Below are 144,179 nucleotides of genomic sequence, written 5' to 3' on the forward strand. Positions count from 1 at the left end.
TTAATGATGTTGCCATTGACAGAGATGAGCACCCAGAAGGAAAAAGTTAGGGAAGATGTTCAATAAAGAGTTGGATATGTGAATCTTTTACTATGGAGAATGATTTGGGTAAGTAATTTATAGAAAAAAACAGAAGCAATTAGAACATATGAAAATAATTTAGTAACAATATAGAAAACAAAAAAAGATGGAATTATCATTTAAGGTTGCACTAAATTATAAAAACTGTGAAGGAGATTATGAAGAAATTATTCATTTCTTAATTTGTAAAAAGGATTTGCAGAACTGACACCTTACCTCTCTCTCCTATGTTCAATATGAGATGTAAGTAAAATTTCTGATAAGAGGATTCTTTGAAAAAATTACGATACAAACATAATCATGTTATCTAAGTGACTAATTTAAATACCTACTGCTCTCATCATTCCTTTTTTGTCTCTTCCATATTTTTTTCTTTTTCTGCCAGAAACTTAATCTCAGGTGTATCTCAAGATTCATTCCTGGTTCACTATTCTTTTTTTGTTTGTTTTGTTTTGTTTTTATTGGGGTATAGTTGTTTTACAATGTTCTGTTAGTTTCTACTGTACAGTCTTATGTGCTATACAGCAAGTTCTCATTAATTATCTATCTTATACATATTAGTGTATATATGTCAATCCCAATCTCCCAATTCATCCCTCCACACCTTTTCCCCCCTTGGTGACCATATGTTTGTTCTGTATATCTGTGTTTCTATTTCTGCCTTGCAAACCAGTTCATCAGTACTCTTTTTCTAGATTCCACAGATATGAGTTAATATACGATATTTGTTTTTCTCTTTCTGACTTACTTCACTCTGTATGACAGTCTCTAGGTTCATCCATGTCTCTACAAATGACCTAATTTCGTTCCTTTTGATGGCTGAGTAATATTCATGTACCACATCTTCTTTATTCATTCATCTGTCAATGGGCATTTACGCTGCTTCCATGACCTGACTATTGTAAATAGTGCTGCAATGAACACTGGGGTGCATGTGTCTTTTTGAATTATGGTTTTCTCTGAGTATATGCCCAGTAGTGCGATTGCTGGGTCATATGGTAATTTTATTTTTAGTTTTGGGAGGAACCTCCATACTGTTCTCCATTCCCACCAACAGTGCAGGAGGGTTCCCTTTTCTCCACATCCTCTCAAGCATTTATTGTTTGTAGAATTTTTGATGATGCCCATTCTAAAGGGTGTAAGGTGATACCTCATTGTAGTTTTGATTTGCATTTCTCTAATAATTAGTGATGTTGAGCAGCTTTTCATGTGCCTCTTGCCCATCTGTAGGTCTTCTATGGAGAAATGTCTATTTAGGTCTCCTGCCCATTTTTTTGATTGGATTGTTTGTTTTTTTGATATTGAGCTGCATGAGCTGTTTATATATTTTGGAGATTAGTCCTTTGTCAGTTGATTCATTTGCAAATATTTTCTCCCATTCTGAGGGTCGCCTTTTCATCTTGTTTATGGTTTCCTTTGCTGTGCAAAAGCTTTATGTTTCGTTAGGTCCCATTTGCTTATTTTTGTTTTTATTTCCATTACTTTAGGAGGTGGGTCAAAAAGGATCTTGCTGTGATTTATGTCAAAGAGTGTTCTGCCTATGTTTTCTCCTCAGAGTTTTATAGTGTCTGGCCTTACATTTAGGTCTTTAATCCATTTTGAGTTTATTTTTGTGTATGGTGTTAGGAAGTGTTCTAATTTCATTCTTTTACATGTAGCTGTCCAGTTTTCCCAGCACCACTTATTGAAGAGACTGTCTTTTTTCCATTGTATATCCTTGGCTCCTTTGTCATAGATTAGTTGACCATAGGTGCATGGGTTTATCTCTGGGCTTTCTATCCTGTTCCATTGCTCTATATTTCTGTTTTTGTGCCAGTACCACATTGTCTTGATTACTGTAGCTTTGTAGTATAGTTTGAAGCCAGGGAGCCTGATTCCTCCAGCTCCATTTTTTTCCTCAAGATTGCTTTGGCTATTCAGGGTGTTTTGTGTCTCCATACAAATTTTAAGATTTTTTGTTCTAGTTCTGTGAAAAATGCCATTGGTAGTTTGATAGGGATTGCACTGAATCTTTAGATTGCTTTGGGAAGTATAGTCGTTTTCACATTATTGATTCTTCCAATCCAAGAACATGGTACATCTCTCCATCTGTTTGTGTCATCTTTGATTTCTTTCATCAGTGTCTTACAGTTTTCTGAGTACAGGTCTTTTACCTCCTTAGGTAGGTTTATTCATAGGTATTTTATTCTCATTGTTGCAATGCTGAATGGGATTGTTTCCTTAATTTATCTTTCTGATCTTTCATTGTTAGTGTATAGGAATGTAAGAGATTTTTGTGCATTGATTTTGTATCTTGCAACTTTACCAAATTAATCCATTAGCTCTAGTAGTTTTGTGGTGGAGTCTTTAGGATTTTCCATGCATAGTATCATGTCATCTGCAAACAGTGACAGTTTTACTTCTTTTCCAATTTGTATTCCTTTTATTTCTTTTTCTTCTCAGATTGCCGTGGCTACGACTTTCAAAACTATGTTGAATAATAGTGGCGAGAGTAGACATCCTTGTCTTCTTCCTGATCTTAGAGGAAATGCTTTCAGTTTTTCATCATTGAGAATGATGTTTGCTGTGGGTTTGTGGTATATGGCCTTTATTATATTGAGGTAGGATCCCTCTATGCCCACTTTCTGGAGAGCTTTTATAATAAATGGGTGTTGAATTTTGTCAAAAGCTTTTCCTGCATCTATTGAGATGATCATATGGTTTTTATTCTTCAATTTGTTAATATGGTGTATCACATTGTTTGATTTGCATATATTGAAGAATCCTTGCATCCCTGGGATAAATCCCACTTGATCATGTGGTTCACTATTCTTTTTTCCTCAGTCCCATTTCTTGGTTTATTTCATCTACTCTCAAAAATTTAACTGCCATTTGTACACTTAGAAGTTTGAAATGTTTCCAGCTGTGACATAGTTTCTGAGGCTCAGAGTCACATCTTGAGCTAACTAAAGAATATAGTCAATGGTATGTCCCCCCAAATCCTAATTTAATTTGTCATTTTCCCCCAAACCTTTATTTCTATATTCTCCGTAAAGTTAGGAGCACCATAGTCTATGCAATTATCCAAGCCAGAAACCAGAGAACATATAGACTCCTCCCTTTTCCTCACACTATAGTCAGCCAATCACCAAACTCTTATAGTAATTGTACCTCTTTTTTTTTAATTGATAAACTTTATTTTTAGAGCAGTTTCAGGTTCACAGAAAAATTGAGTGGAAACTACAGAGATTTCCCATTATTTGATTACCCCCAGTCCACGCACACCATCACCCCCATTATTCATATCCTGCACCACAGTAGAACATTTGTTAAAATTCATGAAACTCCCTTGACACATCCTTATAACCCAGTCTATAGTTTACACTAAGGTTCACCTTTGGTGTTGTAAATTCTATGGGTTTTGACAAATAATGTCATATGTCCACCACTGTAGTGTTTTACAGAATAGTTTCACTGCCCTAAAAATCTCCTGAGCTATACCTATTCATCCCTCCCTCCCCAGTAACCTCTGGAAACCACTGATCTTTTTACTCTCTCCATAGTTTTTTCCAGAATGTCATATAATTGGAATCATACAGTATGTAACCAATTCAAATTGGCTTCTTTCACTTAGCAATATAGAGTTAACATTCGTCCATGTCTTTTCACAGCTTGACAGCTCATTTCTTTTTAGAGCTGAATAATATTTCATTGTCTGGATGTACCATAGTTTATTTATCCATTCATCTACTGAAGGACATATTGACTGCTTCCAAGTTTTGGCAATTATGAATAAAGTTGTTATAAAAATCTGTGTGGGAACTCTCCTACACTGTTGGTGGGAAGGTAAATTGGTACAGCCATTATGGAGAACAGTATGGAGATTCCTTAAAAAACTAAAAACAGAACTACCATATAACCCAGCAATCCCACTCCTGGGCATATACCTGGAGAAAACCATAATTCAAAAAGATATATGTGCCCCAATGTTCATTGCAGCACTATTTACAATAGCCAGGACATGGAAGCAATTTAAATGTCCATCAACAGAGGAAAGGATAAAGAAGATGTGGTACATAAATACAGTGGAATATCACTCAGCCTTAAAAAAAGAACAAAATAATGCCATTTGCGCAACATGGATGGACCTAGAGATTGTCATACTGAGTGAAGTAAGTCAGACACAGAAAGACAAATATCATACAATATCACTTATATGTGGAATCTTAAAAAAAAAAAGGGTACAAATGAACTTATTTACAAAGCAGAAGTAGAGTCACGGATACAGAAAACAAACTTATGGTTACCAGGGAACAAGGGAGGGGAGGAGGGATAAATTGGGAGATTGGGACTGACATATACACATTACACTATATGAAATAGATAACTAGTAAGAATCTGCTGTATAGCACAGGGAACTCTACTCAATACTCTGTAATGGCCTATATGGGAAAAGAATCTTTAAAAAAAGTGGATATATGTATATGTATAACTGATTCACTTTGCTGTACACCTGAAACTAACACAACAATGTAAATCAGCTATACTCCAATAAAAATTTTTTAAACATCTGTATGATCTTGTGTGGACATGAGTTCTCATCTCCTTTGGGTAAATACCAGAGAGCACAATTTCTGGATTGTTTGTAAGATTATGTTAGTGTTGTAAGAAACAACCAAACTGTCTTCCAAAGTGTCTGTACCATTTTGTATTCCCACCCGCAGTGAATGAGAGTTCCTATTGCTCCACATCCTTGCCAGCATTTGGTATTGTAAGTGTTCTGGGTTTGGGTCATTATCATAGCTGTGTAGTGGCATTTCATTGTTGTTTTCATTTGCAATTCCCTAATGAAAAATTATGTTAAATATCTTTTCATATGCTTAGTTGTATATCTTCTTTGAAGAGGTGTCTGTTCAGATCTTTGGCTCATTTTTTAACAGTTTATTCATTTCCTTATTCTTGGATTTTAGGTGTCCTTTGTATATTTTGGATAACAGGACTTTATTAGATGTGTGTTTTACAAATATTTTCTTCCAATCTGTGGCTTGTCTTCTCATTCTCTTGACATTGTCTTTCACCGAGCAGAAGTTTTTAATTTTAATGAAGTCCAGCTTATCAATTCTTTCTCTCATGGGTTATGCCTTTGGTGTTGTATCTCAAAAGTTATCACTATACCCAATGTCACCTAGATTTTCTCCTATGTTATCTTCTAGAAGTTTAATAGTTTTCCATTTTACATTTAGGTCTATGATACATTTTGAGTTAATTCTTGTGAAGGGTGTAAGGTCTGTGTCTAGATTCATTTGCATCTTTTCATATCTTATCTAGATTCATTTGTATCTTTTCATATCTTATCACCATCAGTCATCATCCTGATTACTATTTTCTTAGTCATTGCCTTATCAACCTTTTCTTGATTATTGCATGATCCACTTAGTTTTGTCCTCTTTAAACTCATCTTCCACCCTGAAACCAGGGTAATCTATCTAACAAGCAAATCATACCCTTTGACCTCTGGCTCTCATTCCTAAAAGGATTTGCTGGCAAGGATTTTAGAAGGATCTTCAGCAAAGTCTCTTCCTACCTCTCTCATTTCAGCTTTCACAACTCCCTGCCTCTACAGTTTCATTATTAAACAATAACCCTTTGCATGAATTTGTAATTCACATCTCTTTGCATTCATCAATTTTATTCTTTTTGTTTGTGGTCTCTTCAGACTTTTTCTTTGGCTACAATGAGAATCCTTCAAAGCTCAATCCAAGCATCCTTTCCCTAAGAGAGCATTCCCTAGGCTCATAGCTTATTTTATTTTAAATTCTGAACCCATTCGCTTAGCTTCTATAATGCTCTATACAGTCCTGAATATTAACACTTCATAGACTTTATTGCCACATGTATGTTTTTATGTCTGTCTCTCCTGATAAACTGTCAGCTACTCAAAGGTAGGGGCAATGTCTAAATCATGTTTGTAGTTTTCATGCAGTTCCTGGGACAGGATAAATCTTTCAAGCATACATGTTGAACACTTGCTGCACTTACTGTGATCATTTCACAATATATTCAGGTGTCAACTCATTGTTCTACACCCGAAATTAATGTAATGTTGTAAGTAAATTATACTCAATAAAAAATTAAATTAAATTTAAAAAAAAACATACATGTTGAACTGAGTTGAATAAAGTGAATAACACCAACGCAGTACTACTTCTGCCATCCCACCTGCGCCATTACAAACTGTCTCTCGAGCTAACTTTTCACCTTTGGTTCTTGAGAACCAAAGATTCTCAATCTCAAAGATTGAGAACAGGAGGAAAGATTAAAGAAGGGTAAGAATTAAATTTAAATTTAATAATACCTTCTGCTCTGGGCTTTATTTTCCTCTCAAAGTCCATTGTTACAAGCTTGCTTTCTTAAGCAGCAAGATTAACTGAAATTAATGATGCCAGGATGGCTGTTCTCTCAACATCAGAAAGGGACTGAAATGTGGCAGTTGTGCCAAGGACTTGGAGTCAGAAGGCCTGTGTACTACTTCCGGCTTTGACTGAAGGCCTGTGTACTACTTCTGGCTTTGACTGAAGGCCTGTGTACTACTTCTGGCTTTGACTGAAGGCCTGTGTACTACTTCTGGCTTTGACGGCAACTTGCTGAATGTCCTTGAGCAGTTTCCTTAACCTCTCCATTTGCCTGCATTTCCTGTACTATAAAAGGTGCCTATGAGTACTTCACGCAAGACTCATGGGGATCCTCATTTGAAAGGCAGTACAAAAGTGTCCTTATTCACATCTCTTTGAGAGTAAGGGACTTGGATAACAGTGAAAAGTAAGGAACCCTCCCAAGAGATTAAAATCAAGAAGCAGAGAAAACTTGAAATCAAGTTAGTTGATGAATTAAAAAGCCTATTCTGTGTTTTAATACGGCTAATGAGTTTCCTGTCCCAAACCAATGTAGATCAGTTCAAAACAAGAAGCCTTTATTTTCCAGTGATTTAAGGTCGGTCAACCTGTGTGGCCATCCTACAAGCTAACAAAATATGTTTTTGTACAGCGGCATGTATCCTACTTTTATGTTTACACAGTCATGTACAGTAAATTTGCTTAAAAGTGATTTTCCCCCCAAATGAGAAGTTGTTAAAATTTACTCCTCTTTAATTATATACTTTTAACTACACAGACAGTTGAATACATAAAATCTACTTTGACAAGATATAGAGAAAGAGCAAGACCAAAATGATAAGGATTTCAAATATGAAAATTTAGGAAGTTTTCTTAAAAGTTATTTTTATGACATAAGTTGTAAAATCTAGGGAAGTATTCCATATAACTTCTTATATAAATGTTACAAACCACATATTTGTGAGACTTTGAAGGGTTTTTTGTTGTTGTTGCTACCAGAGAAGAAAATAGAGTTCTCAGGACAAGCCATAATTTGTTAGAAAAAATATAAAGGTTGTGACAGAAAGCCTAAATTGTGCATTTTCTATACTCTAATGCAGGTACAAGTTCAGGATACCTTTTAACTTCATAGCAAAGTGATATAAGTATTAAATATTTGCATATTGCTTATAAATATCTTGCCAGATTAAAGGAAGCTAGTCATCTCAGGCAGTCTTTTTTTTTAAATATTGTCACATGAATAAAGCGTGGGTTTTTTTTTTTTTTTAAATTAATTAATTATTTATTTTATTTTTTTTGGCTGTGTTGGGTCTTCGTTTCTGTGCGTGGGCTTTCCCAAGTTGTGGCAAGTGGGGGCCACTCTTCATCGCGGTGCGCTGGCCTCTCACTGTCGCGGCCTCTCCTGTTGAGGAGCACAAGCTCCACACGCGCGGGCTCAGTAGTTGTGGCTCACGGGCCTAGTTGCTCCGTGGCATGTGGGATCTTCCCAGACCAGGGCTCGAACCCGTGTCCCCTGCATTGGCAGGCAGATTCTCAACCACTGCGCCACCAGGGCAGCCCAAAAGCGTGGGTTTTTTAAGACAGAAAACACTGTCTTAACTTGAGTTAGAAATTTGAATCTATCTCCTCTAGTGCACCTGCACATTCAGGCTCTCTCTTTAGCCTTGTGTCTTTCCCTACACCGTTGCCAGAGTTAGCTTTGGAAAATCGTAAATGATAAAATCCACTTGGTGATGAAATAACTTTGATGGTTATTCATGGTTTGAAAAAAAATCCTATACATTTAGTCTAATAACTGAATCTTTTTTAACTTGCTCCTAATCTGACACCCTTGTTTCATCTTTCAAGGAAGTCCCTCTCTCTACCAGTGAACACTTTTACTACTGTGATCTTATTTCAAGATCCAAATCAAAGCCCATATTTCCATCCTCCTCAACCCTTCCTCTCTCCCACAGCATGTTGTTTAATTCCTATTACAGTACTTATCATACCCCATCTTACAAGAAATAATCATAAAGTATTATGAGTTTAATGCTCACAGTACACAATACTCACAATGCATAGAAAGCAATAACTCAATCTACTTGGAGAAGATGATGTCTGAAGAATCCAGTATTTTTAAATTGCTGACATAACCCTTCATGCTGGGGTGTACTACTTGATTCACTCACCCATTCAGTCACTCCTTACTGAGCAATGATTAGATAGTTAAGACTTTTAAAATTACCAGTGGTCAAAACTCATGAGTTAGCTCAGCAAACTTCTTCATAAGATTATATGTTTATCTTATATAATCAAATATAGCTAGAGATAATGAAATTAAATTGTCTAACATTAGCAAAATTTAAAAAAATTCTGATGATAGTGTGGTTAAACAGATATTCTCACGCATTATTTTGAGAGCATAAATTGATATATCAGTAATATCTTTGGAATTATATTTTGTTGCATGTATTACGAGCCTTAAAATATGGATTTATTTTGATTTGATAATTCTACACCAACTAATTTATAGTTAGGTAATCATCTGAAACAGAATTTAAAAGTTTATGTCACAAAATACGCTGATGTACAGACATATACTCTAAAACTTTGGAAATAAATTAAATGCCCCATAATAGGAAAAAAATAATCATGATATGGCCTTAAATTAGAATATATGTAGCAAATTATTTCCTCTTTCATTTTAGCAATGAAGAAACTGAGACTTATTCTACTCAATAAATATTTACTGAGCATTCCTATCTGGCAGAATGTTCATGGTATTCTGTTACAGCATTTAAACAGAAAGATGAAAATCTCTGTCCTCAAGTAAATCACCTTATCATGGGGAAAGGCTGACAGTAAACAAAATAAAATATCTACACTGCACCATGCTTTTTATTAGGCAATTTCATACTCTATTTTACTTACACTCAGAACAACATTGGGAAGTAGAAACTGAGGCTTAGAGAGGATAAGTAATTTGTCCCAAATCCACAGCCAAGAAGTAGCAGGGCTAGCATTCAAACCTCCAGTTTTCTAATTCTAAAGCCAGCAATTTTTTACCAGTCAGATTTGTGAAATTTAGGACATTTTTCAGTTCTTTCCTTTGTAAAACTCACCTTGGGGTATGAATCCAATCCAAAGTTGCTACAGGATTGATTGTCTTAATTAATGATTTTTGGAGAATTGGAGGGGGTTGTTCACTTTATTTTTTAAATTATGTTTATAAAGGTGTAAAATTGACCTTAAGGCCTCAGTCTAGGGATAGATATGCCAACCATTGGAAAGGTTGCTTTGGAATTAAATAAAACAGTTCTCTAATACAGCTGTAGAGCTGCAACTTAATGAGAACATTTATATAAGCTTCTGGAGTGAACTCAGTGCTCACTGAAAATCTACTGTATTCAGTTTTTGCTTTTAATACACACTAATAACTCAGAGTCCCCCTAGGAGAGCTTGAGAATTTGGTGTAAAATAAATAATATGGAATTAGTTTCTCTGGATTCATTCCTGATTGTCACAGCTAACAAACTATTGATCCTAAGAATTATTTATCAAAGGTAAACTTGGCAGAAAAAAGTAAAAATATGCCATCATTCAAAATTTAATGATGTAAACAGCTAGATTTACTCCAGTCTACTAGGCTAACTTGGCAGTCTATTGCCTGCGCCAATCATAATAAGCAAAACTGACCTCATGCCAAGATGTTGGAGTATAAAGCTGAGGCTATTACAAGGTTTCCATTCTATAATTTTGTATTAGGTTGCTCTACTCTTTTCCCTATGTAAACAAATGAATTTTTTCTCATATGAGGTATATTAAATTCAGAGACTGAATTGGATAAGCACTCGGCTTAGATTGTACAACTGTTTATATTCTGAGTATAGACAAGCTAAAGCCTTGAGTGCTCTTTTGAAAGGTTGTGATTAAGTTTTTCATCGAAAAAATGTGTCACTGACAACAATATAGCCTAAGATTTTGGCATTACCTTTTCAAAAGTCCACGAGAAAGGAAACCATAAACAAGACCAAAAGACAACCATCAGAATGGGAGAAAATATTTGCAAATGAAGCAACTGACAAAGGATTAATCTCCAAGATTTACAAGCAGCTCATGCAGCTCAATAACAAAAAAAAAACGAACAACCCAATCCAAAAATGGGCAGAAGACCTAAATAGACATTTCTCCAAAGAAGATATACAGATTGCCAACAGACACATGAAAGAATGCTCAACATCATTAATCATTAGAAAAATGCAAATCAAAACTACAATGAGATACCATCTCACACCAGTCAGAATGGCCATCATCAAAAAATCTAGAAACAATAAATGCTGGAGAGGGTGTGGAGAAAAGGGAACACTCTTGCACTGTTGGTGGGAATGTAAATTGATACAGCCACTATGGAGAACAGTATGGAGGTTCCTTAAAAAACTACAAATAGAACTACCATACGACCCAGCAATCCCACTACTGGGCATATACCCTGAGAAAACCATAGTTCAAAAAGAGTCATGTACCAAAATGTTCATTGCAGCTCTATTTACAATAGCCAGGACATGGAAGCAACCTAAGTGTCCATCATTGGATGAATGGATAAAGAAGATGTGGCACATATATACAATGGAATATTACTCAGCCATAAAAAGAAATGAAATGGAGGTATTTGTAATGAGGTGGATGGAGTTAGAGTCTGTCATACAGAGTGAAGTAAGTCAGAAAGAGAAAAAGAAATACAGTATGCTAACACATATATATGGAATCTAAGGAAAAAAAAAAAAAGGCCATGAAGAACCTAGTGGCAAGACGGGAATAAAGACACAGACCTACTAGAGACTGGACTTGAGGATATGGGGAGGGGGAGGGGTGAGGTGTGACAGGGTGAGAGTGTCATGGACATATATACACTACCAAATGTAAAATAGATAGCTAGTGGGAAGCAGCCGCATAGCACAGGGAGATCAGCTCGGTGCTTTGTGACCACCTAGAGGGGTGGGATGGGGAGGGTGGGAGGGAGGGAGATGCAAGAAGGAAGAGATATGGGAACATACGTATATGTATAACTGATTCACTTTGTTATAAAGCAGAAACTAACACACCATTGTAAAGCAATTATACTTCAATAAAGATGTTAAAAAAAAAAAAAAGTCCACGAGAGAAATCCTCATTCCAAATTCACTAACTTAGTTATAGACACATATAAAGAAAAGAATTCACCCCTCATAACTGGCCTTTATTAACTTTCAAATTTTGATAGAAATCATTCCATAAGAAAAACATTGTAACTCAGAAATATCAAGAGAGGATATTAGCTTCTTCAAATTCTGTTTCTCCTAGTAACTTTGTCTCAGGAGGCTAACTACTGATCTAGGAACTGATCCTCAGCTTTACAGATGTCATCTCTTCTCCCAAATTTTATGTATATATGTATATATATATATAATTTCATACATATATACATATATATACACACACGTCATTTTAACAGTCAACTAATGAAATGACAGAATTTTAATATCCTTAATTATAATGCCATACTAGGGATCAGAATATTTATTTCTATAATGAAATATAGCCCTTCCTGGAATAAATTAAATGCCTAAGAAACAAAATGAGCACACTTAAGGCTGCTTGTCAAATACAGAATTCGAACAAACGAGATTGAAAGCACTTGAGGAGTGTTTTATCCCTTTAGGGTAAAAGCTATAGAATGACATTTGATCCACAGTAGAGTAGTACAACAATTTGATTTTAAGAATTCTTGTGTCTTCCAGGTAGGGCCTCATGTCAACATATTGTGGTGAGTAAATGCTGACAATTTTTAACATGCAGTATTTTAATTATGAATCAATAGTTTTGAAATGGATAAAATACTGCTGTCTCTAATTTTATTTTATCCACATATTTCCTTTCCAAAAACGAGTTGGCAAGGGTTGAAATTTTTTCATCATCTATTCCAGAAAGAAACAGATTATATGTGGTTAGTGACCTCAACTCAAATTTCAAAATTTGGTGCAAAGGCAAATGTTTAATTATTAGTATCGGAATACCTCCTAAACGCAACCAAGAAAAGTTGTATATTTCTTAATTTCACTCATGTGACCAGAAAATATTTACAATTTGATTCATTTCAATTCAGTTCAACAAATATTTATTGAACAACCACTACATGCCAACCATTGTGCTAGGAGTGTGAAAGCACAAAGATGAATCTATTATACCAGCCATTAAAAAATGACTAGCAGTGGGAACAAATTTAAGGTTAAAAACAGCTTAGATTTCTCTATGATGTCTTATTATCATAAGAAAAATAGGTCTCCTAGAATATTTTCTTTGTTTTGAAATGTACGAGAGGAAAAAATTTTTAAATAAATCTTCCAAATGGAATGATTAATCATGCATTTTATAAAATGTTTATTTTGTCCAAATAAACCAAAAGTAGAGAATAAAAATGAAAAACAGAGTGGAAAAAACAGTCATGGTATTAAGTTATTATTGTCACTCAAACTGGAATATAAAGTTTCAAAAACTTATTCTGGGTTAAAAATCACATATAAATATTAAAACAATTATTATGTCTGTAATTTAAATGGCACTTTTTTCTAAATATTCTATAAATAAATCAAATAAGTTCTATACGTTAAAAGCAAATTGAATAGAGATTTGTTTTCAGTGTGAATATTTGAGGGGTTATATGGAGCATTAAAAAACTGGTGAAAAGTTATGGGTCACATATGCATCAAGTTCTACATACCATTTTCCTGGGTCTCCTCCGGTCTTACCATAAACTTCTAAGGATTACAAACCCTGCTTCAGACACTAACTATAACATTCACCTTGCCATTGATTATGATACCTGATACCTTCTGCCACACTTTTTCAATATTCTTATTTCAATATTGATGTTTTTATCTATTTCATTATTGGGACACTCTGCTGTCTCTTAACGGTCCTGCCTAATGTCACTCACTTGCCTTAAGAAAGACTTGTTGTCTCACACGAATCATCTTAGTATCATGTTCTACCTGATGCTTACATCACTCCTCTGCCCCTCACAGTCAGTTTCTAGGACAAGCCAGCTTGATATTTCTCACTGTGGTTAATATTTCCATCCCCATAGCCTTTCAGGACACTGTAATGATCACACATGTGTATCTGATTGATAACATTGGTAACAATGACAAATTGCACGTGGGACAAACTGGAGGCAAGAAGACTATTTAGAACTCTATTTCCATTATCAATTTGAAAGACAGGGCTGGAACTAGGACAATTTTGGACTCAAAGTTGTTGACTCTTCTACCATCATAATCCTGCTGCTCATGAGGCTACATCTGATTTCCATCTGTTTTGCTTATCTTTTGAGGTACCAGATGGTCCTAATATGGCACAATTGCAAAGCCTGAATTCTATCATTTCATTAACACCTTCCATGTCCCTGTAATTTTTGGCTTTACCTTTCTTCTAGTCCAATTTATATTGTCTTGAAAAGTATTGATTGCCGATTGCCTATAATGGCTGGGATGAAATAAACGATAGTAAATTAGCTTATACTGGAGTTTTACATAAAGAGAACTTCTGAACATCCTTCTATTTATTCTAAATAGAAATTCTCCAGTATTAAGAGATAACACATATGTTTTAGACTATGGTAGCTTTTGTTTTATTTACCCAGGATGCTCTATCATTCCTCTACTACTAGAAACAATTACGTCTTTCTTTTGGAGAACTTCTCCTGATCTCCATGAGGTTTAAGCAGAGTTGTCAATCACAGTATCATGCCCTTCATCCCCCAGCAGCTATGACAATGGGCAGGTTACCTAAGGTTAGCCAGTCAGGATATTCCTAATTCAAGAATGGCCACTGAAGCCAAACAGTGTCTATCAAAACAGTGATTCCTCAGAAAATTTCTGTTAGAGATAGCAGGGAAGGCTTTCTTTCTCATGGGGCCAATATGCTGAAAGGAATAAGCCTGGAGATACTTGCTGACATCTCACCCAGCCATAAGATAATAAGAGGGAATTAGGTCAATCTATAAAGAGCTTCAAAACAAGTAAATATGAGACATGGATGAAAAAGTTATTAAAAGTATCTGTGCCTCTAGAATCAGCACTGTTACAATATAAAATGTAGACCAAAATGTCTGGGTTTCAATTTAATTTTAATAGAATTCAACAAATATCTATGTGCCAAGAACTATTACATGTTTGTGTGAAGAAGACTGCAATTAAATTGGTTCCAAGAGCCTGGTGCCTGTATGCTCCCAAAGCAGGCACATTTCCTTTCCAAGCTTCCAGCCAAGCACAAACTTAAGTGGAGGTTCATGAGCCACTCTTTCTGAGAAGGCCACTATAAACTCACACAGACCCTACCTAGGGTACCAACCATTCCTACAATCATCAGTTCCCCAACCAAGGGTCTCAATAGGCTCCTGGATTTGGAGGAAGTTCATATTCTGCAAGTCCATATTTACTTTCCACTGCCCACAATCCACAGACAGATGTCTAAAGAGAGAACACCACCACTGAACAGAAGGGACGTCTTTCCTATCAACAGCACAACACTTTCCCCTTTCTAGCTTTATCTTACTGCCCTTATCTATCAAAAATATCCTTGTTTAATTGCACTTAGCATTTCTACCCCTATGCAATTTCCCCATAAGCCCTAAAATACTGACAGCTAATCAAAACTCAAGTATAATATAGGTTACTCAGAATTATTTTTGTAAAATGGGTAAGGATGGGGGTAAATGCCATTTAATAAGCATACTGACTGGCACGAGGCCCATAGGAAGATATCTAGGTAGAAGGGAGCATCTGACCCTCTTTACATTACATGTATGATCTGACCAGTGAGAAGCAGTAAAACGCCTCCCAAGTCTTTTTCATTGTGATGGAAGTCATTCTCCCATTATTTTCTGACTTCTTCAACTTCCATGCAAGGGAATTCACTAGATATTTCAACACTGCCTTTTACTCTCAGCCCACAGAGACCTTACTCTTTACTTTGAATGCCAGTACCCTTTCCTGGAGGTCAAATTGAGGGAAGCTCTGTAAAACATCGTATGACTCCGTGGCTGAACTACTTCCTATCCCACTGGGAAAGGCCCGGCCCGGAAAAGTAATTGTGGTAACAGGACTCCTATCCTGAGAATGATGCCAAGTGTATTAGAAGCATTCATCAATGTGAAGAAACCTGACTTCACATAATGCATGAAAAATTTCTGTATTGCCAGAGTATTCTTAACACCTTTCTCTCGATTCAGGGACACACCCCAGGCAACCTAAAAACCTGAACCTGAGGCTGTCCACTTGCCTCAGAATTTATCCTTCTGCTTGTCCTGTTTTGAGCTCCAGGGTCATGTACACTCCGCCTTTTCTTATCAAGGATACTTTTCATTTTATCTTTTTGGGTTCTCTTGTGCTCATACCACACAGGTCAATGTCACTCTAGTTCCACACTGGAGGCAAGGAAAGACCACTGGACCACCTATTTGCCCCAGAAAAGAGAAATACATGTTTTTTAAAAATCCCATTTAACATTTTCAAAAATATCTTGAATGTAATTGAACTGAAGGAGGATTTCAAAGAAAGATTTTTCTACCAATGACGTCTTGGAGTCAATGAATATGATTGTGTCCATATCTCTTTGACACAATCAAAATGAAAAATAAGTGCAAAAAAACCCAAACTTCACAGGATTAGATGTGGAATTGGTAAAGCAGGCATGGAAAATGCAAATGCTGCCAGACAGTTTCCAGAGATGGCATATCTCTTTCTATTGCCCATTCCCTTCTTATATCCAAAATCCACAAAAAGTGAGAATTACCTCACACTCACAGAGAAAATATCTGTATTACCCCAACCACATGAGGGGGCTGAGTCAACTGATATAGTTAAATGTAAAAATCTCTCTAATATTCAATATATTAAGAATAAATATTCTGGTCAATCTATGTATGCATATATCTAAAGCCACTCACACCAAATGTAGATAGATAAACATGCACAAAGAGAAAGAATTGTCTCTGGGTGCTCAAAATCAGTATTGTTTTTCTTGCTTCTAAGTCTTGCATGTGAATTAAATCTGAGATCAGTGGTTTTGGAAGCACATATATTACCAGCAACCAATCTGTGAATGTGCGTATGTCACTGGGGGAAGGGAAAAAAAAAATTTAATTAGTTGTTCTAGGCAAATCAAGCCACCCATGAGTGTATTTTCTGGACACGGTGGTATTTTTACTGGCATGGCATTACTACATGATGTTATTTTCCTAATTTAATATATTTTTTGAACAAAAGTTTGACTAAAGCAGTTGGCAAAAGTCAGATTTTGTTTCTTCAGTGGATGGTTCAGAGGAGGCATCACTTCGGAGTTGTCATGTATGAATGGTTGTAGCTTCTTAAATTGGCTAAAAATGGTGCTATAAGAGTAGCATTAAGAATCCTTGAGTGAAAAAAATGAAACCTGGCAAAATCTGAAAAGCTTTCCAGGAAACAGACACTGCTTTGTATGTCATGTCATTACTATTAATGATTAGCTCATTTTCCTAAGAAGAAGAAAAATAAAAATGTTCCAGACAGCCAGTGATGAAAATAATCACCAACATTAACTATATCAGACAGCAAGAGTCAATAAGGTAGTTGGCATTGTGTAGGCACTGTCAATAGTTCAGAAAAATTATTAGACATGATCACTATCAAGACACTTACAATCAAAATAGGAGAGGTAAAAATATGTAGCAAAGAATACCAGCTGGTTAAACTGTACAGAGATTTTCTTTCTCACCATTTTTGCCTGGCTAATTCTTATTCATCTTTCAAGGTTGATTTCACACTCAGGTCCTTTGGGAAGCATGACCCATTCTGCCACACCTTCCTCCACCCAGCCCCACACTCCGCTGGGTGGTATTTCACTGCACTCTATGCTTATCTCTAGTAGGACGGAGGTCACGCTGTATCATCACGGTCTCCCCAACTAGACAGTGAGCTACTGAGAGCCATGCCTTTTTGTCTTTGTTTTCTTAGTACTTGGCACCACTGGCAGTGAGTAGGATTTTAAGAAGTGTTTCGTAGATGAGTGTTGAATGCCATCAGTGGGGATGAAGAATAATGGACACTAAATAAATAAGGAAAAGCTATGTGATGGATGTAGATTCTTACGATACAACAGTAGCAGAGTTACAGTGGGCAATGGTCTCTTTTCTGCCCAGCACCAGAATCCCTCTCTCTAGAACTGCCCTTCCCTCACCCTGTGTGATTCTGGAATGCTTTCCCTTAACTATGGCCACGTGACCCAAGCTGGGTACAGAATCAGTCAAAAAATTGGACATATAATTCAACCACAGCTGACCACAACCTTTTCTTGAAATGTACCACCTAGACATAGGGTGAGAGAGGGTCTTTCTTTTTTTAAAGCTCAAGTTGTAAGCCTATCAGCTACTACCTTATCCCCCATGTGGGGAGAACCTATGTGAAGCAGAGCAACAGCCAAGAAGAGAAGGAAGACACACCAAGAAACAGAGTCAAAGTAAGCTTCAGATCCAGCTGCGCTGCATTTAGATTTGCAGTGCATACTCTGTTTTCTGTTACAATAAAAGATGTTTTGCCACTTGGAACCAAAAGAGTCCCATCTAATGCAATATACCTACATTAAAGTGTGTAATAAAACCAAGTTCTCACATTTGTGATCTCTCTTAAATCCCCAAATTATCTCCTATGATTGGCATTTTTGTTACTCCAATTTTAAAGATGAATAAATTGAGGCTCAAAGCAATAAAATATCTTGTTTAAGATCTCACAGGGAAAATGTGGCCAATTTACCTGAAAATTCTGATTTCAAGTGTGATAACTCTTTTCAGAATACATTGCTGCTTTAGGATGGAGTTAAGACTCTAGCTCAAATTTACAAAAGCACAAAACATGCTATTGTGCCAATGTATAGCAGGGTGACCTAGGCTGAGCCTACCCTGAAAATGAGGCCAGGAGAACAATAACTGTCCTCATTTCTGGGCAGAGTACAGAATGGCTTTTGCTCAGAGAAGCAATGACTTAGAAGCTGTGTAAACTGTGTAATGAACAAGGAAATTTTGTGTATAGAGGCTCATTTGTACCCACAATTTGGTAAAGCTTGAGCAATTCAGTTTAAATTTGTCTTCCTCGAATAATCTGTTTGAGTTTTAGGAACTAAACAAAGATGGAAATATATTTACTCAGAAACGTTCCCATCTACTGTTTCTTTTAATGGATGCTTTTATTTGGAATAGAGAAGAAGATATTAGCTAGGAAGAGCTGTGCATCTAGAAAAATTGAATTTTTATGTTAAAGTGTTGTTTAGAGGTAGGATAACCTGGCTGAACTTCAAAATGCAAGATAAACTGGCTATATGATTTTGATCAGCCTCTTTGAATTTCAGTTTTCTCACTCGTGTAATTACCATACTAATAATTACCCTCAGGGTATTTGCAAAGATTTAACAGGTTAATATGTATAAATGTGCATAATTAATGTTAGGATAGTACAAATATTAGCTATATAATCTTACTTGTGATATCACATTCAACATGATTTTGCTTATAACACTCCTCAGATTGAAAGATTTTTTTTCCAGGTTAAAAAAATAATTTTAGGAACTACTTATAGTTCTTCAAACAGAAAAACTGCCTGGAGAGAAGTTCTCTTTGGTAAGTTTATATTTCAACACATGTATCTATTTTATATACTACAGAGATATACACAACATGAATTGAATAAATGCTCTAAGAAAGATCTGTCATTTCAAATGGTCTTTTATTTACATAAGAATGAAAACTATCTACTTAGTAACTGACTATCATAGTTTTGCATTTAGGAAACAATCCCATCATATTTGTAGGCCTCTACCTTCTCATTTTTTGTCAGAATACAAGAACTGAAGTTCTTCAACTTGCAGGCAAAGCTCTGCTCAGGACATAAACCAAAATAACCCAGCCTGCCTGTACAAAAGGACTTGCATGCTCTCCAACAGGTGAGGTCTGGCACTGAATTCTACCACCTGGCAAAGCCAGTGTGGCTCCCCGACCTGGATTTTCCTTCCAGGGTTGCAGTCTTCCAAATCCTTTTCTATCCCCTTACCTCTCACTGTTTGTCCAAACCTTTGGACAGCTCTGCCTGCTGGGATTAGAGGCCTGCCCTAAAGCCATGGTTTGCACTAATAAAGGGATTGGGTTAAGAAAGAAGAAAGGGGTAGGGAGAGCAGGGCTAATCATGTCCATATTGTCTATCATTTCAGTATTTCACTTTGACTACCCTCTTCCCTTTACTAAGATGTATTCTATCGCCTGTCTCTGGTTTGCGTCCTGTTTTAACCCAGAGAGACTTGCCTGGAGTCAGTAACAGGAGTGTGATTATTAGTGTCATTGCATCTCGTAATTCCTGCTACCCTAAACAAAATTAGGAACCAGTGGCTATCAATCTCAGCCCTGTGCAAACAGGAGTTTGCCACAGTCTTATGCATATTATGATTTGGACTTTTTGCCACTTCTTTGGGAGTCAACCCTACACTATGTCAGTCTCCTCCTGTGCTGGGGAAACACATTACTTCCCCTATTTGTGTTGGCCTCCTGCAAAATCCCTGCAAGACCCAAAGCCAAGAACACACAGATTTTGAAAATACCCACACTAAATAGAATGTCTAAAAATAATGTATTTCTTTCATCAGTAAACAAGCTTTAATGTTCCTGTTAGCTGTTTCTCCCATATTATAGAAAAAAGAAAAATCATTTCAAGGATAATAAGTTTTCAAATCAAAAAGTAATAATGGTTCCGTGATAGAAAATGTAAAAAAAAATACAGAAGAGTCTAAAGAAGAAAAAAGACTCATTACATCCATCAGATACACAAATTATTCATTATATCCATTTCAGAGAACATAACTTTTCATGTAAACACACACAAATATGTACATTACACTGGATACTTAATAAATCACAACGCATCTCCTCATGGATTTGTTTGGTCCTCAAATTGTTGGTTTTCAGTGAATAGCTAAGAAAAGAAAAGGTTGATGGGCCTATCAAGTGTGTTTGGCAAAGAGTTCAGAGCAGGAAGACAGAAAATCTGGGTTTAGTTCCTATTTTGTTGTCCTTAATTACTGTGTGAACTCGGAAAAGTTCTTTGCCCTCTCTGGACTTGACTCACCTGTAATACAGAAGAGCTGAAGTTCATGTTCTTGTGAACATCTAAAGAACTAAGATTCAACAAATTGAAACCACAGTGAGATACCACCTCACAGCCATCAGAACAGCTATCGTCAAAAAGACAACAAATAATCATTGTTGGCCAGGATGCTGAAAAAAGGGAACCCTAGTTCACTATTGGTGTGAATGTCAATTGGTACAGCCACTATGGAAAAACAGAGTGGAAGTTGCTCCAAAAATTAAAAATAGAACTACCATACGATCCAGCAACTCCACTCCTGAGTATATATCTGAAGAAAACGAAAACACTAATTTAAAAAGACATATGCATCTTGATGTTCATAGTACCATTATTTACAATAGCCAAGATATAGACACAACCTAAGAATATTACTCAGTCATAAAAAAGAATGAGCTTTTGTCATTTACAACAACATGGGTGGACCTGTAGGGTATTATGCTTAGTGAGGTAAGTCAGACAGAGAAAGACAAATACTGTACGTTTTCACTTATATGTGGAACCTAAAAAATAAAAAAAATGAATGAATATAACAAAATAGAAACAGACTCACAGATACAGAGAACAAACCAGTGGTTACCAGTGAGGAGAGGGGTAGGGGGAAGGACAAGAGGAGGGAAGAGGATTAAGAGGTACAAACTATTAGGTATGAAATAAATAAGATACAAGGATATAATGTAAAGCACAAGGAATGTAACAAATATTAATCACTGTAAATGGAGTATAATCCATTCAAATATCTAATTACTATGTTGTACATAGTAATTAGTAATATCTAATTACTATGTTGTACACCTGAAACTAATATAACATTGTAAATCAACTGTACTTCAATTAAAAGAACTTTTTTTTAAGTACTAAGACGCTATGGGTCTGAGATTTTCTGAAGTGTTAATGTTAAAATGCTAAATAAAAGTTTTAGCTAAGGCATAACAAAATAGATACCACACGCAAAACTGTATTATGAGGCAGAGCAACTTACTAAAAACAAAGTCTGTAAAGTGAGTAGAATGGTGAGTAGAATTGCCCTTTGTTTTCTTAGCATGCAGGGTAATATTTTTTTTTCCTTTGGAATGGCACTAAGGGCATCAAGAAGAGTAAGAAATAATACAAGACAAATAAATTATGCCATAATATGAAGAAGCTTAATTCCTAGGATGAAAATGTTTTATTCATTTTGCTATACACTATGCAGTCACTGATGTTTTTCGTAAGCATATGGATGTAACTGGAATTGTACTTAAGGAATATAAATCTAAATTTATTTTTTCACCTTTGTTCCTTTTGTAGCAGATGCATATTATTGTTGTTTTTGTTGTTGAGTACGGAGGTATACAGGAATGCTCTCTCCTTGTGGCTTTGTCACTTTATTTTTAAATTTATTTATTTATTTATTTATTTATGGCTGTGTTGGGTCTTCGTTTCTGTGCGAGGGCTTTCTCTAGTTGTGGCAAGCGGGGGCCACTCTTCATCGCGGTGCGCGGGCCTCTCTTGTTGCGGAGCAACAGGCTCCGTAATTGTGGCTCAGGGGCCCAGCTGCTCTGCGGCATGTGGGATCTTCCCAGACCAGGGCTCGAACTCGTGTCCCCTGCATTAGCAGGCAGATTCTCAACCACTGCGCCACCAGGGAAGCCCTTTGTCACTTTTTAAGGAGAGCGTTTGCTTGATACCCTCGCACACGTGCACATGTATCAGGCCCTGTTTGAGAATCTTTATTCCTAAGATTGCCAGAAGAGCCTGGGTCTGTTTTAATGCTTTCACTACACAAATCCAAGATCAGTGTTATAATTAGGGATCCAGTATAATCCCCTCTTACCATTAAAATTTCCTTTGTGGAATTTTCCTTACCTCTCTTATTATTCTCCTTCATACTGTTAGAATTCCAAACAGAATCTAATTCAACTATGTTGGTAGCCATAGGACACTATCTACTTAACCTAAGGTTCCAGGAAATACTTCTTAATTAAAATGTATTTTCTTCAAATTTTATATTGTTTGCCACAGTTATATAAAAGTATAGTTTTTATGCTATTTATGCCAATTTATGAGGTGATTTCCTTTTTTCATTCTTATCTTTAATCCTTATCTAATAATTTTCTCTTTGAATCCTAAACTAGAAGTATATGTATTTCTTTTTAGTTCTTCGCCTTGTTCTATTTCTAATGATTTTTTTTTTTTTTTTTTTTTTTTTTTTGCTAGCTGGTCTTACAACACCCCATCTGAAGTCAGTCATATTACCCAATGTTATATGCTGTTTCAGCATCAAGCATACCCCACCCTTGAGAGGTCATATTTCACATGTGACCAGATTCGTGTGTATAGGCTTGGGGGACGGGGAGGTAAGGAGAAGAAGGAGGGACTGTGTACACATTCGTATAAGGAATTGGGGCTTCCTTTGGGTTGAAACACCATATAAACACATTATTGTTAGTAAAATTGAAGACCTGGTTAAACTGGAAAACCAGAGTTAAGAAAGACTTTTTGTTTTTAAATATGGAAACAGAAGAAGCCATAACTGAAAATAAAGTGGGGTTCCTGGATAGTCAGTCTCCTGTGTTTTTGGCTGGTGAAAGTCAATGGAATCCTTTCATAGCAAGTGAAAGTTGGCTGGCTACAGGGGCAGCTGACATTGGAAACATAGCACAGAGCTCATGTTTTCTGGAGTTTATTGACTGCTTCCCAATCAGAAGAAATAAACAGAAAACTGGGTTTTTAATTTTAGGATCTATTTGCACCCTATTAAATTAGAGAACCCAAATGACGTCTGCCCAGAGGAACACCTGGCTGCATCAGTGCTTTCTTTCCTAGCCTGACAAAAGATGATTCAGGTCTAAGTAGGCACATTATCACTCCCTTGGCCAGAAGTAACCAGTCACTGGGATGAAACACAAAGTATTGCTGTTGCCATTGTGTTTGTGATAATGTCTTAGCTCTGCCAGCTATGTAGTTTCAATTCAGTTTTAAGAAGTTTATGAGAAAAACAAGGTATGTATTGACAATCACTGACCAACAAGTTTGCTAAACTGTGGCTTGAACTGGGGGGCCTCCAGCTTCCCCATCAAAATGAGACCAGTTGAATTTCATTTTGAAATTTATTTTTTAAACTTATTGAACACTTTCCATATAAATTATCTTCTTCCTATCTAATTTAGATATTTTATCAATATATTTATTGTATGTCTTCTATCTTCAGAATGAGAGCTCAAAGAAAGCAAGGAACTTTTCTGTATTTATAGGGACTAGGATGGTGCCTATTATGTAGTAACTACACAATGAACGCTTTCATAAAAGAGAAAAGTCACACACACACACACACACCCCTGAGAAAGCTGGTGTGCTTGACTTTAGAATGATGAATTTTTTGCAACATATCTGCTCTGTGTTCTCTTACGCCTTCCATGAAACGATACAACCTGATATCTGTGAAGCAGCAGGAGGCAATCAAGTGTGGATTTTTTTTTCTTCTCAAAGCAGCTAATTTATACATGATTTCATGAAGTGCTATAAAATTTTTTAAAAAGCTTCTAGATCATTTGAAAGCCGCCTTAAATATCTGGCTTACATAACTAGAAATAAATCTTAATCAGAAGAAAACTAATGATGCCTGGATTTCATAGTTAAATGTTTCTGTTTAATGTAATGTTGAAACAGAATGATGCTGATATTTCACTATCATTTCCTTTTACTTATGTGGCAACATAAAAGTTAAAAAGCAAGTTTTAAGAGACTTTTTTATTGTAATCTCAGAAAGACTACAATTTAGTGAGAAGATGAAATGATTCTTTAAAATAGAGATTCACAAGTCTTCCTTCTCGCCCAAATTGAGATTTGTGAAGAAATTATGCTTTTAGTAATGTTTTCATGTTGTGGGCCCAGCTGTCCGTTTAAATTCAAATAACTTCTTCTAAGACACAATTCATAAATTCACAATGTAGTATACAAAGAATATGCCGTATATACTGTTATTACATATGTATTAAACACATGTATATGTAATATGTGTGCATGTAATATTATATCTTTATCTATATATCACCAGAAGCATGAAAAACAGAAGAAAGAATAGACAAATTGGACTAAATTGAAACTAAAACCTTTTGTGTGTCAAAAGACATTACCAAGAAAGTGAAAAGTCAATCTCCAGAATGGGAGATAGTATTTTCAAATCATATATCTGATAAGAGTCTAGGATCCAGGATATATAAAGAACTCTCACAACTCAACAAGCACAAGTCACACAACACAATCAAAATATGGGCAAAGGACTTGAATAGACATTTTTCCAAAGAAGATGTATAAACTACCAATAAGCACATGAAAAGATGCTCAGCATCATTGGTCACTAGGGAAATGAAATAAAAACCACAATGAGATACCACTTTACACCCACTAGTATGGCTATAATCAGAAAAACAAAAAATAACCAGGACTGGTAAGGAAATGAGAAATTGGAACTATTATACATTGCTGGTGAGAATGTAAAATGGTTCAGCTACTGTGGAAAACACTATGGTAGCTCCTCAAAAAGTCAGACACAGAATTCTCATAACCCATAAATCCCAATCCTCATATGTACCCAAAAGATTTAAAAAGAGGCACTCAAATACATATACACTTATGTTCATAGCAGCACTATCAAAACAGCTGAAAGACAGGAACAGCCCAATTGCCCTTCAATGGCTGAATAGATAAACAAATTGTGGCAAATACACATAATGGAAAATTATTTAGGCATTAAAAAAGAACAAAATGCTGAAACATGCTACAATGTGGATGAACCTTGAAAATATGCTAAGTAAAATAAACCAGACATAAAAGGTCACATATTGTATGATTCCATTTATGTGAACTATCCAGAATAGGTAAATTCATAGATAGAGAAAGAAGATTGGTAGTTGCCAAGAACTGGGGGTAAGGGAGAATGGGGAGAAACAGTTTAATGTGTATGGGGTTTTATTTTGGGATGACAAAAAAGTGTGGAACTAGGTAGAGGTGGTGGCTGCACAACATTATGAATGTATTAAATGTCACTGAATTATTCACTTTCAAATGGTTAATTTTATGTTATATGATTTTTACCTCAATACATTTTTAAAAATTGGTAACCTCAAAAATTCCATTTAAAAATTTTAATTGAAAAGAGCATTACGGCCTTGACGTGTGCTATTATAAAATAGCTCTGTTGATAATTTCCAAATCTACTAGAGCAATTTAGAAGAAAAAACCAGACATTCCAATTTAACAAAAATTGCATCCTTTATTAGTAGGAAAAAATCCTGGACAAAGACATGGATTTAAGTTTGGAGTTCAACTTACTAGTTTAGAAAAACAATATTTTTGTATCTCAGTGTCTTTATCTGCAAAACAGGAATAATAGTAACCTATTATATTTGCCCCACAAAATCCAAGCAAGAATTAAGCAAAACAAATTTACATCAGAGTGCATTTAGAACTCTAAAGTGTTATATAACTAAAAAATAATATTATACAGTAATACAATTAAATACTAAATTCAAGCTTTTGGATAACTTTAAGAAGCAAAAATGTTTTGGAAAAATGCAGCAAATAGCCAAAATTTGATTTAATTAAAATATATATTGACTGTTACTACATATAAGACAATATTCAGGCACTTGAAATATGGGGAACAAAAAGTCAGAGCAGCCTGCCATTGGGGAGCCTTCCATCTTGCTGAGAGATGTGTAAGAGGGTGTATGCTTAGAGAGGGAGGGCATGTGTTTAATGGTGGGTAGAGAGGAGAAAGACAGTTATCTTAAACCTTAAATGTACTGTTTCTCCTCCATGTTTCTATGAAAACTAGCCTAATTCATAGCAAATAAAACATAAGGTCTATACTTCAATATATAGAGATTTGTTGAAGGATGGGAAAAAAATGAGTCTAAACTTCAGAACCTCTAAGTCCATTTGTTTACCTAAATTAACTATGAGAAGCCATTCTGAGTCGAGAACTATGTGGAAATTGCTTTACATTGTAAGGTGAGAGGATATGAGTCTCCTGATAGAGAAGAGGGCCTGGAAATGGGATTAAAAGCAACAGGGCTGGAGGAGGAACCAAGATGGTGGAATAGAAGGATGTGCTCTCACTCCCTCTTGCAAGAACACCAGGATCACAATTAGCTGCTGGACAATCATTGACAGGAAGACACTGGAACTCACCAAAAAAGATAACCCACATCCAAAGACAAAGGAGAAGCCACAATGAGATGGTAGGAGGGACGCAATCACAGTAAAATCAAATCCCATAACTGCTGGGTGGGTGACTCACAGACTGGAGAACACTTATACCACAGAAGTCCACCCACTGGAGTGAAGGTTCTGAGCCCCATGTCAGGCTTCCCAACCTGGGGGTCTGGCAATGGGAGGAGGAATTCCTAGAGAATCACACTTTGAAGCCTAGTGGGAACTGATTGCAGGACTTCGACAGGACTGGGGGAAACAGAGACTCCACTCTTGGAGGGCACACAAAAAGTACTGTGCACATCGGGACCCAGGGGAAGGAGCGGTGACACCAGGGGAGACTGAACCAGACCTACCTGCTAGTGTTGGAGGGTCTCCTGCAGATGTGGCGGGGGGGGGGGGTGCTGTGGCTCACCATGGGGACAAGGACACTGACAGCAGAAGTTCTGGGAAGTACTCCTTGGCGTGAGCCCTCCCAGAGTCTGTCATTAGCCCCACCAAAGAGCCCAGGTAGGCTCCAGTGTTGGGTTGCCTCAGGCCAAACAACATACAGGGAGGGAACCCAGACCCACCCATCAACAGTCAAGTGGATTAAACTTTTACTGAGCTCTGCCCACCAGAGCAACAGTCAGCTCTACCCACCACCAGTCCCTCCCATCAAGCCTCTTAGATAGCCTCATCCACCAGAGGGCAGAGAGCAGAAGCAAGAAGAACTACAATCCTGCAGCCTGTGGGACAAAAACCACATTCACAGAAAGATAGACAAGATGAAAAGGCAGAGGGCTATGTACCAGATGAAGGAACAAGATAAAACCCCAGAAAAACAACTAAATGAACTGGAGATAGGCAACCTTCCAGAAAAAGAATTCAGAATAATGAGAGTGAAGATGATCCAGGACCTCAGAAAAACAATGGAGGCAAAGATCGAGAAGATGCAAGAAATGTTTAACAAAGACCTAGAAGAATTAAAGAACAAACAAACAGAGATGAACAATACAATAACTGAAATGAAAACTACTCTAGAAGGAATCAATAGCAGAATAACTGAGGTAGAAGAACGGATAAGTGACTTGGAAGACAGAATGGTGGAATTCACTGCTGCAGAACAGAATAAAGAAAAAAGAATGAAAAGAAATTAAGATAGCCTAAGAGATCTCTGGGACAACATTAAATGCAACAACATTCACATTATAGAGGTCCCAGAAGGAGAAGAGAGAGAGATAGGACCCGAGAAAATATTTGAAGAGATTATAGTCGAAAACTTCCCTAACATGGGAAAGGAAATAGCCACCCAAGTCCAGGAAGCACAGAGAGCCCCATACAGGATAAACCCAAGGAGAAACACGCCGAGACACACAGTAATCAAATTGGCAAAAATTAAAGACAAAGAAAAATTATTGAAAGCAGCAAGGGAAAAATGAAAAATAACACATAAGGGAACTCCCATAAGGTTAACAGCTGATTTCTCAGTAGAAACTCTACAAGCTAGAGGGAGTGGCATGATATACTTAAAGTGATGAAAGGGAAGAACCTACAACCAAGATTACTCTACCCGGCAAGGATCTCATTCAGATTCAATGGAGAAATTAAAAGCTTTACAGACAAGCAAAAGCTAAGAGAATTCAGCACCACCAAACCAATTCTACAACAAATGCTAAAGGAACTTCTCTAAGTGGGAAACACAAGAGAAGAAAAGGATCTACAAAAACAAACCCAAAACAATTAAGAAAATGGTCATAGGAACATACATATCGATAATTACCTTAAACGTGAATGGATTAAATGCTCCAACCAAAAGAAACAGGCTTGCTGAATAGATACAAAAACAAGACCCATCTATATGCTGTCTACAAGAGACCCACTTCAGACCTAGGGACACATACAGACTGAAAGTGAGGGGATCGAAAAAGATATTCCATGCAAATGGAAATCAAAAGAAAGTTCAAGTACCAATACTCATATCAGATAAAATACACTTTAAAATAAAGACTATTACAAGAGACAAAGAAGGACACTACATAATGATCAAGGGAGCAATCCAAGAAAAAGATATAACAATTATAAATATATATGCACCCAACATAGGAGCACCTGAATACATAAGGCAACTGCTAACAGCTATGAAAGAGGAAATGGACAGTAACACAATAATAGTGGGGGACTTTAACACCTCACTTACACCAATGGACAGATCATCCAAAATGAAAATAAATAAGGAAACAGAAGCTTTAAATGACACAATAGACCAGATAGATTTAATTGATATTTATAGGACATTCCCTCCAAAAACAGCAGATTACACTTTCTTCTCAAGTGTGCATGGAACATTCTCCAGGATAGATCACATCTTGGGTCATAAATCAAGCCTCAGTAAATTTAAGAAAATTGAAATCATATCAAGCATCTTTTCTGACCACAACACTATGGGATTAGAAATCAATTACAGGGAAAAAACCATAAAAAACACAAACACATGGAGGCTAAACAATACATTACTAAATAACCAAGAGATCACTGAAGAAATCAAAGAGGAAATCAAAAAATACCTAGAGACAAACGACAATGAAAACAAGATGATCCAAAACCTATGAGATGCAGCAAAAGCAGTTCTAAGAGGGAAGTTTATAGCTATACAAGCCTACCTAAAGAAACAAGAAAAATCTCAAGTAAACAATCTAACCTTACACCTAAAGGAACTAGAGAAAGAGGAACAAAAAAACCCCAAAGTTAGCAGAAGGAAAGAAATCATAAAGATCAGAGCAGAAATAAATGAAATAGAAACAAAGAAAACAATAGCAACGATCAATAAAACTAAAAGCTGGTTCTTTGAGAAGAAAAACAAAATTGATAAACCATTAGCCAGATTCATCAAGAAAAAGAGGGAGAGGACTCAAATCAATAAAATCAGAAATGAAAAAGGAGAAGTTACAACAGACACCGCAGAAATACAAAGCATCCTAACAGACTACTACAAGCAAGTCTATGCCAATAAAATGGACAACCTGGAAGAAATGGACAAATTCTTAGAAAGGTATAACCTTCCAAGACTGAACCAGGAAGAAACAGAAAATATGAACAGACCAATCACAAGTAATGAAATTGAAACTCTGATTAAAAATCTTCCAATAAACAGAAGTCCAGGACCAGATGGCTTCACAGGTGAATTCTATCAAACATTTAGAGAAGAGCTAACACCCATCCTTCTCAAACTCTTCCAAAAAATTGCAGAGGAAGGAACACTCCCAAACTCATTCTATGAGGCCACCATCACCCTGATACCAAAACCAGACAAAGACACTACAAAAAAAGAAAATTACAGACCAATATCACTGATGAATATAGATGGAAAAATCCTCAACAAAATACTAGCAAACTGAATCCAACAACACATTAAAAGGATCATACACCATGATCAAGTGGGATTTATCCCAGGGATGCAAGGATTCTTCAATATATGCAAATCAATCAATGTGATACACCATATTAACAAACTGAAGAAGAAAAACCATATGATCATCTCAATAGATGCAGAAAAAGCTTTTGACAAAATTCAACACCCATTTATGATAAAAACTCTCCAGAAAGTGGGCATAGAGGGAACCTACCTCAACATAATAAAGGCCATATATGACAAACCCACAGCAAACATCATTCTCAATGGTGAAAAACTGAAAGCATTTCCTCTAAGATCAGGAACAAGACAAGGATGTCCACTCTCACCGCTATTATTCAACATAGTTTTGGAACGCCTAGCCTCGGCAATCAGAGAAGAAAAAGAAATAAAAGGAATACAAATTGGAAAAGAAGAAGTAAAACTGTCAGTGTTTGCAGATGACATGATACTATACATAGAGAATCCTAAAGATGCTACCAAAAAACTACTAGCACTAATCAATGAATTTGGTAAAGTTGCAGGATACAAAATTAATGCACAGAAATCTCTTGCATTCCTATACACTAATGCTGAAAAATCTGAAAGAGAAATTAAGGAAACACTCCCATTTACCATTGCAACAAAAAGAATGAAATACCTAGGAATAAACCTACCTAGGGAGACAAAAGACCTGTATGCAGAAAACTATAAGACATTGATGAAAGAAATTAAAGATGATACCAACAGTTGGAGAGATATACCATGTTCTTGGATTTGAAGAATCAATATTGTGAAAATGACTATACTACCCAAAGCAATCTACAGATTCAATGCAATCCCTATCAAATTACCAATGGCATTTTTTATGGAACTAGAACAAAAAATCTTAAAATTTGTATGGAGACACAAAAGACCCCGAATAGCCAAACCAGTGTTGAGGGGAAAAAACGGAGCTGGAGGAATCAGACTCCCTGACTTCAGACTATACTACAAAGCTACAGTAATCAAGACAATATAGTACTAGCACAAAAACAGAAACATAGATCAATGGAACAAGATAGAAAGCCCAGAGGTAAACCCACGCACCTATGGTCAACTAATCTATGACAAAGGAGGCAAAGATATACAATGGAGGAAAGACAGTCTCTTCAATAAATGGTGCTGGGAAAACTGGACAGCTACATGTAAAAGAATGAAATTAGTACACTCCCTAACACCATACAGAAAAATAAACTCCAGATGGATTAGAGACCTAAATGTAAGACCGGACACTATAAAACTCTTAGAGGAAAACATAGGAAGAACACTCTTTGACATAAATCACAGCAAGATCTTTTTTGATCCACCTCCTAGAGTAATGGAAATAAAAACAAAAATAAACAAATGGGACCTAATGAAACTTCAAAGCTTTTGCACAGCAAAGGAAACCATAAACAAGATGAAAAGACAACCCTCAGAATGGGAGAAAATATTCACAAATGAATCAACGGACAAAGGATTAATCTCCAAAATATATAAACAGCTCATGCAGCTCAATATTAAAGAAACAAACAACCCAATCCAAAAATGGGCAGAAGACATAAATAGACATTTCTCCAAAGAAGACATACAGATGGCCAAGAAGCACATGAAAAGCTGCTCAACATCACTAATTATTAGAGAAATGCAAATCAAAACGACAATGAGGTATCACCTCACACCAGTTAGAATGGGCATCATCAGAAAATCTACAAACAAGAAATGCTGGAGAGGGTGTGGAGAAAAGGGAACCCTCTTGCACTGTTGGTGGGAACGCAAATTGATACAGCCACTATGGAGAACAGTATTGAGGTTCCTTAAAAAACTAAAAATAGAATTACCATGTGATCCAGCAATCCCATTACTGGGCATATACCCTGGGAAAACCATAATTCAAAAAGACACATGCACCCCAATGTTCATTGCAGCACTATTTACAATAGCCAGGTCATGGAAGCAACCTAAATGCCCATCGACAGACGAATGGTTACAGAAGATGTGGTACATATATACAATGGAATACTACTCAGCCATAAAAAGGAACAAAATTGATTCATTTGTTGAGACGTCGATGGATCTAGAGACTATCATGCAGAGTGAAGTAAGTCAGAAAGAGAAAAACAAATATTGTATATTAACGCATGTATGTGGAACCTAGAAAAATGGTACATGAACCAGTTTGCAGGGCAGAAGTTGAGACACAGTTGTAGAGAACAAACATATGGACACCAAGGGGGGAAAACCGCAATGGGGTGGGGATGGTGGTGTGATGAATTGGGAGACTGGGATTGACATGTATACACTGATGTGTATAAAACTGATGACTAATAAGAACCTGCAGTATAAAAAAAACAAACAAAAAAACAACTAAAACTAAACTTTCTTTGGGTTATTTGTATGGAAATATGTTAATATAAATGTTTCAGGCATTACATGAAATTTCTAAAAATCTTAAAAAAAAAACTGAACTGTAGTGATGCTTGCACAACTTTGTAAATTTACTAAAAACCATTGAATTGTATACTTAAACTAGATGAATTTTATGATATGTAAACAATACTTCAATAAAGCTGCTTTTGAAGATGCAAAAAAAAAAAAAAAAAAAAGAGCAACAGGGCTGGTACTGAAGTTCTTAGGGGAAAAGACACCTATTGAGAAGATCAAGTGATATGATGCCTAAAGGATTATTAAATAACAGTAACTTATAATCAATTTTGAATAATTTTTATTGTCTTAATTTAAATATTTTCCATTACCCTAGACTAAGATAAGGTCTGGTATACACACAAATGCTTGTGTTTTAGGAAACTCAAATAAAGTGACTTTTTTTTTCCTACATCTTTACTGGTGTGGAGCAAAGAGAAGACAGTAGTCCCAGGAAGTAAGACATGAGTGAAACTGAGCATTCAATAGAACCAGAAATCGGGATCCAGAGAAACCATTTTAAGAAAAAGGCCCTAGGAATGCACAGCAATCTAAGGAAAACACTAAAATACTGCACCCCTCCCCCACTTTACACATACAGAAACAGAATATAGATATGGGGGCTTGAGCCAAGTTTATTCAAATATCATGTAGATTTAAATGGATGACTTCAATTAATATGGGTTTTTTATTCCAATGGGAAAGACTTCCTAAAGCAATAAGCAGAAGTGCAGAGGTAAAAAGCATGATGCAAATTGTGGAGATCTACAGATACCTTGGTGTAGTTAGACCATAAATGCCAACCCCAGAGTAGTAAATGATGAGGCTAATTGGAGAGGAGAATCCATTTCATGGAAATGGAAAACTTTATATGGATTGAGAAGGAGCATGGATCACCCCATAGCAATAGAGAGCTTTAGAGTTGTAAGCAGGGAAGTGATATATCAGATTTATTATTTAGCAAAACCATTTGGCACTGCGGATAACATTGCTACGAAGGGGACAGGTATATAATATAATTTTAAAAGACCACTCATGAATCAGTTTAGTAACAGGATTAGCAGCCCTCTGGTTATCTAATACCTGAGCAGTTTCATTCAAAATTTTCTTTAGAGGCCTAGCATCCTTGCCAGTGTAAAGTAACAAGGAGCAAGAAACTGCTGCCTGGAAAAATGGAAACCCAGATTCAAGTTAGAAAAGACAGAACTACAGAAGGATGACTTTGGTATTTTCTTTTAACTAATGAAAACATCAGAAATTGCTAATACCCACAGTTTTCCAGGAAGAAAGAACTGGGGCTTTCCTGCCAGTTTTCTTCTCCCTTACTTTTTAAAAGAGAGTCTTTGGGGCACCCTGTATGTTATAAATTCAGTATTTGAATAATTATTTGTTTTAGTTTTATAAATTTTGTACAGAAATTGAATTTTCTTTGTAAAAATAATATTACTGTAAGTTGACAATTGAGAGAGCCAAAAAATTAAGATAAATAAAAAAGTAGTTCAGTGTATTCAAAAGACAGAAAGGAAAAATCGCTCAACTATGATAAACTGGGGGGAAAGTCATAAACACATAAGAATATTGTGAATAAACTTAAACACAGAATCTCCTAAGATTACTTTTTAAAATTCCCTACCCAAAAGAGAGCTTTTACATCATGTTTTAAGAAATAAAGCAAACAAGAAGAGGAAATGTCCAATGGTTGAAAATCAAAAAGAAGGCAGATCTGTTTAAACACTATTTTTTTTCAATTTCTCGATCAGGGTAGCTAGAAAAAATTATTAAGAGGAAACTGCTTATTCTAATCCATGAACACATGCTATCTTTCCATTTATTTGTGTCTTCTTCAATTTCTTTCAACAATGTTTTATAGTTTTCAGTGTACAGATCTTTTACTTCAATGGCTAAATCTACTCCTAAGTATTTTTTTATGCTACTGTAAAGGGGATTGTTTTCTTAATTGCTTTTTCAGATAGTTCATAGGTAGTGTATAGAAACATGAGTAATTTCTGTGTGATCTTGTATCCTGTAACTTCACTGAATTTGCGTATTAGTTCTCACAGTTTTTCAGTGGAGTCTTTAGGGTGCTCTACATATAAGGTTATGTCAACTGTAAATAGAGACGATTTCACTTCTTCCTTTTTGATTTGAATGACTATAATTTTGTTTCTTGCCTGATTGCTCCAGACAGGACTTCTAGTACTATATTGAACAGAAGTGGTGACAGGGGGCATCCTTGTCTTGTTCCTAATCTTAGAGAAAAAGCTTTCAGCTTTTCACCATTGAGTATGATGTTAGCTACAGTTTTGTTATATATGGACTTTATTACATTGAGGTACATTCTTTCTATACCTGATAGTTTTCAATTTGTTGAGTTTTTATCATGAAAGAGTGTTGACAATATTTATCATGAAAGGGTACTGAATTTTGTCAAATACTTCTTCTGTATCTCTTGAGATGATCATATGATTTTTATCCTTTATTATAGCCAAAGCAATCCTGAGCAAAAAGAACAATGCTGGAGTCATTGCACTATCTGATTTCAAAATGCACTACAAAGCTATGGTAATCAACACAGCATGGTACTGGCATAAGAACAGACATATGGATCAATGGAAGTGAATAAAGATCCCAGAAATAAATCCACACATTTACAGTCAATTGATCTTTGACAATGGTGACAAGAACACAATGGGGAAAGGACAGTATCTTCAATAATAAATGGTGATGAGAAAACTGAATATCCATATTCAGAAAAATGAAATTGGATCCGTATCTCACACCATCTACAAAAATCAACTCAAAATGGATTAAAGACTTAAATATAAGACCTAAAACAGTAAAACTACTAGGAAAACAACATAGGAAAAAAGCTTCTTGATACTGGCCTTGGCAATAATTTTTAGATATTACCCCAAAAGCACAGGCAACAAAAGTAAAATTAGACAAATTGTTTACACCAAACTAAAAAGCTCTTGCATATCAAAGGAAATAATCAAGAGAGTAAAGGAACAACCTATGGAATGGGAGAAAATATTTGCAAATCATATATGTAATAAGGGGTCAATATCCAAAATATATAAGGAACTCAACTCAATAGCAAGAATAATAATAACCTGATTTAAAAATGTGCCAAGATTGAATAAGCATTGTTCAAAAGAAGATGCACAAATGGCCAACAGGTGTATCGAAAGATGCTCAATATTAATAATCTTCAGGGAAATGCAAATCAAAACCACAATGAGACATTACCTCACACCAGTGAGAATGTCTATTATCAAAAAGACAAGATATAAGTGTTGGTGAGGATATGGAAAAAAAGGAATCCTTGTGCACTGTTGGTAGGAATGTAAATTCGTTCGGCCATTATGGAAAACAGTATGGAGATTCCTCAACAAACTAAAAATAGAACTACCATATGATCCAGCAATCCCATTTGTCGGTATATGTCCAAAGGAAATGAAATCAGTATCAGGAAGAAATATTTGCACTCCCATGTTCACTGTATCATGATTCACAATAGCCAAGATATGGAAAAAAACCTAAGTGTCCACTGAGGGATGAATGAATAAAGAAAATGTGACTATCTATCTATCTATCTATCTATCATACACACAATATTTTTCGGTCTTAAAAAAGAAGGAAATTCTATATTTGTGACAACATGGATGAACCTGGATGACATAATGCTAAATGAAATAAGCCAGGCACAGAAAGACAAATACTGCATGATCCCACTTGTATGTGGAATCTTAAAAACTTGAACTCAGAGAAACATAGATTAGAATGGTAGTTGTCAAGGACTGGGGGTATGGTGGGGTTTTTGTCCCCATTTAAAATGAGACTTTAATCAAAGGGTACAAAGTTTCAGTAGTACAGGATGAATAATTTCTGGAGATCTAACGTACAGCATATTGACTATAGTTAATAATACTATATAGTATACTTGAAATTTGCTAAGAGCGTAGTTCTTACATGTTCTCACCACACACAAAAAAACTGATAACTGCATGAGGAGCTGATTATGTTAATTAGCTTAATTGTGGTAATCATTTCACAATGTATGTATACTCATATGTATATACATCTATACATACATATATATACATACATATCACATTGTACACTGAAAATATATACAACTTCTATTTGTCAATATCACCTCAATAAAGCCGGGAAAAAAAAGAAAACTGAAGCTCAAGAATAGAAAAAAATATTCTAATAGAGGACCTAATAGTTTTAAATTAGTTCAAGTGGGCCCAGAAAATCTGATTTTAAGGAAATAAAAGAATATTTAGAGGTGATCATGAAACAATCATGAGTAATGTTCATGTAACTGTGCCAGCTGCAAACGTATTTTTTTTTATAATAAGAGAAATTTTATTTCTTTTTAAATTTTATTTATTTATTTTTTTGGCTGCGTTGGGTCTTCGTTACGGCGCGTTGGCTTTCTCTAATTGCAGCGAGCAGGGGCTACTCCCCGTTGTGGTGTGCGGGCTTCTCATTGCAGTGGCTCCTCTTGTTGCAGAGCACGGGCTCTAGGTGCACAGGCTTCAGTAGTTGTGGCACATGGGCTTAGTTGCTCTGCAGCATGTGAGATCTTCCTAGACCAGGGATCGAACCAGTGTCCCCTGCACTGGCAGGCGGATTCTTAACCACTGCACCACCAGGGAAGTCCCTGAAAATAGTTTTGACTGCAAGAAATACAATGCTCAAATAAGGTGATTTATGAAATAAAGATGTTTAACAACTTTGGAGACAGGAAGTTTTAGGCCTGATGTCATAACTCAACAAAATTATTAACGTCCTAGGTTCTCACTGTTTTTCCGTTTTGCCATCCTCAGCATATTAGCTTTTATTAAAATAAATGCTTGTCACTTCTTAGCTACATAATGAAAAGCACAACTCCAAGCTGTCCTATCTCCACAGAACTTTGTTCAAGGTAGGAGTGTGTTTATCTTGCTCTCTTTATATCCATGGAGCAAAATCCTTCCCAGAGCCACCTTGACCCCAAGCAGATGTCTCCTTAAATATCTTCTTCTGTAACTCGATCACCTCATCATCTCTATAAAAATCTGTGACAGAGTAAATGTGGTAACCAAGCTTCATTTAGATATTCATGCTTCATCCCTTGGGGAGTAGGGAAGGATGCACTTTCCTTGGACATTTTAGCTCCTGAGAATATTGGGGTTCTATAAACAAATGAGGAAAGAGTATTAGGTAGGCCCAACAGTATCATTTTCCAGAGTATTCATGAAAGATATATTTGTCAGAACACAAAGGTAAACAGTGTGTGATTTTTTTCCCACAGTCCCAGACTCCACTAACTTTCTTTATTCCATTTTCTCTCTGTTACTTAACTCAGGTAAATCTTATTGAATATGTCCATAAGTTCACTTATTTTATCCTCTGACATCTCCACGCCACTACTGAACCCATCCAGAGAATTATGTATTTAGTTATTGTATTATTCAGTCCAATAATTTCCATTTAGTTCCTTTTTGATATTTTCTTTGCTGAGATTTTCTGTTTTTTTTCATTCATTTCAAGAGAAATTTTAATTGCTTGTTTAAGTGCTTTTATCACAGCTACTTTAAGATCTTTGTCAGGTAATTCCAATGTTTGATTTCTTTTTTGACATCTGTTGACTGTCTTTTCTCATCCATAGTATGATATTCCACTGGTTCTTGATATGGTTTTTATTGCATTCTAGACTTTCAGACATTATGAGACACTGGAATAAATAAATATATGTGTGTGTATTGTACTTATATTTAGAGCAGACCTTTTCCATGTTGAAGCATACACAAGGGCCAAGTAGGCATTTGGGATCAGCTTCTTGCTTGGCCTCACCACCTTACCCCACACAAGTGGGGTGTCTACTAGTGCAGCATTACCATCTCCAAGCAGGGGTACAAACTCAACTCCCCGCTGGGCCCCCTGCCACTAGGGGAAGAGAGAGGGAGAAGCAGAATACAGACTAGCCTTACTTCTTACCACTTCTTTTTGCCTCATTGATCCTGGGTGAAGGTAGATACTCAGCCTCCCCACGGAGACCTACTGATCTGGAGGAGAGGAGTGAGTAGCCGGCTTTGCGCCACCTTGTTCGGTTTCTTTGATGCCAGGTTGCAGTGGAGGCTTACCTCACCCCTGGATCACACTGACACTACCTGACTGCAGTGCTGGAGGGATTGCTGCCTGCTTCTGCTGGCTGTGGAATAGACATCAGTGCTCTGCTCAGCCCCACTGCCATCACCCCAGCGAAGGAATGGAAACACCTCCTGCTTCAGCTGGTTGAGGAGGGAAGGTCAGCTGCCGACTTGATCCTGTCAGCACTCGGGGGGGGCATTCAGAGCATCACTGGATTCTGCGAGGCAGGTGTGGGTTGAAAGATCAACCTCACCTTCCACTTCTCTGGAACCATGGGGGCGGGGTCGGTTGTTCTGTTGATGTTTGAGTAGAGTAGAGGAGATACTGCCAAAAACGTTTTCTTTTTTAGGCTACCCTTTTCTTGGAATTTTTTAAAAAATATCTGTATCCTTAGATGGTTCCAGGTTGGAGGTTTCTGCAACACCCTAACCAGGATGTCAGGATGAAGCAATAAAGAAACCCAGGGAATTCACCCCCAAGGAGTCTCTCAAGTCCTGAGTTTCCTAAGCAACCTGTTTGAATAGAAAATTCTAAGTTCTTTATTTTCAAAACTTAAGAAATATTACCCCTTTGAACTTCTGTACCCAGTGGTGCTATTGAAACGCTTGATGTTCATCTGAAACTTATTCTTTTGTAGGTCTTTTCATTCTCCCTGAAAATAGTTAGAATTTTCCCTTTGACTCTGATATTCTTAAAATTCACTATACTAGGTGTGAATTTTCCTTTCTCCTGTTTTGTACTCTCTGAATACTTGCAATCTCAAGTCTTTCACATGTATTTTTCAATCCTGGGAAATTTTTTGTAAATTGTTTCTTCAAAATTTTTTTTTTACTTTTATTTTTCTCTTTTTCTGAAGCTTCTGTGTGGATTTATGTATTTCTATTTCTGGCCTCACTCTCTCTTAGCAATTGTATGTTTTCTATAACTTTATACGATCTTGCTGCTTTTTAGGAGAGTTTCTTAATTGGATCTCTCAACTCATTCATTCACCAGCTACATCTATCTTACTATTAGTGCTCAGGGATACCTTTATTTTCCAGCTACCCTGATGATCTTTAACCCCCTGATACCTGCTCCATTATTCTCATTTGCTTTCTATGTCTGTCCTGCCTTCAACGTAACTCACCCACATTATGTACATCCTTTTATTTTATGCCTTATTATTCTATTAATCCTAATTTCTTGAAGTAATATTTTGTTGTTTTAATCCTTTACATGACACATCCAGCTCTTCCAAGATATCTAAACCTCTCCTTGAACAATTGATGCTTATGAAAATTTACGTATCTATCTTCTCCTGTCTAGTATCTTTATAGACAAATCTGATGGAAGGGCTGCTATTAGCCAGTTTTTCATACATTTTCCATTCATGGATGTTTAGTCACCTACTGATACTGTAAGACAGTGGTTTGTTGTTCTATCCTCACACAAATTCAATTGCCTGTATACATTTTACTTATGGAAATGGTTTGCTTAAAAATGGCTGTAGAAAAAAAAAATGGCTGCAGGATAGGAAGCATGTGGCATTAAGAGTTCTAAATATTTTAATCTATACTTGTAGTTATTTTCAATAATGCTCTTGAAAACATATTTGTCTTTCAAAGACTTATTTGTTCTTGATCCTCACTGTCATCTTTCCAAAAATGAAACCTTTTAGGTTTTATCTACTTCACTATATAAGGTCTAGAATAAATTATATGCATCTAGAACATAACAGACACTCAATAAATATTATTACAATGTTTATTTTAGTTATGGTTATATTATTTTTAGGAATTCAATTATGCTTTACTTAGGTTATTACCCTACAATTAAATATTCTTAATATTTAAATTATCTAAATAATAATATATATGCTAAATTTTGGCTCATAAATAATTAGAACAAAGACAGTACTTCCTTGTTTATTATGGAGGCATGTTTCCCTCGAAGTAAACCTTCATCTTACTCTCGCTAGAACTGTGTTTCCTCTAAGTGTAAATAACCTGTAAAAAAGTCAATACTGTCGATACTTCTATCTAAAGACTTTTTTCATTGTATTGCTTTGCTTTTAAAATCCATGGAAGCAATCGTTGTGTGGCTATGAATTACATAGGAACATTTCTCGCTTTGATTCATCATTCTAAAATTTTTTGACTTTTTTATTTTTATGGAAAAGAATCCTCAAATCTTTTCCCCTTGTTTTTTCCTGAACTTTTCCATTTCTCCTCTTTCACCCTGCCCAAGTTTTCACATCTATATCTGTTTCTCCTTTCCAGTCAAGTGCTCCAACCAGCGGGCAAGGCTGCCAGTAAGCAAAGATTTACTCAGCGTGTGAGGACGTGGAAGAATATTTGGCTGCTGCATGCCCAGGCTAGCTTTCTCTGGCAGTGCTACACTGAAGGCTACTGTCAAACAGAATGTCATATTAACCAAAAGAGCTGGGTAAGAGCCATTAGAACCAGCAGAAATTATCTGTGGGTTGGTCTAATTTTTTTTTTTCACTGTGGAGGAACATTCCTTCTTTCCTTTCGGAATTGTTATATTTCTTCAATTGCCAAAAGGAAAATGTTTAAATGGTTTAAACAAGATGACTCGTATAAAGCAGAAAAGACAATTTAACACATGCAATAAAGTTTATATTTAGTAATACCTGTTAATAAAGAGCACATGAATGATTTCCTAATTTATATTCTGATTTTCAAATGTTTGCAAAGTTTCACATTTACTGTATTACATGTGAGATGCTATAATTTCAACACTTTGTCATCTGTGGTATTGTAAGGAAATAGTGTGTGCAGATAAAAAGAAAAAATGCATATATAAGAAATAAATTATTGGTCTTGTGATCATACATAAATTGTTCTTAATATGCATATACTACCTGTGTGTATTCTTGTACATAAATCAAAAATGTACAAGTATTTATAAACTCTATCCTATGAATAAAAAAATTAATGATTAAAATATGGCAGTATTCAATGAAATCCTGATTTATAATGTAACAAGTCTCTTAAAGGCAGTAAAATCAATACATCAAAGTAGAACTTACATTGCAATGGACTAATATCCTCTTAAATAATCTTAGTTGGGTCCACACCAGATCACATGCATCGCTACTTCTTTTTTACACAAAGCAGTTAGAAGGTCAAGCATTTTGGTTAATAACACTATTTCAACAAGGAAAGGTATAGCAATAAATTCTCCTAGAGTAATGTACACAAGACACACATGACACACTTATCTTTGTTGTATCTATCCTACCCAAGCCTTCAGGGCAGCTGAACCATACATTTCTCTTTGACATCACAGACAAATAAACCTGTCCAGACTATTATTCTCTTCTGTATTCTCACTGTTTTTATTTTTCTATTATGTTTATTCTACTTTATCAACTTTAGGTATTCCAGACTCCGGCCTAATTTATCAACCACCTAATTTCCCACCATTTTTTGATCTTCCAAATCTTGGGTTCCCCCAATGACCTGACACTATCAAAGCTTTCAACTCTTAACTTCTTGTCAGCAAAACGATTCATTGACTTTTGATCCTAAGTGTCTACCCTACTTATGTGACTGCAGTAGCCCTGTATTTCAATATGGCATCAACCAAATGGATGAAGGATTATCTCCAAGCACTGAGGATATTTAAAATAGTCTCTAATCTGTATCTGTTAACTCTGTGAAAAAAAACCAAATATACCAAGGGTCATTTGTCTTCCAATCATTTATAAAAGTAGCCTCTTTTAATTCTCTGCCCTTCTAATTCTTTTCTCCAAACTTATCTTCTGCTCAATTTTTATCTACACTATTTCATTTAACCATTTCTGGGTGAAATATTTCTAATGATTTTAGACTATACGATAAGCATAAAATAAAATCTGAACTAAGATCCAATATAAATCCTTAAACTACATAATACTTTTTTTGGTACATGGGTCAAGACCAGAAATCTTCTCAAAGACTCATCATCAGTTTCAAAAATTATGTGGTAGAAATGTCTCCTTATTAAGTTGATAAATATTTCAAATAAAGTAGTAAATGACAGAAATATTTAGTTTCCCCTTTTGGAATGTATGATTGTAACACTTTTCTATGTCTTTGTGATTATTGATGGTTTGTTTTTTTGATGTAAAATATTTCACAGGCTTTAGATTGAGAAAAAAGTGATATTTTTGAACCTCCTGTGACAATATAATATTCTGATATAAGTAATAGTTAAAATGTGTATGTCATTTTACTGTTTCAATAATTTCACTATTTAAGTAAATGCATGGAAAATTTCAGAATCACCTCCATAGGTTCTTAATAATTTTTTTAATAAACAAAATTAATAGCAATCATATTTAAAGCAGAAGTGTCTTATTTTATTTTCAAATCATTTTGGAGTTCAGTAAATAGAGTTTGAATCTAAAATCATTTAAAATCTCTGCTTTTGCTTTCCCCATTTGTAAAATGGAAATATAAACTTCTATTTCATGGACTTTTTGTCAAACTCAAATTAAATACTATATGTGAAAAAAGCTTGTAAATTTTAAGACACTACTGGAATTTGAGGAATTATTATTTGACATGTTTATCAGATGAACAAAAATCAAATTAAGATCATTTTCCTCTACTAAAGGATGTAAAAGAAAAATGTTAATATTAAATGAGCTTTATGGTGTTTATTGCTTTCATAAAATGTAGGTTGGAATTATAACTTAAAAGGTACAAGCTGCAAAGTTTTAGAGTTTGTGTATATTCCAATGCAATGCATATTTATAGCAGATAGAATGAGAACCAGGAACTAAGTGAAAACATTCTCTAAATTCAGTGCACAGCTCAATGTTGAAAGATATTGGTTATGTTATTCTTTTTTGGTGGAGACTACAACTTGCTGCCTATTTATATCAAATACTTCTTTGTGATATGTTTTATACATTTATGTCTACTAAATCCTACTTAGAAGGATTAGAGTTATTTTGTAACAAGACAGAAAGCGAAAAGGATGATCTCTCCCAGAAGCATTCTGCTGGGCAGTGAGGATGTGTACAGTGGGAGCAGGAATGTCACCACAGCATGAAGTGCATATGACATATGACCTCACATTACAGGCTCTGGGGATATCACTGATCCAGTTTAATACAAAGAAGAAAAATTATGGTAGCAGGAACTGTAATTATAAGCAAAAGCATAAGGCATCCAATATTATACCTGTGTCTCAAACTGGACTATTAACTGACAAAAAATGACTTTTACACTTCCTATGAAAATATAAAGATGTGAGGCTAGCTGGCAATTTTTAAAAAACACAAGTAGTTAAGCCATAAGCCATACTAAACATTAAAATATATTACAAAGCAAATTAACAAGACATGTTAGTATTGGCTGATAGATAGCTAGATCAATAGATCAGAAGATACAGCCAATAATTATATCAAATATTTATGGAAGTTTAGTTCAAATAAGACAGCATTTTCAAATTTATGTGGGAAAGATGAATTATTCAAACAACAGTGCTAGGAAAAATGGATAGCCATTTGGAAAAATATAGTTGGATTTCTCCTTCCTCAGTCCTTATACCAAAATAAATGTTAGATTTATCCAATATTTAAACATAATAAATAAAAACCTTAAAGTGCTTGAAGAAAACATTGAAGTTTTTTTTAAATGTATGCTTAAAGTAAGAATGGCTCCTCTAAGCAGAATGACATCCGAAATCATTAAGGAAAAGATCTAAAAAATTTAACAACATACACGTACAAGTTTAAAAATGAAAAGAAAAATGACTGGCCAAAATACTTTAAATTAATAAGGAAGTGTTAATTTCTTAATTAGATAGAATAGTATAATGGTTAAGAGCTCACATGCATGTATGCACAAATCCATAAATACAAAGACATGCAGATCTGTGACTGTAAATCCATATGAGGCTTGGTTGAATTTATAAAGGGAAACTTTATAAATTCAAAGTAATATACTTTTCATGATATATCTTTAGAACATCTGAATTTTTTAATTGTTGTCATGGGTTTCATTACCTCTTCCAAATAAAATACAGCTTATAAAAACAAACATTTGTAGCTTTTTGGTTCCAGCCAGAGTAGAATAGCCTGTTTTGGACTAGCCTTCCAGCACAGAACAACTATAAAAGCTGAAAAAAATCTATAAAACATGGATTTGAAAGTTTTGGAAAGCAACAAATATAGGCGGGCTTGAAGGGGTAAAACCCTTGTGAGAAGGGAATTGTATAATGAAATATCAGACAAGGGAGATAAAGCAGAAGCAGAAAGTGTAAGTCTTACTGTGTTGAGAAGACTGAGGCCAGATGTTGGTGCTGCCATACTGGCTGGGATTTAATAGGCAAACACCAGTGGAGAAGGAAACCTCAGAGAGAGGGCTTAAAAATTAGTATACACATCTCCCTTAAATCATCGTCTGACCTGCTGTGCGCTCACAGGGTAACACTCAAAAATGTTTTTAAAACTTACTAGAAATAGCATCTGGGAGGTTAAAATGCTAAATCAGACATGGCAGTAGCCACATGATTTAGGGAGAAAAGTTGGAGTTTCAACCCAGTCAAGGTTAGGGGTGGCTTTCATTACGACCCAGTGCTTTAATTTGAGACCCCAGAAAGGCTATGCTCTAATAGTGAGGGCCTTGGGAATAAAGACAAAAATAAAATAACTAGCCCTAACAAAGATGAAAACCAAGCCTTAATAGGACCAAGGTGATCCAATAGTGCTGCGGTTGTTTTGCAAAAGAAAATTTAGCCCACCTGGAGGAAGATAACATCATTTAGAATTTCTACAATTTTCCTCCAATGCAAACATATGAAGCACGCAAAAAGAAAAGAAACAAATGACCCCAAATCAAAGAAAAATAAAAAAGGAAAAGAGAAATCTACAGGTGACTTAGGCATTTTAGTTACCAATTGGTTATCAGTCTGATTGCCAAAAAATAAAGATAAAATTTTTAACAGCGGCCAAAGAAAATCACACTTTGCATTCAAAAGGACAAAAGTTAAACTTAAAGCTTAATGGTCATCATTACTATAGAAGGCAGAAGACCATGGAATATCTTTAAAGTGATCAAAAGGAAAAAGACAAGTTACTTAGAAATCTCTCTCTAGCAAAAATGTCCTCCAAAACTGAAGATGAAGTAAAGCTGTATCAGGTAAATAAAAGCTGAGCAAATACATGAGCAGTTGGCCTACACTACGGTATATTATGTTTTCTCATATTAAATAAAATATGACCATATATGGAAACACAGAACTTCTGAAGTAAACAAACCCTGGAAAAAGTAAATATAAATAAATACTGACTACTTCAATGAACAACAATAATGTCTTATAAGGCAGATCACAAATGTAGAAGTAAAAATTATAACACGAGCACAAAAGGCAGGAGTGGTGGCAAATGAATTAAACTAACTGTTTGAAGGCACTTGCATTTAGAAGTGACAAACGTGCTAATTTAAGATAGACAGTAATATAATAAAAAATGCATATTACAGTCCCTATAAATTACTACTATGAGAAAAATAAATGAATATAGAGCTAAAAAGTTAATGGAATAGTAAAAAAAAAAAATGGAATAATTAAATATACCTGACTCATCCAAAAGAAGACAGGAAAGGAGAAACAAAGGAATAAAAAACAGATGACCAAATGGAAAATATATATCAAGTGTAGGGGATTTCAGAGCTGATCAAGGAACAATATACAACCACAAGGTGGCAGGAGCACACACAACCTTTACTGGGCAAAGCTTTGACAGGTTTTCACAGGGTTGGGGAGTCCCTCACAACACGAGGCCAATTACAGGCTAAAACGTGGGGCAGAAAAACAGGAAACTTACTTGTCTAGGTGATGTCCCTTACCCCGGTGGGGAGCTTGTTGGCCTGGTTATTGAAGCCTCCTCTGCAGTAGATGCCTTTAAAGGGCATTTGCTTATGACAAAAGTATCTTCACACCTTGTACCCATTCTGAAAAGTATATTTGCATAAAGAGATTAGGCTGTCTATACAGCTAGTAAAAGATGCTGGCTGTGGGAGAGAAATAACTAATAAGAGGCCAGAGTCTAGAGCCATATTTTAGGAGTTCAAATCCTGGCTCCAATATTTACTTTATGGGTGATTTTTGAGGAAGTTACTGAACTCTTATCATCTATATATGAACATGATAATAATGGCCTTCTCCTCACTGGGCTGTAGTGTGGACTGTGTGAGTTTCCATATAAACTGTTTAGGACAATGCCTGACACGTAATAAGCACTCTATGAAAATGGTTATTACTAGTACTATTTATAAAAGCATTTGATAGGCCTCTTAGTATTTCACACAGCAATACCAGTTGTCTGGTAGCTTTTTAATGTCTTACAGACTTAGTGTATATGTTGTGAATTTTTTTTTTTTTTTTTACTGTTTAAAAAATAGATTCTCATGCAACAAACAAATATGCTTCTAAATTGACACATTAAATTACCTAAGTAGGTTTATTCTTTATTAGTGTGGTACTCACCCTTACTGGTAGAGTGTTTGTAGTATAATCACTGACTGTTGATACTTTCTAAAGTGTGCAAGGACGTATTCAAAGCATTTAGGCATCGGGACTCTAACATTGGGTGTGTGTGCTTATTCCTGGCTTTATCTCAGGGAAATATAGAAAATATGATTGGAAATCTGAAGAACTTACTTAAAATTATTCACAGCTCTACAAAACTTAGGCCAAGTCAGTGCATATTCAGTTTTTCCACCTGCAAACTGAGATGATGAATGGTAGTTAGATGAACACTAAGACATTTATCTAAAACACCATCATTCTATGAAAAATGTAAATTTACACACACATAAATTCATATACAACATAGAGGTTGTCCAACTATAGTTCTCAAAGGAAGCTAAGATTTTTTTGTTTTGTTTTGTCGATTAAAACTGTATCAAAGTTATGGAACAATTTCCAGCACATCTGTTCTGGATACATTATCATAATTATTTCCTTACATTGAACATCTCAGCAGGGCCAGAGCAATGAGCCAAGTAGGAGCAAAAATCTTATTATTAAGCAGTGACAACAGTTCCCAATTCTTTTCTTCTCTGATGTTTGATAACTGAAGTCAATTAAAGACTTCCGGTGGAATTCTTTAAGTTAAAATAAAGGTTATTTGTATTTAACAGCTACAGATGAACACTCACCTTCCGGCTAAGTGCAAATACAGGATTTGGCTTATTTTCATGACTGCAAGGTCGGGCCAAGGTCCAGCTCGCTGCCCAGCCGGGTCTGGGCAGTGGCGGGAGAGGCCAGGCCGCAGGCTGGGAGTTCCGGGGCAGCAAGGCGCTGCCAAGGTCCAGCCCGCCCCCAAACAGAGACGCCTGTTCCCCTGAAGCCGATCTCGAGAACTCCTCAGTCTTACCGTCCTGGGCCCCGTGGGAAAGTCCTCTGCTGCTGAGAGATGCCTCGGAGGCCTGACTCCCACAGAGGCCGCCCTGTGTACCTTCCCGGCACAGGGCCACGGAGCGTCTAGCTCCAAGGACCTTCCCTGCTCCGCGTCAGGAGTGCAGTGGGGGAAACAGCTGACCGCAGGAAGATGGGCTGCGAGGCTGGACCGGACCTGTTCACACAGCCCTACAGCTCCTGGACGCCTGAGGGCAGGTGCTCCGAGAGGACGAGGGTGGGGGTGGGCGAGCGAACTGCCAAACTGCGCATGCACATCCTGCGACTCCGCATCCTGGCTCTTTGGGATCGGTCCCAGGTCGACGCCTTGTAGGGATGGGCCAGGCCCATCTGGCCGGGGACTCCAGGCCAGATCTCAGGGGAGCTCCTCAGTCTTGCCATCGCAGGCAGTACCGGGAAGTCGGCTGGTGAGAGCCACGTGGGAGGCCTGACTCAGGCTCTGTGTACCTTCACAGCGCAGAGCCCTGAGTCTGGCTGCAAGGAAGTTCCTCGCTTCTCTTCTAGAGTGCAGCCGGGGGAACCGCTGGCCCTAGGAAGATGGCTGGCTGGGCAGGGTCGGCCCAGGTTCACAAATTTTCATAGGATCCCCTGGAGTGTTTGCTTAATACCAGCCTGACTCAAAAAAGAGCAATGAGAGAAGAATAAATGGAACCTTTTCTAGAGCTCACCAGGACCCAGGAAACAAGCTCTGAGCAACTGGAGTGGCTATTCCTTGCGTATCAGTGGGAGCACTTCATAGAGACTCCAACAAGATTAGACCTTAGTATGAGACTAAACAATCTCTACATAGTGATAAAGAGAAAATCTTGAAAGCTGCCAGAGGAAAAAGAACCATTATGTAGAGACGGATACAAATAGAATGATTGTGAAGGTCTCTTCAGAAAATACATAAGCCAGAAGTCAATGACATGACATCTTTAAAATGCTAAAAGCAAACAACCATCAACACAGAATTTTATATCCAGTGAAAATAGTTTTTAAAAATTAAAGCAAAATTAGGACTTTTGAAGAACACGTGATAAAACACAAAACAAAAAATAAGTTGCACTCCATCAAATTTAAATTTTCTGCTCTCCAAAAAACATCATTAAAAAAGCAAATACATATTTACATATATACTGCTTAAAATACATATCCTTATATGTATATGGATATATATGGCAAAAGCCTTATATCCAGGATATATAAAAAACTTACTATTATAATTCAATAATAAAAAGACAACCAATCATTTAAAAATGGGCAAAAGGTTTGAATAGATACTTCACAGAGTAGATATATAAATAGCACATGAAAAAATGCTCAACATTATTATTCATGAGGTAAATGCAAAGTAAAACCACAATAAATGAGAGAGGATTACACATGTATTGAACAGCTAAAATTCGAAAGATTAAATGTAATCAAGTTTGCCAAACATGTGGAGCAACAAAGAGCTCTCCTACATTACTTGTGGGACTGTAAGGTGGTACAACCACTTTGAAAAAAAGGTGAGCAAAAATCTTTTAAACACATATTTGCTATATAACCCAGCAATTCTTCTACCTATGTATCTAAAAGAAATGAAAATATGTGTATAGGCAAAGCCTTGTACATGAATATTCATAGCAGCTTTATTCAATATTACCTAAAACATGGAACATTCATCTGCAATAGATGAATGGATGAGTAAATTGATGGATATTCATACAACAGAGTACTATTCAATGTTTAAAAAAGAAAAATTACTGATAAATGTAACAACATGAGTAAATCTTAAAAACATTATGCAGAGCAAAAGAAGCAAGACACAAAGCAGTACATACTACATAGATAATTATATTTATATGAAACCCTAGAGGTGTTCAGTCTAATACTGATAAAAAGCACAACAGTGATAGCCAAATCTGAGGGCATTTGGAGGATTGACTGGAAATAAGCAACACAAAATTTGGGGATTTATGGAAATGTTTTATATCTCCTTATAATGGTAGTAAATACAGATGTATAAATTTGTCAACACTCATGTACTTGAATTGTGTTCTCCAAAATTCATATGTTTAAATCCTAATCCCCAGTACCTCAGAATGTGACCTTCTTTGGAAATAGAGTCATTGCTGATGTAATCAGTTAAGATGAGGTCATATTAGATGACTTGTGTACTTATAAAAAGGGAAATTTGGACTCAGGCACACACATAAAGAGGATAACGTGTGTATATTGGGTTTATGCCACATGCCAAGGGAATACATAAAAATGTCAGCAAACCAACAGAAGATAGAAGCGAGACATGGAACACATCACTCCCTAGAGCATTCAGAGCGAGCCTGGCCATGCCAACACCTTGGTCTGGGACTTCTAGCCTCCAGAACTGTGAGACAATACATTTCTGTTGTTTAAATCACTCATTTTGTGGTACTTCATTAGAGCAGGACTAGGAAACTAATACAATGCATCAAAGTGTATAATAAATGCATACACTTTCTTGAATGTAAATTATACCTCAATAAATTTGATTTAAAGTGATTGAATCTAGTTCATTAATATCTGAAATAAAGTCCATAACTTTATTTAAATAACTTCTGAGAGTTCACTTGGAGATAAGTTACTTAACCTTTTAGAATCTACATTCTGATACATAAATTTGGGAAAATAATCTTGCCTCACAAGTTGTGAGAAATCAAATAATATACATGAAATCTAAAGCAGTGTTTCTAACACATTGTTGGTGCTCAATACATGTCATCCCTTCTCCTAGAATAAATGAAAGCAGAAAGCTTCAGGAGGGGCTACTATTTGTTCATTTATTTGTGTTTTTCATTGTACTGTTCCTAACCAAGTTGTTCCCATACGGCTTTAAAAAAAAAAAATCTTGGTTTTAGCATAAGTTAAGAGCTCAGTCAGGCTGGGATTTTAACACTCCTAATGTTATTTTAAATCAATCCATACACTTTTAAATATTTATTCCTGATTTCTATTTCATCTTACATGCATGTCCCTTTTTAAAAGTGAGCTTATCAGATACAGCCCTGTGTAGGCCCTCTGTTTTCATCTTCATCAGCATAGTCATAAATATAGTTGACAATTAGAGTTTTAATTAGAAGATATTTTTTAGTAGTCGCTGAAAAATTAGTTTTCACAATTTAATGATCTAGTACAAAGATATTTGCTTATCAGCATTGTTTTACACTCATTATTTTGCAGAACATGACAGGGATTGGAGAATAAGAAAAAAAGAGAACATCTAACTGGTTGGCATAATGGTAGAGTTCTAAATAGTTTGTCTTTTAAAAATCTCAAAAGTATAATATAGCCTTTAATTCCAACAAATTAGTGAAAGAGGTTCAGGTAATTTGACTAAACTATTTCTTCAGCTCCTAAATATTATGGTGCCAGGGTTGAAATACCACCTCAGATAAGTGTTTTAAATCCACCTAAACAATGTAATTCTTTGTGCAATAAATTAGCTTAAACCCTAAATCTTGGAGTTTGGTATGTTTGCAAAAATCATAGCTTTGTTTCTTTGCTTAGCTCACCATGTTCTTCAAATGAGTTTATATTTAAGAACATTGTAGAAATGCTAGAGAAAAGTCAAAACTTCAAGTTACAAAATTGAATAGAAAAATATACATTATAGCATGTAAATTATCAACAGATTTAGGAAAGAAAAAAATTTTGATTACTCTGCTTTGCTTGAAATGCACACATTATTTTTATTAGATGCATAACATTAAAGTAATAGTTAACATGTGGTCTGTTAAACTTTGAAAGCTAAAATAATGATGTTAATATTGATACTATTATATAAGCATTGACCTCTGTTTTAAGTCCACATTTAGAATGTTTATCAATAAACTATTTTAATTAGCTATAATATTTTATTTCTGCTGTGACAACATGCACAATGTTTACTTATGTCATCAAGAATAAAATTAGGAATTGTTGGACTATTCATTCAACAATACTGACCCACTATTTATAGAGGATAAAAATTACTGTATCTCTGGAGTACAGAGATAGATAAGAGTATTACCATTATCCAGGAGCTTATCCTTAATTAAAGAACTAAATATAATATAAGGCAAAATTTAAAAATTAATATGGTTAAGTTAAAAAGGCATATTAGACAGCATTATTTTATTCTTACCAGGAGAGTTGCAGAAAAATTCCTGGAGGATTTCACATTTAGTTAAATGCTGAAGGGTCAGTAGTGTATTATGACAGATGCATAGTTTCCCCATGGTAAATAACAACAAAAATGATTATAAAGACATTAGTAATAAAAACTAACGTATATTGACCATATGTTGTGTGTTTAATGTTCTTTTAAGTAGGTTATACATAATATCTCAATTAATTCTTAGAGCAATCCCTATGAGGTATTATTTGTCCCATTTTTCAGGTGAGGTAATTGAAGCATAGAAAGTTATGTAACTTACTCCAGGCCACACCCTGTAGAACAGCAGAGATAAGCAATATGGAACAAGACTATGGAGGGTCTTAAATGCTTTTATAAGATGATTTGGTTTTCTTAAATAACGGACTTATGGAAGAGAGTAATTCCAGTAAAAATTAATGATGCACTGAAAAAGAATGGAGAGGAACAAAATGAAAAGGCTCCACTTGGAGACATTGCAATAGTACAGAAAACTGACGATGAATAGCTAAACGAGAGACAAATATAACAATCCTTATACTGGCAGAATTAATGGGGTGTCCCTACTCGGGGGTGGGGGGAGTGAGGAACAGAAGATGAATCTCACAATATGTGTTTACATTTCAATCACAGTATTTAAGAAGGTGTATGTGTCTTTTGGAAAAAAATAAGATCCCACTAAATTTGCTTTAAGTTTTGACATTTTTAATATATAAATGGTTACTTTTTGATTACCTACATTTTGAACCAATTCCCAGCCAATACTTGATAACTGATCATGATGTTAGTTTCTTCACCATTTGCCTCTCCGGCAGCTGTTTGTGTGAGCCCCTCTTTTCTTTCCTTTTTTGGTATGATCCAGATCTCCTGCTTTCTCTGATCCCTCCTGTAATTTATCTCTCTTTTATCTGTCCCTAAATGCCTACTCATTTCCTTTCTAAAAATATTTGAAGTATTTGTTGCCAGTTTTTCATAATCACTTTGTATCGTTCAGATCCCTTCCTTCTAGTTTATAAATAAATCTCTCTTTTTTGAAATTTCCCTTAATATCATGTTTCTAAATATATGATTGTCTGTCTCCTCTTTCACAAACAAATAACTAAATAATCAGGGTGACTCTGCAACATCTGTTATAAGGGGTGTTGTTTAGATTAATGTCAAAACCCAAATTCAAAAGACTTACAATAATTTTGTTAACTGAAAATGATTTCTAAATCAAAATAAGGATACAAGGGGGACTAAAAAAATACTTTGAAACATGATTAATTTTAATATGTTTACAAGGAAAGAGTAAATTCACCAGCAGAAAAAAAATTACCAAAATTAACATTTTACAGTTTTTTAGTCTTAAAGCACAATACATTTTTCATACAAACAAATATATCACCATTATAGATACCATAATATGGCAACATTTATACACAAGGCCATTTACCATTAAGAAAATCAGTGGCAATGGTGATGCAATACATCAGTTTATGTTTGTTAAACTTTTTGCTATTATACTTCCTGGCCCGCAGGAGTATTTGCCAGGATACAATATAAATGTGTGACCTCAGTTTGAACAATACATAGAAAGCTCTGGTTGCCCATGCTTAATCCTATATTTATTATATGACCACTAGAACTGTTTTCGTACCACTACTCTGACGTAATTCCATTTACTATTAAGACCGTTCCCAAGAAATCAAACATTTTAACAAATTCACTTGGATATTAAGGAATTATTTTATACAACATAAGTGCAATATCAGGACTTAATATTCTATATGCCTAAACTTAATAAAAGAGAAAAACTATACAGGTATTATGTGGGAAATAATTTGATATTATACGGAGTAGGTAATCATAGCACTGAACTTGGGAAAATGCAGTATGTGTTTTTTTCATTTTTAGAGTTACTATTTTTATTATTGTTTTTAAATGCACCAGATGATTTTCTGAGGAACATTCACATTCACTGTTTAGTTTCATTTTACTAGTGGCATATACAAAGCACCATATAATATAACATATGAAATGTAGAACAATTATGACTATGTAATACTGTAGAAATAACTGCTAAGAAAATATAGCAATATTTAACACAGGATTTCTAAAACCATTACATATTCATTACTTTTCCCTACACTAATAATGTCCCATGTTTTATTTTATAGACGTAGTCTATCACAATTTATATGCATTTGACACTCATGGGGGGTTGAAAATAGTTGATATCTTCTGTACAGTAATGTTACAGTTTTATACAAACTTCAGAAATATGGCATTTGGAATAGTGTTCCTCCTCCAAGTGTTCCATTTCACACAACAGCAAATACTCTGAATGCCTTTCCTCCTGGAGGATTCTGTAAACTGCAAAAAATACACAAAGTGTATTGATGTCATCTCCATGTATAATCCTTCAGACAAATCATGCTTTCTTATGACAGTCAAGAAAGCAGCTCTATGAATCCAGATGGTCAACTTTCTTAGACTACTATAATTTATAGTTATTGGAAAGCTTGAGTGAGAATGACATAATTCTTAAAATCTTGGTTGTACACAAGTTTACTAAAGAAATTTAAGGTGCATAGTGGTAATAATAGTACTTTATATAGAACTTTATAGATTCCAGGTCATGTTTTCATACATTACCACCTTTAGTTCCAATAAAGTAGAGTTAAGCAGCTCTTATGCCATTTTACTGGGGAAATACTAAGATACAGGTTTACAATTGACCGGCATGGTTAAAAGCTAACTGCAAGTTAAAGAGATGGAGATACTTAAGAGATACTCTGGAATACTAACTTATTATTCCCTAAGTCTGACAAAATTTAAATTATATAGCTAGCATACTTATTAATATTTTAACATCTGTGGTTTCAAAAAAATCTTAGTGAGGAAATTTAATGGTCAAACCTGGAAGGTCCTAAGTATTTCTTCACTGAAATGGAAACACACACACACACACACACACACACACACACACACACACACACACACAGAGCACTCAATCTCACTTCAGAAGTATTTTAAAACAGAACTTGAAAGCAATGCAAAATCGTTCCTTTTACTCTTTAGTAAATTATTTATATTTTATTTGACAATATTAATCAAGGTATGTTTTGCTTAAATGCCTCAAGTTAAAACTGGTTGATAATGGCATTAATCATTATTTATTCTAATCAAATGTAGACTTTTGAAGTCCATATTTTTGCATAAAGTATTATTTTCTTAATAATACAAAAAAGCTTTTAGAGATAAACACAAATGCTAAGAGAGAGACAAAGTGCAATTTCTTTTACATATTTATTCATGTGTAAGAAAAGAAAGGGGAGAATTTTAGAATGAAGAAGAGATGAGAATGTCACAAGTGTGCACACACATTACACAATAAACACACACACATACACAAGCCAGGTTTTTCATACAAGCAGACGGCTAATTGAAAGCCATTTTTATTTGTAGGAAACAAACTGACAAAGTGCCCTGGAAAGTGTCTTTGTACACAGTGATACACCGGAAAAATACACATTTTTGAACTTACAGAACTAGTTCTGAATCTGAGCTCTGAGACTGACTAGTTATATGACCTTGGGCTTATCATTTAACCTTTCTGAGCCTCAGTTAACATGTCTGTAAATTAGGGTTTATAGAACCAACTTTGTAAGGCTATTGGTAGAGCTGAGTTAATATACTTAAAGGGCCCTCCAGCATCTGGAAAATTCATAGTAGATGTTCATAAATAATTATTATTCTCAGTTTTCTTAAGATATCATCTACCTTATAGGTTTAAAATAAATTTAAGAAATATGACAGGTAAATGAAGCCACATTACTCAGTTTAGCTTACAAAACTGCGTATCATACTCTATAACTCAATCTACTTTATATATTGCGTCTTTTATATATATATATATGTATATATATATATATATATATATAGACAGAGAGACAGAGAGAGAGAGAAGAGAGATGGGGGAAGGGTGTGAGGTGCGAGCTCTGTGTGTTTGTTTACATTTCAGTGAAGAAATTCTTAGGATCTTACAGGTTGGACCATTAAATTTCCTCACTAAATTTTTTTAGATGTTAAAAATATTACTAAGTATGATGGCAATACAATTTAAATTTTTTCAGACTTAAGAAACGGTAAGTTAGTACTCTAGGGCATTGCTATGAGCCAGCTAAGCCAGGTTGTGAAGTCACCTCCTTAACAATGGCCTCCTGATACAGTCTCACCTGAAAATATATGCTAAATTCAAAGCTGTCATCTTATGAAGGTGGCACTCAGATGCTTATGTGGAAGGCAATCTAGGTATCCTGCATGACACATCCTTTGGTGTCCTTTACAGAAACTTTACCATATGTGCAAACCCTCCATTGGCAATTTTGAAGAACCTAGTAAATGTTTAAAAGTTAGGGATTTATCTGTATCTACACAAAATACATGGGACTTAATATTACTTCCCCAAGTACCAATGATTTAAAAAATCACTACAGGTATTTTTTCTCTTAACTTTTATTATTACTTGATAAAGTAAGTCACATGAATTTTCTCAAACCACTGAAATATATAATACTAATGAGCCAAATACCAGATGACCTGAAAGAGTTCATTTACATCATATTAGGCATTGAACTTCCAATCAAAAAGAGAATTTGGTTCCGGGGGAAAATCAGACTCATTGTTTTGGTCAAATACTTTGTCAGATAACTGGATTAGAGAAATATTCAGTGCCTCGCTCACCTAGAAAGAGTTACATGTAAAAACTAATCTAGAAAATCCAAAAGAGGATGAAAGAAATTTCCTTATTATAAGATCAATTAACAAAAGAGTGGTTCTGACTCATAATCTGATTTTCATGTTGATTTTTATAAGCCTGCAGGAGACAGGCATCTCTGGTACTGCAGCTTCTCCCGTCCCTGGAAGACCTACTATTACACAGCGTGCAAAGGAAGCACACTGGCTCAGTCACGAAACCTCAAAGCCATGCTAAGGAGAGTTGGTTGTAAAGCCAGCATAATGGGAAAGATGATATATCTAAATACATATATGTTTATAAATATATATATCAATTTATTTACCTTTCTGAGAAGATTCCATTCTGAAAAGAAGCAATGTAAGTCTTTCTTTTGTCCACAGGCATCACGTCAACATAACCCCCGTGATTTTGAACCACGCCAGCATGTACAGCTGCTCTGCAGATACTGGACAGCTAAGGGAGCAAGGAAAAAAACACCATCATTAGAAAACGTCTGCTGAACTTGTCCAGCCTACTCTTCTATTGGACACAAGGTCGTTGACATCTGTCTCTATGTGGATACCCAGTGAGCAGTTACAGGGTGATGTTTTGTGCATAAAGGAATGTTTTAAAAGTCACAAAGTTAAAGCCAAGCAAGTCTCATCTGAAGGTAGATCTTAAGGGTGGCTGCAAGGATAAGATCCCTTCACCAGCTAATCTGTCCAAACAGCAAGCTTTTACTACTGTCCAAGCAATAAAATGCAAATTAGCTCCTTTTATCTCTTCAAGGGCCTATTTATCACTCTTAAATTTCAGCCTTTGCTAGTTCCTACTCGGGTCACTCTGACCAAACGTTCACAGGGGGGATTATCTGGACCTCATTTATGTTCAGTTTTGACTTTGAGCAACTCAAACGTAGTTCTGTATATCTCTACAGTCCCTTTTCCAAAATACAGGCATACATTAAATGAGGAGGTTTTTCCTATTAGATAATATAACCTATGTAGAGAAAACTTGCCCAAAAGAATACGCCCAAGAAGAAAAAAATATGAAGAATAATCATCGCTTCTACCTAGATTTGCAATGTACATCACTCTGGTTTGAATGGTCTGACATGAGGTACTAAGAAAGTTCTATTTTTGCATTGTACCAGTTATATAATCTGAATTGAATGGAATTTCTGTAAAGGAGAAAATTGTTTCAGGTCCAACAAACACTTTCCATTTTTTTAACACGACTGAGTTCTAGAAGTCAACGCATTTCTTTTGGCCAATTAAAGTCTTCTGTAGATTTTGACAATTGCTTTCATCCAAATGTTCTACCAAAATTTGTCAATAGCTGAGTATAGCCTGACAAAATCCTACAAAATGAAATGCTTGAACTGTTTCAGTATAAAGCAATCTACCCCATATCCTGATGGGTCTTTTCTGAACCCACTGGTGTATTCTTTTCTTATCTCTATGCACATGTGAGTGACTTAATGTGCTTTTTTAAGTTCACATAAGCATGTGCATCTTACGTGACCTTGCTTTATTACTGTGCTCTGAACTCTGTGGCATCAGTCAGTATTTATTAGATCAGAGAGACCGAATGCCAAGCTGTCTAATACTTTTCATGTTTTTGCTATATCACAAAATACCATACATCCAAAACCCCATATCCTTACTCTGAGGACACATTTTATTCACCATTTAAAGTCCCTCACTGAATTAATATTTGTGTCTGATATGGTTCATAACAGATGGAATTAAAAATAACTGTACACTTTTCAGTATTTATCCTGTTCTGTTAAAAGGTTATCATCAGCATTTTTCCCAAGGCAATAAAAGTGCTTAGATATAACATTCACTAAATCCAAGCACTTAATATGGTTTGAAACTATTGTTTTGGCCATAACTCTGCAGTCAGCAGGCATTACGATTTGAGTTCAAAGGTCAGAAGAGATTTTCTTTTCCTACCCGCACTTTATAAGAACTAATATACCACGAAAAGAAAAAAATATATCTGTGAAAACAGTGGAACATTTTTAATGAATGCAGAAATTAATTTCATCTGTCATAAATGAGAAATAAAAGCCCTGAGCAATAGAAGGTACACGTTGTAACTCTATAAATGGAAAGAGAGAAAGACAGAAAGATGGGGGAGAGAGGGAGATTGATAGATTGTTTCTTATTTTTCCATATCTTGTACTTAAATAGATAATGTATTTTGTAAGGGATGGGAAGATTGCTTAATTAATGGCTGAATCTCTGATTCTGTATTTAGCACATAAAAAATATATATTTCCAACTTGTTCTACATAGTAATATAAAATTTCTTACCCCATTTCACTGAGATAGAATGATAAAATGATCTCAGGATATAAGTTCTAATAAAAACCTGAACTCTAGCAAAGAGATGGCTTATAGGTACAGAAGTGTATAGGATATTTTGAAAGATTTTCACCAGACATGAGTAAAATTAAAAGTTTTTTTTACTTAAAGGGACAACCCGGGAAGAATGATTTCTTTGGAAATCTCTGATGATTCTAGATTTCCTCATTCATATGTATTTATTAATTTTTTTTAAACAAACATTTATGTTTCAAGGTGTTTGCCAAATGTCTGATATCATGGCGTGCTCTAAGTTCTGTTAAAGCAGGAACTAGGCCTGTCTTGTTCACAGCTTGGCAAATGTAAAATTGTTGATGAAAAAATAATGCATAATTTGCCCAGCTGCTGCCTTCAAGAAACTTAAAAATTAATAAAAGAGGTGGGGAAACAATCATAATGCCTAACAGAATCAGTTAAGTGCTAAATAAAAGGAAAAAACAAAGTAATAGGGTTAAAGAAAAGAAACACCGGGCTTCCCTGGTGGTCCAGTGGTTAAGAATCCGCCTGCCAATGCAGGGGACACAGGTTCAAGCCTTGGCCCGGGAAGATCCCACATGCTGCGGAGCAACTAAGCCCGTGCACCACAACTACTGAGCCTGAGCTCTAGAGCCCGCGAGCCACAACTACTGACCCCACGTGCCACACCACTGAAGCCTGCGTGCCTAGAGCCCACGCTCCGCAACAAGAGGAGCCACGACAATGAGAAACCCGTGCACCGCAACAAAGAGTAGACCCCGCTCGCCACAAGAGAAAGCCCACGCACAGCAACAAAGACCCAACACAGCCAAAAAATTTTTTAAAATAAATAAATTTATAAAAAAAAAAAAAGAAAAGCAACACCATACTTGGGTTAGGAGAACCAGCAATACACTTCACAGAGAAAGTGGCAATAATTCAGAAGGTAAAGAATGACCATGATGTTCACAGAAAAATTAGAAAAAGCATGTTTTCAGAGACAAGAAGATAAGCACAAATTGTGAGGACTACCAAATTAAGATACCAACAGGACATTGAAATTGCAGATAAGAATACTGCAAACCTGGAGCTGGGAGAGAGACTTAGATTTGAAGAATAATTTTAAAGGTAAAGCTGAACTGAAAAAACCCCAAAAAAACCTGAACCTGAAATGAATTCACCAAGTGGGTAATACTCACGTTTCAGGACTCTTCACAATTGTATTTCCATAGTATTCTACTGAATAAGTACATCAAGAATATATTTCTTAAATTTCTTTTGGAACTCTTTGGATTAGATATTGGTAGTGGTTTCCAAATGTCTGCCACATAAAATCTAAACTTATCAGCATGTATTTAGACTCTCCAATTACATGTTTCAAGAGCCGGATCCCTCCCTCCATCCCTCACACTAAGTTGGCTGCAGCCCCTTTTAGCTTCAAATCTCACCAGCTCAGATACAAGCAAACCTACAAGTCATGCCCACTTTCAGCTCACTTGCTCTCACCTCATCTCCATGTCTTTGTAGGTGCCATTCACCCGACCTAAAATGTGCGCGAATCCTCTTTACCAACCCACACTTGAAACCTGGATCAGAAAGCATTTATGGGCCCTGAAGCCATCACAGCTAATCTTCCTGGTCCAACCCCAGTCCTGGCATCCATTACAATACACCCTCAACTGGGTTCCTTTTGTATGTATTTTAAGGATTACCTGTTTTTGATTCTATGCTACTTGCTAAATGCCCATTTGGCAGTGGAGATATTGTTCATACATTTGACAAACTCTTAATTATCCAGTTTATACTTCAAGTACTGAAGAACCAAAAGGAAGGTTAAAGAAAAGTAAAATGCTTTTTCCTTCCCAAGGATGCATCCAAGCTATTTCATTTAGTATCTGATATAAGAGATATAGATAGGATAGGAAGAAAAATTTAGTCAAGATAAATGATTATGCATGCATATTTGCATATAGATATTTATTTTTTAGTGTTACTGATGATTGACCTTTCTGAGAATATGTATATCAACACAGAATCTGTTCTTTTTACTGTATATAAATGTACATATATACATTTAAACACGTGTGCATGCATATAGATAGATACTGAGAGCTGCATAAATTAGGATACTTACATCAGAATAAATTCGAGTTCCAATTACACGAGCATAATGTGGATTTGCCTGCATACAGTTCCGAGGACAGTATACTCTAAAAAATAAATATATACTTAGAAATATTAAGTAGCTGGTTATTTCAGTCTTTCTTATTAGTAAGATCATAGACATGCATACACAAAAGTAAACTCAGCATTCTAAATCCTACTCATTATTTTTTATTGAAGTATAGCTGATGTACAATATTATATAAGTTACAGGTGTACAATATGGTGATTCACAGTTTTTAAAGGTTATACTCCACTTATAGTTAGTATAAAATATTGGCTATATTCTGTGTTTTACAATATATCCTTGCAGCTTATTTTACCTAATAGTTTGTACCTCTTAATCCTCTACCCCTATATTGTACCTCCCCACTTCCCCCTCCCCACTGGTAACCACCAGTTTGTTCTCTGTACCTGTGAGCCTGTTTCTTTCTTGTTATATTCACTAGTTTGTTGTATTTTTTTTTTTAGATTCCATATATAAGTGATATCATAAAGTATTTGTGTTACTCTATCTTATTTCACTTAGCATAATGCCCTCCAAGTCCATCCATGTTGTTGCAAATGGCAAAATTTCATTCTTTTTTATGATTGAGTAGCATTCCAGTGTATATATACACATTTTTTCCTTCTGAAATAGGTCAATTGTACAATCCCGTCAGTAAGCACAATTGCTTCTGCTTGCTTTACCTACTTCCAGCTTTTGGCACAGATGTGTTTCTTTTCTCTTTCTTTTTCTTTAAAAAAAAAAAAAAGCTTAGCCAGGAAGCTTTCTAATTTGGGGATTCAAAGCAGAAAGAAACATCAGGAAGTATCTCTCTCTCAGTATCTGGGAATTTGGTACCCAATATGACTGCAGAATTTAGTAAACATGTAACTTGGAAAAACTGAATCATTGTCTGCCACAGACATCTCATAGTTTCTTTTCTCTGTGTTCACATCTCATCCAATTTTATGGCTTTGATTATCATCTATAAACTGTTGATTTCCAAATTTATATCTCTAGTTGGGACCTCTTCTCTTAATTCTAAATTTGTATGTCCTACTGCTTATTGAATATCTCCATGTAGACCTAATAAATATCTCAAATTTAGCATGTTTGAAACCAAATTCCTAATCTTCTCATCCAGTCCACAAATATCTTCTTTCTGTAGGCTTCCTACAATAAATGTCAACTCCATTATTCAGGTGCTCAGGCCAAAAAAAATCCTTTATTCTATCCTTAACTCCCTTCCTTACCTCAACCTTATATTCAACCCAATTTCTATTCGTTGTACACTGGAATAAAATCAGAGCATCCTTAAGCACCTCAATCACTGTACCTCTGGGCTCTATCTTCCAATATCTAGCTCACTGCAAGAGGTTCCCCTATGATCTCCCTGTTTCCGATTTTGCCCCCTCCCATCTATTTTGCCACACACTTACACTGAAGAATACAACTCTAATCGTATCATTCCTCTGCTCCAAATATTCTAGTGGCTTTCCATCTAATTCAGAACAAGTGACAGGATCCTTATAACTGCCAATAAGCGCTGAGTATTCTGTCTTCCCATTACCTCTCCGACATTATATCCTACCCCTCTTTCACTTTCTCACCCAGCTCCTGTCACACTGGCCTAATGGTTATTCTTCAAACATACAGAATAATCTCATCCTCGGGGCCTTTGAGTTTATCTTTCCCTCTGCATGGAATGTTCTTTTTCCAGATATCCTACTCCCTTCCTGATACTTTAGCTCCTTTTTTCAAAGTTTCCAAAAGTTCTTTTATTTAAATATAGGGTCCAATTATCAGTGTTCAGTCAGTCACATGATATTTTAAAAAATTCACTCCCAGAGTTTAAGAAACTGCCAAGTGGCACTTATTTAAATTGATTGGCTCTTCTGAATTCACATACACACACACAAGTACACACACTCATACACTAAAAGGAAATCAAAGCTAAGACTGGAAAAAACATAATTCATTCTACATAGTTAATCAGAGTCTCAACAAAATGACTATATGAAAATCATTGTTTGATAAAAGTATCAATTATTTTCCTAAAAGTATTCTTAAAAAAAAAAAAAAAAAAAAACTTCATTGTAACTACCTTTACCAATTGAAGCAGATCTTCCTCAACACAGTTTTTAAGAAATGGCTACATTTCTTATTTAAATTTCATGTTCCTAAAATTTGTATAACACAGTACACTTTAGCATCTAAACCAGAACCACTTAAATATAAGTAATAAATGAATAAGTTTTTATAACTTTGAATTAAAGGGTTGATTTTTATAAAAGATGTCTTCTGTAGGAGGAAGGGTGTCCCCATTGACTATAAAATTTTATTTTTGCATTTAAGAGCTGCTGGGCATTCATTGCCCACCCTATGGCGATAAAACCAGCTGCTCTGCCCTTAGGATCATGCTGTGCATGCTCTACCTTAACCATATTTAGCACTTGGTCTGTGGAAGGCCAAGATCAGTAGATTCAAACTGAGTTCATTTCTACGTAGTTAAGTTCAGGTCAAAGAAAGACTGCAGGAGCTTTTTGCTTGTCTGAGTTCTAGTCTCTGGTTTTAACACCTTGTTATACATTTGTGAGAATGTAGATAGTGATCTAGTAAACATACCTTCATCTACAACTTCCGTTATGCTTTGAATAAAAATGCTGACACATTTTAACAGTACCTGCCTTTACATCTAATCATAGGGAAAGGGGCTGCTTGGCCCTGATGTGATCCATTAAAGAGTCATGCAATGACCAGACAAGTGCCTGACGTGTGTAACTTGTAACTTACTGGGTGGCCAAGCCTCATAAAGCTGTAGGGGAATGAACATGTGATTCTTTCTTTTAAATGCTAAAATAAAGATTTTCGTAGAGACAAAAAAAAAAAAAAAAAAAAAAACCCACAGTTTTTGGAGAAAGTACACTAGGAGTGCCTAGAGTGTATGCAGTTGTGGTGTCCATTGCTCCCTGCTGCTAGCAGTTCAAGATCATACATCTTTTGAGTCCTAGAGACACCGGAATCTCAGGCAAAAGCAGTTATCCAGGGTAAAAGGCCCCCTGTTCACAGGTTAAAAACGAAGGAGAAAATCTAGAAAACAGTACCTTGGGCAATGTGAAGCAGGCTTATGAAAAGGACAGAGCTGTTCCACAGTTGTTTCACAAGTGACCGCCTGAACTGAAGAATTCAAACACAAAACAATAAGCAAATCCTTTAGAAAGAATAATGTGCAACAGAGTGGTAAGAAAATAAGACAAAAAAAGTGCTAACCTGTTACTTTAGAGACTGTGAAGGAATTAGCAGACTGATACTTGCTGAAGATAAAAACATAAAAATTTCAATCATCAACATCTTACATGCATCACCATCAACATAAATTCTTATATTTTTTAAGTCTATGAATATTTGATTTTTTCTTAAATGTTCTTATTTAAATATCTAGACATGTAGCAGTATAAGAATTAATCATGTTTTATGCTAAATTCATATTACCTTCAAGTATGAGCCAAATAAATACCATTCTTGATATCAGAGAAAGATCTCTTTTCATTATCAAACTCAAAAATTTATACATAATAGCATAAAATAATACACATTTGTATCTATATATTTGTTTCCTATTAAGATTAAAACTCTCAATATACTCATTCCCTGTTACCACAGAACCAATTTAATCTTTCAAAATAGTCAATACAAGGCAGTGTAAAAAGACTACTAAATAATAAGTACCTTAAAGGAATACACATCATTCATTTTTTTGTTCCCCCTAGTATCCAGTAAAATGTCTACAATAAATGAATGAATTCCTCCTTACATGTTTTATTAAAAAGCAAGAATATAAGAATAGGTATTTTACTTGGTTTATCTATACCCAGGCTTTCATAAAAAACATCTATTGCAAAAGGTAATGTTTATTTGTGATGGTACTTTAATATGACACACACACGTTTCAAGAGAGTTTATATAATAAACAATTAAAAAAACAAGTTAAAAGAAAAAGGTAAATAATAGGAAATAAATGTTCTTTAATGCAACACCCAATGTTTGGCTTACCAAAGCTAAAAACTAATATTTATTATTTATTTAAGATAAGTATTTGCTGAGTGAATAAATTAATCAATAAGTGTTTCTGTAAAGCTTTTACTTAAGAGATTAATCACTAATGGCTGAAAACCACACATCAGGCCTTTGAATAAAATTGTATACAGAGGGCATCATTCCACCAATTTACAAGGATTCTTAACAAATTCTTTCTTATCCTTATGAATTCCATACTGTGGAGTTTCATGCAATTGTTCAGTTACAAAGGAAGGGAGACTATCATATTTCCTAAGAAAAGGCATTCCATTATGAGGTTCAATAATGTCTATTATTTTACATAGGAGAAAGAGAAACTACAAAGATATTTCAAAAGCCTACATTTTTCTACTTTCTATAGAGTATATATAAAATATGTTGTTTTATAATAATACACTTAGTATATTTAATATGACAAACATTTCAAAAGTTAATCAATGCTTTTATGTTGGGTCAAATTACATTTTAACAGACAAAAGAAAGGTGACATAGTGTATTACATATTTAGAGACTTTGCAAAATGCTCTTTTACCTAGTAATCTATCTTATTACCAAGTTACTGTTGCATGAAATAAATAATTCTCCCAAACAGGGCAGGAAGAATATGCAAATCAATTAGCCTTCTCAGGCACTTTTTATCATAGCTGAAAAATGTATTGCTTCACAATGGGAAAAACTATAAATTTGTACATTCTTAATGACACTAGAAAATTTAGAGTTTTAGCATGATCTTTATAAGCAAAAGGGTTCAACTTTGAATTCAGATACTTTTCCTTCTTTTTGCCCATGGAAATTATGTAGTTGAAATGAACCTTGAAAATTACCTTCTCTCTTTATAAACTAAATTCTTCTATGCTTTGCTCTAAATGAATGTAACTTATTGTTACAACTTAAAATCTCTGGTCCAAAAGATTATTTAGGTACTTACCCAATTGTTTGAACACCATTTCTATTGGATTTGATGAAATAATGTTTTCTTCCTTGTCTAGTGATATCCACCCAACCACCATCATTGTCTATTATACCATAATGAATTGCAGCTCTACAGATGCTGGATTGCTGGGAGAAAAGGAAGGGATAAAAGGATGTTAAAATGATAAGAATTCTGCATAGGATACAACTCATTACTATGTATGACTTTAAACAATTCTGAGCAAAATAGCTATACGTATATAAATTGTTATTTTTCCCATTAAAAAATCAAAATATTATATGAAAGGATCCTCTCCTCAAATAATGACATTTATAATACTTACCATTTCATAATGTACACTGCCAATAACTTTAGCTTTACTATCCAAACAGCCAGCAGGGCATTCATATCTAAATAAAAGAAATGGGGAACAAAATTTAGCTTCTCTGAATGTCCATATAAAATGAAAATATTTTTTATATCTTGCCAGTTAATTTTGAGAGTAATTATAAATATTACCTATTGCAGGTTGTGCCTTTGCACTGGTCTCTTAATCTTATTTCGCAAGAAACAATTTGAGCTAAAATTTAGAAAATAATAATAATTTAGATGATGCAACAGCTGCTCTAATTCATCCCATACAGTCTAACACCAAGTTTTTGCCATTCTAAAAATGTTCAGATTAATAAAATATAGTTGAATATGCCAGTAATGTAAACTTTAAAATGTTTGTAAATAATGCAGAGATCTTACACATTTGCTGTGTGCTTATGACTTCGTTTCTGTTACTATCATCTGCTATTGTCCGGATGTGGGTGTCATGGACTTGTGATTGTTGCCGTTCAATTTCATTTGTTTCTTCTTCTTGAAGAGGGTAATAGCTATCTGATCCTTCTGTTAGAGAGATTGGATTTAAGAAATATGAATCCATCTTAAATGTGCACAAATTACCAATGATACACCTTTATATGCCTGTTTAACACTGAAAGCTACTAGAAAATCAGTACTGTATATTGGCACAAGTTTTGGCTTAAGGTGGTGATCTTACATACTGCATTGGAATAAATAAAACAGTTGCATAAACCTTTGAGCCCTTGACTCATTTATGCTAACATTAAATGGAATCATTTCTAAACTTTGCTTATATTTTAAAGTGGTATCAATGATTACCTTTCATAATGACATCATGAGGTCTACACAGTGATCTAATGAAGTCAGGCTTAGTGAATTTGAATTTGTTTTCTCAAATGAAATCATATTTTCAGGAGGATAACACTTAAAATTTTCAAAAGGATCACATTTAAAATTCTCCTGAAAGGAAATTCAGCCTAAGAAGGATTGACATGCCCTTGCTATTTACCACAATATCAGTTTCCATGGAAAGGTTTCTATTGCAGAAGGAAATTCAATGTGCAGAAATGTAAACTTAACAATGGAAAATATGCAAACTTTGAATTTAATATTTTTTTCCAGGTTGGCTTGTATTAAGGGCTTGACAGGGGCACATTTTGGAAATGTGGTTATTTGCATGTACGTCCAAGAATTCAGAATCTAGAAAAAGGAAGTATGAATTCAGAGGAAAGTCAGCTTTAGTAAGACACTGTGGTCATTGACAATGGAGCAAGCAGGTTGGAGGTTTGGGGGATGGAAAACAGACTCAGGCACAATGAAAAAAGCTTTCAGGAATTAAAAATGGCTCATATTACACAGTGAATTATATGCTTACTTCTTGTCTATATATTATAGCTAGTGAGCACTCAATCATTAAGGAAAAAAAGATATCTCTTTCTAAGTACTGAAAAGTGGCTGCATTTACATGTATTTTCAAATACACTTGGTCTGCATTAATCTTCATTTAGTCATCATTAAGAACAAAGTAGTACAAGAGGGTAAAAATGTTCACTTGGATGCCGAATAAAAAGCATGACTTTCACAAAGCTTTGTCAGGTAAGTTTTATCTTCATGTGTTACAAAAAGGACATCATATTTATATTTATTTTTGAGGACATCCAGTACATTTGAGACAGTACTTTTTTGCAACAGTTTTATACTACTATTATATATATATACTTTTTGTTGTTGTTATTTTGGCATGACAAATTGTATACTCTGCAGTAAGAAGCAGAGAATTAGTATAATTCATTGGGCATGGTTCAATAAGATTCATGGATAGGTATTCAGGCAAAAACTCTTAAAGTGCTTAAAATAAATTGTGTTAAACTGCTAAATTCTTCAGAAATGATGACATTTATGGAAATAATTCTAGTCAACACTATATCAAGATGGCTTTTAAGAATGAAAATATACTTGTCACTCTGGGATAATTTCAAAGTAGAATTAGGTGGTTATCTGGGATAATCATAAAACTTTCCTTTAAATACATGTTGGTATAATAGACTTATTAATATTATAAATTTTTAAAAAATATTTTAAATGACTTCTAAATATTTGAAATAGAGTTCTAGAAACTTTTCATGTAATAATTAAATGTGCTTTTGGCTTTCAAACACAAATTAATGCAGAAGTTGGATGAAAATATAAATCAAACTGAATATTACAACACAATATAACATACCTTTGTAGCACAGATTTTCTCTACAGCCTCCTCCAAAACTAGGTGGGCAAGCAGAACAGGGCCGGCCATGTTTGTAGGGGGCGTGGCCCCACCAGTTTCCCCTTAAAAAGATAATCCACTCCATTAAGAGGTGGTCTATGTTTAGTTTTTTGAGAAACCTCCATACTGTTTTCCACAGTGGCTGCACTAATTTACATTCCCACCAACAGTGGACAAGGGTTCCCTTTTCTCTACATCGTCACCAACATTTGTTATTTGTGTTCTTTTTAATGATAGCCATTCTGACAGATGGGAAGTGATATCTCATTGTTACTAAGTTTAAACATACACTGCTACCTCATTCTTTTGAAAATATTCTAAATAATGTGTTACGTATATTGCTAAAAACTGAAAAACCAAACTTCTGCAAAACACTAACCTCTGCTATAGAATATTCATCCATATCCCATTTGTTTTAATAAAAACAGATTTTAGACGTAGATTTGACCCTAAGTTCAGCTGTACAATATTTTCACTGTAATTATTTGAAGGGTCTTTACATAGGTGAAAATACATGTCTCAGTCTATAGTTTCTCATCTCTAATAAACCAAAATTATTAAACATTTACACAATACAGTAGTGCAATAAATAAAACTGAAGCCCTAAAAATATCTTTAGGGCTTCAGTTCCTATCTTTACAAAGATTATATTTTCAATTTTCATATTCCTTTTAAGCACCAATTTTACGCATCAGGCAACCATAATTGTTGCCATATGACATAAACTCAGTTAAAACAATGCACTTTACTCAATAATACACGCTGAAAATAAGGGAAAAAATCAAGACTATAAAGTTATTTTTATGTTGTTAAGAAATACTTACATATGAAAGTAGTGTTTTGTTTACTTACTTTGGGGAATAATTGCACACCAAGTAGACAGCTTTGGGCCATATCTGCCCCCAGATGTTCATGTTATGGCACAAATTAATGGCGCAGCCTATTCTGCTACTTGTTGCCCACACCACCTACATCAGAGAAAAGAGAGGCTCAGAAAAAGTAGGCTGAGATGAAGTAAGACAGCAACATATCTGAGAGAAAATGCATAAAAGTGAACTGAAGAACCAACAGTTACTATTCAAAATGAAATGAGGCAATGTCAGAAACAATATTTTTCCTGAGACTTGGGGAAGTACTTAATTTAACTTTAAACAAAAAAGAGGGGCTTCCCTGGTGGCGCAGTGGTTGAGAGTCCGCCTGCCAATGCAGGGGACACGGGTTCGAGCCCTGGTCTGGGAAGATACCACATGCCGCGGAGCAACTGGGCCCGTGAGCCACAATTACTGAGCCTGCGCATCTGGAGCCTGTGCTCCGCAACAAGAGAGGCCACGATAGTGAGAGGCCCGCGCACCGCGATGAAGAGTGGCCCCCGCTTGCCACAACTAGAGAAAGCCCTCGCACAGAAACGAAGACCCAACACAGCCATAAATAAATAAATAAATAAATATTAAAAAAAAAAAAAAGAGATAGGTATATAACTCTATCCAGATATAAGACATAAACATCTTATTTATTACTAAATAATTCAAATGTTACATCCTCACAAACCTAAATGCCATATTAATTTTTCTGTGAAGAAACTTACCTACCAAATGAACAGAATTTCTCATCTTAAAGCAGAAAGCACTGGAGCAAAAGTTTAGGTGTTCACATTTCTTATACAATGTGACATTTTCACTGTGCCACTGGCTATCAGGGAGTCCAATACTGATCTTAATCTTGTCCCATGCAAAGGCATACAGAACCATTTGCTTTATAGTCACTAATAATCAGTCATAGAAATTCTAGAAACTCAGATCTGTAGTGAGCTTTATCTAGTCAAATCTGCCACTTGTTGTTTGATTTAGAAGTTTTAGAACATGTCCAATACCTAATCCAAACACTGAAAATTTTAAAAAAAGATAAATGCTGCACACATGTGAATATTGAATGTCATGGTAAATAAAACCGTATTTTTATTTTTTGAAAATAAAAAAATTGACATCTGAATTTGAAGATGGTAAATTTCTTCCCATTTGCATTTATTGGGGTCATATTAAAGTATTTTATATGTAAAATCATTGAAATAATATTTTTAAGGAAATGTCTGTACTTTTTTCTGATAATTATTCCTATTGTTTATAAAAATTTATAAGCTTGTTCTACATAAATCAATATTAATATATTTTTAATAACCATACTAAATGACATAAGGAAGGCAAATGTTCAGTATCCTAAGTTCTCCCACAAAAAAAAAAAAAAAACAACTTTGTTAGTTTACATGAACTCAAATTAAACGAATGAAGTGTAATATACCCAAAACATACCTGTGTATAATGAGTACATACAGGACCAGAACATCTGAATGGACAATACGGGTTGCATTCATGTTCATATGGGTAGCTAAAGTCTCTGACTTCATCATACCATGCTTGTACATGAAATGTTGGGGGCCTATATCTATTTGAAAGAAAATAACCACAAAGATCAAGTAAGGCTGGAGAAAATATAAAACCAAATATTGCCAAAAAGATTGATGAAGTTTGGTAGAGAGGCAGTTTTGTGTAACTTATTAATATTAAATACTTTTGCACTTTACATCACTAATATATCAATTACTTGAAACAAAAATAAGTTTAAAATACTACTGATCATTCTGGTATGATATTTATTTTTTCTTATTTGTCTTGGTGTGACTGCTTGTTTTCCTTTTAGGCACTAAGCCTTTGAAAACTTACAATGATGAATTAGTAAGTATTTCATTTCAAGCTCTTATGTTTTCAGAAACAAGAAGTTGTATTTTAAGCTACCTTCCCCAATGTGCTCCCAAATTCTGTCCAATTGATGGAAGCATGCTTGCAGGTCCATGTTCCCACAAACAATTTTCAGCCCAGGATTCTGCAGATCTTTCCAGTTCTACATCCCATGTCTACAATTCAAAACAAAAACAAAATACAGACACGAACAGATAATGTATATATAGAGTTTGGATATTTCTTTATAATATAGTGTTACTCAGTTCTTATGTTTTCTCCCTTCTTCTTTGCAAAGTCAGCATCTTCGTCTGGGTTCTTGCCATCTCTCATATAGATTTTTGCACTAGCCTCCTAATTAATCTCCTTTCATCCACCTCTCATCCCTCCAATCTGCTCTACAAGTGTTTAGAATTGCCTAAGTGGACACAAATACGCTTAAGTGATTCCTCTAACCGCATCCAACAAATCTCTGTACACTGTTCCCTGTCATAAAACATGTTATTCCTTGCTTTTGCTGGCATCGTTTCCTCTGCCTAAGACATCCTTCTCCCAATTATTTGTCAGACAGGCTCTAACTCTTACTTCACAATCCAGCTTTATGTAATACATTCTTGACACATTTTCAATTCTCTTAGAAGTAAGCTATTCCCTACTTTGGGCTCTTAAAGCTTTGTTATGCTCCTTTGTTTAGCAGCTATTACACAGCAGTGTTAGTATTCGTCTATATGTCTCTTTCATGGGACTATGAGTTGCTTGGGGGCAGTCATTTAACTCACACTGGTATCTTCGGCCTATTATCTGTGTCTGCCATATGACAAGGTGGTTAATAAACATTTGCTCAATACATGAATGGTTAATGAATCTGTATCCTATAAAATATAAATGCATATTTGTGTACAAAATTCAATAATATTAATTCATATTTTAAAAATAATTTATAAAGTGATATTTAAAATCATAAAATTATTACTGAAATAATTTCATATGTCCTGGGTTTAATATTCAATTTGCTAATTTGAAAATCAGGCAGTATAGTGAGTGTGGTGGTAAAAACAAAGAGTTGGATAGAACTGTACTCAATATTGGCACAATTACAGGATTCTGGGCATGTTAAGAGGGTAGAAAAATAGTCCTGGAACTAGAAAATGAGGACACAACCTAAGGTGATAGCAGTGAGACTGGAGAAAAGCAGACAGTCTGAAATAATGTTTAGGAATTTAAATTCGTAGAAGTTGACGGATGACTGAAGGTAGGTGGTGAGGGGAAAAAAAAAAAAAGGGTGAAGACTGATGAGGTTACCCAACTGTGAGAAAGAAAAACAGAAAGAGAAATAGATTGTTGTAATAGAAGTGTATGTCTAGGGCTTCCCTGGTGGCGCAGTGGTTAAGAATCTGCCTGCCAATGCAGGGGACACGGGTTCGAGCCCTGGTCTGGGAAGATCCCACATGCCGCGGAGCAACTAAGCCTGTGTGCTACAACTACCGAGCCTGCGTGCCACAACTACTGAAGCCCGCGCACCTAGAGCCCGTGCTCTGCAACAAGAGAAGCCACCGCTATGAGAAGCCCGTGCACCACAACAAAGAGTAGCCCCCACTCACCGCAACTAGAGAAAGCTTGCGTGCAGCAACAAAGACCCAACGCAGCCAAAAATAAAAATAAATAAATTTATAAGAAAAAAAAAAAAAAGAAGTGTATGTCTATTCACTTCAATGCATATTTCAAGGGTGATGTGTGAGGTGTCTGTGATCCATGCAGTATATATGTCAAGTAGAAAGTGGAAATAGATGACTGGGGTTCTGGGGAAAGAAATACACTCTGAAGACGTGGATTTTGAAGTTATTCACTCAGATATGAATTTCTTCAGGAAGATGATACAGAATGAGAAAAGAAATGAAAAGAAAATTCTGGGGTTATCAAAATTGAAGGGGAGAAAAAAACAATGAGTTAGTAAGATGAACTAGGGAAAATGGAATCAGAAAGGTTAAGGGAAAACTGAAAGAGGATTAAATTAGAAAAGTGACAGGACAAGAGATTCCAGGAGAAGAGAGTGGGCAATTAAGGTCAAATGTTACAGAGAAGTCAAGGAAGATGAGGTCTGCTAGGTACTAATTCATTGTTAAGAGCAATTTCAGATCTGTCCTAGGCAGAAAATCACAGCACAGAAGGTTAATAAGTGACTGGAAAGAGAAAGTGGAGAAGGCAAGTGGGAGTTACTTTGTCAATACTTTAGAGAGGAAGAAGAAAGATGGGCAGAAGCCAAAAAAGATTTGATGCCAGGCTCTAGAGAGAATTTTACTTTCTTTGATATTTAAAGGATGGAAGAAACCTAATCATGACTATAGGCCAAATGGGCAAGACACTAGAAAGAAGCACCAAAAAAAAGTATGTGTGGGGAAGGGAAGTTTCTTCACTCTTCATATAATCTTTTTATATTAAACATTCCTCCTCATTCACTTGTGGATCTGAAATACATAAAATCATGCTTTCAAAGCCAAAAAGTAAGATGTATACAAAATTAGGGTAAGTATGTTTTTGTTATAGTGCATCTTTATTATCTAGCAAAAACACACACAGAAAAGTATATTTACATGTCACTAAAAAATTAACAGCAGCAAAAGTATCTGGTTTTCATAAAAACTTGAATTTCACTTTGAATTAATATCAAATGTTCAAGATGACTGATTCTGTGATACAGACATCAATAAGTATTTATCAGGTAAGCACTTTATTCGCCAAATACAAGCATACTATTAATTAAATTCATTACTTAAGTTAGACCTAATTTTTATAATTACATATTATGTAATATGCAAAGGCATAATTCAACTTGCTGTCATTATATCCCCAGACAAATTAGGTAAGAAACAAAGAATTTGGCTGAAGTCCCAGAAAATGAGTAAGATGCTGATTTCCTTTTGTTTTCAGAAGGTTGGAGAGATGGTCATCTCTCAAAAGCAAACATGTTCCCAAGTAGAGTTCCCTGGAAAGTAAGCTGTCCTTAAGAGACAATCAAATTTTTGTTTTCAATCTTGGAAATCAGGTTCTCATATAATACTTTAGTCATAAGCATAGTGCAACTATACTTATCCGTAGGTTTCTAATCTAGCAACATAGCAATCTCATAGTCAAAGAGCAGCTGGGAACCAGAAGAAAAATGTAAACATTCCTAGATGGAAAAAAAAAAAAAAAAAGCCTTGAAACCACTGGGATGGTTTTAAAACACTCTTCCCACAAAGGGTGGAGTTGAATTCCCTCCCCTTCACTTCAATTTAAGCTAGATAGTGATTCCCTTCCAACAAACAGAATGGCGCTGTGAGACTTCCCAAGCTAGGTTAGGAAATACAGACTCTATCTGATTCTTTCTCTTTTAAAGACACACATCTTAAAAGACCTGAGTCAACAAATTAGGAGTTCAGCTACCCTAAATAGGTAGCTGAAAAAAATAAGATGGAGAGACCACACAGAGACAGACAGAGATGCAAGAGGAGTTCCCACTGTTTGAGTTTTCCTAGCCCAGACAAGAGATCTGTGAGTTTGCATGTCCAGGTCACTGCAAACAAGTGAGAGACCCAGAGCAAGAAACCCCACCAAGGGAGTCCTTAAGACCCTTATTCAAGGTCAATTTAGTCTTGTTTTACACACAATTCTACAACCTTAGATGTCAGTTTTTCTTACGAAATTGAAGATGGATCCTTTTTAGAGAAGATATACAACTATTTCCAAATTCACAAATATGCTGTATTTCCAAAGTTTGTTTATATATCTGTTGTGTAGAAACTGGAAAAAAAATCTAAGACATATCATTCAAATGCTTTAAGCTATGTTTTCTTATTTGTAAAATGTGTCAGTTGAGATAGAATATAACTCAGGTCCCTCTGAGTTATCAATTGTTGAGTATATATTATGGATAAGTTGTTTTATAGCATAACTTGTCTTCTATTTAACCCATTAAAAATGGGGGGTGGAGCATATCAAATTAACTACGATAATATTAAAATAGGGACATACATTATTTTAATATAAGAACTGAGGCAGAGGGCATGCAACTAAAATTTGCTATTAATATTTAATAAATATTAGTTAGTGACAATTTTAAAAGTAATTATTTGAAAAATCTAATCAAGCATTGGTGTTTAGGGCAAGTTCAATAATACAAATCAAGGACATTCTTTTTAAACAAATCACTGAAAATATAGCTGTCCTGTAAGAAATACTATCATTTAACATGACAACAGCATGGAATGTATATTTTTATGCTACAACATAATATTTCAGGTTTTAAGACTGGCAATAATTCATACCCATCCCATTTAAATGCAGGTTACTCTCTATACATTTCTATTTAAATTCTAGATTGCAAATTAAGTCAAGATGGCCTAACCAGCTTCATTTTTTCTCTCTGAACTATTCACCCAGGACTAATTTAAAGCCAAGCCACACTTAAAATTACCATTTCTTTATAGAATGGGTACTTGAGGTGTGCAGAAATAAAAACCACTCTATTTTCCATCTACATAAGTAAGCTGTTCCTTCTGAGAACACAGCAAAGTCTTTAACTGAAGTTTCATTACTAAAAGAAACATTTAGAATACTATTAACATACTTTGTCTCCAGTGACATTTTTCAACCAGTTCACCATAATGGCTCTATCGTTTCCTGTGTGTGTGTACATAAGAAACCTTAAACCTTGACAAAGGACTTTCAAAAGTAAACCTAGAAACATATAGTAGTTTTAGCACTAAAATACTGTTTGGAAAAATCAAAAATTATGCAGCTAGACAAGTACAGAAAATTCCATTGACTGCTATCATTTGTGAAATATGGTGGGCATACACAATTCATATTCCTATCAGAATACTTGTTATCCTATTATAATAACAGTCAATGACAGTTGCAAATCACTCAGGATTGTAGTTTTTAATAGAGTTAACATTGCTAGCTTACCAGAAGTTGTATCCCTATACATTAGGCAAAAACAGTCATTAGTAATATGACTCTTTCTTTCTCTTTGATATTGAGAATAGCTTCTCTCTTAAAAAGGATTAAGTATTTTCAAATATATTTTTTGACTATTGTAAATTTATAGCTCTTTCCAGATTTACATAATTTTAAAATTCATGTCCTGGAAATCACTGACTCTTTATAGCGTCAAAATTATTATTGTAGTACATTAAACAAGAGTTGAAAGCCAATGTTAATTAGTCACTATGAATTTGTCTGAAGAGCATTTTCTTAAAACTGAGGCTTCAAAAATATTAGTATAAAAAACTAAAGTGAACAGTAGACTATTTTTCAAATAAAAGTCAAACATTAATCTGAACTTTTTAATTAATTATTATTATTTTAGATTGCATTAAAGCACATGAAGTAAAGTTTTGTGATATTATCTGCCTGATGCAAATTTGTGTAATTAGATTCTTCATACATAAATCCTCAAAGATCAGAGGTAGGGATGGAGATAATGGAAATCCCTTTATCCACAAAGGTATTGATAAGCACTTCTTGGTGAAGGTATCATGATAATTAGTCTACCAAAGGAAATATGCTAGGTGACACTGAAGCTGTGAAGTAGTTTATTTTATATAGTTAGGTTCAGCAATGAAAAAATATATGAGTAAACAAAGAAATTTTAACAGGAAATTGACCAGCATGATCTGATACCTTTAAATGCACAGAATAATAATCTCCTGACTGGAAACTCTCACATAATTTAATAACTGTTCAGTGTCATTCTAAGCAGGGAGAAATAGGATTGCAAGATTTTCTACCATTCTCCAGAAATAATGTTTTAATTCATTATAATTTTTTGCAGAATTGATACAGCTTTACTGGATTTCCAAGATAAATGCAAAAAAAAAAAAAGTCTTTGACTATCTTACTATTAGGTATCTTAATTAAATGGCAATTAACATCAGTCCATGACACAATTTGCAATTTAATATGGACTTTTAAAATATGCATTGCTCTCTGGCAATGTAATAACATCAAAGCACAGTGGTGTTGAAAATGCAGTTGCACTGGAAATCCAGATCTAGGCTGAAAGCTCTGGTCTTACCTTCCTACTAAAAACGATAAATAACAATGAAATTATTTTTAAAAACTATATAAGCATTTGCAATAAAATTTGAAAATGAATTCCACAAAGATTTGTCTTTTTAGACATATACATCTGCATACAGAAAACCACCCTCATGTCTCTAAGCCTACCTCAGTTCTGAGCAGTCACTGGCTGTCAGAAGTAATGATACCATTCCAGCTTTCCATATATTGAAAATACCTTTGAGTATTGAAAATACTCTTTCCTTGGGGCTATGTCTTCTAGACGTATGCAAGCAAGGTCATTAATGATAAGTGTTTCTTTCCTTTTTCTATATAGACAGAGATAAAACTAAGCTTGCACTTGTTCCAATTATTCAAACTAAGGTTAATTAAAATACATGATACACCCTGGAAGAGTCTTCTTTCCCACTTAAATTGTGTACTTTCAAATTTATCTCTTTGATTATGTCATGTTTGGCTTCTGTTTCCTCGTCTCTGACATTAGTAAGTTGGAGTAAGTCTCTTCAATTCCTTTTAGCTTTAAAATTCTATTATTTTGTACTTATAGTCTCCTCTAGAGTGCCCCGTATTGCTTGTAAAATCCCATAAAAACTTTCAAACATAAAATAATATTTCTGTTGACAATAGAGGCTATTTCTTAGCTAAGAAGAAAAAGTTGATTTGTGATTTTCAAGACTGCAAAGCCAAGAAGGTTTCCAATCTTCTAATTATGAGTCTAAAGGAGAACTGTTTCCGAATCACCTCTATTGGAGAAAGTTTTAATATTATCCAAAACAGAGAAATACAACTGAAAACCTTCCATAAAACTTCCCAATACAACTTCAACATAATTGAATACGACAAGAAGATATTCTCAGTAAAAAGTTCAAAATGGGTCTCTCTTCAGCTTAGTCCTGAAAACCCAATGGTAAAATCTTTGAAATAAGGCACAGACTTCCACATGTAATTTTTCTATACATGTGGAAGGAACACCAGGATTTTTCAACCAGCTCATGAATATAGAAGCAGTTGAAGAAAATCAAAGACATATAGAGCTATCTCTTTCTAAACACCACCTTTAAAAGATAATTCTTGACCTGTCATACCTTCTGGAAAAACAGGTTTGTAAATATCCATCATATGTCACAACATAAATCCCTCCCAAATCACTGCTGTTTTCCTGCTTAAACCAGAAAGTGCAATCCCAAAATCTTATGGAATAAGCTGTCAGTGTTATCCTCTCAATAGCAATAACTTGATCTCCAGGAAAGAATTTGTTTTTCTATGGAAGTAATACATTTGACGGTTCACAAAACTTCAGATTCAAATTCCAAAATAATGCCTCATTATAAAATCTTAGCCACCTTCTTTTCTCCCCGTTGGTGGAATTATCAGAACTATAACAAAGAAATAGACATCAATGAAATCAATTAATCAATCATTCAATCTACGCTGAAAGAGTGTATTAGGTTTCTGTGACAAAGTCATCTGGTATAAAAAGCACTATGGAAAACAGGAGTAGTACATTCCTTACAACTCAGAAATTACCTCAGGCGTTTAACTTCTGTGCTTCACCTACTTTGAAAAGACGGTAGTTACAGGGAAAATGCACGAGGCTCAGATTTCAAAGGGAACACCTGTGTTTCAGGACACAGAGGCTTTGCCAGGTACTGAGAAAGTAGCAGCATTACCTCAGGGCAATGCACATATTAGGGTCTCCTGGAAATTACAGAGATGCGAGGCAGATGCGGCAGAGTTTTACTTAAAATCTACTTCAAAACAAAGCCGTAAAGGTCTTAAAAAAGATAATTTAGGGAATTGCCACTTCCTTTTAATAAAATTAAAATAATTTTTGGAACGGAAATTTAATGTGTGGATAAACTGATAAGATCATTTTAATTAAACCCATTGTTTCAATATTATACAGATAGACCGAATGCATGGTGTAAGGCAGATTGTCTTTGCGAGGCAGCCTAGACATTAATTCAACAAAATCCTTACATTTCTACAGAATATCTTCTGATTCATCTCTCATCTCCCTGCCAAGGCCCTCTCAAGTCTGGCTATAACTTACCTACCTTACTTATAACCCACTCCTCAACATGGGTCCTCTACTGCTGGCTCTCTGGAACGTTAAAGTGCCAGTAAATCATCAGGAGATCTGATTCTGACTTGGTAGGTCAGGAGAGAAATCAAAGTTATGACATTTCTAACACTTGGTGCCAGAACCATACACTGAATACTTCAAGAAGCAAGGTTCTAGTACCTGTCTGTTCACACTTCTCGGCCGCTGAATCCATCAGAAATGTTCCCCTACAGGACTGTTCTTTCTTTCCTCCCCTCCTTAATTACTTAAACTTTATCCTTTCACCAAAGTCGTGTTCACAATCACTCTCCTCTTGGAAGTCATTCCAACCACAATACATACTCCATTTATCTCACCCTTCTCTGAACCTTCTTAAACATATAATTTACCAATTACTGTATGTTCCCCTAGATCTGTTTCTACTACTTTCAGTCTTAATTCTCAAACTAGAATTTTAAATCAAAAACTGTCTCATACTTTTTCTGTGTTTTCCTAATGTCACCTAATATACTTGGCATATAATATGTTGCCAATATGTACTCATCAATTATCTCTAGCCTCAGCTGGCCTGGCCTGGGCAATAACTTGGATCAGAGATACAGGAACCTAAATTCCCTGCATCAAACATACATGTGTGATATAAACTCGGGTGAAAGGGTGTTCATGATGTACCTAGGCTAAACAAAAGGTAATTCTTGAAAAGTTGAACTCGGATTATTTTTGTAAAGGTCATATATATCTATCTTTGTATTGACTTTGTGATAAATTCAACACTATAATGCTTTCATTACTTTTGTTGTCATTTAGGAGAGAAGTAGTTAGTCTTCAAGACTATATTCTGAATGTTTAAGGAGACCTCAAAGGAGACTTGAGAAAGTACAGTACCAACTATCAGCTATTTAAGTCTTCATCTACAAATATTGAGCCAATTTATAAAAATGAGGACCTATGTTTTAGTTTATTTATAGCTCATAAATTTAGATAGATATATGATTAATCTAAAAGTCAAGCCTAAAATATGCATGCTAGGAAAGATAAGCTTTCATAATAAATCACTCTGCATGCATTAGCTCATATATTTAAATAGCAAAATGAAAGTAACAAGTTTTGCAAGTAAATAAAATATTAATTGCTTTTATTTATTGCACTTGGGGATATCTTTTTAACTTTCAAAAAGAAAAAAGAGATGGGTTAACGAATGAAAACTTCTTTTTGGAAAAATTAGTAAAAGATAAAGTTTATGGACAAATAGAAACCGAAACCTAAAATTTAACATCATTACTTCAACTTAAACCAAAGGCTAATATAAGAAACATTTAAATGCATATGTTTACATACTTTTAATGAAACTGCTATAGTAAGTTGCTCATTGTTCCTGTATTGGGAATTCTGTGTTAAGTTTTCACTAATAATTCCTGCTTCAAGAACGATAAATTATTATGCTTCCAAACAGTCATTGAGAGCTATGTAAACCATATGGTCTCCTGTTTTCCTTGGCTGCTAGGAAACTCAAAGCTGGTTTAGTAACCATAGAATGCTCAATCAGATGTTTAGGTGTCCCTTAGGAACTTGCCTATACATTTGTCTTCAACAACTAAACAATGACTAAGAAGATGATGTAAAAAAATACGGTTTACCAAAGTCTTTATTTGAAAATCTGAGAAAGAATATTGTGTTAAATAGTCTTCATTTTTTCCCACATAGTCACTCTCAGCCACGTGCTGCCATACTCTATGTTCCAAAAGGCTCAACTCTACATCCTGAGTTACTTCAGGCTCTCTTGGTTCCTGGGTTCTAGTTGAATTTGGCCAGTAGAAGACACGGACAGGAAGTCAGAGCGTGAGGTGTGAATTTAAGTATGTATTACCCCCTCTTCAGCCCCACTCATCCCCTGAGTACTCTGCCTCACAGTGATGGCGCCTGTGTCCTTTCATACAGTCCTACCACCAGGCTCTGGTCCTCAGCAGGCTGGGGTACCACCATTCATGCCTGGGTGCCCCCCATCCTTGCGGCTCGCCTAAGCCCTGCCCACAACTCTGCATACAGAGCCTTCATTAATTTTTTCCTGTTAAATCCTTGTTATTGTGGCATTTGTTTTCCTAATGAGAAATAATATCTGAGAATAAAAACATCTCATAGAACGTGTATTAGTAAGCTGCCTAACATATTACCTGATACCTAATATATTAATAAATGTTCTCTTATTCCTCTGTTCCTCTAAGATCTGCTTCATTTGCTGTGACTCACATAGCCTTTTTATGGCGCATTGTTAATATTCACGAGACTAAGGAAGAAATTTAAATCCCGAATTTTGAATGATTAAAAAAAGATAATCACTGCCACCTAAATTTCCAGTGAAAAAGTAAATTTCTTAGAATTCAAATTTAACACACTGTTAGTTATAAAACGAAGTTTAGAGTAAGTTATGCCTAGCTTTGCTTTGAATCTACTCACAATCAACTCTATAAGTCAGGACCTTTGTTCACATTAAATTTCCAGGACGATATTTCCACTGAAGCCTTCAAGTAAGTACCCGTGTAGTTTAGGTTTAGTTTAGTGTACATACACACACACACACACACAGAGGAATAGTTTAAAAAGTGTTAATAAAATCAAAGTTTGGAAATCCTTTGTAATGACTGTATAACTTACAAAAGTCAAACTAATACCAAATTATGTCAAATAAAATGCTTCTTCATAGGTATGCAGAGAAGGAAAACGTATAGGGCTACGTTGCTCAAGTCTGCCATGAGTCGCACTGGATAGAGCAAGATTCTTTTCATCTTTTCATCTGTTCTCACAGATCATGACTGCCATGCCCTCTCCTTTGAATCAACTGTACACATATTCTCGTATCAACATCTTATCAGTTAAGGCTCTCATCATCCAATGCCCTCAACCACGGTCCCTACCACACATTGACTATAACGTCTTCCAAACACTTTCAAAATGTACCTCTTCTAAGAAGACTTTCCTGGTTACTGCTTTATTCTGAAATACCTTTAGATTTATGTACAGTTTAAAATATATTCATTTGTACTTCTTATCACACTCTGATTTACATTTTGAAAACAGTTCTCCAGCAAAAGCCATGGCATTCTGATCATTGTATCTCCTGGAAGACTCTATCCCTACTTGCTGAAGGGTCTGGCCATCCCCACTTCATGAGACAGAGGTGTCCATAACCCAATATAACTCTGAAAAGTCACTAAAATCCAATGCTAATTTAGCCACTTGTCATACTTATTAGAATGATTTTACCCTAACCAAAAAGCTAATGTACTTAAAAATAAAACATAAACACTTTGAAATGAACGCTTTTGCAACTTTCTAATAGTATTTTCTTGTCAAAACAAATCAAATCCTCTTTCATTCTGCCCATTTTAGATCACTGTTGAAAATCCAATCATCTTTTTATTTTTTCATTCTTTCATTCCATATTTTCCCTTTCAACTAGCATAAACTGAGCTTAGAGCATGTGTCAGCCTCTCAGCTGGGGAAATGCAAAAATTACGAAAGCACAGTTCCTTCCCACAAAGAAAAGTAAGGCTAGAGAAAGAGACAAGGATGTAAATAACAGAGGCAAAGGCAGGTAGGAAACGCTGTGGAAGCCAGGGAACTGGGGTGAAGTGCACCTAACTCCGTACAGGAGGGTTTAGACAAAAGCAGATTAGTCTTTAGAGGTGAGTCTTGAAGGAAGAGGAGAAATTCACTAGAGAGAAAACGAGATGCACATAAGTCATTCTAACGTCTGCAAAACAGGGCTTGGCAAGATCCCTACAGCATAAAAAAATCCAAGGTATATGGAATAACGGTATAGATGTTCCTGTGAAATAGCACTGCTTTTTATTTGTTTAGATGTATTCACTATGTTCACGGAATTCAGTTAACAACGTTCTTCTCTCGGCCCTTTCTTTCTAGACAGGAGTTCTGATGCTCTTATTCCATCTTCATTCAAAAGCCTCCCCTCACCACCACCCCCCCACATTTTTTATCTCTTTGGTTTCCTGCCTCTGGACAATATCTGATCTCACTGTAGCTTCTTTTGAGCATATCAGTCAATCTTTCAGTATTTCAGATTTGGATTTGCCATGTCTTGAGCAAACATAAGATATAGTTTTATATTTTATTCCCCTGTTTAGATGGTTACTTGTACTGTTTGAGTTGCAACAATAACACAAAGGGGAGACTTATAAAGAGTAACTGCCATGCTCATTCTTGGGTCTTATCTAATAGCTCATTATCTGATCTAGTTGACCCTTCCCAGCCCCACACTGCCACCCCCGTTCTTGCTCACTTTGGAATTCTACTTCCTTCTCACTCATATGGCCTTTAGAGTCTATCCTGTCACTGACTGCACTTCACTTTCCGCCATCCTGCAGAACTGTGCCATTAACTAAATTTGACATTTCATTTTCTACCCCTCCTCCAAGCAGATTTAAACATTGAGTCCTGGGGACTCTTACTGTTCAAGCTTCTTTATCTTTTTGGTTTCTAAGCACTTCATGAAAGGGAGTGAAAAGGAGTTTCTATTTTCCTGCACTAATAGTTAGAGTTGCTACCTTATAAAAAGGAGAAGGTGAATGTGAGAGTTGAGATGAAAAAGAAAGAATCTGGATCCTAGCGTCAACTTTTAATGTCTTAATTTAGACCTCGCTTTCTCCAGAGAGCCTAAAGCTTTCTACTCAAAGTTCCATTCCCAGACAGCGGCTGCCTCATCACCTGGGAGCGTGTTAGGAATGCAGAATATTGGGGCCCACCCAGACCTACTGAATCAAAATCTGTATGTTAACAAGGTTCCACGGAATTCATATGCACAGTAAAGTTTGAGTGGCACTAGACTAAAGCACCTCTTATTGCTATTCCCCAAATCATACCTAGCTGCTTTCCCATGAAAAACACACGCTACTCAATTTCCTGATGTTTGACTTCAAATTTTTGATTAAAAACAAAATATAAAGCATGTATAGACTATTAAATAGATTGTATCCATATTCACATATTGCCTTTAGGTTAATGAGCTTCTAATAGAGAAAATCTGTTGCCTTTTTCCCAATAAGTTATATCTAAGCAGTTGACTTAATTGCACCTCATTGATTCTGTTAACTAGTTAAAAGAAAAAAAAAAAAGTAAGCTTCACTGGATCATAGTTCCAGGTTCTTACATTTGGTGAGTTTAATAACCCACTAATCCAAGTCACATATTTGGGTCATTCCCATAGTTTAATTTTTAGAGTTCCCATAAAACTATGTGTATTTAACCTCACTCTGCAATTTGAACCTCAAACACATTATTTGGTCTATATCTGTATCTGTACTTGATCTGTATTACATAATATCTGAATACTTAAAAAAATCAACCGCTCTCCCCCCACCTGGGCTAACATGGCTTTAATCTCTTTCACATCTCCAGGAGCTGCCTAGTGAAATGTCTTCAGAGGTCAAGCAAGTGACACTACATGATGTGGCTGGAAAGAGTGGGGTGACCTATGGCAAACCAGAGAAATCATTACTTTAAATCTTCCTGCTTTTTGGAAATACTTTACTACTACATACTCTAGTAAACCTCTTCCCTATCTATTAGATTTTGTAACTTGAAGCATGGTGAACCAAATGAACTTAAAGTACTTCAAAACATCTCATACATTTGACTACACAGAGATCTTTAGATAGTAACTCCAAAATTACCATTTCATAATATCCTATCCTCACACCCCTCCATTCCTGCCTTCTCAATCTGAAAATTCTTTTTCCATTAAATACACCAAACGACCTGCTTGTGTACCTACAACCTCAGCCTTTCCTGTCAAAATAAATGAACTGACTTTGGAGTTATATTTTCTCCCTTCCATGTCAAGTGCTTTCTCAACTTGTGCATTTCCATCAACTTACAAGCATGTTCTTTAAAGAACAAAACCAAGAGCGTTGCCATATACCCGTGTAGTGCTAGCTAGTTCCATTTCTCAGATCTTCACAGCAACGGTATCTTGAGGAGTTACTTAGTTCCTTCTCAACATCCCCACCTTTCGTTCTCTTCTTCCCACTTCAGTAAGACTTTGGGTCATACTCCACCCCTGAAATGACTCTTATCAAAGTCACCGACAGCCTCCGTGTCCACAAAACCATTGCTGGCTTTTCTTCCTCTTACTCCACTCCTCAGCAGTATGGAAGCTGTTGAACTCTCTTCTCCTGGCTTCTGGGACAGCAATGTAGCCTGTCTTTTCCCCCAACCTCACTGACCGCTTGTTCTCAGCTTCCTTTGTTAGCTTCTCCTTTCTGCTCAACCTCGATATGTTGCTGGGCCAGGGCTCAATTCAAGGCATTCAACCTCCATCCATAAACATCTTCTCCTCGGATGGTTTGGTTCAGTCAGTTAAGATGGTCCCTAATAGTATCTACATGATTTCCACATTTTTATCTCAAGTCCCACCTCTGCATTGACCATTAAACTCAACTGAGGATGACATGGCATCGCAAAATAAGCTTGGCCAAAAAGAAACGCCTGATTTCATCACCACCTTCTCCCTTCTGTTTCTCCTCCTGTCTCAATGAATGCTTCAACTATCCACCAACGTGCTTGAGTAAAAATCTAAGACCATTCCTCCTTATCCTTCACCCTTCACATTAAAGCTATCAAAAAACCATCAGCAATGCCATCTAAACATACCCTGAAACTACCCACTTCTCTCCATCTTTACCACTATCACCCTGGTCTCAGTCACTATCATCTCTCACTCAGAAGATACCAGTGGCTTCCTAACTATCTCTCTGCTTTCAGCTGTGACCCTCCTGCAGCTCACTCTCCATAACATAGAGTAATTTTATGAAACTGGAAATATGACCGAGTCAATCCCTTGCCAAGAATTTTCCAATGACTTTCCGTTTCACTAGAAATAAAATCCAAATTTCTCTTCACCAATGACCCAAAAGGAATTCTGGCCCCTGCTTATAGGTCTACTTCATTTTCTAACACTTTCCTCTCTACTAAATAAAATTCAGCCACCCTAGCCTTCTTTGTGGTCCCTGAAGACTCCTACCTCATTCCTGACTTAAAGACCTTTCACCCAGTATTCCTTCTGCCTAGATCTCTGTAGCTTTGTTTAGCTGACTCCTTCTTGTAATTCAGCTCTCAGCTCAAAAGCCACTAACTCAGAGAGGTCTTCCGCAACTGTTTAACATGTTAGCTCCACCTTTACCATTCTCTATCATCTCACTTTATTTTCATTAGCTTGTTGAACCTTTTATACACTAATGTATGCTTCAGCCTCAAAAAACAGTGCCTGGCACAAAAATGCTCAATCAGTAGTTGAATTAAATGATTTTTTAATCACAAATTTATCAATGAGAATAACAAATTGTTTTAATCAATTATAAATGCCTTTCTGTAACTTCTTGAAATTATGAAGACAACGAATACTTAGAAAAATAAGGAAAGGGTTACTAAGCATACTTACTGTAATACCTTCACCAGACAAGTCACTACCACTTGAATTTTCACATTTTCTTCCAATGAACTAAATGTTTTATGTTATATATACATATATATATGTATATATAAAATACATAATAACATATAAAACTAGCATAGATTTATGCTAGTTTCATAAACTTTAATTCAATTAGTAAAAATCAACAAAAATACGAGAATTTAAATTTTAAATCATGTACAATTACGTGGTTGTATAAATTCCTAAAAGAAGTATGTGAAAGAACAAAGCTGAACAATAGCAAAGAATGTTCTTGAACTAAATGTCACTCTTAATTGTCATTATAAATGATTATAAATGACCACGTTTGCTTTTAATGAAGGCAATCGGTAAAGGTAACTACAAAAACAATTAAGCAAAGAAACTGCATTTTCCTACTGAAAATAATTATAAGTTTGGGATATGTTCCCTAACTAAACTACCTCTTCTAAAACTAAGTTAAAACTTTTGGTTAGAAGAGAGTTAAGGCTGCAGATCCCACCTGGCCCATAGGAGATGGTTCATGTTTGATGAACGAGTGGGTGAACAAGCTTGCTCATTTCTCCCATCCATTCTTCCTTGAACCATCCTAGGACCACTATGATGCCACCCAAACTGTTTTATCAGACCTCCAGTGTGGCCTCCATATCTCAAAATTCAAGGGTTCTCATTTTACTTGATCTTTATAAGCAACATTTAACAGAGTTGATAATCCTTTCTGCCTTTCTTCATTTGGCTTTCAGGACATCTTGCTTCCCTGGTTTTCTTCCTAGTCCTCAATTCCCTTTGCTGGTCCTCCCCCACTTCCCTACCTCTACACTGTAAAGTATGTTGAGGGCTCACTTCTTGAATATTTCTTTTTTCTGTACTCATTCCCTTGATGATCTCTTCTACTGGCTTTAAATACCATCTAAATTCTGATGAATCCTAACTGTATGGTCCAGATTAGATTACATGTATCTAATTGCATACAAGACAAATTCACTTGGATATTTAAGGGAAATCTTAAATTTAGTCTATCCAAAATTGAGCTCCAGCTTTCTCTACCAAAAGCTGGTCTATCCACATTCTTCCCTATCTTAAAAAATGGTAACTCCAATACTTCCAGTTCCTCAGGCAAAATCTGTACAGCCACACCCCACATCCAAAATCATTCTGTGTTACCTCCAAGATGGAATAAAATCCCAACGACATACTCCATGATGGTGCAACTAGTACTTAATGAACAGGAACTGGGCCACTGTCCTGTTCTGCTAAAGTTCTCACCTTCTCTTGTTTTTAGGGGGGGTGGGAGAATAGACTGGAGGTGAGGGCAGACCACGTGGAGAAACAGCAAGCACCTTTATCCTGGGAAGCAAGGAGGCAGAGTTTGCTTCCACCTCCTCTGATCTCTTGGAATCGGGGTGGCAAAATGGGTATCAGTAACCTGCTGATTTCTAGAATCTCTGTAACCACTCTGAAGTCAATACAAGTTGAAAGTTCCCCATCGATATTTAAACCAGAATGGAAACTGCCACCGGTTTTCAAAAACCACAGCCAGGGCTTGGGAGGATTTAGACCTTGCACCAGATGCAGTAACTCCCAGCCTATTGGCTACCTGGCTGGCCAAGTCAATTGCACTAGTCTTGCAACAAGGCTTCCTTGAATTTATCAATATTGATGTCATGACTACAAAGGAGTTTCACTGTGGATTCACACCATGCCACTTCTCTTCACTTTCAAGGCTACCATCCCACTCCTAGCCACCATCAATTGCTGGAATGATTATTGCAATAGCCTTGAATCCCTGCTCACACCATTGCCCCACCTCCCACCACTTTAAAGTCTGTTCTCAACAAACCAAACCGATTCTAAGTATAAGTAAGATCATGATATTCCTCTGTTCAAATGGCTCAAATGGCTTGTCACTCAGACTCAGAGTGAGTCTTTAAAATGACTACAATGACATGTATCTGTTCTCCTCAAATAAAGCTCTGACCTCATTTTCTGCATTACTTCCACACTCACTCTGTGTCAGCCACATGGGCCCCTTTGCTGAGTTGGGATATGAGGATCTTTACACCTATTCCAGGAAAGGAAGAATGTTTGTTATGTTTACTGCTGGGTCCTAGACAGTGCCTGGCATTTGATAAATTCCTAATACCTGTTGAATGAAGGAATAAACAACAATAACAATTTCAAAATTTTGTGACACTTTTCTGACTCTGGGTGTTCCACTCTCCTAATGAAACTGCTTGTCGTCTCTTGCCTTTCTAAGATCCTAGATTTGTTGCTTACATTTAATGAGGAATCTTAATCTCCCAGAACTCCAGGGTAGTAGAACTGAGCTACAATGTCACTACTAAATTCAGTAGAACTGAGCTACAATGTCACTCTCTTCCTATAGGTACTGCCATCTACAGTGGAACTTCCAAAAAGGAAACTACATTAATTTAAAGTGTCAATGTCTTTAAAAAAACAAACAAACAGAAAAACACACAACTATGTATCAAATTAAGGTTTTGAAAAGTTTTAAATTCAGTAGACGAATAAACTAAAACAAAAGATAGCTTTATTGGATCTAAACAACATTAGTGAAGTAAACAACATTAGTGAAGTAAATTAAAAACACTTTAAGAAAATTAAATGTTATTTTAAATATAGAATAAACTTTAAAAGCTTTAAATAAGAATAACATTCTTTGAAGCAAGAAAGATATTTCATGTACCTTTAAGTGCATATGGATTATACTGTACATCATTAAGATATGCAAATATTTAACTTTTGAAAACTACCAGGCAAGTGCAAGTATACAGAGAGAAAAATCATTGTTTTAGGAATCAAGAGTTGCAATAAAACCTTACTGATAGTGAATTCCTGCCACTTTTAGCAAGATAAGAAATGTGTAGACACTGAGCTTTGGGTAAATAAATTATGATGCCATCATTTCATTCTTTGCATTTATTCTGGATATATGTCATTGGTGGCAAATAATGCCAGAAAATGTGAAGTTATGAGAGTTGTTTTGTGAGAGCAACTCACAAGCTAAAAATCACTTTTTCAGGCTTGGATTCATACTACAGATAGTCAGAAATAGGGCAGAACTCAGACTAGCATCACCCTGTTCAGCAAACTAGGTTATCCCCCGTCCAGTTTCTGGAATTATCTGCTGCACTGAAGCACAGAAGAAAAATATCTTGATTTCCAGTGTTAAGCATGACCATATAAAGAATATATGTGACAACTGGAACTAAGCCATTGTTTGCATCAATATATACCATAGACTGCAAGTACCACTGGCTATTTGGCTTGGAGCCTCTGGTTGCCCAGCAAAAGGATAAATATCCAGATATATTTTGTTCTACATTTGGAAAAATGCTGTGCAAAGTTTCTGCCCCTAGTCTTACCATATGTGAAGTGAGAGCAAGTAGGCACAGCCATCAACCCTCCCAGCAGAGTATCTGTCAACGGGGGGATGGTGGTGGTGGGATGAACTGGGAGATTGGGATTGACATATATACACTAATATGTATAAAATAGATAACTAATAAGAGCCTGCTGTATAAAAAATAAATAAAATAAAATTTTAAAAAAAAGTTCTCTAAAAGACATGGAAATAGTTATAATAGTGGAAAATGGCTTATAGAATTAGCATGATATAATGACACATGCCATGTTTAGGTAACGTGTCCTTATGTTGCTAAAATACATTCTAGACTTAGGTATGCTTTCTATCACAGTGAGCTATTTTGGATTTTAGCCAATCAATAAGTTTTAGAGGCTCTATTAAAAATTTGTTAGAAGGGGTAAATACTCATTAATTTAATTATTTAATTAAATTATTATTAATTTATTATTTAAATTAATTTATTATTTAAATTCCAGAGCACTTGAGTATTATCTCAGCAGCTCTATATTACAGGACGATTTTTAGTATAGCATGAATATTTTTAAAAATAGAAAAAAAAATCCTGAATTATTTATTCCTTCATCTCTGGTATTTCCAGTTTCCATGTCACTATCTCTGGTATTGGTGATAGCCTACCTTCCAGAACTTTTATTATTTTAATTCCCGTTTCTTACCTGTCTTTCATATTTATCTCATATATAATCTTACCTATTCTTCCATCTCTCCCTTTATTCAACACATATTTACTATCACTCAGCAATGTTCAGTCAACAAATATTTACTGAGTACTTCTTTGCATCAGGCACAGGGTTATAAATATAAGTAGGGTACATCCTTACCCTTCTAGGAATTCAGTCTTGGAAAGGAAAATAGACATGTATATATGGAATTGCAACAAAATTTCAATACTATAAATAGGCTTGAATAAAATCCTTTAGGAGCACAGAAGGAGTGGGGCAGGGGAATGAGCGCATCAGAGGAAGCTTTACAGAAAGACAGAGTCTGAGCGCAGTCTTGAGTTTGTCCGGAGGAGACAGGATGCACAGGCATTCCGGGCACAGAGGAAACTGAACTAGCAAAGAGGCACAGAGGCATGAGGAACACAATCATCTCTAAGAAGAGTGTATATTTTAAGTGTGAACACAGATTCAAAGATACGCAAGGGAGTTGAGGCTATGGGGCATATTGGGCTAGACCTTTTGTAAGTTATTCAAGGTGGGCTTTAGCTTACGAGCAGCCAGAAGTTCACAGAAGCTTTGGGCAGCTGAGTGACCACCAGAGATTTGTCTGAGGGAAAAGACAGACTGAGTAACAGGGAGGAAGGCGGACTAAAGTAGAAATAAAGTAGAACTAGACGGTACAGTCCGTTGCAGGGGAAGCTGTGGTACTCATCGCAGGGACGGGGGAGGAGGGGGAGACCACGAGCATCCGTTGGGATGAAACAGAAGACATGGGTTCACAAGACATTTCTGGGCTTCCCTGGTGGCGCAGTGGTTGAGAATCTGCCTGCCAATGCAGGGGACACGGGTTCGAGCCCTGGTCTGGGAAGATCCCACATGCCGTGGAGCGACTAGGCCCATGAGCCACAACTACTGAGCCTGCGCATCTGGAGCCTGTGCTCCACAACAAGAGAGGCCACGATAGTGAGAGGCCCGCGCACCGCGATGAAGAGTGGCCCCAGCTCGCCGCAACTAGAGAAAGCCCTTGCGCAGAAACGAGGACCCAACACAGCCAAAAATAAAAATAAATTAAAAAATAAAAGAATCAAAGAGTGGAGAATTTAAAAAAAAAAAAAAAAAGACATTTGAGACAGAATCTAGAGAATCTGGCAAGTAACTGTTTATTTATGTTTGTGCGTGAATTTTACGTGGAAGTGGGTAGGGGGAATGAGAGCAAGGCAGGAGCTGAGGATGTGCCCAATTTTCTGCTTTTTGTTTGTTTGTCTTCTGTTTAGAGAGGACTAAGCCGATGTCCATGGCGTCCAGGGAGAAAAGTAGGACCGTGGGCAAGGACGGAACAAAAGCAGCTCAGTTGCTTTTTAGAAATCTTAAACTTGAAGTAACTGGGGAGTCAAATGACATGGAGAGGACCCAGTGGGCAGTAGGAAATAGGAAAACAATGCTCAAAGACGACTTCTGGATGGAGTGTCGACTACAGGCCATCAATACACGGACGGTATTTAAAGTCAAAGGAGTAGATAAAGTCCTGTAGGAAGGGAGAAGGCCGAAAGTAAAACCATTGGGGCCAAACATAAAGTTTTAAGAGATGAACAGGAAACAAGAATATGCTGAAGAAATAACCAGAAAAATAAAAGAACCAAGTGGTGGGGTCAAAACCCATGGAAAGGAAAGGCTTGAAGAAAACTAAGAGTATGCTCAACAGGATCAAATCTCTTACCTCATTGCAGCCTGTGGGTTTCATATTCCTAACCTCGACTTTACCGATGAGAAAAGCAATGCCCAGAATGATTGCTGACCGCCAGACTTCACATACCAGTAAGCAGCAGAGACAACACGAGAACCTAGGTCCAGCGCCAGTGTTTTTTTCCTCAAAAATCCATTGCCTCTTCAGTAATAGCTTCATTTGATGACCTAAAAGCCCCAGTTTTTCAATGTATCCTAAGTTAAATGCTGGTAATCTCTCTCCTTAAGTTCACTGGTTTCTATAATTAACAACTCGTTTCTCCCCTTCCTGATTCTGCCACAGGGCTTTGCTTTCATCAACCGATTCTGCTTCTAGTTTCCTACAACCAGCCTGCCACTTACTCCATGTGTGTTGGTTCCTCTTCTTCTAACTGAGAAATGGCCTCCACTCTTGGCCACAATTTGCGGTCCTGATCACCTTCCAGGAACAACATAAACCTCAGCTTCCCCATTGATTAACTCTCTCGCTTAGGAATATTCCTAAATTATTCTCCATTATTCTGTGCTCCCTTGGCATTATTCATACATGTGAACAAAGAACTCTGTGTCCTTGCTCACTTGAAAATTTTCAAATATGTCTATTCTTTCTTCTCAATCAGCCTATAAGCTCTTCAAGGGAAGAGATGGCCTTGCAGAAGCCATTTTTAACCCTATTAATTAAATGAGCATTAGAGTATGGGTAGCGTTGTGATGTTAATAAACGTGGATGTGACTTGGCTGCCGGAGTTCAAGCACAAAGAGTAGACTAAAATAAGCACCAAATGTAAATAAGGTAACTGGCTATGCAAATTTTTAACGTAATATGACACATAGAGTGTAAGTGGCCAAAAGTGGTGGCACTTATCATAGGCCATTGCAGATTTCATAGGAAGTGGCTCTTTAGTTAGTTTTTAATTTTGTTTTATCAAAATAAATACACTTTAAACAACTATTTGAACAAATTTTGTTTTCACAGGTTGATCGACATCTGTACTTCCATTATTAATATGTAAGATATAAACCAACAGTATTTTAAATAAAATAGTATTGTTCATTTAGACTTTCCCGTAAATATGTTTTCTAGAAAATGCGTTCCAGTACTAACACTGGGAAATAAACTCCTCGGCAGCCCAGTTATTGGCTAGGACATAGTTCCAGTACTAACAGTATCTAAGGGCAACACAACATAAACCCTGGCTGGTTTCTGAATCTACATTTCAAGGACAGAATGAAGCCAGTGAAACCAAAAAGAAACTCATATAAACATCCTAGACCAGACATCATACAATAGGCAGTTATTTTCTTTGGAAGTCAGACATGAAAACAAATCACAGAATGTTCTTTCATTATTCCCATATTACTTAAAACACACACAAATATTCTCAGATTTCTTTTTGTGGGTTTAAACTCTCAAGTTCTTCCTTATTTTAAATAAAAAGCAACTGAATACCTATCCACATGGAATAAGCATACAGTGGCCTACTTGGAAAAGCTCCATAATTGGCTCTTTCTGTTTGAAAGCTCACAGATGAAGAAGTCATAGAATTTTGTACTTTGAACAAACACTTTAAAATACACAAAAATCAGAAATGTGAGACATTACAGATGTCACATTGTGCACAGAATTTTGAAAAGAGCGAACAATTTCCTCAGATATTCTATTTAAACAGTATAAGGAGACATAAAATTGGTTATATGTCTTAGTAACATTTACTGGGACCTTGTAATTGCAATACGCCTGATAATGAGCTAAACTTTACACAGGTCATCTCATTCCTCACATAATCCTCACAACAACCCTCTGAGGTGAGCGCATGTGTTAGACATGAAGAAACTGAAGTGGAGGGAAATTTATAAGCTGCCCACAGTCACCTAAGCTAGTATCAGTGCCAGAATTTAAACCCTGATGGCCTGATGTTTGGGCCCTGCTTCTTAATCTCTGATGAGTTCTCTTGAGTGCTACCTACTTTCTTTAGGGTAAAATATTTTTCTAGAAAAAGCTAAAATAATATAATGAAATATTTTGTAATGTGTAATGTTACCTTAGAATTTCCACGTTTCATGGAAGTTACCTAAATAGAGAATACCTATCAAAACTAATGTAAGTGCAAAAAAAAGAGTAAAAACCAGAATGTATTAAAATTAACTGCACCCTGCAATGTGTCCAAAGGAGAAATGTTAGCACCACTTAAGTTTGCTGTCACCAATGATTATTATCAGCCTTTGCTAGTGCATTCCTAATTCATGCAAGTAGGATAGATTTTTGAAAATTTTTCTAAGTATTCAGGGTATGAAGTACGCTAATATTAATGAGTTATAGTCTTACAAGAGTAATAACTAATAGTCTTTAAAAAGTAATTTTGTTTCCCCAACTTGCTAATTTACTCTCAGAGTGAATATAAGGTTATTAAGGATAAGTCACATATTTTTATTTAATCCTTCACCCAGGTTTATTTTCACACGTCAAACTTCACAAACAAATCCAGAAGAAAAAAAAAAAGTCATTACCAAAGTATTCCTTAACATAAAGCAACCATAGAAATGTTCACTTTACAATACGTCATTTACATACTTCTAAGAAACAACGGCCCATTAGAAATGATATAGTTTGCAAGGCAGAAATAGAGACACAGATGTAGAGAACAAACGTATGGACACCAAAGGGGGGAAATCGGGGGGTGGTGTGGTGGTGGTGTGATGAACCGGGAGATTGGGATTGATATATATACACTAATATGTATAAAATGGATAATTAATAACAACCTGCTGTATAAAAAAATAATAAAATAAAATTCAAAAAATTGTAGGGAAAAAAGGTAATATGGGGGCATTAGACGTTAATAAAAATACTCTTTTCTAGAAAAAAAAAGAAATGACATATATCTATATCTATCTACCTATCTATCCATATATGTATATCAGCCATCTGGAAAGCATCTTCAAATTATTGATCCTTGATTTTTTTCAGATCCACCATTCATAAGAAGATTCCATCGGTTAGGAATTAGGAAACAATTATTCTAAGTCACTTAAAAGCAAATACACCAACCACCAGCACTTTCAGGATAGGAATCTTTCTCTAAGAGTAGAATTTAAAGTACTTAGTAGGAACATTAGACCTAAAGGTATTTAATTCTACTCTGAAATTCAAAGAGCTCTTAGAATGAAAGGAACACTAATAAAAGAGTATGCGGAAGAAGATACTCTTGAAGAAAATTTTTTTTTTTTGAAATTTTATAGAGGACAAATAGTAAAAGATTAAATACTAGCATGATGGAATTTAACCATGGAAGCTAAAAGCATTATTAAACATTTCTATGTACATACCATTTGAAAATTTTTCTTACCATATACTCCATATTAGAGGCTGCTGGATACACCTGACTTCGTAACTTATTATGAAGGTCCAGGATACTCTGCATGTCATTGTCAGTGATGGCCCTTTTCCCTCTTTGCTTTGCCATCCACCACTCACCATCTTCATCCATGTACTTTTCCAAAAGTTTGTCCAATAAAGTGGCATTAGGAACCACCATGGCTGGAATTGCTCTGGCCATGAATAGCACTGTGGTTACTCTGAGCCACTCCCGCGCAGTACACTTCATAATGAATGATCTCAGGATGTCCCCGGGAAAAGCTCCAAGAAAGGTTCTTCCACTCCGTCTGGCTATAAGGACATACAGTGTAATTAGGGTGAAAATCCCGGCAGATATTAATTTTCTAATAACAAACATAATCCAACAGTTACAAAGGGATTGAGCCAGTTTGATTTGTTTATATAAATGCCAGCAAATGGACATGCACTTTTTGAAATAAATTTTCTCCCATCCATTTCTCTCCAGAGGACTTTTCACAATTGTTTCCACAAAATAGACAGCAATATTTTCCAAGATAATGTGCATGATGACAAAAATAAATGGCAAAAGTAACCGAAAGGAGCCAAAGCTTGAAAATAATTTCTGAATTACAAAGCTTTAAATGGCTAGATATTACATACAGCCTGCAAAGGGTATGTTGTCCCCAGAATGTTTTATCAATCAATCCAGAGGTTCACGTTTCTCTCTCTGTTTTAAGGTATTATTTTATCTCAGTGTCCCATCTCTGGTTCAGAATGTCAACGAAATTATGAAACTGAGGGTGAATGTTGTAAAGAAGTACAAACTGTTATTCACACATATATCCATGGGTACTTCTAGAGGGACCCCCGAATTAATGCGAGTGAATAGTTACGGTCGCTGGGGGAAGTCTCTTCTTCTACAGGCACAGGTCAAGAAGAAAATCATTATTTCCTAGAAAGTGTGTGCCTAACCTGTGGCCCGCACCCGATAAAGCCAACAGTACGCGGGCAGCTTCAGAGCCTCTCCTCCCACCCGCCGCAGGCGCCCGCTGTTCACTTAACCCAAACGAAAGGGCGCGAGGGGAGGAGGTGAAACTCACAAACTCAGAAGAAGGAGCTCCCACAAATCTGCATCGCGGCTGCTTTCCGAGCAGCCCACCCACCCTCCGTGCCGACCATTCTCTGCACGTTGATTTTTTTTTTAACATCTTTATTGGAGTATAATTGCTTTACAGTAGTGTGCTAGTTTCTGCTTTATAACAGTGTGAATCAGCTGTACGTATACATATATCCCCATATCTCTTCCCTCTTGCGTCTCCCTCCCACCCTCGCTATCCCACCCCTCTAGGTGGTCACAAAGCACCGAGCTGGTCTCCCTGTGCTATGCGGCTGCTTCCCACTAGCTATCTATTTTACGTTTGGTAGTGTATGTTATGTCCATGCCACTCTCTCACTTTGTCACAGCTTACCCTTCCCCCTCCCCGTATTTTTTTTTTTTTTTTTTTTTTTTAAGTAGAGTTTAAGAAGCCAAAAGTAGATAGGAGAAGGCGGGAGCCTGACGACTCGGCGCTGCGGTTTCAGAAATGCCCTTACCTCTCCAGCGTGAAGTTCCCTACGAGAGCTGAGCCGAGCGAGGCGGCCGGCTTCCCGCAGCCCGCACGCACGACTGCACATAGACAGCCCGGTTCGGGCAGGACCCGGGCACGGCGCGTCCTCGGGCGACGACGGCGCTGACTGCAGGGCGACGTGGGCCCCGGCCTCCGCGGCTCCTCCCTGGACCTGGAAGAAGGAGCAGGCAAAAAGTGCTCCAAAGTTAAGAGCCTGAGGCTGGGGCGGAACGGCGGCTGCCCGGTTAGCTCGCCAGGGTGGGCGCCCAAGCTTCTCGGAGCCTTATCGGTCGGCGCGAGGGGCGGGGACCCGGGCCGGGCTGGGCGGAGAAGGCTGGAGGCGACCTCGCTCCCCCGCTCGGTGCAGCCACCCTGCGCAGAGCCAGGCGCCGAGCGCTTCCGCCGCTTCCTCGAGCTCCCGGGCATTTATTGCGGTCCCAGCGCGCGCGCACGTGACGTGAGCTCCCCCTCCTCGCCCACCCCACCTCTGCCCGGCCCTGGACGGGGGCCCGCGGCGGGAGCGACGAGAGGCCGCCCTGTTTCTCCCCACGCCCCTCACCCCCCGGCCCAGCGAAGCCGGGACACTTGGCCTTTGTGCGTGGGCTTTGGGCTTCAGGGACCCGGGCGTGGAAGGCCTGGACCCTGTGGGAGGCGTATGCAAGGAGGTCCCCAAGCCCTTCCGCCCCTCACAGCTCCCCTGCTTTCAGAGATCCTTCTCCTAGTTCCTTCCTGACTCGATGCTAAAATGGCTCTAACAACCCTTACAGGAAAGGAGCTGCCCCAGAGGGCCTGCGGAGAGGGTGGAGGTGGGGTTAACACGTTGGGTTTTGGAGACTTAGCAGGAGAACTGGGGCGGGAAGAGGGGACTGGGGAGAAGGTAGGCTGGGGAGCAGAAGTCTTTTGCTTTTATTTTCTCCAGGGCATCACTTCCATTGTCAAGACCCATTGTCTAGAATTGGGAAGTTGTTCTTTTTGGCTCCGTTAAAACCTTGATGAGGAGGACCAAATGGGGAAGAGGTTTCATAGAATGGTGGGTGATCTGTGACTCAGGATTACCTGACAGTTGAGAGCTCCACTTCATGCATAAAACGCGTTGCATTCAGGTCCTAAGGTGACCACAGAACTTTTTTTTTTTTCTAATGATGTAATCATTTATGGAGTTGATATGAAGGGTAGCCTCAGTTAATTTATCAGCGCTACCTTGACAGGAATTAAAAATCCATACCTAGAATTGATAGTGAACTGAGTCAGTTTCGCTGTTGTTCATGCTATAATTGAAAGTAAGAAAATTACTAATTACTAATTTTAAATTCACAAAGGCTCACCCTAATTAATGTGGTGCTTTTCTACAGGTATGTTTTATATTAAGCATTTATTTAATTTACTTACCTTTGCTTCCCTTCTGTGAGCCATGAACTCAATTTTTTTTCTCTAAATGCTAGTGTCTATGGCCTATGGTCAAATAAAGTAAAACCTTCTGATAGTAATTCCCAAATCATCCCAAATTGTCACCTCTTTCCACACCACCCAATTACACTTTATCAGATCAAAAAATTTAAATCTAAGCCCCTGGTGAACATGAGACCTTCCTTCGTCTCACAATATAGAAAAGAGACAAAAGCGAAACATGACCTATCAGAAGGGCACAGAAAGTGAAAAGTTTTGGTGCACGTACCACTTTCATAGAAGGTGTAATTTTGCAATTTTGTAGCAGTTTAAGCACAAAAAAAGACTTACATTTGCACTTTTCAGATAGTTACTTATAACTCTCATGCATTGGTTTTCCTTCCTGGAGACTGATGGAAGACCCCAAAGTATGTGGTAAAAGAACTATCATTTGTCACATCGGATGAAGAACACATTTATATACTGCAATTTTAATGTGGTATTGAAAAGTATACTGAGTATCAAATAAAAAACAGTTAAAAGTAATAACATTACTTGAAACATTTTCAAAGAGAATTTAAGTTGGGAAGAAGGGAATTAAGATGCTAAGAAATGAAGTTAAATGCACTGACTCTTGAATGTTTCTATTATAAACCTTTCCACACAATATACAAATCAGATACCTAAAGGCTTACATTAAAGAAAATTAGATTTGGTTTTAAGGTTTTAATTCCAAAACTTTCTCCAGGTAAGGAAAAAAAAAAGTTTGTATTCCTTGTCTCAGTGTTTCTATCAGCTTCCAATTTGGTACTGCAGGTCATATTTTTATATAAAATAATTAAACATTCACAATATTAAGTATTAACACTTCAATAATACATCGTGTCATGTCTGATTTAATATATATGCTGAAAATGTCATTTTCAAGAGTAATCAAACACAATGTTCTGGAATACTCAAAGATGATACTGTTCACTTTTTAATGTGTTGTTGAGAGATCTGTGTATAGACAGAAGAAAATGTCACAGAATTCATGTAAAAGGGGCACTTCGGTTTGTGGCTAAGGCTGTTACTTATAAAGCCACAGTCGTTTTTAGCATTACTACTTTCTTGTGGCAGACACTGTTGGTTGCCTAACCACAAACCAGCCTCCGACCCCTTTTCTTCCAAGCCCATAGCCTCCAGTTTACTGGGGGTGTTCGCCCTCTCACATCCTGTCAAACTGGCATCCTTAGGAGGTGAATGTTGATTGGTCAAAGGCAATCATCACACTCCCTCCCTGCTACCAGTAATTGACTTAGCATGGGCTTGCCTTGCAACCTTGGCTACTGACAGAAAGGAAGAAATCTGCTTGGGGGTGAAGAGAGGGTTGGCAAGGGTTTTCTTTTGTGACAAAAAGAGATGCAAAAAGAGGAAATGTCCCTTCAGGCACTGATGTATCAGTTTGTGAAATTAAAAGATGCACCTGTTGTTGTGCAAAGAGGGACAAGCCTGAAGACAGACTTATCATCTCGGCTGAGCAGAAAGGCAGATAGTGCCTGAGTTTCCCTGACACTGAACAATCACTGAACACCTAGCCTCCGTTTTTCTAGCCATAACAGGCAGTAAATGTATTGTTTAAGCCACACTGACTTGGGAATTCAGTTACTTGCAGCTCAAAGCATTCTAATAGATACATTTCTACAAAGAAGATATCTTCCTCTGGCAATGTCCTGTTTTCTCCATGCTGCTGCTGCTATTATGTTCTGCTCATGTGCATACTTAGGAATTATCTTTAAGTATATTCTTATGTGTTTTTTCTATCCCCATGATTGCAAAATTGGGTATATATTCATCTCTGGGTATTTCACCCACTGTATAGTTTCATGACCCCAAACCTCAATCTCAAACTGAGGCACACTGACTGTTCTATCACCTTATTGTTAGTAAGTCCATCCTCCATTGGAGGATGTAAGAATAGAATTTGTGTTATGTTTCGTGAGGTGGAATCAGTGTAGTACTATGTTTTAAAGCATGTAATTTTAAATTAAGATGCCCGAGTTAGTTTCATGACGTGTCAATAGTCCTTGGACCTTGATTATGCTGCTTGGTCTCTACCAGCCCTGGATCCTTTTCCCTTTAAAAAAAATAACAACAGTAGCTATCTCACTTTTTCACTTTGTGTATTAAGCTTAGTTAATACATGGAAGCACTTAAAACAGATAAACAGAAAGTACCCAATAAGAGTTAAATATTATTATTGTGAGAACTAAAGTAGAGGACTTATAGTTGCTGTTTTATAAACTCAATGGGCTTTAATCAAAGTATTGAGCAGTATAAGAGTTTAATTTTTAAGTAGAAGATAGAAATAACTGGCCATACACGTGATAAAAACAATCTATAATGTTTCTGGCAGTGCTTAGTGAATTTTCCTCTCACAGCTGATAAAGTATCCAGTTCTGTTTACAGTAGAACACAGTTTACATTTTTCTCCAGAGCAGCCATTTGTCTCTGCCTCAAGATAGTCACACGTAAGTCTTTCTACTCTAACTACAAGTGTGCAATCAATTATTAAAACCTTATTTTTGAAATGTAACATACATGCATTAAAGTGCAAAAATCTTAGGTATACAGCTCAATGAAATTTTACAAAGTTAATACACTGTGTGAAAACCACTCGGATCCAGATAGAGAACATAACCATCTCCTAGAAGTTTCCTTTGTGCCTCCTTCTTGGTGCATTCTCCCCAAAGGTAAGTAATATTCTAATTTCTTATCCAAAATTAGTTTTAATCTTTATGTGCATGGAATCATACAGTAGGCAATTCCATTGTCTGGCTTCTTTTGTGTCTTGTTTCTTGCATTAAATATGTCCGCAAGATTCATCCATGTTGTTGTACGTAGCAATACTTTGTTCTTTTATTTATTTTTTATGAGCCTTCTACAATTTTTCTACCTATTCTGTTGTTGAATTTTAATAGTCCTGTTTAGGACTTAATGCTGCTAAGGACATTCCTGTACATGCCTTTTTGTACACATATTCACACCTTTTTTATTGTCTGTATACCTTGGAGTAGAACTTCTGGGTACTAACATATACTTATGTACAATTTAAGTAGATAAATTGAGTTGTATACCTTTTTCTTATTGAATTGTAAGAATCTTTTGTAAGTGTTGTGAACATGTCCTTTTTAAATGTAAAGTACATTATAAATTTCTTATTCCTTTCATTTTTTTGCCTTTTCACTCTGTTAATCATGTCTCTTGATGAACAGAATGTCCTAATTTTAATGAAGTTCAATTTTTCAGTCTTTTCCTTTATGGTTAGTGATGTGTAAGACCTGTTGGATAAATATTTGCCTATCCCAAAGTCATGAAGAAAAATCTCCTATGTTATCTTCTAGCTTTATTATTTTATGTTTTACAGTAAGGTCTTTGATCCATCTGGAATGGGTTTTTATATTATGACAAGGGAGTAATTGAGTTTTTATAGAAAGATTTCAGAGATTATATTAAAAGCCTGCATATCTTATAAGCATCACTATAAAACTCTTTGTGAATTTGTTCTGGAAAAGAGGTACATTTCAGAATTAAGGGGTAGAAAAATGTCTTTTTTCTTTAATCTAGAGTTATGATGCTTTAAACAGATTATTTAGAAATGCAAGTGCTGAGATCCATGTTGATGCCATAACCTAAAAAATCCTTAATCTGTCTCCTGATGTAAAGGAAAGTAATTATTTTAAGCTTCTTTTTAGATGTGCAGAGGACCTATTTTGTCATCCATTTGAAGTTTGACTGATCTGCAATCACTAAATGCAATGATTCATTTTTAAGTTATCTACTACCACCAATACTGCTTCTAAACATTTGAAAAAAACATGTTCAGTAATTTCTGTGCATGCTTCTGTGCCTTTCTTGGTAAAGTTCTCACTGGTTGAAGTTTCTTCCATTCATTCTCTTCTGAATATTCACATTCTAACCATTCTCCACAAAGAAAATCACTGATCCAGTCAACCATTTTCTCTATTTTATTTTCCTCTAAATCTTATCAATTTCTATTATATAAATTATGGCTAGTCTTATATTTTCTTAGCTCTCCAACAATGCTAAAACCTCCTTGAGAAAAGAGATCATGTTTATGTGACCTCTGTATTACTTACAATATATGTTAAATGAACAACTGAATTTGGATTTTTGGTATATTCTTATTGACCAGAAAAGTACACACGTGTCCCTGGATGTACAAGCTTGTGGTCAGGAGCACAAGAATCCACAATGCAAACAAAGCTCCACATCATGCTGGAGATGACTTTCACCCAGAGATTTTTCTGAGAGAAATTATCTTATATTGAAACAAACATTTGAGATTTATGTCATAAATGATCTGTAAAGCAGACAGGCAATTCAGATTAATTTTAAAATGAAAACTAAGCATGGCATAACTGTTCTCTACAAAATCTCCAGACCCACTACCATTAGTGGTTCAATGGGGACAGAGGGTCAGTTTAGGAAGGTGAAAAATTCTGGAGATGGACGATGGTGAGAGTTGCACAACAATGTGAATGTATTTAGTGCCACTGAACTGTACAGTTAAATATGGTTAAAATAGTATGTTTTATATTATGTGACTTTTACCACAATAAAAAAACATTTTTTAAAAAAGTATATTTCAGAACATTGCTCTACTTGATTGATGTTCTACTATGTCTGTTTTATCTATTGAAGGCTTATATTGCATGTCTCTTTATGAAGATCTGACACATGTGTATCGTTAGCATCTGCAGCATTGCAGATTACAGCAGGAGCTGTAGATGCAAAACTGAAAAGAGCTGTTCATTGATATAAAGAACTCCATCCCGGTTGAAATATTATATTTTAATTTCTTTACATCAGAATATCCACAACAGTAGGCAATGCTAGGAACGTTTTAAATTGAAGAAGTGTCTCTGAAGTACATTCAGGGTGGCATGAGGACTCTGGGTGCAGCTTCATCTTTTGATGATCACTTCTCTTTCTAGATCTGCAGAAGTGCTTCACAATGTGCCTGGGTTAGAGGTTGCCTTTCAGGTTTACTGGGAAGGGCTGTTGAAAGGCAGGCATGATAAAAGGAAAAGTATCTACCCTTTCATCTACAGCATTAATGTCAGAGACAGGCTTTTCATCCTAATAAAAGGAGGATAAAAACTTTCTCAACTACCATTAGCTAACCCATGAAGAAATAGTTGGCAAAAACCCTGCAGCCCACTTTTAATGGCAATTTTAAAGAACCATATTTAACAAAAGTGGAAAAATGAAAATCCCTGATGTTTTTCTGCAAATACACCATTCACAATTAAATGATTTTTATATAATTATAAAATATAAAAATTATATATATGTAAATGTGTAGATAGTAATTGAATGTTAAGCATTATTTCACTAGATAACGAGAGAGATTAAGAAAATTTAATTTTAGGGGGGCTTCCCTGGTGGCGCAGTGGTTGAGAATCTGCCTGCCAATGCAGGGGACACAGGTTCGAGCCCTGGTCTGGGAAGATCCCACATGCCGCGGAGCAGCTAGGCCCGCGAGCCACAACTACTGAGCCTGCGCGTCTGGAGCCTGTGTTTCGCAACAAGAGAGGCCGCGATAGTGAGAGGCCCGCGCACTGCGATGAAGAGTGGCCCCCGCTTGCTGCAGTTAGAGAAGGCCCTCGCACAGAAACGAAGACCCAACACAGCCAAAATAAATAAATAAATAAATTTTAAAAAATAAAAATAAAGGAATTCCTTTAAAAAAAAATTCCAAGGATTACAAAAAAAAAATTAATTTTAGTTAGGTAAGTTGTAAGGAAACACACTGCAAATATGGGAGAAAATGTGCTACTCTTTACTTGCTATATGTTACCTTTAGGTATTCTGCTGGAATAAGCACAAGAATTAACAGAGATTTTCGAAATGCTTTGGAATTAAAAGAAAAGAAAATGAAATAACTACCAAATGCTGGTTTTTGTAAATAATAACTTTATAAATAATAAACAGAGCACATGGACAAATAGGAAATATACTTAAATAAACAGCATTCACAAACAGATCTGAAACATTCATAACCTCAATACTGTGTAACTGCACTGTTCACAGAAGGTATTCTGGTCCTGTCTTGCTTCGTGCTGTTCCCTTAACTGGGGTACTAACTCTTGGCATTTCACTGCCTCCTAAATATTCCTGTCCTTGTGCTCTTTGCCCAAATTCTTCCCCAAATTATAACATCATCTTCAATTGCTGCATGCACCTCTCTGCCCCTTCCTTTCAAGTTTTCATCACAGATCCTAACTCTTTCAAGAAATTGTCCTTATATAGAAGTGTTCTAGCTCTACTCTTAGATTTCCATAGACCCTAAAACATGGAAAGAAAACCAAGGTTGAGAGTAAGAACGTGTTTTTTAGACTTGAGAAGACGCTATTCTTAAAGTGGAAGGGTTAATTACACTGATGATCCAGATATTTGGATCTTTTAAAATATAAACTCTTTTGTATAAAAGAAATACATAGCAAACTATATTCAGACGAAGCTTATAATAAGGAGAACTTAATATCATATATACTTTCAAGAGTTTAGGTATAAAAATGTGACATTTTAGGTATAAAAATGAAAGTGGGTTTTCATTATGTTTTAACCATTCATTGAAAACACACATATTCCAGCTGGTGTTGTATTGAATTACAGTTGACCCTAAACAATAAGTGCCAGTCTACTTATACACAGCTTTTTTCAATAAATAAGTATTACATACCACACAATTGGGGTTGGTTGAATTGTGGATTGGCCCTTTCCAGGGCCGACTGGAAAGTTACACAAGGATTTTTGACTGTGTGAAGTGGGGTTGGGGGGCCTTAAGCCCCAAGTTGTTCAAGGGTCAACTGTATTTGCCTACCAATCTTTCTCTTACCGTTGACTTTGACCTTGGCCATGTGACTCGCTTTGCTCAACAGACTCATACTTTTATGAGTAAAAGCTAAGACTTTTGGAGGCATCTTCTTGGAGTTTCTGCCTTCTGTCATGAGGAGAGCATGTCCAGGTGGCCATTGATCCTTTAGTTTAGGTAGGACTAAGCCAATCTAAACCCTGGGATCCAGCTGAGCCCAGAGCCAACTTGTCAGATCTCTAAACACTCAATAAATATTTCTATAACCCCCAAGATTTTAACGTTGAGTGCTTCACAAAACTATCACAACAAAAGACTGACTGATACATACTTTTATATTTAACAAATCAACATTATAACGACCCTGTGAAACACATATTACTGATGTTCAGAAAGATAAAGTGACCTGTGCAGCATTTGATGGTAAATCTTTTCCTCAGAGCTAATGTGCTTACCATGACATCTCTCTCTCTGCCACCACTCCTGCCCCACCCCACTGCTTCTTTCTCTTTCCAGTGCAAGTAAAGAATCTTTAGAAAATGCAAAAATTGGAAGTAGGGAACAAGGAGTTAAGAAGTAGCAAACTAATAGAAAACATGTGTGCCAAGCATTTTGTTTTGAAGTTTCTAAATTTTGTTCATGGCTAAATACCCTCATCTGTGACTTTGAACATTTGAGAACATTTTTGTGAGCCTTGGCAAAATGCTGATTGATGTGTCTTAACAAAATAACAAATACACATAAGTAGTGGTGTCTACATGATCTAACCAATAGGAGTAAATAAGGATGAAATGTTGTATCATGATATTCCATAATTATCTAGAGTGAGAGATTGCTCTTCCTTTGAAAAATCATATCACTTCTCTAAATAATTTCTTGACTTAAAAATTTGCTAGGTAAATTTCTGTTTCAGTCAACTCCAAGATAATCTTATATTTTAAGAAATAATAATGTTATATATATTTTAAATATCATAGTTTTGTCCATGATAGAAAAACAGCCTTGAAAGACTGTTTCAATCCTGAGTGGGATTCTTGAGTTTGGAAGGAATTGATGGTGGAAAAAAGTATATTCACTTGAATGAAGAAATGAACAACAGGAAGTGTATAGGCTCAAATACAAGGTAAGCCATATTTCTTGATACTGGAAAAGGGAAAGTGAAGTACAAAGGCTTTCTGCCCTCAACAGTATTATATAAAGGAAGTTATGTCCTGAAAAGCAGGGTCACGCTTGTGCCAGAAAGGAAGAAGTAGGTGTGCATGTCTTGAGATGTGAAGAACGGCTGTTGTCCAGATGGCAGGCAGGGCGGCTGAAGAAGGAATCAGAAGAATTCAAGACACGTTTCTCGTTGTGCCAAAGTAGCAGTCTCTCCAAGTTTATTCAAGATTTAATACTTTAAATGTGAGCTGAAACTGTAACTTTAATTATACATTTGGAATATTTGAAAATTAAGATTGCCTGTAGTTACAAGAAGAACACCTGGAAAGGAATATGTAAGAAAAAAACATTACTTCTGCAAATCCCATAAGACGGATTCAATTTCTATTTTAAATTAATAGCTTATCTGTTAGTAACAATTCAGCTCACAGACCATCTATTAATAAGATGAAGCACTGCTCCCACATGTTGAACAAATTGCCTTTGCTTTATCAGACCAGGTTTCCTGTTCCACTTTTGGCTTCTCACAATTTGTTTTAAGTCTGCCCTTGGCCTGCTTTGTTAAACCAAAGGATAGGAACAGAATTAAAGGGATGCAAACATGAAGAAAAATAATTCAAACTTATACAATATACCCTTTCTTTCACTGTTTACCTTTTTACGATTCTATCCACTATTCCCTTTTTTAATATGTCTTTTAAAAGACAACTTCTTTTTGTGAAGTTCCATTTTACTTTTAATATTAATGTGTTTATATTTTAAACATGCATTTAGTTAAGAATCATTTTGGGGGGAATTTTTTTAGCTATTTAACTAGGTAAAATATACCTTGCTATTGATCTTCAGTTTGTGGCATAACCCTGGCGTCACTGTACTACTGTGGCTGTCTAAGGGAGAATATAATATCCTTAAACAGAAGTAGCTCTGTCTTGGCATTTCATGAATACTCAGTAATTATGACTTACTGATTCATAAGTCTACATGACTTTGGTTGCTTTCCATTGGTAATCAACATCATGAAAATACCTAGAGAGAGTGTCAACAAACCTCTGAAATGTATTTTATTCATTAGTTTAGTTTTCACCTACCCATGTGTTTTATTATACAATGGTAAATGCCTTTGGGTGATTATAAAAATGAGTAATTCAAATTATTACTGCCCTAATGATATATTAAAAAACATATTAAAAGAATTTTCTTTACTTGTGTTTATTGAAAAGTAAAAAAAAAAAAATAACCATTCACTATTGTTTATGCATATACATTTACTAAGCCAAATTATTGGCAAATCTTTGCCAATTTTTAAAAATTAAAATTCACTAACTTAAAAGAGTTTTCTGCCAGGAAAATGCCATAATTTGGTCTGTTCTCAAATGTAAGAATCATGTCTTTCATGACTATGAGAAAAGACTGGAAGTCGAAGGTCAGTCTAGGCTTGAGGTTTAACCACTGGAGATAATATCTCAGAAGACAAAAGGGTTCAAGATTTCATTTCATTATTATACTCATTTACTTAACTATGGCAAATTCAAAGGCCATCATGCCTGCTAAGGACAACTAACAGCATTGGTTCCGTACTCTGAGATAATATTTCCACCTATTTTGTCAACTTTACTAAGACTATTTTCTTTTTAGTTCATAGCTATTTCCAGATTACTAGTACAAGAAATAATCTTTTCTTCTGGATTCAAGTCTGATAGAGTCATAGTTTAACTGATGTATAAGAATGAGTTCAAAAGAATGGAGGACTCAGCACACATGGACATTTTCTATACCTTGTCATTTTTTACAGATGAAGTATCCCTTTTCTAAAAGGGGAATACGTTTACAAATAAAATCCAGTCAGTCAACATTGTTTTTATTCTGTGTAAAAGTTGAATGGTTAGAACTCTAACCAGTGCACCTTCCACTTGATTGAGCTTCTAATGGAATTATTACACTAATTGGATGAAATCTAAGTATTGGTCCTCAAAGCTGCATCAGATGAGGTTCTCAGGCATGCCTTGACAGTGATGGCCTTTTGACGATTATCAAAACCAGACAACTCACCTGTCACAGGTGCTCATAGTATAAAGTGAAGGCAGGGAAACATCACTGGGAAATACAGTTTTTAATGAGATTGATGGTTGAACTGTCTGACTCTAAAACTGGAGCCAATGGGTTCCACTTTATTACTCTATCTAGGTGGAAGGTTTTCAGATATATTTTAACTTTTTTTACTGAGCCTAGTTTATGAGGGTAACAATTTCATGAATGTATGAGGATTTCAATTCTTTCCATATAACAAAACCATATTCTTTTTAATTTCTGAGCCCAAAGCATGATAAAGTACATCTACACAGACACTACCTCTCCCAAACTAACTCTCTAACAAACCTTGAAGAAGTGAAATGATTCTAGCTGCAAATTCAAAAGATTTTGGAATTTTGGATTTTGGAAAAAGTAGCAAACAATTCTAGTCATGACCCAAAGGAGATAACTTGAGTGAGCTTTTCTCTTCTGGTCAAGACACAAAAAGATGAGGTATTAGAAAAAGCAATGCTTACTACCACATGTTGGAGCAACATGGTTGGCAAAGCTTGGTGGAATTTGTTTTAAAAAGGAACACTTCCAGTAGATTTTCTACGATTCTATCTCTCCAAGTTCATCGTTTTTTTTTTTCAGGGATCACATCCATAAGTGTGCACCAGGATTAATAATGTGGAAGCTCAGCTGGATCCTTGTCATGTGTCTTTTTAAAGGATTTAAATACCCATTAGAGTGGTCAGTAAGTCAAGAAGTCATTCACTAAGTTGACAAGGAGCCAATCTTTATAAATAGCAACCCATGATGATTTATGCACAATGGAAGTGAGGAAGCTAAAGATCTCTAAGTGTGGCCTAAAGGAAAAGTAGCAAATGCTGTCCACCACGTGGCTGGCTACAGAGCCTCTTGTTAGTTACATGCTATTAACAAAGTCCTTTCTACCTGTCATTAAAAATGCTTTCTGGTTCAGGGATTGACTGTTTGACCAATGGGTTAGAACACAATAAAACCACACCTATTTGGAAACTTGGTAGACAGCAAGTGTGGTATTATAAAGAAGTGGGACTGGATCATTCAATAAATTGCACTGTGAAAAATCATTTTCATTGTGAAAAAATGAAATTCTATACTTATTTCATATCACAAACAAAAAGCAGTATCAGTTTTATTAAAGGCATGAGGGGGGCTTGAAACTTGTAGAATAAATATAAGTGAAATAGCTTTTTAATACCAGGTGAGGAAAGAATTTCTTAAACGAAATAGAAAAACCACAATACCCAAAAGAAAACTTGATGTATTTAATTACGATAATAACTAATAGCTTTGGTATGATAAAAGAACAATTAAAAAATTTTAAAACAAACCACAGATTCAAAGGAGGTAATTGTAACTTATATACCTGACAGATTTGTATTCAGAATAAGCAAAGAAACTCAAAAATTATTAATAAAAACACAAACCACCCAACCAGAGAAAATGACCAAGGAACAGAATTTTAAAATTGAGTGGATAATAAACTTATGAATTTTATTCCCTCATTAGTAATGAGGAAAATGCAAATTAAAATAATAAATACCAGTTTTAAACCATCTTATTGACAATATTAATATTTGACCAGGATGCAGAAAAAGAGGGACTGTTATACTGACACTATTGGGACTTACTGTATGCCAGAAACTCTGCTGAGCACATACCATTACTGATACAAATTTAAATATGGATAAAGAAATTATAAAACATGCATGGGAATGACATATACCAGCTTAGAATAGAGGTTGCCTTTAGGAATGATGTTAGGAGAATGTAATCAGGGAATACAGTTCCAAAGAAGGTTTGTTTGCATCTGTCTGTTACCTTTTAAATTGAAAGAGAGAGACAGAGAGAAGGAAAGACAGAGAGAGAAACAGAGAGAGACAGAGAGATATGAGTCAAGAGGGTAGTTGGTAGATTGTGTGCTTTCTGCAGCCTCCTCACCTCTGTCCTTTAGCAGTCATAGCCCAGAACTCATGTTCTTAGTATCTCTATAAATGCTCTCAGCAAGTTGAGATAATTATTATTTGACTTAACGTACAATACAACAGAAACTAGGAGATGTTAACTGACTCAGAGCTAGCAAGTGGGGGGAGCCATAATTAGAACCCAGATCTGATATGTTCCAAACTTTTTTTGGCAAGGTGTTCTGCCAACTAACAGGGAGCCAGGGGACACACTTGTGGGCAACATCTGTGGCACAGTGGAAAGGTGTGGTGTGGAGTCCAGGCAAAGAAGTCCAGTCCAGGCAAAGAAGTCCAGTCCAAGCGCTGCCATTTTTGAGCAGCATGAACTCAGAAGGGTCGCAGAAGCTCTCTGAGGCTCTCTGAATCTTAGTTTATCCATCTCTAAAAAAAGATCCACCTATTGCAAAGAGTTGTGAGAGTCAAATGTGATGCTAAATACAATGAACTTTATCAGTACTAAGAGATGGACAATGTCCTTTAGAATAAGGAACAATTTCTGATTAGGAATTAGCAATCCCCACATCCCCATGGCCTAGCACAGTGTACGCACTTGCTAAGCATTCAATAAATGCTTGTTGATGGGGATGTTGACTGGTCCACACAGGAACCTAGAAGCCAGCCAGACCTGGCAGCTCTCTATGGAAGTTCCTGTGAATGTGTTACCCTACAAAGGAGTAGAGGATCCCAGGCTGACATCTATGGGTTTGTTATTAATAGTCACTCTAATGGAAAGGAAGTAGAAGCACACTAGGATGTCTTGCAGGGAGCCTCTTAGTGTCCCAGAGAGAGGAGCAAAAACAAGACCAGAAGAATATGCATATCAGGCACTTATTTGCTTTACTTCTTGCCTACTCCTGATTGGAGAAAATGCAGTCCATAAAGTGGTGGGCAGGAAAAAATGACTTAACTATGAAAAGACGCTTGGTAAAAGATGTCCAGGTTCTGACAGGAAGCAGCTGGTTCACCAGCTATAGTCAGGAATCCACCTGTACTCTGAGTCTGGGCCCGAGTCAGCTTTTGTGACAAAGGTATCGGCTTAGACAAATATCAAGACCCTCTTTAAGAAAAGGAAAACAAAATTTTGAAAGAAAATAATTCAATGTTGCATATTTTCTTTAAAATGAGAAAATAAAGTAGAAGACAGCAAAATGCAACTTAAAAAAAGCTAACAAACACTAATATCACAAAATCTAGGAAAATATCATGATGCATTTATCAATTACTACATGAAACCCTTCAATACATAATCTTTTAGCCACTGGATGCATAGTCTTTGATTGCCTCTTCATATGACAGCAATCTTTCAATATTTCCTAAAGACATAATAGAAAGATATTTAGTCTTTCCTCCAGCATGGTTGATCAAAGAAGCCATTTCTAATACAGACAGCTAGCAATAACAACTATATCTAGAAGAGATCCTGAGCTACATAAATCTACCCTGCCTATACTAAACTATATGGATAACTGCTCAACTCAAGTTCTCCTTACCCAACACTCCCTGGGGCCATTTCAACATCACCCTAGATGATGAGTAACCTAGATGTCCGTCAACAGATGGATGGATGGAGGGGATGTGGTGCATATATACAACAGAATATTGCTCAGCCATTAGGAAGAATGGAATGATGCCATTTGCGGCAGCATGGGTAGACCTGGAGATTACCATGCTGAGTGGAGTGGGTCCGGCAGAGAAAGACAAGTATCACGTGATGTTGCTTATGTGTGGAATATTAAAAATAAATGATGCAGGTGAACATCACCCTGCAGGAGGTAAGGTGTGATTGAGGTGAGTTCTTAACTCATCAAAATACAAGATTTTGCAAATTTTACAAAAACACAATACCCTGTGAACATATTGCTAGTCACTTTTCTGAGGTACGGCAAAGGCCCGTGCAGATGATGGACCCTGAAGCTTGATCTTCATCCGCTTCAGCTAATCTGCCTCTACTCAGTTTACCCTCCGCCCACTAAGACATGCCAAGGGAGTTCAAAGTCAGGAAGCTGGTAATAAAGGGCTGGGGAGAGGAGGAGCTTCCCTCCCTGTCCTGTGAGTTCCTATTGGCATTGTAATAATCTTAGTTGTCAAGCCTCCCTGAAAACTGGCCAGAATTTCAAGTTTCCTCGCCAGTGGAAATTGTAGAAAAGAACTCCACCTTCCCGCCAAAGCTCATGCTCTTCCACTGTTAAAGAAATTAAACTCCAAATGGCATTTCATTGATGTTTAAAGTAACTTAGCCTGACAGAAACAGCTTTTATTATCTTTGGAGAGAATTTCATTACTCCACAATAATATATTAGGAAGATGTTTCAACATTGAGACTAGAAAGATCTGACTGGCACTATGAAAGCTCTGTGTTACTAAACTGCACGCTGAAGGGGAGCTATGAATGTAACATGTGTTACATTCGATTGACTGTTGGGTCATCATTAATATTTCTTTCCATGTGCTACATGGAACCCTGGCAGTTCAAAGAATCATTGCCTGCCTAGGTTACCCTCCTGGAGTGACATAACATATAGGCTGTTTAACCAGAGGGCATATTTGGCATAGAAGAAAACAGGGCTTAATGTGAAATTCAGCTTATTGCCTTTCCATCTAGGCCATGAGGAAGAGGGAACTGGAGGTTCAGATGGGGACAGCTTCAAAAGGCAACTAAAAAAATAAAATAAAAAAACCCTTAAAACCAAACCACAGCCATGCTCACATTAACCTGGCCCTGTGGAGCTCTAATTCCAGTAACACCCTTGGATCGCATCCATACTTCCCAAGGCTCTCTCCCAAGACTGAATGAGTGGAGGAGAGCCTTTTTGCTCAAAAGAGACACTGCAGAACAGATTCAGCAATATGGCAAAGCATATTCCTGTGAACAGAGGAGCCCCGTGAACAGCTATAAAGGGGAGATTAGTTCTTCCTGGTTCACAGGCCTTAGGTTGATAGTTTATCCATGATATCGAGTCACCAAAATTCACCTTTCCTCAGTAGAGTAGAGCCTCTGAAAAACTCAGTTCTGTATTTAAATATAACAGGTGCAGTTTATGTTACTCTTGTATATTCATGATTCTATATTTCATATGTTTTCTGTAATTCTAATATGTAACATAGTCAGGCAATTCCTTATTTTAAGGACATAAACAGAGAAATTTAATCTCAAAGGCATCTTATCTACCAGGGACAACAGTCTAGGTATGAAGCAAACCATTTGAAATAAACATTTTCCTCATCATTTAAGTTGAAAAATAATTGTTGTCACAGTTTTGGACAAGGTCATCTAAAACAAAATGTTGACTATTATAATTGGCAATGAAAAGTGAAAAAATAAGGGAAAACTTATAACTGATATCATCCCTTTCTTCTAATCTTTGAGTGGCTAGTCCAAAATAAGTTTATATCAGCCCTTAATCCATTATATTTTTGTTATACTTTTAAGATACTGTAAAAAACAAGAAGTAAATAGCAAAAACATGGTCCAACATTGCTTAATCTGTTAATGGTTAAATAATAAAAATTGCATCTGGGCAGTGGAAAAAAGACATGACGAGCAACAACTACTTTAAGGTCATTAAACTATCTTTTGGCATTCTCTTTCTTCTATGGTTCCATCTTAATTTTAACAATAACTTATTTAGTTTCTTCACAAAAGGGAGGTAATTGAAAAGTGATTTGTTCTCAAAATGAATTGCAGTTTCTTAATACAATTTAGAAACTCTAATTTTTCTTACCTTTTATTTAAATACGGAATAAAATTTAAAATACCAAACACAATCACGTAAAACTGTAGTGAGTTTTCAAAGCTTTCATGCTTATACAAATTCTAGAAAGGTAGACAGATGAAGCATTTAGAGACTAGATAGATTGCTCCCTCTTCTGGTAAGTCAGTATATTTCAAACATAAAATGTTGAACATGTGGCATTTGGTTTAGGGTAGTTTTAATCTTTGAGAGAAATAAATGTTACTATAAACTATTTAAAATAGATTACGATTAATTAGAAGAGTTCCCAAGCTAAGACCTTAGATGATAGATTTAAAATAGGATCTCTGAGGGCTAAAGTTAAGTTTTTTGTATTTTTTTGCCTTTGGTAAGTAGTGAAATTTTTTACCCTAAAAACACTTCAAGTATTCCCTGACCACTACTCTTGCGTATAATTACTATTCAGATTGAAATTTGAGATATCTGGTAAGCACTGTATTGGGGTGGAGGGAGGAACCCACTGAAGCAGAAATATGCTTTTCAGCTCATTTATAAAGAGGTCCAAAAGAAGGTACTATATGAAGATTCACTTTCCTCTGAGGTTTTGTTTGTTTAATTTTGCCTTTTGCTCAGCAGGGCAGATTAGGGAGTGGGGATCAGGTGACAGAACATGTTACAATCAAAGGAAAGCAAACCAGGCACTTTGGTACAAATGATGAAAATAAAATTTTGTTATTTTCTTCTTCCTCTGTCTTATTCCACTTGGTCATTACTGAGAGCCATTTATTTATGAATGGATTGTGTCTAAAGTCAATTTGTAAATCATTGATTTGGAATTTGTAAGTTTGTTTTTTTTCCAGAGAATCAAGGCTGTCAATGGTTGTTAGTCCCTTTCCTAGTTATTAAAAAGTCTAAAAAACTTGTAATGTAGGAGAAAAGATAAATTATTACTTTACCACCTAGTATAAAGAGGGAAGAGTCATTCAGGGCATACCTTGAGAGACTCCTTTGAAGGAGGAAAAGCTGTAGCCCCGAGGATTTAGTTTGCAGGGAAGCACCAGATTGGAAGTGTGCTGTATGCTGAGAAATAAGGAAACTGAGAGAATAATAAGAGAAAGCCCAGGCAGCATGGCAGAAGACCAGAACCTTGGGGAAAGGTGATCAAAGTGACCATCCCAGAGTCAGCAGAATAAAGAACTTCTGAGAAAGCGAAGTCTTATTTTGTAAAACCCCGTTGTCTTCTCCAACCTTGTTCTAAAGTAATGAGAAGGCTGGCGCCCTCTAGAGGACCATTCTTGAAATTTGTTAAGAGTTTTGCGTTTGGGGAATTATTTAGTTTCAAGGTTTGTTTGGGGAGTGGGGAAGATGTTTGTGGCCTGGTGTGGCCCGTGGCCAGTGATACTAGACAACCACGGAGAAGGAGGAGGAGAAGGGTGAGGGGGAGGAGAAGAGGGAGGGGGAGGAGAAAGAGACAGGGCAGAAGAGCGAGGCGAAAGGGGAAGGGAGGAAAGACAAGAAGAAAGGAATATGAATTTCAAATATATATATGTGTTTGCGTTTATGCATGTGTATATATACATATGTATGTCTTTAGCCATTATTTTCAAATGTCAAATATAAAACTGTGGTAAAGAAAACACTCAATTGAATACTTGAGAGTAAAATTAGCTCGCAAATGAACCGTTCACAGTGTACCTACTCTGTCAATACATTTTTTTTTTCCTAATGAAACGAAGAAAACCGTCAAAATTAAATAAACATTCTACAAAGAAACAGTTTTAAAGTTGGCAAAAATATATCACACTTCTAAGATTTTAAGGCAAAGTTTGAAAATTGTAAACACAGTAACTGGAGTATTAAAAAGAAACTCATTAAAAGAATAAAGTTCTGGTTGACAATTACAGAATAGCACAGATGATAACACTGTCAGGAGCCATGCACTGCTGGAGAAAATTTAATATTGCAATTGTAAGCGAGGTTATTATACCATGTTGGAGAGAAACACCAGTGGCATAATTTCTATGTTTCTTTTATAGTGTTTTGTTAAATATTTGATATTATTGTTAATTTTTGATTCCATAAAAATTAAACATCAGAATTAAAATATTAAATGGTATGACAAATGTTTTTATACATTTAAAAAGTTCAGTTTCCTCTAAATCTGTAATGATGTGCACTAGATTTCATTAAAGTGAATAGAATTATCTGGTTTATCAACAAATTAAAGTTACTTTAAAAGTTTCCTTGCTGACCTAGAGCTTTCATAGTGTTTGTCTTTTGAGATAGTTAGATTATATATATATATATATATATATATATATATATATATATATATATATATATATAATAACTTGTACTTATTTGGAGGCTATTAAATAGATATGCTGCTTAAAATTCTTATGAATTTAATATTGGAGATTGGTATATTAATTAATTTGAAATAAAGATGGAATGCATTAGCCTACTTTTGAAGAAAGAATTAATTGAAAATTAAAAGGAGAGCAAAGTTGAATTACCAAACGTTTGAATCTAGTGAAGACGTTCGTGCACACGGTTTTTGGAGAGAAGAATAATTATTATGGCTTTTTCAATTGAACAGTAGCTGAAGAGTCTTTCACTGAATAGTGCAGTTACAGCAAAAGTAATGAAACTAAGTATGTATTATAGAGGTGATTTCAGACTCCTTTTTTTTTTTAAATTAATTTATTTATTTTTGGCTGTGTTGGGTCTTCGTTTCTGTGCAAGGGTTTTCTCCAGCTGTGGCGAGGGGGGGGCCACTCTTCATCGCGTAGACTCCTTTCTTTATGTGAATGAAATCTTAAATTATCAGAGGCATGGAAAATGCAAAGATTTCATGAAATTTTATTAATGAAGTTAATAAATGTTTAAAAATACCATAGCATTGTTATACTAAATATTTTACATTTATTATAGCACAATGGTAAGTAACTTATTTTGTTGAAATTTCATATTTAAAACTTGAATTTATTTTTGTCTTATCTATTGTTTTTAAATCATCTTCTGATATAGTCTGCAGAGGATTGAGATACCACTTGGATATAGAATCTTTTATTGTTTTTTCCTTGTTACAACCTGATATCTGTTTCCTATCAAATACTGAAGGTAGTGTTTTCAGGTTATTTTTGAGAACTAGAGACTTAATGGTTGCCTTGACATATGCTGTAGTTTTAGATAGGAAAAAAAACATTTTCTATTTTACTTATCAAAAGCCTGTTTGTATGACAAACACTTCTTTTGAAATGGCAAACATTTCTAACATCATATCAAGAGTTAGTTTGATGCTACATTTTAAAATAAAGTTCAGCTTATTTACAGGAATATCAATCATGCTTCCTTATGTGTCTCATTCAACAGTCAGTAACTTTTCTTGGCACAATATTCTTACTTCAGTTAAGGTTATTTCCATCTTTCTCTTATTACATACAAATTACTCACTGATTTGTTACTATTTGTCCTAACACTTTCCTATTTCTTCTGATTGTCTTTATTCTTTTCATTTCAAGTGTTTTATTATAAATATGTTCAACAATCATCAGATTACTTCATTTTGTCTCCCAGTGTATTCAACTCAGGAATTTTTATGGATAGAAAGGCATAATTTCATTATAAATTATTTTCCTTTTATTTCTCATTGCTGTTATAGTGAGAATATCACATTTATTTTTTAATCATTAAATTTTCAAGTTACTTTTGAATGATATGGGATACTCACTGGCAATAAAAGGAAACAAGCTATCAATTCACACAAAAACATGGTAAAAAAATAAGTCTTCATTAAGTTCTGATCAAAACCTTCCCTTATTTTATATAGTAATCACATCCCTGGAAAATTCAGTGTATACTAAAATGGTACAAGAATGTTCTGTGTTTTACTAAAAAGAAAGGTTCTAGTTCAGATAATTATAAACAGATTTTTCACCTATGTGAAAATCTAGCAAGACATTTGAAAGATACACATAATCTGAAAAAAAATCTTTAAAGTGGAAGATTGTCCTGAAAATTGGGCTAGTGAACTGCTAGATTATATGAAATTTCTTTTCCACTTGTTAAAGTAATTTTATCCCCATTTTGTTTAAATTTTAATACCTATATTTGATATGATCATGACGCAGCAACTGTCATAAAGTTTTAGTTGTTAACCTCAAAACTAAAAAAAGGACAATATTAGCAAAAGCTTGATGTGAAATTCCCTAGCTTTGGTTTCATACAAAGAAATCTATAAAACCTAACTAAATGATTTTTCTTTTCACAACAAGCTTTGAAACATGTCTCACTTAGCTAGTGAATCTGAACATGTACATAATGAGAGATGAGTAAGCTGGCCCTTATTAACTCATCATGAAGACACCTAGTAGTGTTTTTAGGATTAAAATTATGCTTCAAGTATTTACAACAGTGCCTGACTTATAGAAAGATGCAACCAATAGTAGCTAATTATTATTGAGGATAGTTCATTTAAGGGGACTTACTTTTAAATTCTGAATGTGTTTGTTATTATTCACTGGAATATAGTGAAATCTTTTTTTTTCTTGCCCAAAGCTAGAGCAATTTGAGCAAGAAAATAACATAGATCTTGATATAACTGAACATATAAATAAGTACCCATGAGTCCACACTGATGTAAATACTTGAATAAATAAATAAATGGGGGAGAATAGACAATGTCTCTTGCAGAAGAATTACAAATACTTTCTGTGATAATCTACCCTCAAAAAGGTAGAACATAACTCCCCATTCCTTGAATATGAACTTGTGTGTAGTAACTGTCTTCCAAATTGTACCATACAGAATGAAGTATAAAAAGAGTAACTTTGCAGTGGAGAAACCTGACGAACACTACTTCAGTCACGTGATCAAGGTCAACCTCGGCAATGATAAATCATGTCGAGTGTATGTACCCTTGATAAGATGTGATGCAAATGACACTTTACCTCTGTGGTCTTCCCCCCCGCCCCAAATCACATACCCCCTGTCTAATCATGAGAAAAACATCAGGCAAATCTTAAATAAGGATATTCTACAAAAGACCTGACCAGTACTCCTCAAATCTGTCAATGTCCCAGTACTCCTAAAATCTGTCGATGGCATTGAAATTAAGGACAGTTTGAGAGTCACAGCCTAAGTAGGAACCTAAGAAGACAGGATGCTAAATATAATGGGATTTAGGAATAGAAAAAGAAGATTAGTTTAAAACGCAGAAAATCAGACTTAAGTATAGGTTTTAATTATTAATAATGTATCAATATTTGTTCATTGATTGTAACAAATGCACCATACTAATATAAGATGTTAATATGAGAAATTAAATGAGGAATATAGGGAATTTTTGTACTGTCACCACAATTTTTTTATTGAGATATAGTTGATGTACAGTATTATATAAGTTACAGGTGTACATTAAAGAAAAATGGAAACCTGTTCTTAAATCAAATTTTTAAGAAATATCTTAAATCATAGATCTTTTTTCTAAATTACATAGTCCAATGAAAAGAACCAGGGCTTCTTACAGAAATGGTGAATCAAAGACTGATATATGGTAAATGTAAGACGAACTTGGAGCGTTTGTTTTACCAGAAAGTAAGAAAGCATTCCCCTCAAAGAACTTCAGAACAACAACAACAAAATACATATGGGAGCATGTCAGGAGGACACAGAAGCCAATGTGGAAAAGATCCCAATTACCAAAAATGAGATGATTTGAGCAAAAACATAAATAATGATACTATTGAGTTACAGCCCAAAGAATAAAATAAATACCCACAATCCTGCAATGCTATAAACAAATCATTGAATAAATAAATAAATGGAGAAGGAAGAGAAAATTTGCCTTACGGAAGAATTCCAAATAAAATATTTAGTCACACCTCCAGGAGAGAATTCTCACCAGGAGGTGGAACTCAACTCCTCTCATCTTGAGTGTGAGTTGGAATTAGTGACTTTATTCTAAAGAATTGAGTATGTAAAGGGAAAAATAGTAACTTAGTGGAGAAACATGGCAGACATCACTTTAACCAAGTGATCAAAAGTAACACCACCAAAGATACATCATGTTGATACCATGTACCCCTGATAAGACATAAGGAGAAGGACACTTCATCCCTTTAGTATTTGTTCCCCAAACCTATAATACCACTGATTTGTGAGAAAACATCAGACAAACACAAACCTGGAGATAACCTACAAAATACCTGACCAGTACTCTTCAAAACTCTCAAAATCATAAAAAAAGAAGAAAAGGCTTAAATTGTCACAGATCAGAGGAGAGTAAGGAGATATCATAAGTAAATGTACTGTAGTATCCTCAATAAGATCCTGGAACAGGAAAAATATATTAGACAAAAAACTGGTGAAATGAAAATAAGGGCTGTAGTTTACTTAGTAGTATTATACCAATGATAATTTCTAAGTTTTGAGAAATATGCTGTGGTTATGTAAAATTGTCACCATTATGGGAAGCTGAGTGAAGGGTATATGGGTATTCTATCTGCTATCTTTGCAACTTTTCTGTAAATCTAAAACTATTCCATAATAACTGTCTTTTTAAAATAGCAATGAGTTAGTGAAGCTATTGACATTTTGAATTCAGACATGAGGAAATCAACAAAAAGAGAGGTACAGTGGCTTCCTGTCTCAAAGCTGTCTAATGACAGAAAAGAAAGTGCCCCAAATGAGACCTGCATTTTGAAATGATATCAAAAATCTTAGAAAATCAGATAAAGAGGTACTAGACACAATGATTTTCCAAACAGGTTGTTTTGTAATTAATGGGTGAAATTAAGAGTTCCAATGTTTACTTAGAACAAGACAAAAATTTAGCTGCTGGTGTAGACTTGAAATATATTTTAGCCAGTCAATTCTCAAGGGATTTTTTTTTTAATTGCGTGTTTTTAAAAATTTCTTTGTATATTTTTAATAAAAATTGTATATATAAAGTGTACAATATGATGATTTGGTATACCTATACATGGTGAAATGATTACCATGGCCAAGCTAATTAAAATATCATCTCCTCATATTAGTTACCATTTTTGTGTGATGAGTGCATCTGAAATCTACTCTCTTAGCATATATCCAGTGTTCAGTGTAGCATTATTAAGTATATTAAGTATCATCATGTCTGTACATTAGACCTGTAGACTTGTCCTGCATAATTGTGACTTTGTACCCTTTGACCAACATTTTCTCATTTCCCTTTACCCCAACCCCCATTCCCTCAGCTCCTGGTAACCACCTTTCTACTCTCTGCTTCTATGAGCTCAACTTTTTTCACGAGATTTTTAAAATGTAGCTTTATCTGACATGAAGCCCCTAAAGGAAAACTTCTGTCGAAATTTATTTCAATTCTTTAGAAGGACCAAATAAAAGGAGATAGAGTATAAATGATTTCTAGAACTGTCTATACATCATTAACCTCAAAAAAATTGTTATAGTTTTAATTTTTAAGTAAACAAATGAATCCTGCACTTAGATGTACTTATTCATCATTTAACTAGCAAAGAATCTGGAAGGGTTCCCTTTCATTCATGATCAGTATAAATACAGACGGTAATATCTTTTACTCACTGTTCAAATCATTGTGTACACTGTACTCAGCTTCAAGCCAAGATCATATGCTCTCATCCATAGTTGCCTCATCCTTGCTCTTCAAAGTACACATATTTCCAAAGCCGATTTGTTGTCCTTTCTTAAAGTAATTGTCACTTTTAGGGAATGTATTTTGAGAACATGTACATTTAAAAAAAATAAATAAATTTATTTATTTATTTTTGACTGCATTGTTTTCTTTTTTTTTATTAATTAATTAATTTATTTTTGGCTGTGTTGGGTCTTCGTTTCTGTTCGAGGGCTTTCTTTAGTTGCGGCGAGCGGGGGCCACTCCTCATCGCGGTGCGCGGACCTCTCACTATCACAGCCTCTCTTGTTGCGGAGCACAGCCTCCAGACACGCAGGCTCAGTAGTTGTGGCTCACGGGCCCAGCCGCTCCGTGGCATGTGGGATCCTCCCAGACCAGGGCTCGAACCCGTGTCCCCTGCATTGGCAGGCAGATTCTCAACCACTGCGCCACCAGGGAAGCCCGAGAACATATTCATTTAAGTAAAACTTAAGCATTTTTAACTATGGAATTAGACCCACAAATTTACAGGTAGTCACTAGAGTAATGCTTTACCTTTAAGAAGCATGAAATTTACAGTAGGAGATAGGCTGAGTATTTTTTTTTTCAGAAGCACAGGGACCGGGTTCTATCTCGCCATTGCCGAGCCATATATTAAAATTGGACATTAATTTACGTACATGTATGGAATATTCTCTCTCTCGCTCTCTCTCTTTCTTTCTCTTTGTGAGGAAAGAAAAGAGCAAGAACACTTTTGAAATAGAGCAGGATCCTCTGGTCCTTGACCCCCACGTCCTCAGCCTGCCTTTTGTCTGTAGAAAAACTTTAGCCAAAGAATAAGTTTAATCAGAGAAGGGAGAAAATGCAGAAACAGAGGAAAACAGTCAAACGAGACCAAATAATAATAGCAGAGTCATTAAGCAAAGTCAAGGCCCTTTAGTTCCTCCTCAAGGGCTATACATAATATTCTGAGCCATATCCTGTGAGCTGTATTATAGATACTGAAACCCTCACCAGGTAGAAGAAGTTAACTAATGATGACCAGACTGTAGCCATAACATAAGCTGCCACAATTCTGAGAACTGGCCTCAAAGAAATGGGAACAAACTGACCCTGGAACTAAAGACTAACTGTACTTAAAACAATCAGGATGACGCTGATCAGACCACTGCAGGACTAATTTCAAGATAATTATCAGAGCTGACTGTGTTGTTTCTGCATGTAACCCCCTCTCTCCATCTATAAAAGTTCTTGCCCCCTGATTGTCAGTAGCGGGGAGTCGGCCTTTGGACAGGAGTCCACCCTCCCCTCTGGTTGCCAGCATCTGAAATAAAGTAAACTTTCCACCAACCTTGCCTCTTCATTGGCTTTTGAGTGGCAAGCAGCCAGATCCCATCTTCTGTAACACTTTGACCCTGTTACATTGAGAGCTGCTCCCCTCTACACAGACCCTAAGGTAGCCCAACTTTACTTCAGTGCATGGAGAGAAAGTTAGTCTTGGCGCACTCTGTTTTGTCAATAAAAGGCACACTTGCATGTTCTAGGCTAAGTGATAGTAATGAGAAGAATTGGAATGGGGACACATGGTAAGTCAACTGGCACCCATGGAATCACAATCTCTTCACCACTGTGATCCCAATTAGAATCGGTATGCGTGTTTGAAGTATTACAAAAGCATGCCCTTGGCAAGAAAGGTTGAGACAATAGATTTCTTTGTGCTACAAATATTACATTTCCTTACATTAAATTGCCACACTCTGCTTACCTCACAGGTGTTAAATGATGGAATTGTGTGAATGAAAAGTGTGTTCTTGAAAAGCGTGTTCCTAAAAACTTTGAAGACTTGTGCTTCATTCTTCAGGCTGATATCTCTAATCACTTAATTTTCCAGACTATGTTTAAATAACACAGTTCCAACATGTAAAAAGGGATTACTAGTTTAAAATTTTAGAGCATTTTCCTCCCTTAGGCCACTGGCCTATTCTCAACTTCTTAGAATAGGGTATATTTATTAGGATGGAGATATTTTGAAAAGCTATATTTTAAAACAACAAAATATTATCAATAAATATATGTAGACCACATTTAATAATTGGAAAAAAATTAAGTAAATAGATTATTATTTAATAATTCCTAAATTTAGGACAGTATTAAAGAGTGGACCCTTGCCATCTGAGCTGACCTTCAGTTATAGAACTTGCATATTCTTTAACAACCATGTTTTGTCATTTTTAAATATAATTTGAAATTTCCCAAATGGAGACTACTTTCTTTTTCAATTTTTAACCAGCCTACAGAAATATCCAAGGAGGTATGGGCAATAGTGATTAAGGCCCCCGTTCATTCACTTATTCAGCAAATATTTATTGAACAACTACTCAGCTGGTGAGTGTTTGATTTTCAGATTTGGTTCTGTTCTGTGGGCACCAATTCTCTCATCTTGATGCGAAATGTAATTCTAGTTGTTTTTTTGCTGCAACAGTGATTAGGAAATTTTTCAAGTTCTGTTTATTATTGCCTCACCTTGAAGGATAAGAAAAAGAGAGTAGGAGTCAGCTTGTTATGAGAAATGTCCAAGTGAATGCTACTTAATGATTGCCTCATTTAGGAAAAAGAAGTCTAAACAGGTTTAGTTTGAATATGTTGTTTTTAATGATTTTGTGCATGTCATGGAGACCTGGCAAAGGAATTGCTTTGATTTCAAGTCATAAATCCACAAACTGAAGAAAAAACAGTAGAATTGATAAATAAATATGTTAGTTACAAAAACAGATAATTTTCAGAGGAATCATGAATGTCTAAAATTGACCAGAGGTAAAATATTTGAATAGTAAAGTGACCATGAGAAAAACTGAGATAGTTGCCAAATACTACCACTCCACATTCACAAAAAACACTGGGTCAGGATGACTTTAATGTAAAATTCTTTCAAACGTCCATGCAATAAATACTAATATTCTATTTAAAATTATCCACAGAAAATAGAAAAAGAATTTCTGAAGCTGTGTACAAAGCTAATATAACCTTGAGAAAACATTATACAAATACCTAAAAATATATATAAAGGAAAAGAAAGGAAAGAAAGGAAAAATGGAAAAATTAAAGCAATAGATTAACAAGTGATTTTTTGAGACTCAAAATCAAAAGTGAAATTTAGCAAATCAAATTCACAAATTAACATAATTGTTCAGTATGGCCAGGAAAGTTTTACTGTAAGAACCCACTTTGATCGAACATTGTTTACTCTATGAATATAATTCATTACAAAAAGACAGTTGAAAAAAATTGTATGATAATCTTGATACATTTCAAAAAGTTATTTCATAGATGTTTAGAATGATTTTAGATTTATAGAGTTATTAATATAATACAAATTAAAGGATGATTTAGAACTGCCATGATTGTTTAGGAGTTTGGATTAGTGTCATTCCTATTAAAAATAAGTGTCATAACCAGGATAAGGTAATTACTGTAACAAACAAGTCCCAAATTTAGTGACTTACCCAATAAATTTCCCATGTAACTTTTCAATATGAGAGTTCTCAGTCTGGCAGCTCTGCTGGGTAGCTGTCTTCTAAGTGATGACTCAGAATCAGACTCCTCCTTTTTTTGGCTTCAACATCCACTAAGGAAAGGGAACTTTTGGCCTCTAACCTCAGATGGGAAAAGAGAAAAGGTAAGGGAGATCACTTAGAAAATTTTTAGGAAGCAGTCTTGGGAGTGATGTGCATTACTTCTGCACACATCCCATTCAATTATATGGTACTACCTGACCACAAAGGAGGATGGAAAATACAGCTAGCTGTGTACTGAAGAGGATAAGGAAATGAGGTTTGATAAATGCATAGCAGTCTCTGCCTTTATGAAAAAACAAACCAAGGCTGCTTTCTATCACTTTTTTGAGCCATCATTTCAGAAATGGTAAAATTATTGTTAAAAGGTAGGAAAAGTTATAACTATTTACTGATTACCTCATATAAAAAGAGTAAAAGAATCTATTGAAAAGTTATTAGAAATTATGAGTTCAGTAAAACTACCAGTTGTAAAATGATTACACAAAATCCAAATTTTTTTATACAACAGTAATAATCAGTAAAAGTATACAAGGGAAAACATTTAGTAATACACATAAAAAGAAAAAATTAAAAATCCATGATGCTTATAGGAATAAACCATCAAAATCATTCAAGAAAAAAAAAAAACATGAAAGCTTGAATGAATGGAGAAACGTTTTTCTATTCATGCATAAACAGTATAGTCACTAGATCTACTTCACCTAAATTAAACTATAAATTTAATGTAATTTTCAGAAAAATCTTGTGATAATTTAAATTTTGTGATATTATTCTAGATGTCACCTGAAAGAATAAATATGTTAGAAAATTTTTTAAAAGTTGCTATATCAGATGTTAGGATATATACAGAGCTACAATATTCTAAACAACCAAAGAACAGAACAAAAATATATTTTAAACCCCAACACTAAAGTAATTGTAAAGTCTGAGAATGATGTCTCTTTTAGTTTTGTGATGAAAACAGCAGGGTAAATCAGAGGAGAAAGTTCTAGTTTTTCAATAAAAGGTATTCATTTGCAAAAAGTAAATTAATAAGGTCAATTCCTAACTTTACATGACATATCAAAACATATTCCAAATTAGTTAAAGGGATCATAAAGGCAGTAAAAATAATACTTAATATTTCATACTGGGGAAATTACTTTTAAAGACATTGCCAAAGGTAGAATCCATCTAATGATTCTTTTTTTTTTTTAAATTCTACAAATTTCCCTGAGTGCCTAACACATGTTAAGCACTAGTGATCAGTAATAAATTATTTTCCATGTTCTTACCAGCTAAATCATTACATAAATATTTAGTGCAGGTGTGAAGACCAATATAAAGGATAATTATAGGAAGATATGAGAATATATAACATGGGAAACAAAACCACTTTGGAGTGTAAAGTAGTGGTTCCCTGAGGAAGTGACATCAAAGCTTGGATCAAAAGATAAGTAGGATTTAGTCTGGCAATGGAAGGGAGATGACTAATATAACAAATATATAATTGAGGTAGACACAAATAAAGTAATACTGATTTTCCATATTTAGAGTTTTTCCCCCTTTATCTTAAGAACTGGGGGAAGTCCTTGGAAGGATTTGAGGTAAACAGGATTGGATTTTTAAAAGATTATTTTGGCTGCAGAGTATAGAGTGAATTCAAGAGACACATAAGGAGAAGAGGGAAGAAGTCTAGGTGAAAGATAAGGGTTTGAACTCACCTTGAATAGTGACTAGTGGTAGCTGGAGAGATGGAGAGAGTATTGGATTCATCATATATTTTAGAGGAAGAATTCACCAGGCATAGTAATGAATAACATGATGGGGAAGAGAGGGAAATGTAAAAGATGACTCCTAGACTTCTGATAGGAACAAAGTATGTCTTGAGGGTTCATCTCCTGAGATAGGATATTCTGGAGGAGACATTTATTAAAGTTAAGGGAAGGTCAGGAACTTTGAACATTTGAGTTTAAGAAGCCTATGAAACTTCTAATTAAAGGTAATTAGTAGAATGTTAGATGAAAAATCTGGAACTCCAAGTATTCTCACCAGATTGGTTCCCAGTTATGAGCATATATAGACAGAACAGAAGTTTCAGAAATAGATGGCATTGTTCAAGGATAAAGACCTTAATGTGTGGGAAATACAGTGTGTTTATAAAATGAGAAGGGATGAGGGCCAGAGGAATTCTACCATTTAAAGATCATATAACACGACCCTAGGTCAATGCTTTTGGGATTCCAGCATCAGCGTGAGAGCTTTGTAGACTTTGAATAAGATAGAGAAATGAAGAATTCAGGTTTTTAGAAAGAAAAGAACAATTTTCCTTTTATTTTTGTATCACCACTTCTTTTCCCCCTATCCTACTCTTAAGTGTAAAGACAATATTTTGACAAATTACATGGATATCTCATTTATTCCCTACATATTCTGTTGCATGGTAGCTTTCTACTTATTGAATTAATGGTATCCATGATTGCTGATGTTGGTGGATAAGGTCTAAACAGCTCAGCTTGTGTTTCAAATATTTTGCTTTTTAGTTCATGGATAATAATCTTGAATCATGATATGGAAAGGAAAGTTTTTTGAATTTAGACAGCCTCTTTAAAAAAAAAAAACCCTGCTGAAAAAGTAATGATGCAAAGAAAATAACCTGTATTGATTATTAATTGGTACTGTTCATAAATGTATTTACCACAGTGCAACATCTTTCTGAAAGAAAATGATGACTAAAATAAGAGCAAATTGTGCCAGCATCTACTATACAGAATTTCACATTTATACCTTCAAACATAATTTATAGCCACACCATCAGCTTGGTATACAAAGTAAACTTTAAAAATGACCTAAGCAGTCATATGTTAAATCATTTATCGTTCAGCAAATATTTGCTGAGTATCTCCTATGCTCTAATAACTTGTGTCTTGAGGTAGTGATACAAGAGGAAGTAACATCCAAGCTGAGACCTAAAAGTAAGAACAGATGACGGGAGAAATGGGAGTGAAGCATATACGAAACAGAGGGAATGCCTCTTACAAAAAGCAAAGTGGTTTAAGAGGACCACACATTAAAGAAATGAAGAGTGGTAGGAAAATGTCGGAGAGCAAGCTGTAATATTAAATAGGTGAATAAAGTGGACCTCACTGAGGAGATGAGATCTGAGCAAAGAATTTAAGGAGGTAAAAGATTAATCGAATGGACATTTGTGCAAAAGGGATTCCAGGCATTGGGAAAAACTGGAGGAAAAGTCATAAGAGCCTGGAGCACCATCAGGAGGAAGAAGTAACAGATGAGCAGGAGAAGTAAAGAGAGGCCAGATCTACAGTATAGCACAGGGAGCTCTGTTCAGTATTCTGTAATAACCTAAATGGGAAAAGAATTTGAAAAAGAATATATATATATATATATATATATATATAACTGAATCACTTTGCTGTACACCTGAAACTAACACAACATTGCAAATCAACCATAGTCCAATATAAAATACAAATTAAAAAAAAAAAGAGAGAGAGGCCAGATCATTAGGGCCCTGTCAGCCTTTGTTAAGATTTTGACTTTACCCTGAGTGAATGAGGAGACAATGTCACATTTTGAAAGAAGTAACGTGATATGGTTTAGGTCTACTCTGTTGGCTGTATTTTAAACAACTGTAAGTAGATAAGGCTAGAAGCTGGAGGACACAGTAGGAAACAATTGCAGTCCTTAGATAATGATGGCTTGGACAGGTTTAGCAACAGTGCAGGTGATGAGAATTGGTCAGATTTTGGATATATTTCAATGGTAGAGTCATGAGATTTTCCTGGAGGTTTGGAGGTAGGATATGTGAGAAAGAGGGGCCTAAAAGAATCCCATGGTTTCTGTTCTGAACAACTTCAATGATGCAGTCAACTGAGACTGGGAAAGTGAAAGGTAGAGCAGTTTGGAGGGAAATATTAGGAACTCAGTTACAGAAACATTAAATTTCAGACATCACATCCAAGTGAAAGCAGTTGGATAAATAAATCAAAAGTTCAGGAGAGAGTTCTAGGATGGTGGTATAAATTTTGGGCTTATTAGTAGATGATATTCAATGCTATTCGTATGTGATGGGATTATCAAGGCAGAAATGTAGCTGGATAAGTGAACCAAAAATTAAACTCTGTGAGCGTATTACACCAAAGATATTTTTTACAGTAGTAAGTGTGATCCAGATAGCATGCCCAGTAATCACATAAAGGATTGTAGATGGCTCCAGGGTGTGCATATCTGTAAAGGAGTAAACAATCTAATTTTTAATCATCATAAACAAGATTGATCCCCAGGGTAGGATGCTTAGCAAGCTGGAGTGGTGTGCATTCATCAGGTCCTGGCCAAGGCCTTTTGAAAGGAGAGGTGAGACTAAAAATACAAGGATAGCCTGATTACTCGGCTAACTCCAATCAAATAAAGATAATTCCCAAGTAATTCCCAGTTTTTTGCTACAGACATGACAAACCAACTTGTTTTGCATTCTTGCAAACATTTATGAATTCACTGAGTCCCTTACAAAGATTTTATAATCTGAAAATTCCAGAAGGATATTCATGCAGTAGCATAGGTATAAAAACAACATTTATGCCAGTGTTATTTTCTTTGGCAGAAATTTTACGAGTTCCCATTTCAACTTTAAACAGGAGGATGGTGTACATGACTTATAACATTTGTTTTTTTACCTTCATTTAGTAGTCATTGTCTTAAATGGGAACTATCAAGTTTTCGTAGTCATGCTGAAGTCCTAGGAAATCAGTTTTTTATTTTGCAGAATTTCACAGGAAGGAACTGTTCTAATGATGACATTGACACAGAAAGAGAGAGAGAGACAGAGTGAGACAGAGAGATACTGAGATTGGAATACTGTTTTTTTCATTTCCCTACTACCAGAAAACCTCCTTTGTCTCTTGGTGGTTCCCCATCTGCCTTCATAGAAATGTGTTTATTATAATCACATGATGAATGGGTTCTGTAAGGAGGTTTCCGTGGCACAGCAAGCTAATAAAAAAGAGCAATATGCTGTTAGGCTTATGGGTCATCTCCTGTGATGCCTTCAGTGAGAGAAACAAGAAAGTTCAGCCCACAAGAAAAATTAGAACCAGATGGTTAGTAAAGGCCCTATTCTGACACACAGACATAGAGTTATGGGATTGACAAATAGACTTATTTTCTAAATAAATTGACTCTCTTTTTCCAAACAAGCAGGGCATTTTTTTTAACTATCTCCACCTAGTTTCACAGATTCCTGCTTAGGGCTTATCTTGTTCATTCAAGGATCTATCACTCATGAAGGTGTTTTCAGAGTCCTTCCAGTTTCTCACATCTGCCAGCTGCTTTTCTCCACCTCAGCCATAGCTGGTCTATTCATCTGCCTGTGTTGCTCAAGTTATTGAAAGGCGTGACCTTAGTTAGCCTTGTGAGATTTCTCATTAGCAGTGAAAATGTGCTTTTGCCTCTGATTTCATGGTTTACTCTTTTCTAGTGAAAAAAGAATACTACTTCACTATGCAATTAAAACTGCTTTTATTAAAATAATAATTCCTTTTTTCTTCCCTTTTTCTTTAATTTTATCTTTTGGATTGAGGTAACATTGGTTCATAACGTTATATGTTTCACATGTACAACGTTATATTTTTACTTCTAAATACACTACAGTGAACAAAACTCTTACAAAGTTCTCTTTCTAGCCTCACCAACTCTATGACTCTCCTTTGTTCCTCAGGGGTAACCACAATTCTAACACATGTCCCTGGAATCAATGCTTTTTGTCATTTATCCACTTATACATCTAAATATAATATGTAGTGTTATTTCATCACGTAAAATTTTCCATAGTTAGTACTGCACTGCACATATCTTTGAGTGACCAACATTTTTTCACATATTATACCCTTAATACCTTTCCATGCTGATACCTGTAGCTCTAGTTCATTCATTTTAACTGCTATATCGTTTCCCATTTCAGGAATAACCATACACTTTCCTTCTTCCAATCATGGACGTTTAGATTATTTCCAGACTTTTATTCTTACAAGGAATAGAACAATGGCCATTTCTTCTGGGCATGGAATGATTTTTTTCCAGGATACTCTCTTAGAAGTGGAGTAGCTTTATTTTAGGGTATTCAACATTTCTATAGCTGAACAGATTAATGTCCAAAGATGTTAACAATTTATATTCCCATCAATAACAGTTCATTTGGTTCATTGAAACATCTCACACCTAAGGCATCTGAGGTATACATAGACAATATATATATACATTCTTTCCTCACAAAAATACCAACATTTGGAATTGCCAAACTTTTTTGTTTCCTAAGTTTTGAAAATTTAATTACTAGTAAGTTGGGCATATATTCATATGTGACTTCTGGTGTTGTTTTATTGAAGTTTGTGTTTTCATGAATGATGTTTAGGAGTTATTTATGTATATTAAAACAGTAATGCTTTGCCTGCTTAAAAATACAGAAAATATTTTATCTCTGTCATGTTTTAAACTTAATTCATGGTGTCTTTATTGTATATATGTAGAGAAGAAATACATTTATCAATCTTTTCCTTTATGGTTTGTGCTTTTGGAGTATAATTCAAGGTTATAAACAAATTCTTCTACATTTTGCTAAGCCATCTAAATTTTTATTTTTCATTCTAAGTTATATAATATGTCTAGAAACTGATACATTTATACCTCCCTGCTATTTTTCAATATATCTTTGATATATATGCATGAATCTGTTTATTAACTTCTTTTCTATTCAACTGGTATATTTCCCTCTTCTTTCACAAATATCACACTGTTTTAATTACTACTGCTTTTAATGTCTTACTATTTCTTTTTCTTCCTCTTTAATATTTTCCAGGCAATTTTTAGTGAAGTCTGTTTTAATATGAATTTTAAAATCAGTTTTTAAATTTACATGAAAAATTACGTTGGTATTTTTATGTGGGTTGAATGAACTTGAAAAAGTTGGTACTTTGTAATACTGAGTCTCCTCTCACAAGTTTTACTTTTATGTTCTTAAGTGTTTTATACATTCCTCCATTTAATATCTTGCACATATTTTATTAGACTCATTCCTATATATGTTAATATATAGTAATATATTCATACAAATATAGACAGATAGAGTTACAGATATGCAGAGTAAACACAGAGTTTTCCAAGGATATGAACAAATTTACCCTCCCACCAGCAATGGATCAGAGTTCCCAGAAATTCATTCTGGTGGAAGTATATTGGTATGCAATTTGTTTATAATTTGTATTTCTCTTATCTATCTATCTATATGTCTATCTATCTATCATCTATCTAACTATCTTGCATTGTAGTATATAATTCTTAAATTTGAGATAAAATTCAGCTAACACAATATTCACCATTTTAATGTGTGCAATTCATTGTTTTTTGTATTCACATGGTTGTACAACCCTCACCACTATTTAATTCCATAACATTTCCATCACCCCAGAAAGAAACTAGTAACTGTTCACAATCATTCCCAATTTCCTCCTCCTCCCATCCCCTGACGACCATTAGTATACTTTCTGTCCCTATAGCTTTGCCTCTCTGGGGCATTTCATTTGAATAGAATCATATAGTATGTGTTCTTTTCTGTCTGACTTTTTCACTTAGCTTAAAGTTTTCAAGGTTCATCCATGTTATAGTAAGTATCAGTACTTCATTTTTATGCACAAAAATATTCTACGGTATGGATCTACATTTTATTTATCCATTCACCAGTTTTAGGACATTTGGGTTGTTTTCACTTTTTGGATATTGTGAATAACTGTGCAATGAACATTTGTGTACAAGTTAATGTGTGGATATATTTCCTACCAGGATGGCTAAAGTCCAAATACTGACAACACCAAATGTTGGCAAAGGTGTAGAGTAATAGGACCTCTCATTCATTGTTAACAGAAATGCAAAATGGTGCAGCCACTTTGGAAGACAGATCATCAGTCTCTTACAAAACTAAACTCACTTTTATCATGTGAACTAGAAATTGCACTCTTAGGTATTTACTCAACTGATTCGAAAACATGCTCACCCAAAACCCTGCATGTGAATATTTATAGCAGATTTATTTACAATCACCAAAAACTTGAAGCACCCAAGATGTCTTTTGATAGGTAAATGGATAAACTGTGGCAGTCCTATAATGGAACACTTTACAGTGATATATCTTTCAATGATGAAAAGGCATTGAGGAACCTTAAGTGCATATTGCTAAATGAAAGAAAGCGGTCTGAAAGGCTTCACACTGTATAGCTCACTTATATAATATCTGGAAAAGAAAAACTACAGAAATAGTAAAAGTATCAATGGTTGCTAAGGTTTGGCGGAAAGAGGGAAGAGTTAAATTAGAGAAAGATAAAAGACACATTTAGGGTGGTAAAATGATTCTGTATGATAGTGCAAGGGCCAGTATAAGACATCATGTCCTTGTCAAAACCCACAGAACTTAACAGCACAAATAATGAACTTTAATGTACACAAATTTAAGAAAATAATTTATGAGGTATTCAGAAAGTGGATCCCAGGAAGACATTCAGACTATGAACCTAACCATATTATATATATATGAAACAAGCTTACTGGAATGATGAAGGGAAAATTGATAACCTAAGTAACCTTAGAAATGAGTAGATTCTGTAAGAGCAAAGACAAAAAGAACTGTGCATAAGCACTCAGAGAACATAAGTACTTTATGAAGTTGTTTCCCATGGAGGTATAGGTTAACGATTCTGATACTGTTGTACATGTATACCAGAACTTAAAAATCAACTAGTTGGCAGATCGTTGGAGCCAGATTTCTCACTGTTGGAGAAGGACATTACACATAAGCAAGGAGAGAAGGCTAGGATGAACCATGTGGTAATGGATTAGAATTACAGACATCAGTGTAAACTCATGTTTACTTTAATACAGATATAGATACTTACATATATGAGTATTTATGCATGTGTGTACATAAACAAGTTAGCATATAAACATATTTATTTTCTTGCTCTGTTAGCTGCAAGAGCCTAAAATCAACAACTCCCCAGTAGCAATGATCATACCTAGTACCCAGCTCTTAGTTTCTATTACTATTCCCACAATGAGAAGAATCAGGGCACCTAGGAGAAGTGGGTGATTCTACAACTGGAACAGGAAATCTACAAGCTGAGCTGGAGCATCCCATAATGCCACAAAGTAAGAAAGTGCTCAAAGAAAATATGGATTATACCCATATGGATTATATGGGTTATAACCCAAAACATAAAATGAATATCCATGAACACATCTTATATGAATAAATGATTTAATAAATTAATAAGCACAGGAGAAGTGACAAATCTCCTGTGCAGAATTCCAAGTAGTTTATGTAGATATTCACCACTTTTATTCAGTATGGTCATAGTCCATATGTCTGTGGACACATAGGGACTCAGAGTGATCATGGCAATAAAAATAAAATAAAAGACGATAAATTAGATTTTATCAAAATTAAAAAATTTCTGCTCATCAGAAACATTGTTGAGAAAATAAATAGATAATTTGGGGGAGAAAATATGTACCAAAGAACTGTATCAAATATATATATATATATATATATATATATGTATTTTAAACATTTAGCACTTAATAATAGACAAATATCTCAACTGAAAATGGGTAAAGGATTAGACCACACTTCACAAAAGAAGATATATGAATAACCAACAAACATGTAAGTGCTTAATATAATTAGTTATTAAGTAAACTACAGCTAAAACCACAAGATACCATTGCACACCAACAAGCATGGCTAAAATTTAAAAGACTGACAATACCAACTGTTGACAATGTTTTAGAGCAACTGAAACTCTCATACATTGTTGGTAGGAATATAGGATGACACAACCACTTTGGGGTAACCTGGCAGTTTCTCATAAAACTAACATTACTTCTCCCTAAAGTCCAGCAATTTTACCCCTAGATATTTACTCAAGAAAAATGAAACTACATTTTTCACAAAAAGTTTTATAAAAGCGTGCTCTTAGCAGCTCTAGTCAAAATAACCTCAAACTGGAAACAACCAGTGTCCATAGTCATCCAATAGAATGGCACTCAGCAATAAAAAGGAAATGAAATACTGATACACAAAGCAAACATAAGTAAATCTCCAAACCACACGGAGTGAAATAAGTAATACATAAAAGAGTACGTGTCATATGTCTCTGTATGAAATTCTAAAAATGCATAAACAATTTATATGGAAAAGTCAGAAGAGTAGTTTCCAAGGGAAAAATTGAGGATTGACTGGGAAAGAGAGTGAGGAAATCTTCTGGCATTATCATAATGCTCTGCGTCTTGATGGGGACAGGATTACCCAGATATATACATTTGTCAAAACTTAGCACATTTTCCCTTAATATTTGTGCATTTTGTAGGTAAAATTTACATAATTTTTGACTGATATTGAACTCTGATAGGAATGCTAAAGTATTTAGGGGAATGTGTACTCATATCTGCATCAATAAAATGAGAAAAATGAGATAGATTAATGGTAGGTAAAGAGATGAATATGTGATAAAGCAAGTATAATAAAATATTACTAATTAAATCTAGGTTATGAACAAATGTTCACACTAAAAAGTCTTTCAATTAATGTCCGAATTTTTTCATAAAATACTGGTGAAATTTGCTGCTGAATACTAGCTACAATACATCTTCAATTAAGAATACATTCTCTATTCTCAGAATGTATCATACTTTGCAGAAATTGTGCAGCAAGAAAATAAAAAATAATTTGTTGTGGTTTGTCTTCTGACAGAGACCCCGGGTAACCACTGCATGACACCCCTCAATTGTTTTAAGATGGTTATTATAATACACTAGCACATATGAAAAACTGTATTTAATGTTTTTAAAAAATGATTTCTCAAGATTTTGGTCCCCTCCAATGTTCATATTTCTTGACTCCTACTCACATCTTCCCCCCTAATAAAAATCTATACACCAATATTGGCAAATCTGACAATTATTAATAACTTTAATACATGAATACCTTATTAACACATTTCAGTTCAATTTTGAGCTAGAAGATTCTTGGCTGGTATATTTTTAATTTTCGTAATACTATCATTTTGGTCTTAGTCCTTCATGGTGAATGAACTTATAACTATTTCTTTCTTTTTTTTTTTAAATTAATTAATTAATTAATTTATTTATGGCTGTGTTGGGTCTTCGTTTCTGTGTGAGGGCTTTCTCCAGTTGTGGCAAGCGGGGGCCACTCTTCATCGCGGTGTGCGGGCCTCTCACCACTGCAGCCTCTCTTGTTGTGGAGCACAGGCTTCAGACGCGCAGCCTCAGTAATTGTGGCTCACGGGCCCAGCTGCTCCGCGGCATGTGGGATCTTCCCAGACCAGGGCTCGAACCCGTGTCCCCTGCATTGGCAGGCGGATTCTCAACCCCTGCGCCACCAGGGAAGCCCCCTGAACTTATAACTATTATAGATAGTAAGAATGGAATTCCCTAGATATATTTTCTGAATAGATATTAAGTCATTCCAATAAGCTTTTTCTCAGATGATAATATAAGGATATCTCACTTTACTCAAAAGGGCACATATCTGCATCTCCAAAGTACACAGGACTGTTTAATGTGAATTAATCTGTATGTGAAAAGCCTAAAACATTTTGGATACAACTGAAATCCAAGAGATGGCAGTGAAATACAAAAAAATCACTGATTCTTGAATTCTTACTTGATTGCTTTCAGTGGCAGGCAGCTAGTCTAGTGTCAATTTAAAACTCTCAGGACTTCCCTGGTGGCACAGTGGTTACAAATCCACCTGCCAATGCAGGGGACACGGGTTCGAGCCCTGGTCCGGGAAGATCCCACATGCTGCGGAGCAACTAAGCCCATGCGCCACAACTATTGAGCCTGCGCTCTAGAGCCCGCGAGCCACAACTACTGAGCCCACGTGCCGCAAATACTGAAGCCTGCGCGCCTGGAGCCCGTGCTCCACAACAAGAGGAGCCACCGCAGTGAGAAGCCTGCGCATCGCAATGAAGAGTAGCCCCCGCTCGCCGCAACTAGAGAAAGCCATGTGCAGCAACAAAGAACCAAAGCAGCCAAGAGTAAATAAATAAATTTATAAAAAAAAAAAAAAAAAAAAAACAGAAAAAAACTCATAAATTGTAGAATCCCTTTAGAATTATATTACGTTTTCAAAATACAGTGAGGTCTTGGATAAGAAATAGCTCCAAACTTACTGGGTCCATGAAGATGCTGTGGCTTTGTGGGATTAAAGGACTTGTGTGAGGTTACATAAGCAGGTCTGTGGTAAATTCAAGTGTAGAATCAACACGATTCAATGGTCCTTGTGTGAATTCTAAATCCATCTCACAGCTGGATGTTTCTTGAAAGATTGATGCTGTATTTGCTTAATATTAATAATCCATGGATGGAAAAGAGGTGCAGGATGAGTCTGGAGATGGACAGGGGTTAAGCCATGAAGGCCCATCTAGCCTTAATTTTATTGTAAGTGCAAAGCATAATGCAATGAAGTTTAACTCTAGCTTTTCATTTTTATAATCATTTACAGAGTTAAAAACAACAACAGCAACAACAATAACCTATTTCTCCATAGATCCCCCCTCAGAGATACTGATTTAATTTTTCTGGGTAGGGGTCTGGGAATTGGCATTTAGAAAAGTTTCCCCAGATGATTCCAATATGCAGCCAGGGTTGAGAACCTCTGGCATAGTAGTAAAGATCATGGGCTTTGGAATCAAGAGAGCTGGGATTTACTCTGTGCTCTACCCACTTCTAAGCTCAGTTAACTTTTATACTGATACATAATTTAATCCCTTTAATCTTTGGTTGACTCATGTAAAAATGGGTGATGATAGTTTTACCTACTCCATAGGATTAGTTTTAGAATCACATATATATCACTGCATTTCCAATCTTTTACTTTAAATAGTTTTATAAATTCAATGTGACTTCTTTTGAATGTGTTCTTTGATTCTTCAATTGTGGAACTCCATTTTACTTTTATTGTTACTGTGGTATTTTATTTTGACATCGATTCATGAATTTCATAGTTGACAATCACATCATTCAAAGACTTTCATGATGACACAAATACAGATTATCATCAAATTTGAAAGGTAATGCTGTTGAATTAAATGGTATTTTTCTGAATCAAATCACCATAGAATTATTTTTTACAGCACAGGCATAAGGATTGCTATATAGAAAGGAACTTTTTCTTTATATCAGTTAGCTATAGCTGCATAATAAGGCACTTCAAAATTTAGTGGCTTAAAACAACGACACTTTATTTAGCTCTGTCAGTCAATTTAGGCTGGTCTCACATGGGCAGTTCTCCTGGTTTCAGGTAATCCTCACTGCAGTTCCTGGTGTGTTGATAATCAGCTACTGGGTCTGCTGTGGGCTGGTGGTCTAGAATGAGTTCATCTCGGGTGACTCATCTCAGCTTCAGGTGACCTCTAATCTTCTAGCATGCTAGTTTGGGATTCTTCAAATGGCATTACAGGGGTCCCAAGAGAGTTGGCCAATGCACGCAAAGCCTCTTGATGTTAAGGCTCAGATCTGGTACACTATCTCTTCTGGAGCTTTCTGTTTGTCAAAGTAAGTCACAAGACTAGCCCAGATGTAAGGGATAGAAAAATAGTTCCCATCCCTTGATGGGAAGAGGTGCAAGGGTGTAGACATAGAAAAGCATGAAGGGTCAGCAGCATATATTGAAATCTATCTCGTTGAGGTGTCTCCAAAACTAAAATTTCTAGTCAATTGTTGGGAATTACAGAGAGACAGATATCAGGTAATCTTCAGGAAGAATCTTATCATAGTTGAAATAATGAGCTCCCTGTCACTGCCAGCGAGTGATTCCAATTTGCACACATAATGTAGAAATGACTGAAGCACTATTTAGAAGATTTGATAAGGAGCTATTGACTTTGCCTTTGAATTTGAAAGTTTCATCCTTGGAGATATTTTAATCTGGAATTTGATAGGTAAGTAAAAATATAAATTACATGTGGGTCAAGGGATCAAAGGTTTAAATATGAAAGGTAAATCTTAGAAACTTTTATGTAAAATATAGGAGAATACCATTATGACACACACATGAAAAAAACAGTAAAAGAAGCTCAGCCTAATAGTAATAGTAATAAAGGGTGTAGAATAATCAGGGGAATGCAAATAAAATGTTAATGAAATGCTTTTATACACTTCCAGATTGGAAAAAATAATTGAGAATCTGTCACGATGAAGTGTTGGTAAGAATGTAGATCAATGGGAACTCATGCATGACTTTTGGGAGTACAAATTAGATGACCACTTTGGAAACAATTTGGCATTCTTTTGTAAGGCTAAGGTATGCACACCCTGTGTAACCTCCACTCTGTCTCTTAGTTTGGGAGAAAACTGTCTGTTGGCCTTACTGATTTAGACAGCTGCCTCCTTCCTGGCATGGGCCAGGCCTTCTTCCCATATGGTTGCCTGCGGTCTTTGTATTCAGGCCCCTCAGATTTTGTTCATTTGCTCCCTAGTTGGAGCTCCCAGCAAGTCTCATGGTAGTAGCCGTGTGGCTTATTATTTACCAGCTCTCCTGGACAGTGGTTTCATGATCCACTTCTCCTGATTGTCATCAGATAAACTCTTAATTTTACCATAAAAGGCTGAATAATTCCATCTTCAATTTCCACAAAGTACAGAAATTTAATTAAAGAAATATTTCTCTGGAGACAGGTTTCTTGCATTTCACATATTTTTATTCTCTATTCTGCTATCTCTTTGATAACATTCATTTTCAGTATTTTTCCTTTTTTTTTAAAAGGCAGATTGTGTGTGTGTGTGTGTGTGTGTTCTATTTACCTATAGGAATTGTAATTGCTGTGAAGATGCAATATCTTCTATTTGTAGGTAGTAATATGCAAACAAAATTAAATTTTAAAAAAAGATAGGTATAAAGAAGTAGACTCACTAAAGTTAAACTCATACACGTATACACTCATTTTGAACATAATACCCTGCACACAACAGGTGCATTAAAGTTGTTGCTGTTTTAAGATGACTCTTTTTAAATTAATTTCTTTAAATACAGAACTTCCTCGTATAATCTGATTCCCTAATCATCATTATAGCTACATCCCTTTAGCTGCTAACATCTTAAAGGTAAATGATTTTGCTAGTTGCTGATGATTAAAGTTAGAATTATAGTACTGAACCAGGAACTTTTCTAACAAAGCACCAGAGAGAATGAAGCATATTAACAATGTACAGCCTTGGTTTTTCTCTGTAATGACTACCTCTGGAAAGACCTTCCTAATGAAAACATAAAACTAATCAAGTCTCTTTGAAGCTGCTGGCCTCAACTGAAATGCAGAAAAAAAAGTTTAAGAGAAGAATCTCAGAAAATGTCTACAAGAGAGATATTTGTAGAAAGAATGTCAAAATAAAACTAAAGGAAGAAAAAGAAAATCGTGGTAGTTGAAATAAAAACCAATAAATCCTGTTGAAACTAGACACATTTGTTTGCTACCTAAAGTGACAGAAATCTTAGTGCACAAAGGCAAAGGACACTGAGAGCTTTGATCTAGAGTTGTTGGAAACTGTCCCTATGGGATGGGAAGCAAGGAAACAGTTCCAAAAGTTTTCTCACCCTTTGTACCCATTTCAGCCCCATTTGGTAAGTCAGAGAAGTTGTCAGAAGTGAATGAAAAGAAGGTTCAGAAAGGAAAAGGATTAAAAATATTTTCATTAATTCAATTAGTATTTATTGAGTCTCTACTCTGTGCCACAAACTTTCCCAGGCACTTGGGATAGATCAGTGAAACCAAACAGACCAAAACCCATGTCTTTTGGAGCATTTTGTGGTGGGAAAACACACACAATAGCACATGTTGCACACCATTTTTAACATTTGCTGTAGCTAAAAGGACCCATGGTGAGTAAAGAAGACAAACATTGCTGTGCTGTTGTGTATGACAAGATCATCTTATTGCTCTTTAGATACTTTTACTGCATTAAGGACTGCTATATGCCAGGAATTGGTAGAGGCACAATGAAGCCACCAGCCTTCTGCCCAGGTTGTCTCTGGCTGCTCCTAGGATCCATTGTCCCTAGAGCAGTCAGAAGGCTTAAAAATAAACAAACAGATAAAAAGAAATAAAAGGAGGAAGGGAATGAAGGAGGGAGAAAGGGAAGGAGAGGTACAGGGGAAAAGGAAGGAAGGAAGGGATGGAGGGAGGAAGGGAGGAGGAAGGAGAGGGAGGGGGAGAGGAGGGAATGGAGGAAGGAGACAGGAGGGAGAGATGGCTGGAGAAAGAAAGGGAAATTAAGAAAACAAATCTTATTACATTTTTCCCCTACTTAGAAACCTAGGGCTGCTTCACTTCACTCTTAGAAGAAAGTGCAAACTCCCTACCTTGACTTATACAACTCTTTAAAAACCTGGTCCCTCTTACCCTCATATTTCACACTATTTCATCTTCCTCCTCATCTAAGGTGTACCAGCCACACTGCCTTTTTCTTTAGTTTCTTTGTCACCAAGTGCTTTCCTGTAGAAGGCCTGGTGGGATGTGTTCCCTCTATGCGGCAGGCTCTGTTGCTGAGTATGCCAAGAGCTGGTTTATTTGTGTCATTCAGATCTAGGCTCAAATGCCACCTCCTTGACCGCTTACAACAAGTCACTCTTTATCATGCCACCTTATATTCATTCTCTGTGGAGCACTTCTCAATATCTGTCAGATTTCTTTCTTACACCTTTATTTATTAGTCTACTTAACTATAAATCCTCCGCTAGAATCTAAGCTCCATGCAAACATGGATGTTGTTCACTTACCAACAAATAAGGGAACATCATTCTTCCAGATTCTAGTAGATTATGAGATATACACATAAATAACATCACTGAAAGGAGAAAATACCATCTGAGAGGTATAAATAAAGTGCCATGGGGCATGTAAAATGACTGAAAAATGATCTACACTGGAACTCTCAGAAAAGACTTCCTGAAATAAGAAGTTTTATGAAAATATTTAGAGGAGTAGTAGAATTTGAATACAGGGAGCTAGAGGGAACAAGTTTTGTTTGGGGTTGAGAGATCAGTGGGAAAATTCCAGGGCTTGGGAAGGCCTACAGAAGAAGCTCCATGATAAGGAGAACAAGCTCACAGGAGTCATCATGAGAGCCACAGTTTTGCAAAGTCCCCGTGGCTGTGCTGAGAATGTCCCTCACAAGGAGGAAACACACTTTTCTCCACAGACGTGGAAGGAAATGGTATGGTCCTGGTCTCTGTTAGAAGCTTCTCCAGAAAAATGGTGAGTATTTCTCATGATCCAGAAAACAAAACATGCTTGTGAGGGATCTAAATAGTTCATCCAGTAAGTGAGGTGTCTATTTACTGCTTCCAATTTGCACTGACAATGTAGAAAGGGAGGAACATGCTAATGAAATGAAAATAAACCATGTCAGTAGAAGGGAGGTAGGGAAGCAAAGAGTTTAAGCTACTAAGGGGAAAATCAATGTTTTTATTATTTTAAGAAATAACCATGAGCACCTACTATGTGCCAGGAGGTGGTCTCTAGCAGTAGACAAGGCAGATAAAGTACTTGCCAACAATGTTTACA

The 144,179-nt window shown here is 35.7% G+C and overlaps 1 protein-coding gene and 1 long non-coding RNA gene across 3 annotated transcripts; both read right to left on the minus strand.

Moving 5' to 3' along the window:
- Positions 1-37,752: 37,752 nt before the first annotated feature.
- On the minus strand, positions 37,753-47,514 carry LOC130705503 (uncharacterized). Its single transcript, XR_009005763.1, has 3 exons — positions 47,451-47,514; positions 46,615-46,741; positions 37,753-37,834 (listed from the first exon to the last, which is right to left on the minus strand). It is a non-coding gene; the product is annotated as an uncharacterized LOC130705503 (long non-coding RNA).
- A 6,077-nt stretch (positions 47,515-53,591) lies between these two features.
- On the minus strand, positions 53,592-98,453 carry CRISPLD1 (cysteine rich secretory protein LCCL domain containing 1). Of its 2 annotated transcripts, XM_007185072.3 has the most exons (15): positions 98,193-98,453; positions 96,610-96,929; positions 71,937-72,055; positions 71,454-71,586; positions 70,000-70,115; positions 69,109-69,209; positions 67,287-67,427; positions 67,053-67,113; positions 66,877-66,943; positions 66,549-66,679; positions 64,814-64,857; positions 64,648-64,720; positions 61,529-61,604; positions 57,411-57,541; positions 53,592-54,699 (listed from the first exon to the last, which is right to left on the minus strand). In XM_007185072.3, exons 2-15 carry the CDS (start codon positions 96,865-96,867, stop codon positions 54,648-54,650), a joined length of 1,503 nt encoding a protein of 500 aa, XP_007185134.1. In that variant the 5' UTR covers positions 96,868-96,929; positions 98,193-98,453; the 3' UTR covers positions 53,592-54,647. The 2 variants fall into 2 exon arrangements, with proteins under 2 accessions (XP_007185134.1, XP_028022992.1); XM_028167191.2 differs by lacking the exons at positions 70,000-70,115; positions 71,937-72,055; positions 96,610-96,929; positions 98,193-98,453 and having other exon boundaries at positions 71,454-71,521.
- Positions 98,454-144,179: the final 45,726 nt, after the last annotated feature.

Source organism: Balaenoptera acutorostrata, chromosome 17 (genome assembly GCF_949987535.1).
Source record: "Balaenoptera acutorostrata chromosome 17, mBalAcu1.1, whole genome shotgun sequence".
NCBI lineage: Eukaryota > Metazoa > Chordata > Mammalia > Artiodactyla > Balaenopteridae > Balaenoptera > Balaenoptera acutorostrata.

Excerpts from the sequence above, each read along its gene's own strand:
- CRISPLD1 (XM_007185072.3), bottom strand. The coding sequence starts at position 96,867 with ATGAAGTGTACTGCGCGGGAGTGGCTCAGAGTAACCACAGTGCTATTC. Across the intron at positions 67,428-69,108 it reads AGAAAATCTGTGCTACAAAG|AAGGATCAGATAGCTATTAC; the intron begins GTATGTTATATT and ends TCTCTCTAACAG. Across the intron at positions 67,114-67,286 it reads CATAAGCACACAGCAAATGT|CTCAAATTGTTTCTTGCGAA; the intron begins GTAAGATCTCTG and ends TCTAAATTTTAG.